Below are 144,179 nucleotides of genomic sequence, written 5' to 3'. Positions count from 1 at the left end.
CTCTTCTTTGTTTTTTATAATATACTAGTAGTAGTTGTCAAATTGAATAGTACTGCGCCGTCCGCTGCACGCCGGCTGAACACGCCTCCTCGCCTACATCAAACCCCTCTGTTAGACCCGCATAACTAGCTCATAACTAGCTCCAATGGGCTATGCTACCACATGACCACCAGATGGTTTGATTGAGCCCAGTCGAGATGGTTTAGTAGGATTATGTGGATATTTCTAAAAAAGAACACGTGGAAAAAGTGAAGCAATGTGCAGTTCTTTTTAAATGAACATACAGTTTTATGGCATGAATACTACTTCCCGCTTTTACAATATTGAACTAATATCGGCATTTATACATCACTATAATTTCTTTTTCTTTGAATCTATTAGCACATATATTACTTCTTTTCCCTTTTACCAAAATCACTCTGTTATATTAAGACGTGCCTTGCACGTGTATACATTTTTGAATGCGGCGAGGAGGTGGGTACAGCTGGGAGTGCAGCGGGCGGCGCCCTGGGCCGTCGTGCCGCTTCAAATGGTGGATGCAGTGAGAGGTCGCGTCCGCCCTGACCCCCTTGATGGTGCACGTCACCTTGTGTCCAGATCTGAGAGGCCACGTGTACCAGATGAATGACTCCAAGCTCGACCACCGTGATGCAAGAGGTGCGAGCCGAAGAACGCTATTGGAGACACCCTCCTCGTCATCATCTAAGTCCTAGAAGATCTCACCCACATCATCATTAGGCATGAAGCCGCCTTCATAGACAACATGCGTAGAAGGAGTAGAGGCGACTGGGGACGGACCACGTCATGGGCACTCCGTACGTGCTCGTGTGCGTGCAGCGGGCGTGCTTTTCCATCGGTGCTAGCTCTAAAGCCGACGCTGCGTTCGTCTTTGACTCCGGCTTGTCGTTGAGCAACGACGGCAAAGAGGTGCTGCAAGAGATGCGTAGGCGCCGTTGTGTGCGAGCTTCGACGTAGCACGACAAACCGGACGTCACCGCCGATGGTGCACGCCTCCATGCAGCCGAGTGTGTGCGCATGCATGTGTTATTCACGTGCATTCTGCGGCCGAGTGTGTGTGCATGCATCTGTTGTGTACGTGTGTTGCGTGCTCCATGCTGTGCGCGTTTGTGCATGAGTTGGATCGGCATGAGTTAGTGCATTGGCGTGTGTACATGCGTGGCTGCATGCGTCCTCTACATGTGTGACTTCTTGCGTGGTTATCAATATAAACTAATAAAATATCTTCAACTTAGCATCCTGATGTATTGTCTCTAGTGGTTAGCGAAGAGTTCATGTTCTTTTATTTGTTTATAGGAGGGCAGGCGGCAAAAAAATAGGGGAAAACGCGCAAGGTTCCTTGCAGACGCTCCACCGTGAGGTTCCTTGCTCCTTCTCGACCGTCGGGAATCTATGTTCTTCCACTCTTTTTTACGTGAGGTCTGTTCATCCTTTTGCCAACATGCGAGACATCTAGCATCAAGGTGCACGTGTCATGCAAGAAAATGGAGATAATCAGAAAGCAGTGCGTAAGTGAGTCGTCCACTTCGATGGCACCTACTCAACGACGGAGCACAGGATGGTATCCATGACATGGTCAGCCCTTTTTTGGAGAGAGTACGATCTACTAAATATATTTGATGTGTCCCGTCAACTCGCAGAACAACGAGAAGCTTCCTTACTACGCCTTCTCCCTCGCCAACGCGTGTGTGGTGGCTCTCAGCACGAGAAACTTTTGCTTACAAGGGGTGGACGTGCAGCAGTTCATTTGGTGTTAGATTGCCAGAAGTAGTACTGTAGTACCACCTTTATTGTTCGACTTCCGGAAGAAGCGAAGAGCCAAGCGCAAGGCTAGCCATAGTGGGAGTAACATAAGTAGGAGTACCTCCTTTTTTTATTCTAGGAACAACCACACGCGAATATTGGACGGTAGTAGCACAACAACTGAATCAAAAATCAAAACCTTCCCGCCCGGCGCCAGCTGAGCCCGCCGCTCCACATTGATGGCAAGTCAGGGCGACGCGACCTCTCACTGCTTCCGCCGTTGAAGCGGCGCGCCGATCGAGGGCACCGCCCGCTGCACGCCCGGCATTTCAGACTACACATACTTTGTGAGACAAAAGGTGGGGCCATTATTAATGATATAGTATCATACTAAAGGGACTAACTATTGTAAGCAGGCTACGTATTAGGTTGGTTCTAGATGATGTGTCAACTTCATATAGCCGGATATTGGCTATACTATTAACCATGCTCTAAGTGTGGTGTGAGTCGCAAAATTTATTAAGTCATTAACTAATAATTAACGGACACATTAATTACTCAACCATTTCTGATTCTTTTGGATAGTGGGGCTATTATTGACTTGGACGTGGGGTTTGGGCCAAAGGCCTACTATTATATAGTACTTGGTCTTACTCGCACGGCCGACCTAACAGGCTCTACCCTAGCCGCCGCTGTATCATATGGTTTCGCACCGTTCCATATCTTAGCGCCGCCACGCAATTCTTCTCCATCCCTCCTTCCGGCGTGCACCGCGAGAAGGGACAGCAGTCCTCCGAACCCCGCCTTTCGTGATCCTGTACGGGAGAGGGGCGATCAGGTTTTTGGGGAGCACACTCCTGTGACTTCTGCTAGCGACGACTTCCTCAATGGCAGCCTTCTTCCCCGACCTTGGTAACCTCTTCATCGACGACATGAGTGACAACATCAACCACAGCGGTTCTGCTCCCGCTGTACAGTCTGTGATTCTGTCCCCCTGGTTTAGTCCGCATCATTACTTTGATCTTTGCAATTGTCGTCATGATCTATTTACTGTTGATTCGGATTACATATCATAGTAAATTGCTCATATATTCAACAGTCCAATCCAAAAACCTGATTATAGGCAATTTACTCCGAGTGGTTTTGCTACGCTTTTGAAGCCGCCTACTTTTAAGGGGGTGCAATATAAAAGGTGGTGCACAAGAGCAGTATATTGGTTTCAGATCATGTACCACTATGACGCCACTAAGGGTAAGCCTGAGGGCGATCTTAATCCTACACAACAGGAAGCTTTTGAGAACATGGATACCCTCTTCAAAGCCTCCCTGCTAAGTGTTCTTGACGATTCCATTGTGGATTCATATATGTTGTTTGACAGCGGCAAAGACAAGTGGGTTGTGCTCGAGGCCACGTTTGGGGCCTCGGGTGCTGGCAACGAGTTGTACGTCAAGGAGCAATTATGTGACTACAAGATGAGTGATGAGCGCTCTGTTGTTCAGCAGACTCATGAGATACAGTCACTCACTAAGGAACTTGAGTACTTCAAGTGTGTGTTGCCGGACAAATTTGTTGCTGGGATCATCATTGCCAAGCTTCCACCTTCGTGGAACAATTTTGCTACTTCTCTGAAAAACAAGAGACATGAGTTTTCCATTTTGCATCTCATTAGCACTCTTCATTTTGAAGAGAAGGCGAGAGCAAAAGACACACGTGCTTGGGTCGCTGAGGGAGCTTCTAGTGCCCACATGGTACACGAGAAGAACTTCCAGCCCAACCAGCCCCAAAACAACAAGAACAAATCTTAGGGGGAAGGCAAGTTTGATGCAAAGAACAAGCCGTCATATTCTACCAACTTCAAGAAGAATTCTCATAATGGGAGGGGATACAAACCTCAATTTTGGTACCACCGCACAAAACTTATACGGCTGCATCTACCTGCTGTCAGCTAACCTCATGGTGCTCCAGGTATTCCTACATTAATACTAGGTACAATCTCCACCGCAAGATGAAATAAGCTTATTCGTATGTTGACTTGCTGATTGCAGTGCGGAACGATCCTGTCATGTGTGGAGTAGCAAACAAGCAGTGCAGCCGAAGGTGGAAATCAACCAAGGACTTATGAAATTATATATAATCTTCCTCAGGCAGGTCAGTATCTTCTTCGTCCAGATGATCATGTTTTGTCAGGCCGATCTATTGATATGTTCTACTGTTTTGCAACAACGTTTAAGTATAGTTATTGTTTTCCTATCTTTTCAGATTCAGGACAATGAAGACGATTTCAGGGGAACTGCACAATATGGATTCAGGACAATGAAGATGATTTCAAAGTGCTCGCAACATTGATAAGAAACAAGCATGCCCAGAAAATTAAGGAAATTAATGCGTGCACAGGGAGGCCCTTTGCTCAGAGATGCATCGACCGATTTTCTGTATTTCCACACCTTCTCGCAGCTTTGTATTGGTTATAGTATGGCGAATCATTGAGATGCATAAACATGCTGAAGTTTTGTTCTTCTGAATGTTACTATGCATACTGTATCTTCTGAAAGTTTAGTTTAATGTAAATGTTGACTAGCCTGTGAACCTTCACAATCTAGTAAGTATATTGTAGGCCTGTTATTTGACACCTCACTTTGCCGCGCTACGCGACCAATGTGAGTGTCTGCATCCAGTACTGCATCCTCTAATTTGGTGGATGACAAGTTGAAAAAGGTTACCGATGAGTAGCCATAAGCTGGAGGCGTCTCCTTTTTTTCTTCCGAATGGGAAATAAGCTGGAGAGTGTCTCGGTCTGCCTCTAGTGTTAAGGCCCTCCAGTATGAAACACGGGCAGCCGACTGGGCCGGTACAAAAGCCTATCCATCTTAAAGCCCATTTGCTTTTGTTTTTTGCGAGGAGAAGCCCATATTTCTTGAAGAGGGGGCGATCCCAGAAAAACCCTCCTTCCTCCTTGCTTCCACTTATACTATAGCTCGCTGGACTCTCCCGCTTCCGTCGCCCCCCAATTCCCCCCGCTCCCCATCTTCCTCACTCGTCCAGAAAATCCCCACTCACCTTCTTCCTCACTAGTACAGAAAACGCCTACTCCTCTTCTTCCACTCCTACAGAAAACCTCAGCCCTCCTTCTTCCCCACTCGCACTGCCACTAGGCTCATCTCTGGCTACTCTGCTCAAACTCGTGAGCTCGGCGTGATGCCCACAAGGAAAATGGAGTCGGCTGGCCCCAGCGCCAAGAAGATGAGGCTCCCGCCAGTGGCGACACCGGTTGTAGATCCCACACCCGGCAGTGCGGGGAGAAGCGGCGAGCCGCCCCTACCCGGATCTGAGGAACCGGTAGAATCTCCGGTGGACCGCATCAACGATCTCCCGGACATCATCCTTGAGGAGATCATCTCGCTTATCCCCACCAAGGATTGCTGCCGCACACAAGTCCTCTCAACTCGCTGGCGCCCTCTATGGTGCACCGCGCCCCTCAATCCCGACTGTCGTCAGATATCTGTCCTTCCTGAATTTAATATCCTGAGAGCCATCATCTCCTCTCGCCAGCAGGGCCTCGTCCAACGCCTCTGCATCCCAACATGCTACCTGTTGTCCATACCCGGCACGGTGGACGCTTGGCTGACATCCCCTGAATTCAGAAAACTCCAGCAGTTTGAGTTCTACCGTTACCACGAAAGTTTTATGCCACGAACACACCAAGAACTCGTGTCCACACCACCCTTGTCCATCTCGCGGCTTTCCTCCTCTCTCCACACCACCACCTTCGCCCGGTGCCATCTAACAGACGATCTGGTACAAATGCTTCAACTCCCACTTCTAAAAAACTTTCGCTTGTGGTGGTTTATCTGTCGGAGGCCTCACTGCACAGCATCATCCACTCCAGTTTCCCTACCCTGGAGCGCTTGCTAATTGTTTTGGGAATAGAAATCCCTATTAGTTGTCTCGAAATAAAGTCGCCTTGCCTTAAAAGCATTGGAATTTGTTTTGAAGGACAGCAGCTTATCATCGAAGATGCCCCTTCACTTCAAAGGTTGCTCCTTCAAAATTGTTATAGACCTTCGCAAATAATTGTTGTCTCTGCGCCCAAACTGGAGACCTTGGGTGTAATTCGTGATCCGTTTGATGATCACAACAAGTTGGTGTTTGGCTCCACACTTTTTCAGGTACCGTACATTATCATCTACACATTTGTAATCATAAGCTGCATTTTTCATTTGTGCGCATAAGTTTTACATCATCTTGGTGTACATTTTGGGTACTAATATTATGTTATATGCTCAATGAAGAGTTTGTCCATGGATAGCCTATCAATGCTGCTGGATGCTGTCAAGATCTTATATATCGGAATGTTTAGTTTTGATCTGAACATAATTGTTGGCTTGTTGCGATGATTTCGGTCTTTGGAGAATTTATATATAAAGGTGATGATTTCATGCACATTGAAAGACCGTATACATTGTACTAGAATTAACCGTTCAGTTGTTGCTCTTTCGACATACTCTTTTGTCAGGACCCCGATTCCAAGTCACATTGATCTAGCCGGTAACACCTCATATCACTTTGCGGCCTCACACACGGTATTCCCACGGGTGTCGCCTTACCATGGCCCGGGACCGTTTGCGCCTTTTGGCTCACGTATATGATAGTGTCGCTAGCATCCATATGACAGAGAACCCGGGCCGACATGACTAGTCGTGAACCCAAAGTGGCACTAACTTACAGGGACAGGCATACATGAATCAACATCGAGCATGTTGGTTAGTAGCGTGCGAATCCGGGCTGTAGCACTGGGCTAACAGGAGTCCAGTGAACCAGGCTGTAGCAGGCTAGGCAGGACTCCGGATGTCACCGCGTGACATTTCCCCAAAGGGACAGACACAGGAACAAAGTGAATCACATGCCAGCAAGTCAAGTGTTCCGGATCAGTAGTGCTGGGCTAGCAGGACTCCGGTGAACCGGGCTGTAGCGGACTACTATGGCTCATGGAAACAGAAGATTACATTTCCCCATAAGAGAGGCTACCAAGGATAAACAACTAGGTTGTCGGATCCCACACATACCAAGCATTTCAATCATACACACAATATGCTCGATATGTCTAAATACAACATGGCATCACAACAAAACTCTATGACTCAAAGTATTTATTCAATAGGCTCCGAGGAGCGAGATATTACAAACATGGGTCTCATGACCCAACATTCAGAGCATACAAGTCAAAGCACATGCGGAAGCTTAACATGTCTGAGTATAGACATCTACAAATGAAAAAGGCTGAGAAGCCCGACTATCTACAAGACCCTCCCAAGGGTACAAGATCGTAGCTGAGGTAACAAGCTAAATGTCGAAGTCCACGCAGAACTACTAGAGAGACTGAAGTCTCTCTACAAAACATAAAATAGGCAAACGTGAGTACAAATGTACCCAGCAAGACTTACATCAGAACTATCTACATATGCATCGGTATCAACAAAGGGGTGATGGAGTTTGACTGCAGCAAGCCAGCTTTGACTCGGTGGCTATCCTGAACTACGACTGTTGGTAACTCTTTGAGGTGGCGCACACGAGTCCACATATTCACCATATCAATACACCACTATGGATCCGCTCCGGTCTACCTACGAGAACGCCATCCATAGCACTCACGCTTATCTTGCGAGTTTTAGAGTATCCACTTCAAGTTATCTATGAACTGTTATAGGCAACCCAGAAGTCCTTTACCGAGGACACGGCTATTCGAATAGATGATGTTAACCCCGCAGGGGTGTACTTCTTCACACACGCTCTCGCCACTTACCGCCATGTACACGTCATGTATCTCGCCAACCTTCACGCGGAAGCCTGGCGAGGGTGTCGGCCACGGCCTACCTAAACACTCAAGTCTCTAGTCCAGGTTTATCGCCTATTCAGGTTCCATCCACAGGGAGTCCGGCCGAAGTTTCCACATACGGCCCCGAACGATGTGAGCAGGGTTCCCGAGACACCAAACGGGCGCCCGGTACACCGTTCCACGTGCCTACCGCATCACAGCCCACCCCGCGGGTCAGCGCTGCGCACGGCCTCCAGCATACTACAAACACCAGAAACTACTTGCAACTCCTGGACAGAGGACAAGGGTGTTAAGAAGCCGAGAGAGTCAATTAAGGATCCCAATGTGTGGTAGTAGTTGTTCATGGATCACAAACACAGAACTCAGTTCCTGAGGACGGTTTCAATGAGACAACCCACCATGTACTCCTACATGGCCTCTCACCGCTACCTTTACCAAATCGTGTTCACACACATAGCTCACACACAGTAGGACATGTTCATCACCATTCCAATTCATTCCCGATGAATCAGACCTGACTCAACTCTAAGCAGTAGCAAGCATGACAAACAAGCATGAATGAGTAGGCACATCAAGGCTCAAATAACTCCTACTCATGCTAGTGGGTTTCATCTATTTACTGTGGCAATGACAGGTCATGCAGAGGAAAAGGGGTTCAGCTACCGCAGCATCTAATAGTTGAATCGATGTTGTCCTAATGCAGTAAAAGAGAGTAGAAGCGAGAGAGTGGGATTGTATCGGAATGAACAAGGGGGTTTTGCTTGCCTGATGGAGTGGTAGTAGGATACTGCCCTTCAGTCGGATATTCGCGGGTATCCTCGGAGGCAGAACCTACCAGAAAGACACATCGGAACACAATCATCACATGGCAATATGCAACAATATGATTCATGCTATGACATGGCAATATGGGTGTGTTCTGGCTAATGCATTCTAAAACAGGTTGGTTTGAGTCCATTTGAATCAAAGATTCAAATGAAAGCCCATGATATGAAGTCATATTAATGCATTAGCTTGTTTCACTTAAACAGCAAGGTTAAAGTGTTCTGACATGCATGAAACCATTACAGATGGAAAGATTGGATTTTTCTGATCATTTTTCATATATAAATCCTTGCATTTGAAGTTACAGATTAATTTCTATGATTTTTAGAAGTTTTGGGCATTTTTTGGAATTTCCTGTATAAGAATAAATCCAGTAAATTATTTATTGCGTCAGCATTGCGTCAGGGTGAAGTCTTTGTGATGTCAGTGGTCAACAGGACCGATCCAGGTCAAACCTGACGTGTGGGGTCCACACGTCAGTGACTAACTAACTAATCTAAGTTAATTAGTGTTAAACTACTACTAACTAAAAAATGTCACTGGAGTTAATTAAACTTAACTAAAACCTAAACTAGGATTAGCTGGGGCCAGGGCCCACTTGTCGGCGACCCGCGGGATGTCAAACTTCCTGGTCAGCGGGGTCAAACCCACCGGCGGTTAGTCGCCGGCGTCCACAGACGCGGCGGAGGGCTCGGGTTCGCTCTCCCGGCGCCCAAATGAGTGGCGGAGAGCACCTACGGGGCGCCCAAATGAGTGGCGGAGAGCGCCCAAATCCAGCGCAGCAAGCAGCAGTGGCTAGGGAGGCCGGAGGTTGTCGGAAACGAGCTCGGGGCGGCGGCCGGCGTTCGGGCGCGGGCGGGGATGCGGTTGTGGTGGACGTGGCGGTGCGTGCTTAGCACCTACGGCAACTACGCGAGGCAGCAAGCATGTTAGACACGACAGCCGGGCCATTTGGTCATCAGGGGCATGTCGGCGGTGAGCATAGGCGGCAGCACGTACGGGCGCAGGTGACGCGGTAGCTACGGCGGGCAAACGAGGCAAAAGAGAGGGGGGTTCAGGACAGGAGCTCACGGTGAGCACGCTGGGCGGGTCGACGAGCTCGGGGAAGCACCGGAGTGAGCGGAGCGGCGAAGGGGATCTCCGGCGGCCGATGATGAAGACGTCGAAGATGATGAAGCTGTGGGGCGTCCGACGGCGTGTGGTTCGTCGAGGAGGTCGAGGGAGTCGCGACGGAGGTGTTGGACAGCACGGGGAGCCGATGGGAGCACGGTGGCTGCAGCTATGGCGAACGGCGGCGATGGGCTCCGCTCGGGAAGAGAGCAGAGAGGGGAGGGGAGAGAGCTGCGAGGAGGGGAAAAGTGCAGAGGGTCGAGGGGAGTGCGTGGCAGCGCCAAGGAGGGCCAGGGCGAAGCGGCAAGCAGGAGGTGGCCGTCGGTGGCCGTGCGCGTGCTGGCGCACCGCGGGCACATGCCCTCGTGCCTTCTGGCACGAGGTTGAAGGAGGCGGCGCTGGGCTGGGCCACTACAGCAGTGGGCTAGACCAACAGTGCTGGACCAGCACAGGAGCTGAGCCGGTTGGTGGCACCAGGTTAGTCCTTCTCTCTCTCTTTTATTTTTCTTTTCTATTTCTATTATTTTGTTTTGATTTAGTTTGGAAACTAAACCATTTTAAAACTTTCTGTAAATTTTTATGTGAGCTCAGAGAGCTAGTCCAAGGTCACATGCAAACTTACAAAATATTTGAACATTATTTCTTATATAACAGAAATAATTCCAACCCAAATATATTATTGATTTAAATCAAAGGCCCAAAATAAATTATTTCTGTGACTCCAAAAATATTGGTTTGAATTTCACCCCATGCCAATATTTTCACAGAATAACAGGAACATTTTCTTGGACTCATTTGATGAGATTTAAATGTTGGTTATTTTTAGAGGTTTTCTGAGGCTTTTGAAAATTCCTCAATTCAAATTTCATTTGAATTTAAACATGATGCTCACATGGAAGCTAGCATAGGTCAGACTAGAATTAGGGATGTGACAACTCACCCCCACTAAACAAGAATCTCGTCCCGAGATTCAAGCGTAGGGTAAAAGGAAGAGGGAACTCGAACTATTACAATCTTCATGATCCAACTGCCCTTCATAGGAACGTTGATTCCTTGCTTCGTGTTGATCTTGATATCCTTGCTCTCGAGATCTTCACTCAACTCGATGATGACGGAAGGAAACTCTACAGGATTGATCTTCTCGAAGATCGAGCTATTCATGATGATCGTTTGAAGGGGTTCGGGGAAATGGCATACTCAGTTCAGAAAGGAAACTAGGGTTATAGAATAACTCGGCAAACGGGAGGCACATTCCAATTGATACCGAGGATATAACCTAGTGACTGAGTGTGCTCTCAAGAACTTGAGCATTTCCATAGTCATCAAGGTTTTACCAACATCCGTGCCGAGGATCCTGGCAACACATCTTACTACCATGATGAATAGTGATAGACAATGCAGGTGCAAAGGAAGACAACACTTTCTCAGATTTCACCTTAGCGAGGCCAAGGGAACGAAATCTGGATGATCGATCGAGAGACATTTAGCACTCCGCTTCTAATGTTCTCCCTGATGTTCTAGCTACCACGATCATGCTTAAAAGCATCGACATGGCCATCAAGTAAAGGTCGGACTTCGGGAGCACAAAAATCCATAAGGAATAACTACTAGAGTAAATCCTACGAAATCCTTATGGGGAGGTGGCCAACTTTCTCAATCAAGATACTACAATAATAGGTCTTCCGGCTGGGTGTGTTGGCCACACATCCACTTTACCGGTTACAGAGACCAATATTACAGTTCTTGGGAAACGTTCCAACCATCATATCTGCCTGAGATTTAGATCTGGTTGGTGTCAGGATATTCCAGACTCATCATGTCTGAAAGGAAGGATTGCAACACAAATCGATGAGATAACGTTGCGAGATTCTCGGGAGATGAACTACGATAGCAAGCTCCAAAACGTGAGCTGGTTCTGCTACACACATGTGAACACGTTGTCCCAGAAAAGCATGACCACATAGCAGTCTTACAATAAAACACTACCGAGTTCTGGTTGGGAACCATCATCGAGGATTTCAAAGTCTTTACGCAAGTCCATGGATTAGATCCCAAGCATAGACTTCTTTTCCTTGAACAAGTCAATCAATGGCTTGGTGTGCTAGGGAATACATATGGAGTGGAGGTAATTAATCTACCAAACCATAGAATACATTCGCACATGCATAACTCACTTGGGATGGTACTAGAGGAAACAAAAACAATCTTTCTCAAACTCACGGCGGCAACTTGCACCAAATGCACATGAATTCGAGGAAGTCACTTCTTCCATCCAAGCATAAGCTTCATGAACGGAACACGAAGGCATTGCTTACAAAGTTTTCAACACTAGGTTGATGTTCAACATGAATCATGGGGGAGACAAAATGTTGCTGATAGGCTCAACAGTAACTCATCAGAATTTCCATATCACTGGAATTCCACCATCATGTGAACACGGTGATAGCATTGGTCAGACCCAAAAGATATAATGGTGTATGCTCGAGGGATCAACCACGAGTAAGAAAACATTACGAACATCGTTGGTTCTGATTTGATTGAGGATAGCCCATACTCAAATCAAAGATTGGATAAGGTGATAGGCCCATTAACTGATCACGAGGGTCAATCGATGAAAATACCATCTTTCTTCAACACACATACAAGATATCCCTTAAGATGAACTAAGTCGGACAAGCTTTATCTTCCAACTCTCCAAGTTGTTGTTTGGATTAACCAACTAGCTCAGGGGTATCCAACACAGATTCTTGGAGAAGGGGTGGTTTACAAGAAACCAACTTAATCACGAGCTCAACATAGCGGTCAGGTGACAACCTGGTAATACTTCCGAGAAGATATTCGGAAAATCTCGAACCACCGATATGTTATTAAGCTCGAGAACAATCTTGCTTTTCAGGGCAAGATGATATGATCAAGGAGCGAGGGATTGTCACAATCCTAACTCATTGGTCGATGAGTGCACCCGGAAATATGGACTAGGTAGCACGATCAATCTTAGGATGATGATTCAATAACCAGCACGCTAAGAATGAGAGTATTGTCCATTAACTACCAAGCAACGGAGTTGCTAGGAGTATTGATTTCACACATCATGGTTCACTTGTCGGCATTCCAGTTGTGACAGCACGGAACCGAAAAATGAAAAATGATGGCAAGAAGTATCACTAAATTAGGAATTCAGAAGAGGTGGTGCAATTCTCATGACATTCTTGACATAAGACGGTAATACTTCAGGGTAGAATAGAATCAAAACCTGAGTTGGCATTTGATTTGCAGATTACAACTGCTTTGACCCAATCCTGGAGATGGATAAGGTACTGGAGTTTGTTTCTCCTAGTCATTCCTGAATAGGATGGCTTGACAGACCACAAGGATAATAGGCATCGGTGAACGAATGCACGCACACTCTTGACTATCAAATGATAGACGGAGGTCAAAATACAATTAAAGAGGCACAACTCAAAGGGACATATATCTTTCTGAGTTGTGGATGCACAGATTACTATGTCGAGCAAAGCTCAACATTTTTTGCGGATAACCCATGCAGAAAGGTAGAACTGGCAGATTCACAATGTAGAATGGAGAACTCATCAAGAGCACTCTGGTTGTGATCTTTTGGTTCAAAAGAACTTCTTCCATAAGCAGTTCATGGTATTTGGAAGAAGGAAATACCACGGACCTCGAGCACTATCGCAAAGGTTACTAATATCCTAAAGGAACTAGCAAACACTATCAACATGAAGTAAGTAGGGTGAATCTCGGGTTCAAGAACCCAGGAATAGAATACCTACTAACTAATAACATCACGGGATGCTTTCCAGAATGATGGTCAGAATCATCACACGGGGAACAAAAACATGGTAGATTACTAGGTGATCCTGACACCTAGGGTCATAATAATAACTCCAACATATATGTCGAGGCAACAGAGTACCTCAACTCACCGATTAGTGTGGTGAAACTGGCCCAAAGGAACATCGGTAACAAGAAGGGGGAATTTTCAAATGCTTCAGATTAGTTAGAAACCTGGGATGACTCGGACAGCATAACGACTGTAAATTCTCAAAAGATTTGAGACATCCTGCAAAATAGTGGCATGACCACTCAACATCACAATATCAAGGTTCCGAGATCAACTGTCAACATACGGAAGTAGTAGGAGCAGAACTGAGGCTTGAGACCAACAATCCTACGAGTCTACGGATTAGTAACATGTGATCCTGATAAAAAGACGAGAAGCCTAGTTCTTAACCCCCGTAGAAAAGAAGAGGTTGACTCAGATCAGAAGGGCATAAGATAAAGGAGTAAAAAGAGCCTTACGTTCCCTTCCCCAATCAATTCCCTTACATAACTAAAGCATTTCTAGACACAACTTCAACCAGTTTGGCTTGGTAATCCTACAGGCAGTCAGGCTCTGATACCAAAGTTGTCAGGACCCCGATTCCAAGTCACATCGATCTAGCCGGTAACACCTCATATCACTCTGCGGCCTCACGCATGGTATTCCCACGGGTGTCGCCTTACCATGGCCTGGGACCGTTTGCGCGTTTTGGCTCACGTATATGATAGTGTCGCTAGCATCCATATGACAAAGAACCCGGGCCGACATGACTAGTCGTGAACCCAAAGTGGCACTAACTTACGGGGACAGGCATACATGAATTAACATCGAGCATGTCGGTCAGCAGCGTGCGAATCCTGGCTGTAGCACTGGGCTAACAGGACTCCGGTGAACCAGGCTGTAGCAGGCTAGGCGGGACTCCGGATGTCACCGCGTGACATTTCCCCGAAGGGACAGACACAGGAACAAAGTGAATCACATGCCGGCCAGTCAAGTGTTCCGGAGCAGTAGTGCTGGGCTAGCAGGACTCCGGTGAACTGGGCTGTAGCGGACTACTATGGCTCATGGAAGCACAAGACTACATTTCCCCATAAGAGAGGCTACCAAGGATAAACAACTAGGTTGTCGGATCCCACACATACCAAGCATTTCAATCATACACACAATATGCTCGATATGTGTAAATACAACATGGCATCACAACAAAACTCTACGACTCAATGTATTTATTCAATAGGCTCCGAGGAGCGACATATTACAATCATGGGTCTCATGACCCAACATTCAGAACATACAAGTCAAAGAAAATGCGGAAGCTTAACATGTCTGAGTACAGACATCTACAAATGAAAAAGGCTGAGAAGCCCGACTATCTACAAGACCCTCCCAAGGGTACAAGATCGTAGCTGAGGTAACAAGCTAAACGTCGAAGTCCACGCAGAACTACTAGCGAGACTGAAGTCTCTCTGCAAAATATAAAATAGGCAAACGTGAGTACAAATGTACCCAGCAAGACTTACATCAGAACTATCTACATATGCATCGGTAGCAACAAAGGGGTGGTGGAGTTTGACTGCAGCAAGCCAGCTTTGACTCGGTGGCTATCCTGAACTACGACTGCTGGTAACTCTTTGAGGTGGTGCACACGAGTCCACATATTCACCATATCAATACACCACTATGGATCCGCTCCCGTCTACCTACGGGAACGCCATCCATAGCACTCACGCTTATCTTGCGAGTTTTAGAGTATCCACTTCAAGTTATCTATGAACTATTATAGGCAACCCAGAAGTCCTTTACCACGGACACGGCTATTCGAATAGATGATGTTAACCCTGCAGGGGTGTACTTCTTCACACGCGCTCTCGCCACTTACACTAAAAAAAAATACACTTCCGTGATGATACGTGTTTGTCATAGTAGGTCGCGTTTTTTGTCATGCATGTACATCCATGACGATTTTATGACAGAATCAAGATAGTCATACATGTGTTGTCATAGAAGTGTTCCATGACATTACCAAAATTATCATCACGGAAGTGTCCACTTCCATGACGATAAATCGCGCGTCACAGAAGTGCTTTTGTCAAGGGTGACCAACACGTGGCATCCACCGTAACGGAATGCCGTTAAGCTATCGGGTCGGGTTTTGGATCCGATAACCCGTTAACAGCCCCGACCAATGGGGATTTTCCACGTGTAAAATCATCATTGGCTGGAGGAAACACGTGTCGGTTCACCGTTGGGACAGATGTCATCCGCTCATTGGACCCAAGGCGCCTATGATACGGCAACACGTGGCACGGCCCAACAGAGGCCCATTCCTGTGAAAAGGCCGGCCCGTTTGACTTGGTCAAAAGGTGGCGGGCCGGCCCACGGAAAGCCTGTTAATGGCCTGTTCGCATATAGCCCATTTACAGCCTGCTAACCTACGGCCCGTTACACCCTATGCGAATTAGGCCCAGTAGCGTCATCTGGGCCGTCCAATAGGATTCAGCCCGTTTTAACTTCCGGCCCATGTGTGGCCCATGACTTCTTTCGGCCCATATGAGGACCTTTGTAACTCTTGGCCCATTAACGGCCCGTGGTGAAACTGGCCCGTAATGAACAGTGTATCACTTTATACCCATTAACGTCCCGTTATTCCATTGGGCCGTTTCCAGCCCAAGTTATCTTTCGGCCTTCTCAGGGCCCATTGATTCTTGGGCTCATTTGCAGCATTTGGTTACATATGGCCCGTTACTGTCATTTTCTGCTTGTGGGCCAAATTCAGCCCGTCGTTACAGTCGGCCCGTTTGCGGACCGTTAATACGTTGGGCCGTTTTCATGTCAAAAAAACCCGTTGGGCTGTTTTCATAGAGTTATCAAATACGGCCTATTAACGGCCCATTATGGTCCACGAATAGTACGACCCATGATTGGCGAAATGATGATACGCCCCGTAGAAGGCCCATGGATCCTACGGCCCGTATGAGGCCCATGGATAGTACGACCCGTAGAAGGCCCATGGATCGTACGGTCCGTAGAAGGCCCATGGACCCAAGGCCCGTATAGAAGGCCGATGGATCCTACGGCCGGACGAAGGCCCATGGATCATACGGCCTGCAGGAGGCCCATGGTTACAACAGTCCGTGTGTTGCCACGATTATTTTGGCCTAGTTACCAAAAATAGGCTATTGTGGCCACTAGAAAAAAACAAAAAAAGAACTGCAGTGACTACAAGCAAGCAACTAAATAAGACAATAAGGAAATAAATAAGCAAGCAATTAACGCTAGCCTATTACCACTATTACACATATTACATCCACTGGGCATCAAAGTTCGCCACCAGTGCAAATATAGGGAACAAAGCAGCACATTACATACACTGGCCGTCAAAATTGGCCACCAGTGCAAATAAACGCGGCAGCAAAACAAGAGCATAACTGAAACAACTTCAGAAGAGCTCAAGAAACATTATCCTGGGTATCCACCATGCTGGCAATAAGCTTAGCAAGTTGATTAGCTTTGTCCTGTTTGGCGCTAAAATCCTACAACGCTTGTTGTTGCACTAGAAAGTATGCATCTGAATGCTCCAGGGACTTCCGCAGTCCTTCTGCTTCTTGTCGCAGCACAGCTGATCGATGTCTTTCAACTTGTAGTTGAGACTCAAGAAACCAAACTGATTCAGACAGTGAGTTTGAATAGCTTGTGCAAGCGGTAGTGGCCAGTAACTCGAACACTAAACCAAGACAGGACTTTTGGGTTGTCTTGCTGTCTTCAAGGTAGTCTTCCTTAGTTGTTTTATCAGCTTTGTTGGAGACCAACAAGGATGCGTCACTATCCTGAACCTTATCTGCATTACTTCCTTTACCATTGCTTAATAAGGCACTCTTCCCCAATATTCTGTCAGTATTCTAAAAGAAGAAACAAGCAGACACATAATAAGTTTAGCATGTACTAGTATATGAAACTCATTTCGGTGAACCAGTTCATTAGTAAGGTGGACAGGATTAAACTACCAAGTCTTCTATTGCCAAGTACTAGTACATAATAAAAGCATCAAACAAACATATATCTATCTCCTATGGTCACTGCATTGTCTTGCCAAATCAAAATAGAGACACGGTTCAAATCATATCAGTTCAAGACAAAGCAGCAGTGAAAGAATACAAAGCGTGGGAAACTACACGGCACAACAAGATTTCAGATGGGTACCATGGGTCTACATGTACAACAACACTATTGGCTCTGTTGTGATGCTAGTAATGTGCATGATATGAAAGTCAGCTGTATACACAATTGAAATTGAAATCAACAGAGCTATTGATAAGAGCAAACATGTTAGTGAAACATGCGTGAACATACCTGCTATGCCATTGGAGTTTCGATTGGATCCTTCAATTTAAAAATAAGTTTGTATGACTAAATACAGTGATACAAGAGCAAAGCAATCATAGCTAAAAAAGGTGCGCCTAAGCGAGCGCTTAAGCGCGCCTCGGCTCTAGGCGTTGGCAAAACGCATTGCGCATAACTACGCATAATCTGTGCATAACTGCGCATAAGCATGCGCTTTGGTCAGTAAAGCGCAAGGCGGTGGCAAAACGCACAATTAACTCCTAGCGCTTTTTTGAACTATGATAGCAATGGAATCTTAAATTAGAACAGTTGTTCTTCAGATTTAGGCACTTGTTCTACATGAACAGAGTACAGTAAGACACAAGAATATAATACTTAAAAATAGAAAATGAGCTCATAGACCTTACCACATTCTTGGTTCGGGACCAGTACAGAACAAGGCATTCCAAGTCATCGTCAAGTAAATGTGTCTCAGGAGAACGTAAGGGAATTTGATGAGTTTCTTTGCCGGTGAAGTACGTTTTCTTCAGGTAATTCCAATACTGCCACCAAGCATTCTTGAAGATAGCAGAGGTATTAGCACAGGTTACCTCATCCTGAGTTTCCAAATCGGTCCTTCTCTATAGAGAAAAATGGGAAAATTTGCTGCATTATAACCATCATGGAGGTAGGATGTATGGGACGAAGCAAAGTAATTGCCATGAATAACATTACTTACACATAACTCCTGGACAAACACCTGCAACTGGCATTTTCCTTCATCTTCAGTATAATATTTCCAAGATGGGAAGATACGCACATACGATTTAACAACATCAAATGCGATAGATGCTAAACTATGACTAGCTGGTTGTGCTTCCTCCACAGGAATAGGCGTACTAACTGGTGGAGTTGGGGTTCGCCGTGATATTACTGGCCCTTTGGGCACTGGAGCTGCCTTACTAACTGCTCTTGTTTGGGAGATCTGTGGTGGTGATGGTGCTGTGGCAACAGGAACTGGGTTACAATCGGCTGGGGTTGGGGTTAGATTGGGTGAAGCTTGTTCTCTGTCCATCGCAGTAGGGGTACAATCTGCGAGAGTTTGGGTATGTGTGGTAGGGCTGGTTCTTGTGCATGTACAACCGGGGTGCTATCTCCACCAAGAGGTAGCACTGTTTTATTTGAAGACCGTGTTTTTAGTCCGCTAGATACTGGCATCACCCGCTCCAATTCAAATGGCTGATAAACAGGAAACATAGTTGAATGAACAGACATTGTATGAGAGACAGATGCAATAGATAGTGTGGAAAAAAGAGGGCATGAAATAGTTGACATGTATATTGTTTAACTAAAACGGATAGCATGACATAATTTCACATATATGATGTCTATCTAAACTGGATAGCATAGCATAACATAATTCAAAGATATGATGAATAACTAAACAGGATCGCATGACATAATTCACCTACATGTTATCTAAGTAATCAGGATCGCATCATTTAATTCACATATGTGATTTATATGCTAAACAGAGGGCATTCGATATGATGTCTGAACTAAGAACATAGTGTTGAATATTGTGTATATGATGTCTAAACTATGCAATGCAAGACGTCGTATGCATGATATGAGCAGTATAACCGTGCCAAGTTAGAGCATACACCTCAGTGGGGGAATAGGACTGGTCATCTGTCTCTGAATCCATCTCTGAGGAGCTATCGGGACCCAACAAGAGATCTGCTTCGACAGGTAGCACTGTCTGCTCTGAAGGCCTTGTTTTCACTCCAGATTTTTCCATCTCCCACCCAAATGGTTGATTCACAGGAAGAGTAGTTTAATGTACAAACATTGTCGACAAATGGAAATGTAATGAAGAAAAGGATGGGCAAGATATCATTCAAATATATGATGCCTGGTTAAACAGGATGGCATTGCACATTTCACATATATTATGGCTGGCTAAAAGACATGAGACTGCATAATTCCCATATATGATATAGAAACTAAACAGGTGGCATTACAGAACATGTCTAAACTAAGCAGATGACATATATGATGTCAAAAGTAGGCACTGCAAGGCAACACATGCATGATATGACTAACATCATCATGCCAAGGTAGAGCAAACACCTTGGGGGGTAAATAGGAGTGGTCAGCGGCGTCTGAATCCGACTCAGAACAGATATCTTCCTCTGGATTACAATCTGGAGAGGGGTGGGGAGGGTTTGCCATTGAACCCACCATGGAGCAATGTCTGCATGACATTGTATTGCCGCGCAAAACTCTTCTCTTTTTCTCTACATGTTCAGCATGACTTTGTACAATATCTGACATGCATACGAAAAAAATATGGTGAGATTATGTAAGGAGAGCATGCAGAAATTTAGAGTGATGGTAACAACAAGTGGATCGACGTTTTTCCGTTGAACCAAAATAGCCCTAATGGATCCATGTGAATGTATAGTAATAAGTGATGCAACAAGTGTACAACCTCTTTGCCGTAGCCGTGTCGACCTCAGCATCATTGGGTTGGTCGCTGAAGCAGTTGAGGCAGAGGTGGCTGTCGGAGGTGTGGAGGAAGATCTGAGGAATCTGTAGACGGCGTCCAGGGCACTGCTCTGTTGTGATGGATTGTTCTGTCATTGGAGCAGCTCCGGTGAGCCGTAAGACGTCAAGGCTGAAGCAGCACAAGACAGACATCATCAATCTCAAGTGGGATTCTAATAGCATCTCCAATAGATGATGTAAAATGGATGTAAAATTAACATCACCAAAAACCACCTGACTACAACAGATGAGGTAAAAACTGTTGCGCCGAGTAGGCCTCGGCTTCGTCCGAGGAGTCGGTGAGGATGCTTCGGTTCCGGCGGAGCAGGTTAAAGCGGCGCTGTGGTGATGGAGCAGCCGCGATAGACGAGGCGATCGTCGGAGCAGCTCCTTGGAGGTGGAGGATGGGGCGGCTGAACCGGCGGGACGGCGAGATGGACGACGGATCCTCATCCGGGGAGGTGGACGAGGGACGTCGAGCTGTTGCGGTGGACGACGTCGTCGGGGAAGAGGCTCTGGCTGGGTAGCGGTGACATGGCGGACGGAGGAGGGTGGGTTTTCGTGGCTGGAGCTGAGAGGTTATGGCGGCCTGGGATTTCGAATGGCGAAAAGGGGGCGATGGGAGGGGGTGAAGCATGACTTAGGGACGCGCTTGTCCAAAATGTAGGGTGTGTTACAAAAGTAACCCCCACCGATTTGAACTAGCGGCCCTTTCGGCTCAGGGTTAGAAGGGGGATTTCGCGTGTCGGGATTTGGCAGCTGGAGGGAGTTTTCGCGCGCGTTGTAATTTCGGGATAGCAAGGCGCGGGTTGTGAAGGCGCCAGTTTTGGGAGCACGATATCTGAATTTTCGGGATATAAAAAGACGAGGGTTGAATTTTAGGGACAAGCCTAACGTGTAGTAATATTGTACTTGTACGTACCAAATCAATTCGCACTTCCCTCAACCAAAAAGAAAACGAAAAAAATAAAACTATTCACACCACACAAAGAGAGAGTCTTGCCCCATTTTACTATACAAATTTTATTCAAAGATACTCCCTCCTTCCATCTATATAGGGCCTAATGCGTTTTTTGATGCTAACTTTGACCAAATATTAGAGCAATGATATATGACATGCAACTTACACAAAGCACACCGTTAAATTCGTTTGTGAAAGGTTCTTTCAATGATATAATTTTCACATTGTGCATGTCATGTACTATTAATCTTGTCAATAGTCAAAGGCGGTCTTGAAAATCTCATTACGCCCTATATAGATGGAAGGAGGGAGTATGAATCCATGTTATGTCCAATTAAATTTTTTCGCTTGCTGTATAATGCATGTAACCTACTCATACCAACATTTTAGTGCATTCCAAATGTCTATACTACCGCTGCAATTCGAACTAAATTTGAATTCATTTCTCTATTTCAATAAGAATCTACAATCATGATTGTTGCCAACTTCAACCATCATAGTTTCCTTGCTATCCGCCAGATATAAATCAGATGGCCTATAATGCAGGATGGCAGGCACACCATCATCAACAACTCCGTTTTTTTATAAGAGTAGAGATAAAATATATTAAATGTAGTATAACATGTTCATAACCACACCATGTGTATCACCGTTATATATATTCACACATGCGTCGGTTTGAAAAACTATGATAAATTCTTCAAATATCCGAATTCGCTTTTTATAATGAAGTATATATGATCTCTATTCGTCTTTTACACCCACACAACCCTCTTATCTTTGTAGCTAGCGCTAACTTTCTCTTGTGCATGCACACGCCCGCATCCCTATCACCCTCCCTCAGCATTCTCTAGCTCCATCGCGCAAATTCGTCTTTTCACTTTAGGTCGTTCACCCACGGTGTGTGTAGGCCCCCCAGCTCCTTCTTTATGGCACACATCGATTGATATGCCTCTCTAGCCAGGTGTGCCTAGCACAAACACAAGCTTCCCCTCCTCTCTTGTCACCGTCCTTGCCTCACTCCCACCACTCTTTTCATCGTTCTCGTACTCGCACACTCCTCCCCCTCGATATAGTATGCCTCTCGTACCACCTCCTACATGCATCCCTCTCTCTCTATCCTTCTCCTCGTGCCTCATTTGCTTCTAACACACACATGCATGTATACCGATCGATCTCCCAACATATACCTAGATCGACTTCAACTACCCCCCCATCGATCGACGTACCTCACAAGTTATGTCTCTCCTTTCTCTAACAAAGGGCGATTGATCTTCCTATGTAGTTACGTCTGCTTACCACAGCCACATCGTCCCCCCTCATCATTCGTGCATGCCTCCTGACCCGTCTCTCACACGCACGTGCACAGACAACAAGCAGCCATCTCCTCTCTTATTGATATTGCGGGCGTGCCCTCCGTTTGTCTAGCAAGCCTATCCCACCATTTGTTAGAAGCAACTCCACTACCACCCCCTCCAACACTCTAGCTCTCTCTCTCTCCCAACCTTATTCCTCTCCTGCACATATGCATGGATGCCGATCGATCTCCCTTAATAATACATGAGGCAGATCGATCTCCTTAATACATGAGGTAGGCCTCTCTCCTCCTCCACACATATACCAGCCATTGTACCTCTATAGTTAATTGGGCCTCCCTCTTCCCCCACCACACACCGATAGTCGAGCGCTGCAGGTAGGTATCCATGCCACAGAGACAAACTGCACATGTCCCATCTCACGTTCCAGTAGGCCAGCCACTCTATATCTTTGACGTGGGCACACACAAATTCGATGGCACTCTTTATCGATCGCGCGCACACACACACACATCATCCCTCTCTTAGATTCTATGGACACCTCAAGCCGATGATACCTCCACTCTCTTCTCGTGGATCGCCCCCTCTATATATATGTTATATCCATGACTCTATTTCACACACATTGCATATGTTACATTTTTTGATTGACCCCCACCCCAAAAAACTCTCAAGAACCCACACACTATATCTCTCTAGGTTTGTATCTCTCTCACACAACCCCACGTAGGTGGTGTACGTATACAAGAAGAGAATAGGTGCACCGTGCACGTACTCACGCTTCGTGCCCAGCCACACCCGCGCGGGTACACGGTGGAGCTCATTTCTTTACGAAATTGCAGCCCACGTGCTAATTTGAATGCCTGTAGCGGTTGTTTACCTAGGGAGGTCGTATACCACGCGTGCACGAAACAAAGTTCGACTTGACGCGTTGCCACGTTATTTTTAAATAAAGTTATAGCGCTCAATGGGACGTACACAGAATATAAAATGATTTTTATGGAGAAAAAGGTAGTCCGCTCACTATATACAATGGAGCCTGCCTGCCTGGTTTGTCGCTCTTCAGAGTATCTCACACAAGGCTGCGGTGGCCTCTCTCTCTCACCGTTGGTCACTGATCCGGCCGCATCCCGTCCGCCGGGGGAAAGGGAGGAAGTGCATCGTTTCTCCGTTTGACGGCGCCGAGGCAGCACGTCCCGATCTGCAGTACACGCCGTTCTCTCTGACCAAGCTCCGGCGTGGCAGGGCCTACGCCACCTGCTCGCAGATTCCGCCTGCCGCTGCTCACCTAGTTACATCCCGACGACCTCCAGGTATCCCCTCCGGCCTTGCTCCACTGCCAGTCTTCCCACATCGCTGCGTGTGGATCTTCCATAGTTCTTTGCCCAAAACGTAGCTCGTCCGGCGTACTTTCCATATTGCATTCTCGTCCTCACACCGTTTTAGACAAACACAACCGTGTTGTTATCTTCCCTTAGGACAAGGAATATGCTTCTTTTTTGTCGTCACATGTGTCATCAACTGTTATTGGCCAGTAATTTTTTCCTTTCTACTCGTTGCTATTGCGACCTTTTGGTGAACTACACAAATCACTTTTTTCTTAAGAGTGTTTTGTGCAGTTGTACTAAAATGTCACACAGGCAACGTCTCTACATTTCAGTGCGACTGCACAAAGGGAGATTGGTTTTGCTCTATCCTCCTCATCCAACTCCGAGCCTAATCCTCTCCAACTAGTTAGTCTTAAGAGAGACTGCAAAGGTGACAGGCTTCTATTTGTGTGTTTTGTTTCATCAGCAGTCCTCTATTATCGTAATCACACTTAATATCTTTGGAACAGGGACGCTCAGCTCTATTTTAGTGGAACTTCACAAAATGATCGGAATGTTGCATGCTCCCGACAGCTACTTTTTTTCCCAACATGCCTTGTTGATTTAGACAGAGCTAGGGGGACGTTGCTGCCAATGAAAGCATGGATCAATTTTAATTTAACACCTTCTCACAACTCTGTCTTCAGTTGTGATGTAATTATTAGCTCTGGTCGGGGACGAGCGATGGTCTTTTCCTACCAATCTATCCCCCTAGGGGCATGCGTAGTAGTACTTTGCTTCGAGGGCTAATAAACTTTTGCAATAAGTATATGAGTTCTTTATGACTAATGTGAGTCCATGGATTATACGCACTCTTACCTTTTCGCAATTTGCTAGCCTCTACGGTACCGTGCATTGCCCTTTCTCACATCGAGACGTGGTGCAAACTTCGCGGGTGCATCCAAAGCCCGTGATATGATACACTCTATCACACATAAGCCTTATTATATCTTCCTCTAAACAGCCACCATACCTACCTATTATGGCTTTTCCATGGCCATTCCGAGATATATTGCCATGCAACTTCCACCGCTTCCGTTTGATGACTTGAGAATTCATTATCATATTGCTTTGCATGATCATATAGCTGACATAGTAGTTGTGGCTCAGCCACCGTTCATATTTTTTCATACATGTTACGCTAGATCATTGCACATCCTGGTACATTGCCAGAGGCATTCATATAGAGTCATATTTTGTCATAGGTATCGAGTTGTAATTTTTGTTTCTTTTGAGTTATAAGTAAATAGAAGTGTGATGATCAACATTATTCATTTTTAGAGCAGTGCCCTAGTGAGGAAAGGATGATGGAGACTATGATTCCCCCACAAGTCGGGATGAGACTCCGGAGAATGAGAGAAAAAATATAGAAAGAAAAGAAAGAAAAAGAAAGAAAGAAGGAAAAGAAAAAAAGAAAAAGAAAAATAAATAAATAAACAAAGAGAGAAGGGGCATTGTTAGTATCCTTTACCACACTTGTGCTTCAAAGTAGCACCATGTTTTTCATATGGAGAGTCTCCTATGTTGTCACTTTCATATACTGGTGGGAATTTTTCATTATAGGATTACATGCACACCCAATTAGTTTTCATATTGAGCTTTCATACACTTATAGCTCTTAGTGCATTCGTTGCATGGCAATCCCTACTCCTCATGTTGATATCGATTGATCGGCATCTCCATAGCCCGTTGGTTAGCCGCGTCGATGTGAGACTTTCTTACTTTTTTGTCTTCTCTACATTTACCCCTATCATCATACTCTATTCCAGCTATAGTGCTATATCCATGGTTTGCGCTCATGTATTGCGTGAGGGTTGAAAAAGCTGAAGCGCGTTAAAAAGTATGAACCAATTGCTCGGCTTGTCATCAGGGTTGTGCATGATAAATACTTTGTGTTAAGAAGACAGAGCATGACAAGACCATATGATTTTGGAGGGATAACTTTCTTTAGCATTGATATTTTGAAAGACATGATTGTTTGTTGGGATGCGTGAGTATTGATGTCTTTATGTCAAATTATAGACTATTGCTTTGAATCACTTATGTCTTAATATTCATGCCATGACTAGACATATGATCAAGTTTATGTCAGGTAGCATTACACATCAAAAATTATCTTTTTGTCATTTAGCTGCTCGAGGACGAGCAGGAATTAAGCTTGGGGATGCTGATACATCTTTGTCGTCTATAATGTTTGATTGTTTCATGCCAATATTATACCACTTTCACATACTTTTGGCAACTTTTTCTATGATTTATTGGACTAACCTATTGACCCAGTGCCCAGTGTCAGTTCCTGTTTTCTGCATGTTTTTTGTATCGCAGAATATCCATATCAAATGAAGTCCAAATGCAATAAAATTTCATGGAGAATTATTTTGGAATATGTGTGATTTTTGGGAGTTGGAATCACCGCAAACGGAGGCCCACACAACCCACAAGACACCAGGGCGCGCCAGAGGCCCCTCGCGCGCAGTGGTGGGTTGTGCCCTCCTCGAACCTTGGTTGGAGCTCTACTTCAGGTGAACGAAGCTTATATCCGGAAAAAAATCTTGTTAAAATCTCAGCGCAATCGGAGTTACGGATCTCCCAGAATATAAGAAACGGTTTTCGGCCAGATCAGGGGAACGTGAAACAGAAGAGAACAGAGAGGGGATCCAATCTCGGAGGGGCTCCCGCCCCTCCGCCGCCATGGAGGCCATGAACCAGAGGGGGATCCCTCCTCCCATCTAGGGGGAGGACAAGGAAGAAGAAGGAGGAGGGGGCTCTCTCCCCCTCGCTTCCGGTGGCGTCGGAGTGCCACCGGGGCAACGATCGGGACGGCGACCTACATCAACAATCTTGCTACCGTCAACACCAACTTTCTGCCCTCTATGCAGCGGTGTAAAACCTCTTCCCCCCATTGTAATCTCTACTTAAACATGGTGCTCAACTCTATATATTATTTCCCAATGATCTATGGTTATCCTATGATGTTTGAGTAGATCCGTTTTGTCCTATGGGTTACTCGTGGTCTTGGTTGGTATGATTGTATATTTTATTTATGGTGCTGTCCTACAGTGCCCTTCGTCTCGCGCCAATGTGAGGGGCCCCCTCTGTAGGGTGTTGCAATATGTTCATGGTTTACTTATTGTTAGTGTTGCGGGGGATGACACCAGCCCAAACATGGATAAGTGGGTTATTGCGTATGGGAGTAAAGAGGACTTGATACTCGCTACCTCTTGAGCACTGCGTTGGTTTTCCCTTGAAGAGGAAAGGGTGATGCAGCAAAGTAGCGTAACTATTTCCCACAGTTTTTGAGAACCAAGGTATCAATCCAGTAGGAGGCCACGCTCAAGTCCCTTGTACCTACACAAACAAATAAGAACCTTGCAACCAACGCGATAAAGGGGTTGTCAATCCCTTCACGGCCACATGCAAAAGTGAGATCTGATAGAGATGATAAGATAATATTTTTGGTATTTTTATGATAAAGAATAAAAGTAAAGATTGCAAAACAAACGGCGACAGGAATAACTTGTTGACGGGAGATTAGTATGATGGAAGATAGACCCGGGAGCCATAGGTTTCACTAGTGGCTTCTCTCAAAATAGCATAAGTATTATGGTGGGTGAACAAATTACTGTCGAGCAATTTATAGAATTGAGCATAGTTATGAGAATATCTAGGTATGATCATGTATATAGGCATCACATCCGTGACAAGTAGACCGACTCCTGCATGCATCTACTACTATTACTCCACACATCGACTGCTATCCAGCATGGATCTAGAGTATTAAGTTCATAAGAACGGAGTAACACTTGAAGCAAGATGACATGATGTAGAGGGATAAACTCAAGCAATATGATATAAACCCCATTTTTTTATCCTCGATGGCAACAATATAATACGTGTCGTTTCCCCTACTGTCACTGGGATCGAGCATCGCAAGATTGAACCCAAAGCTAAGCACTTCTCCCATTGCAAGAAAGATCAATCTAGTAGGCCAAACCAAACTGATAATTCGAAGAGACTTGCAAAGATAACCAATCATACATAAAAGAATTCAGAGGAGATTCAAATATTGTTCATAGATAATATTGATCATAAACCCACAATTCATCGGATCTCGACAAACACACCGCAAAAGAAGATTACATCGAATAGATCTCCAAGAGAATCGAGCAGAACTTTGTATTGAGATCCAAAGAGAGAGAAGAAGCCATCTAGCTAACAACTATGAACCCGAAGGTCTGTGGTAAACTACTCACACATCATGGAGCGGCTATGGTGTTGATGTAGAAGCCCTCCGTGATCAATGCCCCCTCCGGCGGACCGCCGGAAAAGGCCCTAAGATAGGATCTCACGGGTACAGAGAGTTGCGGCGGTGGAAATAGCGTTTTGGCTCCTGTTCTGATGTTTCTAGGGTATATGAGTATATATAGGCGAAAGAGGTCGATATGGAGAGCTACGAGGGGCCCACGAGGGTGGGGGGCACACCCAGGGGGCAGGCACGCCTCCCTGCCTCGTGGCCTCCTCGTTGATTGCTTGACGTCCACTCCAAGTCCTCTGGATCACGTTTGTTCCGACAATCACGTTCGCAAAGGTTTCATTCCGTTTGGACTCCGTTTGATATTCCTTTCCTTCGAAACACTGAAATAGGCAAAAAAACAACAATTTGGGTTGGGCCTCCGGTTAATAGGTTAGTCCCAAAAATAATATAAAAGTGTATAATAAAGCCCATTGAACATCCAAAACAGATAATATAATAGCATGGAACAATAAAAAATTATAGATACGTTGGAGACGTATCAAGCATCCCCAAGCTTAATTCCTGCTCGTCCTCGAGTAGGTAAATGATAAAAACACAATTTTTGATGTGGAATGCTTCTTAGCATAATTTTCAATGTAATTCTTTTTATTGTGGCATGAATATTTAGATCTGAAAGATTCAAGATAAAAGATTAATGTTGACATAAAAACAATAATACTTCAAACATGCTAACCAAGCAATTATGTCTTATCAAAATAACATAGCCAAAGAAAGCTTATCCCTACAAAATCATATAGTTAGGCCATGCTTCAATTTCATCACACAAAACGTTCTCATCATGCATAACCCCGATGACAAGCCGAGCGATTGGTTCATACTTTTTAACGCGGTTCAGCCTTCTAAACCCTTACGCAATACATGAGCGCAAGCCATGGATATAACACTATTGGTGGAATGAAGTATAATGATGGAGGTTATGTGAGAAGACAAAAAGGTAGAAAGTCTCACATTGACGCGGCTAATCAATAGGCTATGGACATGCCCATCAATTGATGTCAATGAGAGAAGTAGGGATTGCCATGCAACGGATGCACTAGAGCTATAAATATATGAAAGCTCAACAAAAGAAACTAAGTGGGTGTGCATCCAACTTGCATGATCATGAAGACCTAGGGCATTTTGAGGAAGCCCATCATTGGAATATACAAGCCAAGTTCTATAATGAAAAATTCCCACTAGTATATGAAAGTGACAACATAAGAGACTCTCTATCAGAAGATCACGGTGCTACTTTGAAGCACAAGTGTGGAAAAAGGATAGTAACATTGTCCCTTCTCTCTTTTTCTCTCATTTTTTCCTTCTTTTTTTCTTTCTCTTTTTTTTCTTGGGCCTTTTTTTTTCTTTGGCCTCTTTTTCTTTAGTCCGGAATCTCATCCCGACTTGTGGGGGAATCATAGTCTCCATCATCCTTTCCTCACATCGGACAATGCTCTAATAATGATGATCATCACACTTTTATTACTTACAACTCAAGAATTACAACTCAATACTTAGAACAAAGTATGACTCTATGCGAATGCCTCCGGCGGTGTACCAGGATATACAATGAATCAAGAGTTACATGTATGAAAAATTATGAATGGTGGCTTTGCCACAAATACGATGTCAACTACATGATCATGCAAAGCAATATGACAATGATGGAGCGTGTCATAATAAACGGAACGGTGGAAAGTTGCATGGCAATATATCTCGGAATGGCTATGGAAATGCCATGATAGGTAGGTATGGTGGCTGTTTTTAGGAAGATATAAGGAGGTTTATGTGTGATAGAGCGTATCATATCACGGGGTTTGGATGCACCGACGAAGTTTGCACCAACTCTCAAGGCGAGAAAGGGCAATGCACGGTACCGTAGAGGCTAGAAAATTGTGGAAGGTTGAGAGTGCGTATAATCCATGGACTCACATTAGTCATAAAGAACTCATATACTTATTGCAAAATTTTATTAGCCCTCGAAGCAAAGTACTACTACGCATGCCCCTAGAGGGATAGATTGGTAGGAAAAGACCATCGCTCGTCCCCGACCGCCACTCACAAGGAAAGCAATAAAAGAACACCTTATGTGTCAAAATTGTCACGCAACCTTTACCATACGTGCATGCTACGGGACTTGCCAACCTTAACACAAGTATTTCTCAATTTCACAATTACTCAACTAGCACACTCTAATATTACCACCTTTATATCTCAAAACACTTATCAAGTATCAAACTTCTCATGATATTCAATGAACTCAATATGGAAGTTTTTATTATGCTCATCTTGGATGCCTATCACATTCGGATTAATTTCACAAATTAAAGCAAATTACCATGCTGTTTAAGACTCTCAAAATAATATAAGTGAAGCATGAGAGATCAATAATTTCTATAAAATAAAACCACCACCGTGCTCTAAGATATAAGTGAAGTACTAGAGCAAAAACTATATAGCTCAAAGGATATAAGTGAACACATAGATTATTCTAACAAATTCCGAATCATGTGTGTCTCTCTCAAAAGGTCTATTCAGCGAGGATGATTGTGGTAAACGATAGACAAAGACGAAAGAGGGGATGCCTTCCGTGGCATCCCCAAGCTTAAGCTCTTGGTTGTTCTTGAATTTTACCTTGGGGTGCCTTGGGCATCCCCAAGCTTAGGCTCCTGCCAATCCTTGTTCCATAATCCATCAAATCTTTACCCAAAACTTGAAAACTTCACAACACAAAACTTAACAGAAAATCTCGTGAGCTCCGTTAGCGAAAGAAAACAAAACACCACTTCAAGGTACTGTAATGAACTCATTCTTTATTTATATTGGTGTTAAACCTACTGTATTCCAACTTTTCTATGGTTCATAAACTCCATTACTAGCCATAGATTCATCAAAATAAGCAAACAACACGCGAAAAACAGAATCTGTCAAAAACAGAACAGTCTGTAGTAATCTGTAACTAACGCAAACTTCTGGAACACCAAAAATTCTAAAATAAATTTCTGGACGTGAGGAATTTATCTATTAATCATATTCAAAAAGAATCAACTAAATAGCACTCTCCAGTAAAAAGTTGTAGCTAATCTCGTGAGCACTAAAGTTTCTGTTTTTTACAGCAAAATCGCAAAGACTTTCCCCAAGTCTTCCCAAAGGTTCTACTTGGCACAAACACTAATTAAAACACAAAACCACATCTAAACAGAATCTATATGGATTATTTATTCCTAAACAGAACCAAAAAGCAAAAAACTAAAATAAAATTGGGTTGCCTCCCAACAAGCGCTATCGTTTAACGCCCCTAGCTAGGCATTGAGATTTCAATGATGCTCACATGAAAGACAAGAATTGAAGCACAAATAGAGCATCATAAAACATGTGAAAATCACATCTAAGTCTAACATACTTCCTATGCATAGGCATTTTATAGGAAAACAAATTAGCAAGACAAGCCAGATCAAGCATATGCAAGGAAGAAGAAAGAAACAATAGCAATCTCAACATAACGAGAGGAAATTTAGTGACATGAAAACTTCTACAACTATATTTTCGTCTCTCATAATAATTACATGTAGTATCATAATCAAATTCAACAATATAGCTCTCACATAATATTGTCTCTACATGATCCATATGCATGCAAAGTTGACACTCTTCCAAAATAGTGGGAATATCATTAACTAAAGTCATGACCTCTCCAAACCCACTTTTATCAAAAACTTCATAAGATTGAACATTCTCAAAATATGTGGGATCTAAAGTTGACACTCTTCCAAACCCACTTTCAATAATATTGCAAACACTATTATTAATCTCATATTTATCATGGGGCTTAAATAAATTTTCAAGATCATAAGAAGAATCACCCCAATCATGATCATTGCAACAAGTCGTGGACATAGCAAAACTAGCATCCCCAAGCTTAGGGTTTTGCATATTATTAGCACAATTGACATTAATAGAATTTATAATAACATCATTGCAATCATACTTTTTATTCAAAGATCTATCGTGAATCACTTCATAAGTTTCTTCTTTCAACACTTCATCACAATTTTCAGATTCACGAATTTCAAGCAAAACCTCATAAAGATAATCTAGTGCACAAAACTGACTAGCAATAGGTTCATCAAAATTGGATCTCTTAAAGAGATTAGCAAGTGGATGAGGATCCATAAATTTTTAGCAAGCGAAGATGCAAGCAAAAAGAAGGCACATGGTAACATGAGCAAACAGAAGGACGAACGGAAGAGGGGCAAATAAAACGGCAAGGGTGAAGTGGGGGAGAGGAAAACAAGAGGCAAATGGCGAATAATGTAATGCGAGGGATAAGAGTTTTTGATGGGCACTTGGTATGTCTTGACTTGTGCGTAGACTCCCCGGCAACGGCGCCAGAAATCCTTCTTGCTACCTCTTGAGCACTGCGTTGGTTTTCCCTTGGAGAGGAAAGGGTGATGCAGAAAAGTAGCGTAAGTATTTCCCTCAGTTTTTTAGAACCAAGGTATCAATCCAGTAGGAGGCCACGCTCAAGTCCCTTGTACCTACACAAACAAATAAGAACCTTGCAACCAACGTGATAAAGCGTTGTCAATCCCTTCATGGCCACCTGCAAAAGTGAGATCTGATAGAGATGATAAGATAATATTTTTGGTATTTTTATGATAAAGATTAAAAGTAAAGATTGCAAAATAAACGGCGACAGAAATAAGTTGTTGACGGGAGATTAATATGATGGAAGATAGACCCGAGGGCCATAGGTTTCACTAGTGGCTTCTCTCAAGATAGCATAAGTATTATGGTGGGTGAACAAATTACTGTCGAGCAATTGATAGAATTGAGCATAGTTATGAGAATATCTAGGTATGATCATGTATATAGGCATCACGTCCGTTACAAGTAGACCGACTCCTGCCTGCATCTACTACTATTACTCCACACATCGACCGCTATCCAGCATGCATCTAGAGTATTAAGTTCATAAGAACGGATTAACGCTTTAAGCAAGATGACATGATGTAGAGGGATAAACTCAAGCAATATGATATAAACCCCATCTTTTTATCCTCGATGGCAACAATACAATATGTGTCATTTCCCCTACTGTCACTGGGATCGAGCACCGCAAGATTGAACCCAAAGCTAAGCACTTCTCCCATTGTAAGAAAGATCAATCTAGTAGGCCAAACCAAACTGATAATTCGAAGATACTTGCAAAGATAACCAATCATACATAAAAGAATTCAGAGGAGATTCAAATATTGTTCATAGATAATCTTGATCATAAACCCACAATTCATCGGATCTCGACAAACACACCGCAAAAGAAGATTACATCGAATAGATCTCAGAGAATCGAGGAGAACTTTGTATTGAGATCCAAAGAGAGAGAAGAAGCCATCTAGCTAATAACTATGGACCCAAAGGTCTGAGGTAAACTACTCACACATCATCGGAGAGGCTATGGTGTTGATGTAGAAGCCCTCCGTGATCAATGCCCCCTCCGGCAGAGCGCCGGAAAAGGCCCCAAGATGGGATCTCACGGGTACAGAGAGTTGCGGCGGTGGAAATAGGGTTTTGGCTCCTTTCCTGATGTTTCCAGGGTATATGAGTATATATAGGCGAAAGAGGTCGGTCAGGAGAGCTACGAGGGGCCCACGATGGTGGGGGCGTGCCCAGGGGGCAAGCGCGCCTCCCTGCCTCATGGCCTCCTTGTTGATTTCTTGACGTCCACTCCAAGTCCTCTGGATCACGTTTGTTCGGAAAATCACGTTCCCGAAGGTTTCATTCTGTTTGGACTCCGTTTGATATTCCTTTCCTTCAAAACACTGAAATAGGCAAAAAAGACTAATTTGGGTTGGGCCTCTGGTTAATAGGTTAGTCCCAAAAATAATATAAAAGTGTATAATAAAGCCCATTGAACATCCAAAACAGATAATATAATAGCATGGAACAATCAAAAGTTATAGATACGTTGGAGACGTATCAATACTTAATGCTATGGTTGGGTTTCACGACCTTAATGATCTTTAGTAGTTGCGGATGCATGCTAGAGTTCCAATCATAAGTGCATATGATCCAAGTATAGAAATTATGTTAGCTCATGCCTCTCCCTCATATAAAATTACAAGAATGATTACCGGTACTTCTTATCGATTGCCTAGGGACAAATATTTTTCTTGCTGACAAAACCTCTCTACTAAAACTAACTTAGTGTTGTCTTTATCTAAACAGCCCCTAGATTTTATTTACGTGCTCTTTATTATCTTGCAAACCTATCTTATCACACCTACAAAGTACTTCTACTTTCATACTTGTTTCCGGTAAAGCAAACGTCAAGTGTGCGTAGAGTTGTATCGGTGGTCGATAGAACTAGAGGGAATATTTGTTCTACCTTTAGCTCCTCGTTGGGTTCGACACTCTTATTTATCAAAGAAGGCTACAAACGATCCCCTATACTCGTGGGTTATCAGTGGCCTGGGTCCAAAGTAGTAGAAGTAGCACAAAAACATTTTTTGAGTGTAGGCCTTTCCCTGCTCAAGCCTGCCAACTAGAATCGCCAGTGCTTGAAAGGAAAAGTGAAGGAAAAAATAGGAATTAGAAAGTTTCTATGGTACTACTATTCATGCATTTGGTTCAAAGGAATGGAGCAAAGGAAACTATAGGATTTTTTCCTTTAGTGTCTCGTTGAAAGAAAAACTGTAGGAATTTTAATATCCACTTGTCCTCCTTTTCAAATTCCTATCCATGAAGCACAAGACTAAGAGAAGTAGCATAATAGCATTATAACCGTACATTTTCTTGTGGTTTGACTTAATCTCACCATGCTTCTTTGCATTCTGTGATCTTCCAATTCTTGTGAACCAAACACCCAGATTGGCAGAAATCCTGTGTTTTTTAATTCTCTATTTTGCACATGCATTCCTATCCTATTCCTGTGTAATTCCTATCCGTGCATTGTTAGAATCCTCAAATTCAAACAACCCCTTGCACAATTACTTCTGTTAGAGATATGTGTCAAAGAAAACCTTGTGTGGTTTGTCCCGCTCCTACTGCGTTGTGTTCCACCCCAGCTCAACTGCTCCAACGACGGAAGGGTTCACCACAGCAGGGATCCGCTCTCCAGACTGTCTTTTGCCGCCTCAGATCTTCTTACCCATCGCCGGCAGCCACGACAACTGCATTACCATCATCAACTGAGCAAATGACCTTGAGACTACACGGGTCCGCAAGAGAGGTCGCACTCTTTCGTATCTGCTTACGTTATGCATCGCTTAATATGATGACATGCTACTTTATCATTGTGTTCACCTATTAGACTACGTGTCAGGTCCAAACTAATGCTGAAACTTGAGTTTTTAAATGGTTGTGGGGTACATATTGGGGCAAAAATCAGTACTACCTGTCTACTATCTGGTTAATCTCGGGTGTCTACTATGAGTTTCATGTTGGGTGCAAACAAACATTAAAAGAGACATTATTTGTATTTTTTAACTAAAGCTATTATCTGCCTGCTATCATTAGTTTTGGATCTATCCACAGTTTGCTACCATCACTCTGGATTTGTGCATGCACTCCTTACATAATCTCACTATGTTTTATTCCTATGCATGTCAGTTATTGTACACAATGGAACTGAACATGTAGAGCAAAAGAGACGAGCCTTGCGTGGGAATAAAATTTCATGCAGACGTTGCTCCATGGTGGGCGCAAAGGCAGGCCCCCCCCACCCATTTCGGATTGTAATCAAGAGGAAGATAACTGTTTAGGGATTCAGAAGGAGAAGACCACTCCTATTTACCCCCTGAGGTCTTCACTCAAACTTGGCATGCTGATGTTGGTAATATCACGTATATGGTGCCTTGCATTTCTTACTTTATACATCAAATATGTCACCTGCTTAGTTTATACATGCTTTGTGTGAATGCCATCTATTTAGTTTCTTTATCGTATATGTGAATCATGCAATGCCATCTTGTTTAGCCAGGCATCATATATGTGAATTTTGCAATGCCACCCTGGTTAGTCAGTCATCTTAATGTGAATTATATCGTGCCATCATCTTTTTATTACATATTAAATTTGTAAACAATTTTAGTACATTCAACTACTCTTCCTGTGCATCAGCCATTCGACACGGTCATGGAAAAATCTGGAGCGAAAACAAGGTCTTCAGAGCAGACAATGCTATCTGGCGAAGCACATGTCTTGCTGGTTACAAATTGCTCCTTAGAGGAGGATTCAGAGATAGATGATCAGTCCTATCCCCCCCTGAGGTGCATGCTCTAACTTGGCAGGGTTATCTTGCTCATATCGTGCGATTGGTGTCTTGCATTGCTAAGTCATTTGCTTAGTTTAGACATGTTGTGTGTGAATGCCACCTGTTTAGTGTCTAATTACCATATATGTGAAGTATGCAATGCCATCTTGTTGCAAGACTTTATATATGTGAATTATGCAATGCTATCTTGTTGCAAGGCATTATATATGTGAATTATGCAATGCCATGTTGTTTAGCCAAGCGTCATATATGTGAATTATATCATGACGTCCTTTTTTGTATTTCTCATTGCATTTGTCGACAATGTTTGTATATTCAACTGCTCTTCCGGTGCATTAGCCATTTGAATTGGTGATGGAGAAATTTGGAGTGAAAACAAGGTCTTCAGAGCAGACAATGCTACTTGCTGAAGCAGTTATCTTGTTGGTTACAGATAGCTCCTCAGAGGAGGATTTAGAGGAAGATGACCAGTCCTATTATCCCCCTGAGGTGTATGCTCAAACTTGGCAGGGTTATATTACTCATATCATGCATATGTTGTATTGCAATGCTTAGTTTTTACACCATATACACAATATTGAATGCCATCTCCTTAGTTGACACATCATATATGCGATTGCCCTCTGCTTACTTGCTTAGTATATAAATCATATATTTGAATTATATCGTGCCATGATGTTTACATAGACAACATGTATCTGAATTATGGCATGCCAACCCATTTTCTAAAGACATAATATAGTTATATCATCTCATCTTGTTTACATAGCATCATATTTTGAATTTTGACATTCTATCTGTGAATTATATCATGCCATCATGTTTCCATCAATGGCATGTTTGTGAATTATGGCATGCCAACCACTTTAATGGACACATCATATAGTGATATCATGTCATCCTGTTTACATAGTCATCATATTTTGAAGTATGTCATTCTATCCTGTTTAGTTAGCCATCATACATGTGAAATTGTGTCATGCTATCCTGTTTAATTAGCCATCATATATGTGAAATTATGTCATGCTATTCTGTTTGCTTAGACAACAAAAATGTGAATTATTTCATGCCCTGTTTTCTTCCCTACTATCGATTGCACCTGTCTATTCAATTACTTTTCTTGTTTATTAGCCATTTGAATTGGAGGGTGTGATGGTAGTATCTGTGGGAGTAAAAACACGGTCTTCAGAAAAGATTGTGCTACCTGTCGATGCAGATAGAACCACGGTTGTACTTGCCCAAGAACCAGCCCCACCACCCATAACCCAGACTCACGCAGATTGTACCCCTACCCAGTTGGACAGAGAACCAGCTACACCCCTTCTAACCCCAACCCCAGCAAATAGTTACCCAGTTCCAGTTGACACAGCACCATCTCCACCACAGAGCACCCAAACACGAGCAGTTAGTAAGGCAACTGCAGTGCCCAAAGCACGAGGACCACCACTCCAAACCCCAAGTCAATGCTTAAAGAAGAAGAAGAATTGTTCTCAGGTCAGGTTTCATAGCTATGGTTCATAATCCTTTGCTCTTGCATCACTGTATTTACTCATACCAACTAATTTCAAATTTAAATGATGCAATTGAAACTCCAACGGTGCAACAGGTATGTTTTAAACCTGTTTTTTTAACGTGTTTGCTGTTCTAACTTGCTCTATGTTGATTTCAGTATCAATTGAATAAACAGTTATGTTCTCATGCCATGCACATTACAAGTGTTGTTATTGCTATGTAGTTTCCCACACATATTATGTCTATGCTGCTTTGTCTTAAATAGATATGATTTGAGCTGTCTCTATCTTGATTTGGCAACATAAACTAGAATGATATAGACCATATAGTGACCATACTACATAGATATATGTTTGTTTCATGTTGTTATCCTGTCCACCTTACTACTAAACTGGTTTACCAAAATGAGTTTCGTATACAACATGGTAAACCTATGATGTGTTTGTTTGTTTTTCTTTTAGAACGCGGATAAAATATTGGAGAAGAGTACCCCGTTATGCAATGGTAAAGGAAGTAATGCAGATAGGGTTCAAGATAGTGAGACATACCTGTTGGTCTCCATGAAAGCTGATAAAAAATATATTGAAGACACCGAGATAACCTCAAAGTCTTGTCTTGATGTAGTGTTCGAGTTACTAGCTACTACTGCTGGCAACCAGCTCTTCAAACTCGCTGCCTGACTCAATTCGGCTTCTTGAGTCTCAACTTCAAGTTGAAAGACATCGATCAGATGTTATGTGACAGGAAGCTAAAGGACTGAGGAAGTCCCTGCAGAATTCAGATGCATACTTTCTGGTGCAATCGCAAGTGCAGGAGGATTTAAGCGCCAAACAAGAGAAAGTTCATAAGCTTGCAAAGCATCTTGCCTTCATTATGGGTACCCAGGATATTGTTTCTTGAGCTCTTCTGAAGTGGTTTCAGTTCTGGACTTGTTTTGCTGCAGCGTTTATTTGCACTGGTCGCCAACTTTGACAACCAGTGTATGTGATATGCTGCTTTGTTCCCTATATTTGCACTGGTGGCAAACTTTGATGCCCAGTGGATGTAATATGTGTAATAGTCGTGATAGCCTAGAGTAAGTTGCTTGCTTATTTATTTCCTTGTTGTCTTGTTTATTTTTTTGCTTGTAGTCAGTGCAGTTCTTTTTCCGCGGTTTGCTAGTGGCCGCAATAACCTATTTTTTAAAACTAGGCTACAATAACCATGGGCTACATATTTACTATAGTGACCCTGGGCCTCCTACGGGCCATAGAAACAATGGGCCTTCTACGGGCCGTAGAAACAATGGGCCTTCTACGGGGCGTAACATCAATTGGCCTTCTACGGGCCGTATGATCGATCAGCCAAGCATGGGCCAATAACAGACCGCATCATGGGCCGTAAACGGGATAGAGTTGGAATTGTCCGTTCATGGGCCGCCATAACGGGCCGTCGTTAATCGGCCGTATTTGATGACACTATGAAAACGGCTCAACAGATTAACGGTCCGCAAACGGGCCGATTGTAACCACAGGCTGAATTTGGCCCACAAGCAGAAAAGGCCAGTAACGGGTCGTAAGTAACTGAATGCTGGAAATGAGCCCAAGAATAAATTGGCCCTGAGAAGGCCGAAAGAATACACGGGATGGAAACGGCCCAATGGAATAATGGGCCATTAATGGGTATAAAGCGGCGTACTATTCATTACGGGTCAGTTTCACCACGGGCCGTTAATGGGCCAAGAGTTAGAAAGGGCCTCATATGGGCCAAAAGAGATCATGGGCCATACATGGGTCAGAAGTTACAACGGGCTGGAATCATATTGGACGGCCCAGATGAAGCTACTGGGCTAAATTCCGACAGGCCATAACGGGCCATGAGTTAGCAGGTCGTAAATGGGCTATATACGAACAGGTCGTTAATAGGCTTTCCATGGGCCGGCCCGTTACCTTTTGACCAAGTCAAACGGGTCGGCCTTTTCACCGGAATGGGCCACTGTTGGGCCGTGCCACGTGTCGACCTATCATAGGCGCCTCCTGTCCAATGAGTGGATGACATATGTCCCAACGGTGAGCCAACATGTGTTTCCTCCGGCCAATGAGAATTTTACACGTGGAAAATCCCCATTGGTCCGGCTGTTAATGGATTATTGGATCCAAACCGGAACCCGATAGCTTAACAGCGACCCGTTAGGGTGGATGCCACGTGTCGGTCACCCTTGACGAAAGCACTTCTGTGACGCGCAATTTATCATCATGGAAGTGGACACTTCCATGATGATAATTTTGGTAATGTCATGGAACACTTCTACGACAGCACAGTTATGACTATCTTGATTCTGTCATAAAATCGTCATGGATGTACATGCATGACAGAAAACGCGACCTACTGTGACAAACACGTATCATCACGGAAGTTTATTTTTTTGTAGTGTTTGTCCCTGGGAAGGCCTGCTGGTGGTGATGAAGGGGAACCACAGATCTGCGCTGATAGGCGGGAAGTGGTGGCAAGAAAGAAGATGGTGCAGCGACCAGTTTACTTTGTCTGCTCCCTCTTGCAGTGGGCTAGGTCAAGGTACTCTGGAGTCCAAAAATTGATCTTCAGTCTCCTCATGGCCTCAAGGAAGCTGCGCCATTACTTTCAAGCGCACGAGATCTCCGTTGTGACTCGACTCCCACTACAGTGAATCTTGAGGAACCCCGAAGCCACCGACAGGATAGTAGAATGGGCTTTCGAGCTATCAAGTTTTTCTTTGCAATTTGAGAGCACGGCAACAATCCAAAGCAGGGAACTGGAAGAATTGATAGCAGAGTGGATGCCAACGCCTGATGAAGAGACTGTGGAAACTGCCCTCCCCGACAAGGAGGCCCCTATGGAATGGGTCATGTACTTTGACAGCCTTTCGCGCTCCAAGGTGCTGGCGCAGGAGTATTACTCATTGCGCCCACCAGAGAGCACCTCAAGTATATCATCCAAATGCATTTCCCAGGGAAGATGCCACCAATAACACAGTAGAATATGAAGGGCTCCTTGCCAGGCTCCGGTTTGCTATAGAGTTGGGAGTCAAGAAGTTAAATCATAAGTGGCGACTACCAGCTCGTTGTAAAGCAGGTTAACAAGGAATATCAGAGCCCGCTGATGGAAGCTTACGTGGAAGAGGTGAGGAAGCTGGAGGAACACTTCGACGGGGTGCAAACAAAGCACGTACCTCATGCAGAAAATAGCATTGCTGATCACCTGTCGAAGTGCGCTACACAGAAGCTTCCTGTGGAACCAGGTACATTTGTGCTTCACCTCACCGAACCAACAGTTTCTCCGTCAGCCTTGGCCAGAAAAAGAAGAAAACTCAACACCGGCAAACATTTTCCGGCAGAGCTCCCTGGAGCAGCTGGTGAGAAGGTTGCCGGAGCAGATCCTACGCTGACTGGCGAGCCACGCTCTCAAGCAAAATCTCAAATTCTTCTCATTGAAGAAAGTGCTCCCACGGCTGAAGAAATGCCTCTAGTCCTTGTCATCGAGCCTCAGTCTCTGACATGGGCCCAACACATAGTCCAATTCTTGCAAATTGGAGAACTTCCTAACGATCTAGAGGAATCTGAGAAAGTTGCCCGGCAATCAAGTATGTATCAGTCTGTGGACAACATTCTATACAGAAAGAGGCCCAACGACATGAAGCTGACGTGTATCAGTCAAGAGAATGGACTAGTGTTGTTGGCAGAGATACATGGAGGCGTGCGTGGCTCTCATCATGGATCAAGAGCACTTGTCGGGAAAGCTTTCCGGCAAGGATTCTACTGGGCTACCGCCCTCCAGGATGCTACTGAGCTCGTCATCGAGTGTGAAGCATGCCAGCTCCATTCCAAGAATATCCATCAACTAGCTCAAGCCTTACAGACCATCCCTTTATCCTGGCCCTTCGCAGTCTGGGGGCTCGACATCTTGGGCCCCTTACCCCGTGCTACTTGGGGCTTTGAATTCTTGTACATGGCAATCCACAAGTTTATAAAGTGGCCCGAAGTGGAACCAGTGAGAAAGGTGACAGCACAGTCAGTTGTCAAGTTCTTCAAGGGACTGGTGTGTCGTTTTGGGGTACCCAACAGAGTAATCACCAACAATGGCACCCGGTTCACAAGTCGCGCCTTCATGCAGTACATCCAGGGCCTTGGAAACAAGGTCTCTTTTGCCTCTGTTGCTCATCCAAGGAGCAACAAACATGCAGAAAGGATGAACGCAGAAGTGCTGCGAGGGCTGAAAACAGGAACTTTTGATAGATTGTGGAAATGTGGCAAGCACTGGATTGATGAGTTGTCGGTGGTTCTTTCGTCAATCAGGACGACACCAAATCGAGCTACTGGCCAGACTCCCTTCTCCCTGATATATGGGGCAGAAGCAATGCTCCCCATGGAACTCATATACGCGTCGCCTCGGGTACTTGCCTACGATGAAGTAGCGCAAGAGCAGCTACGGCATGATGATGACATGCTCCTCGAGGAGGACTGATACGTCTCCAACGTATCTATAATTTTTTATTGTTCCATGCTATTATATTATCTATCTAGGATGTTTTATATGCATTTATATGCTATTTTATATGATTTTTGGGACTAACCTATTAACCTAGAGCCCAGTGCCAGTTTCTGTTTTTTCCTTGTTTTTCAGTACCGCTGAAAAGGAAAACCAAACGGAGTCCAATTGACCTGAAACTTCACGGAACTTATTTTTGGACCAGAAGAAGGCCATGGAGTAAAAGAGTTGGGCCAGAAGAGTCATGGGCTGCCCACGAGGGTGGGGTGCACGCCCACCCCCCTGGGCGCGCCTCCCTACCTCGTGGACAGCCCGGAGACCCCCTGACTTGTTCTCGACGCGAAAACCTCTTATATATACCCAAACTTCCAGAAAGAAACCTAGATTGGGAGTTCCGCCGCCGCAAGCCTCTGTAGCCACCGAAAACCAATCTAGACCCGTTCCGGCACCCTGCCGGAGGGGGGAACCCTCACCGGTGGCCATCTTCATCATCTCGGCACTCTCCATGACGAGGAGGGAGTAGTTCACCCTCGGGGCTGAGGGTATGTACCAGTAGCTATGTGTTTGATCTCTCTCTCTCTCTCGGGTTCTTGAGGTGGTACAATCTTGATGTATCGCGAGCTTTGCTATTATAGTTGGATCTTATGATGTTTCTCCCCCTCTACTCTCTTGTAATGGATTGAGTTTTCCCTTTGAAGTTATCTTGTCGGATTGAGTCTTTAAGGATTTGAGAACAGTTGATGTATGTCTTGCATGTGCTTATCTCTGGTGACAATGGGATATCACGTGATCTACTTGATGTATGTTTTGGTGATCAACTTGCGGGTTCCATGACCTCGTGAACTTATGCATAGGGGTTCACACACGTTTTCGTCTTGACTCTCCGGTAGAAACTTTTGGGCACTCTTTGAAGTACTTTGTGTTGGTTTGAATAGATGAATCTGAGATTGTGTGATGCATATCGTATAATCATACCCATGGATACTTGAGGTGACATTGGAGTATCTAGGTGACATTAGGGTTTTGGTTGCTTTTGTGTCTTAAGGTGTTATTCTAGTACGAACTCTATGGTAGATCGAACGGAAAGAATAGCTTCGTGTTATTTTACTACAGACTCTTGAATAGACCAATCAGAAAGAATAACTTTGAGGTGGTTTCGTACCCTACCATAATCTCTTCGTTTGTTCTCCGCTATTAGTGACTTTGGAGTGACTCTTTGTTGCATGTTGAGGGTTTTTATATGATCTAATTATGTTATCCTTGTTGAGAGAACTTGCACTAGTGAAAGTATGAACCCTAGGCCTTGTTTCAACGCATTGCAATACCGTTTGTGCTCACTTTTATCATTAGTTACCTTGCTGTTTTTATATTTTCAGATTACAAAAACCTATATCTATCATCCATATTGCACTTGTATCACCATCTCTTCGCCGAACTAGTGCACCTATACAATTTACCATTGTATTGGGTGTGTTGGGGACACAAGAGACTCTTTGTTATTTGGTTGCAGGGTTGCTTGAGAGAGACCATCTTCATCCTACGCCTCCCACAGATTGATAAACCTTAGGTCATCCACTTGAGGGAAATTTGCTACTGTCCTACAAACCTCTGCACTTGGAGGCCCAACAACGTCTACAAGAAGAAGGTTGCGTAGTAGACATCAAGCAGTTTCTGGCGCCGTTGCCGGAGGTTAGTGCTTGAAATTATATCTTTAGATCTTGCAATCGAATCTTTTAGTTTCTTGTTTTATCACTAGTTTAGTTTATAAAAGAAAACTACAAAAAAATGAAATTGAGAGTGCCTCATATGCTTCATTTTTTTAATATCTTTCATGAAAATGAGGATTCCGATAATTGTGCTCAATTGCTAGAGGAAGAATGCATTAGAATGTTTGGCACTAAATCTTTGAATGATGAGCATGATTGCAATGTTGTTAGTATGAACTCTTTGAATATCCATAGTACTAATGATGATTGCACTAGTCATGATGAAAATGTCTCTTATAAGCATGTCAATTTTTGTGGAGTGCATAGAGTTTGCAAGTACACACCAAATAGGGAAGATAGATTTTGTAAGAGGCATAAATATTTAGAAACTAAATGGTTGCAAGAGAGGCTAGATGCTTGTGCTGAAAATTTAAAATTTCTTTGCCGTCCTTGTGAACTTTGCAATGAACGTCATCATTTAAATCCCCAATGCAAATTGTTTTATGATCGTATCATGTCCAAAAATTGTGATGACTTGATTTCCCTTGCACATCATAATGAACTTAGTTTGCTTTTGGGTTATGAAGAAATGAAACGTATAACTAAGGATATGCCAGAATTTGTCCTTGATAAATTTCTTGATTTTGATCTAGAAGAAATTTTTCTGTATTGTACGGTGAATTGCATTGAAAATCCTTATATTCCCAATTACAGAAAGAAAAGAAAACAAATAGAAGATGAAGAGAATACTAATGAAAGGGAAGAGATTTCCCAATATCCTCCTATTATTTATTATGATGAATCAGGTAACGAGGAGGAGGTTTCTATTCAACCAATTTCATTAATAAGGAGCTCGAAAAAGAGGGTTAAATCCACACATGATGTGAAGAGGAAAAAGATAAGACGGAGAAGCAAAGGTGAAAAGGTATCCCTCTCAAATGATGTCGCTCCTATTACTCATTGTGATGATGATAATTGCTATATTATTGGTGCTATCCATACTATTAATGATGAGAGTGATTATGCTTATGATATGAAAAGGCCCAAGCTTGGGGATGCTACGTTTGATGAGAATGACATGTTTGAGAATATATTTGCTGCAATTAATGTTTGTCCCAAGCTTGGGGATGCTATGTTTTATGAAGATGATATGTTTAGCCTCCCAAGTTTTGATGAGCAAATTTATTATGATGATAGCATGCCTCCTATTTATGATGGTTATATTGATGAAAGTGGGTTTGGAAGAGTGTCAACTTTAGGAAGTAATGATCCCACTATTTTGGAGGGTGTTTAATCTTATTGTGACAATTATGAAAGTGGATTTGGAGATGTCATGACTTTATTTAGTAATGATTCCACTATCTTGGAAGAGGTTTCAATCGATTATGATGAGAACAAAGTTGCTACTTATGATGATTATTGTGATGACACTTATGCTATAAAAAGTAGGGGTGATTATATTTATAAAACTTGTCATGATTATGATTACCCTTTTTCTGAACATTACTCTTTTAACGTGGAAACAATTTATAGTATCCGAGTCTCTTATGATACTCCCACTATTCCGATTGAGAAGAATTTTGCTTATGTAGAGAGTAGTAAATTTTCTATGCTTGTAGATCATGAAAAGAATTCTTTAGGTTCTGGTTATATTGTTGAATTCATTCATTATGCTACTGAAAATTGTTATGAGGGAGGAACATATGCTTGTAGGGACTGCAATAATATCAAGTTTCCTCTCTATGTGTTGAAAATCTTGAAGCTATGCTTGTTTTGCCTTCCTATGCTAGTTGATTATTGTTCCTATAAGTTGTTTGCTCACAAAATCCCTATGCATAGGAAGTGGGTTAGACTTAAATGTGCTAGTCATATTCTTCATGATTCTCTCTTTATGTTTCAATTCTTATCTTTTATGTGAGCATCATTGAAATCATTTTGCCTAGCAAGGGGCGTTAAACGTTAGCGCTTGTTGGGAGGCAACCCAATTTTATTTTTGTTCTTTGCTTTTTGCTCCTGTTTAGTAATAAATATTTCATCTAGCCTCTGTTTAGATGTGGTTTTATGTTTTAATTAGTGTTTGTGCCAAGTAGAACCTTTGGGAAGACTTGGGTGAAGTCTTTGTGATCTTGCTGTAAAAAACAGAAACTTTAGCGCTCACGAGATTAGCTGCCATGTTTTACTGGAGAGTGATTTTAGGTTGATTCTTTTTGAAGATGATTAACAGACAAATTCTTCAGGTCCACCAATTTATTTCAGAATTTTTGGAGTTCCAGATGTATACGTTTGATACAGATTACTACAGACTGTTCTGTTTTTGACAGATTCTGTTTGCTATGTGTTGTTCTCTTATTTTGACGAATCTATGAGTAGTATCGGAGGGTATGAACCATAGAGAAGTTTAAATACAGTAGATATTACACCAATATGAATTTATAATTAGTTCACAACAGTACCTAAGTGGTGATTTATTTTCTTATACTAACGGAGCTTACGAGTTTTCTGTTGAGTTCTGTGTTGTGAAGTTTTCAAGTTTTGGGTAAATATTCGATGGACTATGGAATAAGGAGTGGCAAGAGCCTAAGCTTGGGGATGCCCAAGGCACCCCAAGGTAATATTCAAGGATAACCAAGAGCCTAAGCTTGGGGATGCCCCGGATGGCATCCCCTCTTTCTTCTTCGTTCATCGGTAACTTTACTTGGAGCTATATTTTTATTCACCACATAATATGTGTTTTTCTTGGAGCGTCATTTTATTTTCTTTTGTTTTGCTTGCTGTTTGAATAAAATACCAAGATCTGAAATTCTTAAATGTTATAGAGTCTTCACATAGCTACATAATTATTCAACTACTTATTGATCTTCACTTACATCTTTCGGAGTAGTTTTGCCGTTTGCTCTAGTGCTTCACTTATATCCTTTTAGAGCACGGCGGTGGTTTTATTTTGAAGAAATAGATGAACTCTCGTGCTTCACTTATATTATTTTGAGAGTCTTTTAGAACAGCATGGTTATTTGCTTTGGTTAGGAATTTAGTCCTAATATGATGGGCATCCAAGAGGGATATAATAAAAACTTCCATATAGAGTGCATTGAATACTATGAGAAGTTTGATACTTGATGTTTGTTTTGAGATATGAAGATGGTAATATAAGAGTCATGCTAGTTGAGTAGTTGTGAATTTGAGAAATACTTGTGTTGAAGTTTGCAAGTCCCGTAGCATGCACGTATGGTAAACGTTGTGTGACAAATTTGAAGCATGAGGTGTTCTTTGATTGCCTTCCTTATGAGTGGCGGTCGGGGACGAGCGATGGTCTTTTCCTACCAATCTATCCCCCTAGGAGCATGCGCGTAGTGCTTGGTTTTTGATGACTTGTTGATTTTTGCAATAAGTATGTGAGTACTTTATGACTAATGTTGAGTCCACGGATTATGCGCACTCTCACCTTTCCATCATTGCTAGCCTCTTCGGTACCGTGCATTCTCCTTTCTCACCTTGAGAGTTGGTGCAAACTTCGCTGGTGCATCCAAACCCCATGTTACGATACGCTCTATCACAGATAAACCTCCTTATATCTTCCTCAAAACAGCCACCATACCTACCTATTATGGCATTTCCATAGCCATTCCGAGATATATTTCCATGCAACTTTCCACCGTTCCGTTTTTATGACGCGCTTCATCATTGTCATATTGCCTTGCATGATCATGTAGTTGACATCGTATTTGTGGCAAAGCCACCATGCATAATTTATCATACATGTCACTCTTGATTCATTGCCCATCCCGGTACCCCGCCGGAGGCATTCATATAGAGTCATACTTTGTTCTAGTATCGAGTTGTAATCTTTGAGTTGTAAATAAATAAAAGTGTGGTGATCATCTTTAATAGAGCATTGTCCCGAAAAAAAAGAGAAAGGCCAAATAAAAAAAGAAAAAAAGGCCAATTAAAAAAAAGGGCCAATATATATATATATATATATATAAAGACAAATAAAAGGGACAATGCTACTATCCTTTTTCCACACTTGTGCTTCAAAGTAGCACCATGATCTTCATGATGGAGAGTCTCTTATATTGTCACTTTCGTATACTAGTAGGAATTTTTCATTATAGAACTTGGCTTGTATATTCCAACGATGGGCTTCGTCAAATGCCCTGGGTCTTCGTGAGCAAGTAAGTTTGATGCACACCCACTTAGTTTCTTTTGTTGAGCTTTCATACATTTATAGCTCTAGTGCATCCGTTGCATGGCAATCCCTACTCCTCGCATTGACATCAATTGATGGGCATCTCCCTAGCCCGTTGATTAGTCGCGTCAATGTGAGACTTTCTCCTTTTTTGTCTTCTCCACACAACCCCCATCATTATATTCTGTTCCACCCATAGTGCTATGTCCATGGCTCACGCTCATGTATTGCATGAAAGTTGAAAAAAGTTTGAGAATGCTAAAGTATGAAGCAATTGCTTGGCTTGTCATCGGGGTTGTGCATGATGAGAGCATGTTGTGTGACGAAGATGGAGCATAGCCAAACTACATGATTTTGTAGGGATCAGCTTTCTTTGGCTATGTTATTTTGAGAAGACATAATTGCTTGGTTAGTATGCTTGAAGTATTATTATTTTGATGTCAATATTAAACTTTTGTCTTGAATCTTTCGGATCTGAATATTCCTGCCACAATAAATAAGATTACATTGAAAATATGTTAGGCAGCATTCCACATCAAAAATTCTGTTTTTATCATTTACCTACTCGAGGACGAGCAGGAATTAAGCTTGGGGATGCTTGATACGTTTCCAACGTATCTATAATTTCTGATTGTTCCATGCTATTATATTATCCATCTAGTATGTTTTATATGCATTTATATGCTATTTTGTATGATTTTTGGGACTAACCTATTAACCTAGAGCCCAGTGCTACTTTCTGTTTTTTCCTTGTTTTTGAGTATCGCAGAAAAGGAAAACCAAACGGAGTCCAATTGACCTGAAACTTCACGGAACTTATTTTTGGACCAGAAGAAGGCCATGGAGTAAAAGGGTTGGGCCAGAAGAGTCCCGAGATGCCCATGAGGGTGGGGGGCACGCCTCCCTACCTCGTGGACAACCTGGAGACCCCCCTGACTTGTTCTCGAAGCCAAAACCTCTTATATATACCCAAACTTCTAGAAAGAAACCTAGATCGGGAGTTCCACCGCCGCAAGCCTCTGTAGCCACCAAAAATCAATCTAGACCCGTTCCGGCACCCTGCCGGAGGGGGAAACCCTCACCGGTGGCCATCTTCATCATCTCGGCACTCTCCATGACGAGGAGGGTGTAGTTCACCCTCGGGGCTGAGGGTATGTACCAGTAGCTATGTGTTTGATCTCTCTCTCTCTCTCTCTCGTGTTCTTGAGGTGGTACGATCTTGATTTATCGCGAGCTTTGCTATTATAGTTGGATCTTATGATGTTTCTCCCCCTCTAATCTCTTGTAATGGATTGAGTTTTCCCTTTGAAGTTATCTTATCGGATTGAGTCTTTAAGGATTTGAGAACACTTGATGTATGTCTTGCATGTGCTTATCTGTGGTGACAATGGGATATCATGTGATCTACTTGATGTATGTTTTGGTGATCAACTTGCGGGTTCCGTGACCTCGTGAACTTATGAATAAGGGTTGGCACACGTTTTCGTTTTGACTCTCCGGTAGAAACTTTGGGGCACTCTTTGAAGTACTTTGTGTTAGCTTGAATAGATGAATCTGAGATTGTGTGATGCATATCGTATAATCATACCCATGGATACTTGAGGTGACATTGGAGTATCTAGGTGACATTAGGGTTTTGGTTCATTTGTGTCTTAAGGTGTTATTCTAGTACGAACTCTATGATAGATCGAACGGAAAGAATAGCTTCGTGTTATTTTACTACAGACTCTTGAATAGATCGATCAGAAAGAATAAATTTGAGGTGGTTTCGTACCCTACCATAATCTCTTCGTTTGTTCTCCGCTATTAGTGACTTTGGAGTGACTCTTTGTTGCATGTTGAGGGACTGTTATATGATCTAATTATGTTATCCTTGTTAGAGAACTTGCACTAGTGAAAGTATGAACCCTAGGCCTTGTTTCAACGCATTGCAATACCGTTTGTTCTCACTTTTATCATTAGCTACCTTGCTGTTTTTATATTTTTCAGATTACAAAAACCTATATCTATAGTCCATATTGCACTTGTATCACCATCACTTCGCCGAACTAGTGCACCTATACAATTTACCATTGTATTGGGTGTGTTGAGGAAACCAGAGACTCTTTGTTATTTGGTTGCAGGGTTGCTTGAGAGAGACCATCTTCATCCTACGCCTCCCACGGATTGATAAACCTTAGGTCATCCACTTGAGGGAAGTTTGCTACTGTCCTACAAACCTCTGCACTTGGAGGCCCAACAACGTCTACAAGAAGAAGGTTGCGTAGTAGACATCAAGGACTGTCTCCAGGCAACTATACGTGCTGCACGATACCAGCAAACCCTACACTGCTATCAGAGCTGCAAAGTTCACACCCGGAGCCTTGAGGAAGGTGACCGTGCCCTTAGGTGTGTTTATGTCCTTGTAGCTTGATACTACTTGGGTCGTACGTTGATGACCGACACGTTCATTGTTGGGTTACATATGTCTGCCCCTGTAAGTTTGTGCCACCTTGGGTTTACGACTGGTCATGTCGGCCTGGGTTCTCTATCATATGGATGCTAGCGACACAATCATATATGTGAACCAAAAGGCACAAACGGTCCCGGCCAAGGTAAGGCTGTAGTCATGGGAATACTGTGTGTGAGGCCGCCAAGTAATATGATGTGTTACATGCTACACCAGAGTGACTTAGGATCGGGGTCCCAACAACGTTGGTACTAGAGCCTGACTGACTGTAGGATTACCAACCTAACTGGTCGAACTCGAGTCTAGAAATGCTTTAGTTATGTAGGGGAATTGATTGTGGAAGGAAACATAACGCCTTTTTTACTCCTTATACCTTATGTCCTTCTGATCTGAGTCACCCTCTCCTTTTCTAGGCTTTCTCTTCTGCCTATCAGGATCAGGAGTTACTATTCCGTAGACTTATAGGAATGGTGGATCAGAGTCGTATTCTAGTTTTTGGGTACTTCCGATGTAGTTGTCTAGTACTATCACAGAACCTTGAGTGAAGATGTCGAGTTGTTGCACTATCTCCTTTATCCCACGGGATGTCTCATTTTTTGAGCATCTTACTGCCGTTATGATGCCCAACTTATCCTAGAATCTTAGAGTTACTAATGTGTTTACATTATTGATACGTCGCCAATGTATCTATAATTTTTATTCTTCCATGCTATTATATTATCTGTTCTGGATGTATTATATGCATTAATATGTTATTTTATATTATTTTCAGGACTAACCTATTAACCTAGAGCCTAGTGCCAGTTTCTGTTTTTTTTCCTTGTTTTTGAGTTTCGAAGAAAAGGAATACCAAACGGAGTCCAAACGGAATAAAACCTTCGCGATGATTTTTCTTGGACCAGAAGACACCCAGGAGACTTGGAGTGCAAGTTAGAAGAGCCACGAGGCGGCCACAAGGGTGGAGGGCACGCCTAGGGGGGTAGGGCATGCCCTCCTACCTTGTGGGCCCCTCGATGACCCCCTGACCGAGATCTCCTCCTATATATTCACATATATTCCCAAACCACCATAAGTATCAACGAAAACACTTTTCCACTACCGCAACCTTCTCTTCCCATGAGATCCCATATAGGGGCCTTTTCCGCCATCTTGCCGGAGGGGGATTCGATCATCGAGCGCTTCTATATCAACTCTATTTCCCTTCCGATGAAGCGTGAGTAGTTTACCACAGACCTACAGGTCCATAGCTAGTAGCTAGATGGCTTCTTCTCTCTCTTTGATTCTCAATACCATGTTCTCCTCGGTGTTCTTGGAGATCTATCCGATGCAATCTTGTTTTGCAGTGTGTTTGTCGAGATCCGATGAATTGTGGATATATGATCAGCTTATCTATGAATATTATTTGAATCTTGTCTGAATTTTTTTATGCATGATTTGGTATCTTTGTAATTCTCTTCGAACTATCGATTTGGTTTGGCTAACTGGATTGGTTCAACCTTGCAGTGTCCTTTCCCAGTGACAGTAGGGGTAGCAGGCACGTATTGTATTGTTGCCATCGAGGATAAAAATATGGGGTTTACATCATATGGCTTGAGTTTATTCCTCTACATCGTGTCATCTTACTTAATGCATTACTCTGTTCTTCATGAAATTAATACTCTAGATGCAGGCAGGAGTCGGTCGAAGTGTGGAGTAATAGTAGTAGATGCAGAATCATTTCGGTCTACTTGACACGGACGTGATGCCTATATTTCATAATCATTGCCTGTCGGTGTTCTGGGACCGGGGGTCCCGTCCAAATGATGAGCTGTATCGAAAACGACCAAACGATGTTTCCTTGCAATGCATCTCTAGGGAGCAGGGGCGCGAGCTGTTAGCCGACATACATGGAGGGGATTGCGGACATCACTCGTCAATGCGCACCTTGGTGGGCAAGGCGTTCCGCAGCGGATTCTACTGGCCCATGGCACTCAACGACGCAACCGAGCTGGTGAGATCCTGCGAAGCCTACCAGTTCCATGCCAAGCAAATCCACCAGCCTCCTCAGGGCCTCCAGACTATCCCACTCTCGTGGCCGTTTGTGGTCTTGGGGTTGGACATCTTGGGACCGTTCCCTCGAGTGCCCCGGGGCTACCGCAACCTCTACATCACCATCGACAAGTTCACCAAGTGGGCGGAGGTGGAGCCAGTCCATGCCATCCCGGCCGGCTCGGCTGTCAAGTTCATCAAGGGCCTCGTGAGCCGGTTTGGAGTCCCTAATCGCATCATCACCGACAACGGCTTGTAGTTCACTAGCAACCTTTTCAAAACATACTGTGCTAACCTTGGAACACAGTTATGCTACGCCTCGGTGCCACACCCCAGGAGCAATGGGCAAGCCGAGCGCGCAAACCCAAAGGTCCTGAGAGGTCTCAAGGCAAGGACTTTCAAGAAGAAGCTCAAAGCCTGCGGTAGGGGCTGGCTGGACGAGATCCAGTCCGTGCTATGGTCCATCCGCAAAACCGCGACCATGCCGACCGGTGAAACCCTCATTCTTCCTCGTCTACGGAGCTGAAGCGGTTCTCCCGCACGAGGTCGGGCATCGCTCCGCGCGGGTCTTGGTGTTTGACGAGGCACGCTAGGATGCCACGCGAGGGATGGATCTCGTGCTGCGAGAGGAACACCGCCATCAAGCCTCGCTCCGAGCGGCAAGGTACCAGCAGGCCTTCCGGTGGTACCACGGTCGCAGCGTCCGCTCCAGGACGCTCAAGGTGGGTGATCTCGTCCTACGGCGGGTGCTCTCCAGGGAAGGGCTGCATAAGCTCCCACCCATGTGGGAGGGCCCGTTTAGGGTCACCCGCGACTCCAGGCCTAGCGCCGCGTGCCTGGAGACGCAGGATGGTATCCCCATCCAGAACACCTGGAACATCCAGCACCTCCGGAAGTTCTACCCATGAAGCAAGGCCCAGTGCCTATGAAGGTCTCCGCTCGTGACACTCTCATGTAATAATGAGTGGGGCTCTACATGCCCCGGAGTCTCCAGAGTGCCGCCCTGCGGCCTCGGGGGCTCCCTCCCACGTCCTAGTGGCAGCAATTAGTTGCGCGCTGGTGAGTAGACTAGACAAGGTGCCGGACGTGGTTGTTCATTTGCTTTCAGTAGCTGGTGTGCAACCCTTTTTAATGATATTTGAAGTTTTGGCGTTTCTCGACTGCCTGGTTGAGTTTCCCCCTTTTTACTTTGTTTGCTTCTTTGTCTTGCATCAGGGAGGACGGCAGTTGCCCGACGCTCTCCCTCGCGCGCCTCGCGCGGGGGCTGGGCAGGTGTGTGCATGCGCTGGGCTAGCCTAGATCGTGCGCACACCTCGCCAAAGCCCAGTCGCCACAGAGCTTCGGCTCCCTTGATCTTCGCGAGGCACCCTCGAATGAGCTCATAGTTGCATAGTTGGCGCACCCCTCCTAAAGTCTTTGCCCCCCGGGTACCGCGAAATGGTGCGCTAAGCCATGATTAGCCCATGCCTGAGGCCTCGCGCAAGGAGGAACAAGGCATCCAATGAATTTCCTAACAAACTCTACAGCTATATGATGCCTCCCGAGGTCAGCAGTTCCCGAGTCAGCAACAAGGAGGCCTCACCAGGTGCCAAAAGGCGCGCCCTCACGGGACGGGAAACCGGGCGTAACAAGCTAAGTTACCCCCTTACATCTACGCGAACCATGAGCAACATAGCATAAGACCATAGTTCATTACACGCCCTCGCAGGGCCCCATGCTTATTTTTTAGATGCAGGAGGAAAGGAAAGGATAATAAAAAGTGGCACACACAACCGTAGCAGCTCGCGAAGGTCGGCCCCAAGCGCCCCCCCCCCCCCCCCGGGACTTAGACGGGGCCTTCCTCGCGCTTCATCGGATCACGGCGACGGGACGACCCGCCACCGTCCTCAAAATGAGCCCGGTGACCTGGCGGCTATTCGTAGCCACCGCTGCTAGAGCTTTGACCGGAGGAGGAGCAGCTGCCGCTGGACGAGCCACGGCTGTAGCCGAGGGGAAGCTCGCCTTCCATGCCGTAGCGGCCGTCGTCAAGGCCGAGCCCACCGTCGTCATCGCTGTCCACGGGGCAGCACCCTAAGTGGCGACCATCTTCCCCAAACACCCTCACGTAGAGGGTCACGACGCCGTTGTATTTGAAGTGGAGGGTGCACCTCCTGCTCAGGCCGCGAACGTCTGCCAGCCGCGGGCCAGGACTGTGTTGCCCGCGGCAGAAACCTCCACCGTGGCCCACGAGGCCTTGCTGCAGCAGGCGTCGGCTTGCAGCCAGGAGCCGCCGAGACCCGTGGCCTGTAGCTCGCCGTCAAAGGAGTGTGGGAGCTAGAGCCAGGTGCCAGCCGGCCTCGCCGCCCACACGACGAACTTCGGGAGCACCTCGGCCTAATGAAAGCGCAGCCGAGGAGCCCGTGCGACCATGACGCTCCTTCGTCCGGCACAGGGGCTGCCCCGCCTTGGGTGGCGCCCACCGCGTGATGAAGCACCGCTGCAACCACCAAGGACAACACCGGTCCTCAAAGGAGCATGCCCGCGCCCCCGAGGAGCCACAGCAGGGTCGTGGCGTGCTTGCAGGGGCGGCCCCGCCCCCACTTGGGTGGCGACGAGTCGGGCCCCTCCTGGCGAGCCTTCCCCTTCTCCATGGCCGAGAACCTCTTCGTCCGCTCCATGGGAGTTGCAACAAGGTGGCGAGGCTAGAAGGAAGAAGGAGCAAGCAGCAAAAAGACAAAGATGACCGAGGGGGCTCTGCCCCTCCCCTCATTTATAGCTAGGAGGGAGGCCCAACGCCGGCCTCCACGATCGTGTGTAATGATGGTGTTTCTTTTGCGTGCAGCAGGGTGTCGTCAAGTCGAACGGTTGCTGAGGCAGCGTGGGGAAGCAGAGGCGCCCATGTCCCATCAATTGCCACGTGTCAATCAAGGCTGTAGGCGCTTGGGGCCCGCGGCGCTCCGCACTTGCCCTTTGGCTTCGCCTCGAAGCCAAGTTCGAGCGCGCCTTGGGCCCGGGGGCTTCTGTCGGCGTTCTAGGACTGGGGTGCCCAGACTTGCCTACCTGCGGCCCATGGCGTGGCTCCATCGGCGGCCCGGTATGGCCCAGCTTCAGCAGCAACAACTCAAGACCCTCGCAAGGGGCCAAGCCTCGCGAGGAGGACGATGCCAAGACCTCGCTGGGGGCAGCCTCAGTAGGCTGGCTCCCGAGGAGCGGAGTTATCTATGCAAGGTGCACCTCGCGAGGTTCACATGACGTGAGCCATGACGACCAAGGCCAGCCGGGTGCTAGTGGGCGCAGTGTACCATTTTTCTCTTTGGTGCTAAGGAGACGAGCGCAGGCGCGGGGTCCCGAGGCATCAGGCAAAGGTTTCCATATCAGTGCAACAAGACCAAGACCGCCAAGATGGTAGGACGGAGGTCATCGCGGAGGCCACGGCAGCGTCACCACCAGAGCCTTTTGCAGGCGAAGACTACTTTTGTCAGGATAGCTTGTACTAGTTGTCCCCCTTCAAACTTGGCCGTTGTGGGATCCCTTCCCGCTAAAAATTTGGGAAGAGGACCAAGGCCATTATAAATATGACCTAGCCACCACCTTAGAGAGGGACGGATCATTCAGATTATCCGCACACCCACCAGCTCTTCGAGCCAGAGAACACCTCACCTCCTGAGGCTGTTCATCCACTTTACAAGTTCATCCTCAGCCCCTCGAGGAAATCCACCACAAAGCTGGAGTAGGGTATTACACCGCAAGGTGGCCCGGACAAGGATAAATCTCTGTGTCTCTCGTTCTTTGGGTCCGATGAGCTAGGCTGTGGGACTGTTTAGCGAGCGAGCTAGGGAGAGAGTGTTCTTCGTGCGCACCCCAGAGTTCGAACCTCCCAGGTAGGGGTGCACCGAAACCTCTCTTCCGTCAACCGACGCACCGCCACTCCACCGCTTCCATGGCTGACGCTCGTCGAGCCCGAGCTGAGCACCGAGCCGCTCTCAACGCTCACGTCACCCAGACGGCTCCCGTTGGCGGGCCTCCCCGCCGCTCTCCATCACCCGGTGCCAACGCCGCCACCGGCCCGGCGGGGAACGAGCAGCAAGCTTTGTCCCTACACCCCTCCATGCGGATGGAAGAACGCACCGCCACCCCGTCGTTGACTCCGGCCGGCTCGTCCTCCCACACTCGCCTCCGACCCACGGATGCGCGGGCTGCGCTGCTCATGGCGTGCGAGCTCCTGTGTTACCTCCCAGTCGACGACCTCTACGAAGACTGGTTGGACCGCATCGCCGAGCTCGCCAGCTCCGCTGGGGGCTCTCCTGCACCGTCCCTCTCGCTGCCTCGTACGCCCCTGCTACGAGCGACGTAGCCCATGGAGCGCCTCCACCACCTCCCCGTCAAGACGTCGTCCCCGGACCAAGGTGCACGGCCCCGCGGCGCGACCCCCACCCCCCGCGTAGGGCACCCCCACGCGAAGAAGAAAGCTGCCAGGAGGTCCAACGGCCGCAAGAGGACGATCCTGCACTCCCGGCACCACCGTGTCAAGACCGGCACCGCCTGCGGCGGCGGCGCGTGGATACCAAGACCAGGCTCCACCTCCACGACGGGCTCCAGTGACCTCAGCGGGCTGCCGAGCCTTCACCCTTGAGCTGCGCAGCGTTGTCTGGCCAGGCAAGTTCAAGCCCGACCTGCCTCCGCGCTACGACGGCACCCCCGACCCTACTGAGTTCCTGCAGCTTTACGAGCTGAGCATCGAGGCGGCCAGCGGCGACGAGAAACATGACAAACTGGTTCCCCATGGCCCTCAAGGACGGCGCACGCTCATGGATCCTAAACCTACCCGCGGGATCGATCTCCTCCTGGGGAGAGATGCGCGAGCGCTTCGTCACCAACTACCAAGGCACTAGCGACCGCCCGCCTACCGCTGGTGACCTGCGGCGCATCAAGCAGCAGCCAGGGGAGACCCTGCAGAAGTACATCCAGCGTTTCAACAGCGTTCGCCTCAAGATCCCCAAGGTGATGGACGAGGCCATCATCTCAGTATTCCCCAATGGCGTCTGTGATGTCAGGATGAAGGAGGAGCTCGCCATACATGAGGACCTGTGCACGGCTCTAGAGATGTTCAACATGGCGACCAAGTGCGCGAGAGCTGAGGAGGGACGCCTCCCTCCTCAAGCTTCTAGCTGCCGACCCAGAAGACAAGAAGGCCAAGACCAACGACGTGAAGCGCAAGGGGGTGGCCGTGCTCGCGGCTGAGCCAGAAATGAAGCGCGGCTGCAACTAGCCCGAGTCATCCAAGGGCAGCCGCCCGTTCTGTGCCTTCCACAACGTGCACAGCCACAACACCAATGACTGTCAGGAGCTCAGGGCCATCCGCGACGGACAATTTGGTCGATGCCCCAAGTGCAACAACCGAGGCTAGGGCCGCAGAGGAGGCAGAAGTGGAGGGGGCTGGGATGACCACGGCCCCCGCCAGGAGTGGCGTGACCGGCCTCGTGATGACCACTGGCAGGACCAACCTTGCGAGGGCGCCTAGAGGGACCAGCCTCATGAGGACCGTCCTTAGGGTAAGGCCGGGTACTCTCCATTGCCGTCCCAGGACAAGCTCTACTACGCCGTGCAGCTCTGCTTCCAGCGGGGCGAGAAGGTCTCCAACAACATCGCAGAGTACAAGGGCTTGATTGCCGGTCTCAAGGCTGCGGCGGCCTTGGGAGTGAAGCGCCTCACCATCATGGGTGACTCCCAGCTCCTCGTCAACTTCTCCAACAAACTATACAGGCCGAAGGACGAGCACATGGAGGCATACCTCGCGGAGGTACGCAAAATGGAGAAGCAGTTCTTGGGCCTGGAGCTGTAGTATGTGCCCCGTGGCACGAACAAGGAAGCGGACGATATCGCCAAGAGGGCGTCCAGGCGCCTGCCCCAGGAACTTGGCGTTTTCGAGGAACGACTCTTGAAGCCTTCGGCAGCCCCTCCGGCTGCGGAGCCAGCACCACCTCAGGAGGAGCTTCCCCCACCACCAACCTTGGGAGCCCCCGCCTGCGGCCCGACCTCAAGAGCCCGTCTGCTCCTCACGCTCGAGCCTCAGGAGGGGTGCTAGACCGAAGAGTTCAAGGCCTACCTGCTGCAGGGAGCCCTGCCTGAGAAGGAGGAAGATGCGGAGCGCATGGCTCGGTAGGCCACAGCCTACTGCATACAGGTCCGTGAGCTATATCAAAAACGACCAAACGATGTTTCCTTGCGATGCATCTCCAGGGAGCGGGGGTGCGAGCTGTTAGCCGACATACATGGAGGGGATTGCGGAAATCACTCGTCATCGCGCACCTTGGTGGGCAAGGCATTCCGCAGCGGATTCTACTGGCCCACGGCACTCAACGATGCAACCGAGCTAGTGAGATCCTACAAAGCCTGCCAGTTCCATGCCAAGCAAATCCACCAGCCTGCTCAGGGCCTCCATACTATCGCACTCTCGTGGCCATTTGCGGTCTGGGGGTTGGACATCTTCGGACCGTTCCCTCGAGCGCCCAGGGCTAGTGCTACCTCTACGTCGCCATCGACAAGTTCACTAAGTGGGCGGAGGTGGAGCCAGTCTGTGCCATCCTGGCCGGCTCGGTGGTAAAGTTCATCAAGGGCCTCGTGGGCCGGTTCAGAGTCCCTAATCGCATCATCACCGACAATGGCTCGCAGTTCACCAGCAGCCTTTTCAAAACAATTGTGCAAACCTTGGAACGCAGATATGCCACGCCTCAGTGGCACACCCCAGGAGTAATGGGCAAGCCGAGCGCGCAAACGCAGAGGACCTGAGAGGTCTCAAGGCAAGTACTTTCAAGAAGATGCTCGAAACCTATGGCAGAGGCTGGCTGGACGAGCTCCAGTCCGTGCTATGGTCCATCTGCACCATCGCGACCAAGCCGACCGGCGAAACCCCATTCTTCCTCGCCTACGGAGCTTAAGCGGTTCTCCCGTGCGAGGTCAGGCATCACTCCGCGCGGGTCTTGGCGTTTGACGAGGCACGCCAGGATGCCACGTGGGAGATGGCTCTCATGTTGGGAGAGGAACGCCGCCATCAAGCCTCGCTCCGAGCGGCAAGGTACCAGCAGGCGCTGCGGCGGTACCACTGCCGCAGGGTCCGCTCCGGGATGCTCGAGGTGGGTGATCTCGTCCTACGGCGGGTGCTCTCTAGGGAAGAGCTGCATAAGCTCTCACCCATGTGGGAGGGCCCGTTTAGGGTCGCCCGCGTCTCCAGGCCTGGCGTCGCGTGCCTGGAGACGCAGGACGGGATCCCCATCCAGAATGCCTGGAACATCCAGCACCTCCGGAGGTTCTACCCATGAAGCAAGGCCCAGTGCCTATGAAGGTCTCTGCTCGTGACACTCTCACGTAATAATGAGTGGGGCTGTACACGCCCCGGAGTCTCTAGAGTGCCGCCCACTGGCCTCCGGGCTCCCTCCATGTCCTAGTGGCAGCACTTAGCTCCGCGCTAGTGAGAAGACTAGACTAGGTGCCGGACGCGGCTGTTCATTTGCTCTCTGTAGCTGGTTTGCAACCCTTTTTAATGAAATTTGAAGTTTTGGCGTTTCTCGATTGCCTGGTTAAGTTTCCCCCTTTTTACTTCGCTTGCTTCTTTGTCTTGCGTCAGGGAGGACGATAGTTGCCCGACGCTCTCCCTCGCGCGCCTCGCGCAGGGGCTGGGCAGGTGTGTGCGTGCACTGGACTAGCCTAGACAGCGCACACACCTCGCCAAAGCCCTGTCGCCACAGAGCTTCGGCTCCCTTGATCTTCGCGATGCACCCTCGAATGAGCTCATAGTTGCATAGTTGGCGCACCCCTCCTAAAGTCCGTGCCCCCCGGGTACCGTGACGCGATGCGCTAAGCCACGATTAGCCCATGCCTGAGGCCTCGCGCAAGGAGGAGCAAGGCACCCAACGAATTTCCTAACAAACTCTGCAGCTCTATGACGCCTCCCGAGGTCAGCAGTTCCCGAGTCAGCAACAAGGAGGCCTCACCAGGTGCCAAAAGGCGCGCCGTCACGAGACAGGAAACTAGAACGGGCGTATCAAGCTGAGTTACCCCCTTACATCTACGCAAAGCATGAGCAACATAGCATAACAACGTAGCAATAAGTATAACATAGCAGCATAAAGACCATAGTTCATTACACGCCCTCACAGGGCCCCATGCTTGTTTTTTAGATGCAGGAAGAAAGGAGAGGATAAGCAAAAGCGGCACACACAACCGCAACAGCTCGCGAAGGTCGGCCCCAAGCGCCCCCCAGGACTCAGCCGCAGCCTTCCTCGCGCTTCACCTGAGCACGGCGACGGGACGACCCGCCACCATCCACAAAGCGAGCCCGGCGAAGTGGCAGCTGGTCGTAGCCGCCGCTGCTGGAGCTCTCGCTGGAGGAGGAGCCGCCGCCGATGGACGAGCCACGGCCGTCGCCGAGAGGAAGCTCGCCCTCCGCGTCGTAGCGGCCGTCATCAAGGCCGAGCCCACCGACGCCATCGTTGTCCTTGGGGCAGCACCCTGCGCAGCGACCATCTTCCCCAAACACCCTCACGTAGAGGGTCGCGGCACCGTCGTATTTGAAGTGGAGGGTGCACCTCCTGCTCAGGCCGCGCGCGGGGGCGAATGTCTGCCAGCCGCGGGCCAGGACTGCATTGCCCGCGGCAGAAACCTCCACCGCGGACCACGAGGCCTTGCTGCAGTACTCATCGGCTTGCGGCCACAAGCTGCCGAGACCCGTGGCCTGCAGCTCACTGGCAAAGGAGCGCGGGAGCTGGAGCCAGGTGCCATCCTACCTCTCCGACCACACGACGAACTCCGGGAGCACCTCGGCCGAACGACCAGCTGAGAATGAAAGAGCAGTCAAGTCAAACGGTTGCCGAGGCGACGTGGCGAAGCGGAGGCGCCCACGTCCCATCAATCGCCACGCGTCAATCAAGGACGCGGGCGGTTGGGGCCCGCGACACTCCGCACCTGCCCTTTGGCTTCGCCTTGAAGCCAAGTTCGAGCGCGCCTTGGGCCCGGGGGTGCCCAGACTTGCCTGCTTGCGGCCCATGGCATGGCTCCATCGGTGGCCCGGTACGGCCCAGCTTCAGCAGCAACAACTCAAGACCCTCACGAGGGGCCAAGCCTCACGAGGCGGATGATGCGAAGACCTCCCTGGGGGCAGCCTCACTAGGCTGGCTCCCGAGTAGCGGATATATCTATGCAAGGTGCACTTCGCGAGGTTCACATGACATGAGCCATGACGACCAAGGCCAGGCGGGCGCCAGCGGGCGTAGTGTACCAGTTTCCTCTTTGGTGCTAAGCAGGCGAGCGCAGGCGCGGGGTCCCGAGGCATCAGGCAAAGGTTTCCAAATCAGTGCAACAAGACCAAGACCACCAAGACGGCAGGACGAGGTCATCGCAGCGCCCACGGCAGCGTCACCACCAGAGCCTTTTGCAGGCGAAGACTACTTTTGTCAGCATAGCTTGTACTAGTTGTCCCCCTTCATACTTGGCTGTTGTGGGATCCCTTCTCGCCTAACATTTGGGAAGAGGATGAAGGCCATTATAAATAGGACCTAGCCACGACCTTAGAGAGGGACGGATCATACAGATCATCCTCATACCCACCAGCTCATCGAGCCCAGGAACACCTCACCTCCTGAGGTTGTTCGTCCACTGTACAAGTTCATCCTCAACCCTCGAGGCAATCCACCACAAAGCTGGAGTAGCGTATTACACCGCAAGGTGGCCCGAACCAGGATAAATCTCTGCGTCTCTCGTTCTTTGGGTCCGACGAGCTAGGCCATGGGATTATTTAGCAAGCGAGCTAGGGAGAGGGTGTTCTTCATGCGCACCCCAGAGTTCAAACCTCTCAAGGGTCTGCGGAACCTGTAATCCGACATTGCCTTAGATATTGTGATAACATTGCACTTTTCTATCAATTGCTCGACAGTAATTTGTTCACCCACCATATTATTTGCTATCTTGAGAGAAGCCTCTAGTGAAACCTATGGCCCCGGGGTCTATTTTCCATTATAAGTTTTCGATCTACTATTTTGCAATCTTTTACTTTCTGATCTATAAAGCAAAAACCAAAAAATATTTACTTTACCTTTTTTTTAATTTAATCTACCTCTATCAGATATAACTTTTGCAAGTAACCGTGAAGTGATTGACAACCCCATTATCGTGTTGGGTGCTAGTTGTTTGATTGTTTGTGCAGGTATTGGTGATTTGTGCATTGTCTCCTACTGGATTGATACCTTGGTTCTCTAACTGAGGGAAATACTTATCTCTACTTTGTTGCATCACCCTTTCCTCTTCAAGGGAAAAACCAACGCAAGCTCAGGAAGTAGCAGGAAGAATTTCTGGCGCAGTTGCCGGGGAGATCTACGCCAAGTCAGGACATACCAAGTACCCATCATAAACTATCATCTCTTGCGTTACAGTATTTGCCATTTTCCTCAGATTTTCCTCTCCCCCACTTCTAAAACAATTTTCGAAAAGATTTACCTTTTCTTCGCCCCTCTTCCGTTCGTCTTCTTCATTTGCTTTTTGTGTGCTCGTGTGTTGGATTTCTTGCTTTGTCACGATGGCTGAAGAGAATACCAAATTGTGTGACTTTTCCAACACTAATAACAATGATTTTATTAGTACTCTGATTGCTCCGGCCACTAGTGCGGAATCCTATGAAATTAATGCCGCTTTGCTGAATCTTGTTATGAAAGATCAATTCTCCGGCCTTCCTAGTGAAGATGCCGCATCCCATCTGAATAATTTCGTTGAGTTGTGCGATATGCAAAAGAAAAAAGATGTGCATAGTGGTATTGTTAAATTGAAGCTATTTCCGTTCTCACTTCGAGATCGTGCTAAAACTTGGTTTTCATCTTTGCCGAAAAATAGTATTGATTCATGGAATAAGTGTAAAGATGCTTTTATTTCCATGTATTTTCCTCCCGCTAAGATCATCTCCGTTAGGAACGATATTATCAATTTTAAGCAACTTGATCATGAAATGTTGCACAATCTTGGGAGAGGATGAAATTGATGATACGAAAGATGGATAAGCTTATGAAATTATTTGCTAGCAAGAGTGCTTCTATTGATCCTAATGATATGCCTTTGTCTACTTTGATTGAAAATAATGATGAATCTATGGATGTGAATTTTGTTGGTAGGAACAATTTTGGTAATAACGTGTATAGAGGTAATTTCAATCCTAGGCCGTTTCCTAGTAATTCCTCTAATAATTATGGTAATTCCTACAACAATTCTCATGGAAATTATAATAAGATGCCCTCTGATTTTGAGAATAGTGTTAAAGAATTTATCAGTTCACAAAAGAATTTTAATGCTTTGGTTGAAGAAAAATTGCTTAAGATTGATGATTTTGCTAGGAACATGGATAGAATTTCTCTTGATGTTGATTCTTTGAAACTTAGATCTATTCCACCCAACCATGATATCAATGAATCTCTAAAGGCTATGAGAATCTCCATTGATGAGTGCAAAGAAAGACCCGCTAAGATAAGCGAGATTGGTTTATAAAAACGTGTTCTTCTAGTTTCCATGAAAATAATGATGAAGATCTTAAAGTGATTGATGTTAATCCTATTAAATCTTTCTTTTCCAATATAAATCTTGATAAAGATGGGACAGGAGATGAGTCAACTTTAGTTAAAAGGCGTCCCAATGATTCGGAGTTTTTAGATCTTGATGCAAAAATTGATAAAAGTGGGATTGGAGAGGTCAAAACTTTAAGTAGCAATGAACCCACTCTTTTGGATTTCAAGGAATTTAACTATGATAATTGTTCTTTAATAGATTGTATATACTTGTTTCAATCCATGTTGAATTCTCCTCATGCTTATAATCAAAACAAAACTTTTACTAAACATATCGTTGATGCTATGATGCAATCTTTTGAAGAAAAGCTTGAATTGGAAGTTTCTATCCCTAGAAAACTTTATGATGAGTGGGAACCTACTATTAATATTACGATTAAAGATTATGAGTGCCATGATTTGTGTGATTTGGGTACTAGCATTTCCATGATTCCAAAAATTTATGTGATGTGTTAGGTTTCCGTGAATTTGATGATTGTTCTTCAAATTTCCATCTTGCGGATTCCACTGTTAAGAAACCTATGGGAAGGATTAATGATGTTCTTATTGTTGCAAATAGGAATTATGTGCCTGTACATTTCATTGTTCTTGATATAGATTGCAATCCTACATGTCCTATTATTCTTAGTAGACCTTTCCTTAGAACGATTGGTGCAATTATTGATATGAAAGAAGGAAGCATTAGATTTAAATTTCTACTAAGAAAGGGCATGGAACACTTTGCAAGAAAGAAAATTAAATTGCCATATGAATCTATTATGAGGGCTACTTATGGATTGCATACCAAAGATGACACTACCTAGATCTATTTGTGTTTTTATGCCTAGCTAAGGGCGTTAAACAATAGCGCTTGTTGGGAGGCAACCCAATTTTATTTTTGTTGTTTGATTTTTGCTTATTTTTTTCAATAATAATTATCTAGCCTCTGGTTATATGTGGTTTTGTGTTTTAATTAGTGTTTATGCCAAGTAATATCTTTGGGATGGCTTACGGTGATAGTTGATTTGATCTTGCTGAAAAACAGAAACATTTGCGCTCAGGAAAACAATTGTCATTTTTAACAAATGCGTGATAAAATTCTTATTATTTTTGAAGAAGATTAATAAACAAATTGCTTAGGCTTTCCTAATTGTTCAGAATTTTTGGAGTTACAGAAGTATGTGAGAGTTACAGATTACTATAGAGTGTTCAGTTTTTTGACAGATTCTGTTTTCTTTGTGTTGTTTCCTTATTTTGATGAATCTATGGGCAGTATCAGGGGGTATGAACCATGCAAATTTTCGAATACAGCAAATATTACACAAATAGAAATAAAGAATGAGTTCACAATAGTACCAAAAGTGGTGATTTATGTTCTTATACTAACAGAGCTCATGAGATTTTCTGTTGAGTTTTGTGTTCTGAAGTTTTCAAGATTTGGGTAAGGATTTGATGGACTATAGAATAAGTAGTGGCAAGAGCCTAAGCTTGTGGATTCCCAAGGCACCCCAATGTAATATTCTAGGACAACCAAGAGCCTGAGCTTGGGGATGCCCAGGAAGGGGCATCCCCTCTTTCGTCTTCGTCTATCGGTAACTTTACTTGAGGCTATATTTTTATTCACCACATGATATGTGTTTTGCTTTGAGCGTCATGTGTGATATAAGACTTTGCTTTTTAGTTTGCCACAATCATCCTTGTTGTACACACCTTAGATATCGTCATAACTCTGCGCTTTTCTATTAATTGCTCGACGGTAATTTGTTCACCCATCATATTATTTGCTATCTTGAGAGAAGCCTCTAGTGAACCTATGGCCCCCGTGTCTATTTTCCATCATATAAGTTTCCGATCTACTATTCTGCAATCTTTTACTTTCCGATCTACTATTTTGCAATCTTTTACTTTCCGATCTATAAACCAAAAACCCAAAAATATTTACTTTACCTTTTGTTTAGTTTCATCTATCTCTATCAGATCTCACATTTGCAAGTAACTGTGAAGGGATTGACAACCCCTTTATCGCATTGGGTGCAAGTTGTTTGATTGTTTATGCAAGTATTGGTGATTTGTGCGTTGTCTCCTACTGGATTGATACCTTGGTTCTCTAACTAAGGAAAATACTTATCTCTACTTTGCTGCATCACCCTTTCCTCTTCAAGGGAAAAACCAACGCAAGCTCAAGAAGTAGCAATTATCCTTATTACAGATGACCTCTCGCACTCCTTCGCAGGTGGTCTGTTTGACTAGCTTCATCGATGTACCGGGTCACATGGACATGTTAGTTCACCTTATGGATGACGTTGGCTAGCGTTGGTATCCAGAGTATACCGTGGTAGAGCAGTATAGAGATTTTAATCAGAGTCAGTACCTCTGTACCGTCAGGATCGATCCCTCAGACATCGGAGCCAAGAGCCTTCACACTGGTCATTTGGTGTGGTAGTCATGATAGACATGGTTGTGCAGGATGCAGCCTATTCCCTCCAGACTATACTGCAAGCTATTCACCCCTTGCTGCAGAACACAGAGTTCAGGTACGTCCCAGCTTCGCTTCCAGGCAAAGAGGGCTATATCTCACTGGCCTCTATAGTGAGTCTTATTTTGAGGAGCAGCAGGTCCAGACCACCACACAACTACTAGAGGACAAGGGTCGTAAAGTCCGTGCCCTACGCATGGAGCTCTACGCCACCCGAGACCGTCACTAGTTAGCTTTGCTACAGTTTGCACCTGCCGTCCAGTTAGGTTATCGCCATATGGGTGTGATGTACCCACAGCGGACTCACATGCCAGCTCGCTTTGCTTGGCCGGAGGTGGGAGCCATCACCCCTCCGTGTGGACCTCGTTTACCGCCACATGTGGGGCCTAGGCCACACCCGAGCCCATATGGACCCCAGGATCCCCAGGCTGGTCTATTTCCAGATCCCCACGTGCAGCTTCTGGGTTATGGCGTTAACCCTCGCGAGACTTTCTACGAGGTTGACTCAGACCGACTATGGTCTGGAGTAGAGTAGTAGCGGTTGTATCCCCATGGTCCTGCGTGATTTGTGGGATATAACTGAGGTGTGTACTGTGTTCTGGAGGCACAGGTAAATAATATATAGGAGCTTGAATGCCTCTGATGAGATGTATCATCTTTCACCGTAGTTTGTACCTTAGTTTGGGCTTGTACTATGTTATGGTGTGTACGACCAATGGTGTATATATGGGAGTTTGCTTTTTACCGTGTTGTACAAATGTTCATCTCTGCATTCCGTAGTTGTCCATTAAATTCCGTACCCTTATGTTAGAGTTCATGCCATCCTTGTCTAAACCATGGTTTTGTTTCTAGGATGGTTAACACACAAAGCACCCCCGCTGCCACCCATGAGAAGAGTGAGGGTAGTGGGGCCAGGGATGGAACCTTCCCCATCCACCCTCCCTAGCCGAGGTGATGCTCGATGCAGAGAGAAACAAGCGTGAGACTAACCGCTTGTTGGAGCATATTGAGCAGAATACCGCTTTCTAGCGCAATGCGGTGGTGTCTATCCATGACTTTATCAGATTGCAACCACCTATCTTCCATCACTCAGTTGAGCCGCTTGATGTTGATGACTGCCTCTATAGCATCACCAACAAACTGCGTTTCGTGAATGTGGATAAAGGTGACAAGGTCACCTATGCGACCTATCACTTGGAGGGTCCCACCAGTTAGTGGTGGGCCAACTATGAGGCCATGATTCTAGCTGGCCAAATCCCTACCTAGAGAGACTTCAACAAGGCCTTTCGTGAGCATCACATCCCTCAGGCCCTCATGGACCGTAAGAGGGAGGACTTCTGTTATCTTGTTCGGGGCAAGATGACTTTCGATGCTTATAGCAGAGAGTTTGGGAACCCCACTTGCTATGCTTTAGAGGAGGTGTCCATCGACGCCAAGAAGTAGGCTAGGTTCAGGAAGGGGCTCAACCCTGAGTTGCACCGTGAGGTTCACTTACATGATTACGTTACCTTCCATCATCTTGTGAACAGGGCCATTAATGCTGAGACATGAAATGATACTTATGAGGCGTCTCACAAGCATTCACGTGATACTGGTTCTTCTTCAGGTTTGGGCTCTCAGAAGCGCCGGATCTGGGTGCCTAACACAGCTCTTGCACCGCGTTACACACGGAGGCCATCATATGTGGCGCCTCGCCCAGTTCAGCAGTATCCACCATCCAGGCAGTATGGTGGACCGCCTGCCAATGTGGGTCCACGTCCTTCCTCTGTTACTTGCTTCAAGTGCGGAGGGCTTCAGGACAGCTCTGCTCCACCCCCTTCTGGGAAGTTTATTGGTCATGGTAAGCCAATAGGCAAGGCGTTCTACGTCTAGCCAGGCCGCCACAGGACGTGGCCAGGTGAACCACGTTTCAGACAAGGAAGCTTATGATAATAATGAAACTGAAACTGAACTTTCTGAAAAATATCCAGCTTTCTGCTAATGTTAATAATGAAACTGAACTTTCTGAAGAAGGCATGCTGCTATGGAAAAAACACTTTGCAGAGAAACCATTGGAGGACAAGAACATTTTCTCTATCAACATTCCAGTAAGTTGGTTCAATTTTGTTGTTCACCACCTCATGACACCTAATAGATTTGGATGGACTGTGCATATGTTAAAATCTCCTCTGTGGGAATTGCTTTCTGATGTTGAAGGCAATGAACAAGTTATACTCTTCCACATACCTGATAAATGTGCTACTTCTTGTCGTGGTTTAACACAGACACTTATGGGGCCATCGGCCCCTTGTGGTTCGGAAAGGAGTAAGAGCGCGTTGCACAAAGAGCGGAGAGCGTAGAGCAGCATGACAGTGATGACACGGGTAGTCTTTACCCAGGTTCGGGCTGCCGCGAGGCATAAAACCCTACTCCTACTTTGCTGGATTGATGAAAGGACCTTGGTGGACACGCGACACTCTAGCCCGACAAGGTTGCCTTGGGTCGAGAGCAGCCACGTGCGTATGAGTGTACAAGGGTCTGAATCCTTTCTAAGGTTGCCACAACCCTCCTTTTATAGGTGAAGGGGTCACCACAATGGCAAATCAGTCATTATGTGCTGATTAGATAGCAAACATTGCTATCATACCTAACTCTGCAGACAGGACAAGGTGCATTGAATGCACCGCTTAGTGTCACATCATGGGTGTAGCCTGGCAAGCCTTGCCATGCTGTTCAGCCACCTTCTCGCCTGTCTGCGTGACACGTCTTATTGGTGGGTGTCATTTAGGGCTGCTCTTCCTCAGAAATGGCTGCCACGTGCCAAATGACAGCCACTTAATCACCTGGGGGCTCGACACCGCACAGATAGGTGACTTGTATTGATGTGAGATGGAGCGGGGGAGCCTTGGCGGGGTGACCCACCCTCGGCACCCCCGGCAACCTTGCCGGGGGAGTCTTGAGACTTGTCTTCTTGTTGATCTCGACCTTGCCAGGCTCGCCTGCCCAGCAAGGGAGGTTTTTCCTTAATGGTAACTTCCTCATTTAGTTTGTCTTGGTCTTCCTAATCCGCCCTTTGATTTGTCAAAGAGCTATCTCTTCTGCTTGGCCTTGTCTTGGATGCTGCAACCTTGCTCTTGTGCCTGTGTACAGTCCGGTCAACATACACCTGGGTTTGTTGCACCGACAAGAGCCCTTGGGCCTGGCCTAAATGCGCTGTCGAGCGTCGTCAGGGTAGGCCCTGTCTAGTACACAGGCGAAGAGTTTGTGGTAGCTCATCCTTTGAGATTTTCTTTGCTTCTTCATTAACCTGCGCTTGAGACAGCTTCCGGTTTTTTCGCGCGTCATGCAAGACGTTATGGGGTATTTGTGAGCCACGATCCATGGGCTACCCAAGTCCCATGTTCACGGGATGGTAATCGCCATTGCACTAGCTTCCCCGCTTCTGGCGTTTCTGACATGTATACTGCATGCATTGCGCAGGGTTGGTGGCGAACGCGGAGGGCGCAAAAATATGTGACATGGCAGAAAGCTGGACACCATGGATTGGTGCAGGGGGTTGGTATCAATTCCACGAGCCGTTGATGGCGTGGGTGAACCGGATTGGTGGAGCGGGGCGGTTGCCTCCCCTGAGTGAGGAGCCAGCCCTCGGCCTCGTTTGCCTATAAAAGGGGGCACGGGCGAGGTGCTGGCTCACACCCATCTCCTCCTCATTTCTTCTGGTACCATTTCTTCATCATGGTGAGGGGAAGAGGACATAGCGGCAAAGAATCAATATACTTTTAATGTCGAATCGGGATTCACTAAGACAGAAATAAAGCATTGGGTTGAACTCTTCTTTGGTGTTAAGGACTAGGAAAATGAGGTCTAATTTACAGAGTCAAGCTGTAATTGGGCTTAGTGCTCCGATTGCGCCTTAGGACTAGGACTGATAGGTAAATGCCCCTTACTCAACCAATGAAGGCAGGTAGGGCTTTTCTTTCGTTTGTTTAGGATTGGCAAGAGGATGGCTGCCTCGACTCCAAAGCTGTTAGAGAATGCGCTCTTATCACTACAGGTCTCCAGTAGCGGCGACGAGGGCTTCTTCTCGACAGTGCCTCCCTCCTCCTATTGGGGGTGCGGAGGCGGAGGCCGTCGTGAAGGGAGGCGGGAGAGGACGGGGACGTGGTCGCCGCGGCGCTCCAGGTCGAGGAGGGCGGGGCGGTGCATTGATTGCACCTCCTCCAACCGTTCATGATCCGAACGGAGGCCACGTCGAAGATTAGATGCTCGAGTTCATTGTAAAGTTGCGAGGGCCTCCGCGCAACTGTCTTCAGCTCCCCACTCTATTTGCAAGAGTGATGGAGGTTGAGCAGCCGCCGGGGCTGGGGTTGCACATGAGGGGCTGCTGTAATGGCAGTATGCGGAGGATGTGGAGTTCCCTGCTCCTCCTATCATGCTTCTACGGCGCAGTTGGAAGACTTTTGCTTGTGCCCACAGCTTGGCAGCTGGCCACGTCCTACATTTTAAGTTAATGGATGCCACCCTGCTTTCCGTCAAACTCTTGGGATGCTCGGGTGCTCACTTAGGGTGTTGCGCGGAGGCTCGACTGACGATGAAAGCTCCTCCTCAAGCGGTAGCAACAAGGAGGACAGTGACGGTGATAACGACGGCACCGACGGGGAGGACGACGGCTCTGACTCCGGCAGAACACCAGCCGCACCATCACTTTTCGGCGGCGCCACCACCATCTGCACCTGCATCTCCTCTCCGGCTAGGCAATTTGCTGAGGAGTTGGATGTGGAGGTGTGGATGGTGTGTCTGGCTCCTCCAGCAGCCTTCTAGCTGGACCCCGGCAGGCTTCCTCGTGGGCTCTGGCTTCGTTCTCCCTGCCGCGTCCTGCTGGCCCTGGTGGCGGTCATCACGGTGCCGTCTCTGCCAATCTCTTCACCATCACCTTTGCTCGTGCCCTCCCAATCTTGTCAGGCTCCTTGCCATGGGGCCTGATGGGGTCAGGCTGGGCTTCTTCCCAGGCACTCCTTTTGCCCTCTTTGTCTCCCACCGCAGTGCCTAGGAGGAGAGGGAAAAGAAAGGGATTACGGGGTACTTTATTTTTTTCAGTCTAAAATGTGTAGGCATTTGCCAAATTTTAGTCTAAACTATGTAATCTCCTTTATCCATGTTTGTGTTCTGTAAGATCTATACTTGCTTATCTACATATTAATGAAAAAGACAAGCCTTGTCGGTTACTTGTGCATGTATCATGTGCATGCAGAGGTGAGATACCTCTATACGTTTAAGTAAACAAGTTTTCTCCAGCAAGCTATCTTACCGGTGCCTTCCGTTTGTTGCCGCGGGGCTAGGCCTGCCGGGCACAAAACTATAAAAAGGGATCAACTCCTCGTCGAACTTTCTCCGTCAAAAGCCACTACTACCACCTTGACCGAAGAAACATTCGGGACAAAGGATGGGAGCACCCATGTTTCTAAGGTGACGAGGTTTTCATATGCACAAGTTTTCACTTTATAGAACATGTATGGATAAGAAGGAACTAATCTGTTTGGCTCGCCGGGGACCGCTATGTAGGCTCGTCTCCATTTCTTTGCTTCAGGACCAAGTCTGCGGCAAGAACCCTGCAGCTTATTGCAGATGAAAACAGAGCTACATATGACCTTATCTACATGATCATGCTATGCTCATGATATGCTTATGCATGCATCCAAGTTTTTGGGCCCCCGGCGCTTCATTTATTTATCAGCTGCTCAGGGTGTACGCCTGGCTTTGTACAAAGGGTTACATGCAACATCGGCAAGGCTTGTGCAAAAGGGTGGCTGCCGGGCAGGGCCCGACAACCGCGCCTTACGGGTAGAACTTACGGAGATGCTCAATGTTCCATGAGTTTTGCAACTGAATGCCATCTCCAGTCTCAAGACCGACTGCGCCGGGTCTGATGAGTCACACTACCCGGTAAGGGCTTTCCCACTTCGGCGTCAACTTGTTTGCACCCTTGGCGGAATGAACGCGCCTACGGACAAGGTCGCCTTCCTCAAGGCTCCGGGCATGAACCCTGCGGTTGTGATAGCGCCGCAGGGCTTGTTGGTAGCATGCAGCACAGGTAGCAGCCCAGAGATGGTTCTCCTCAAGCAGCACAACATTGTCACGCCTGTGCTGCTCTTGTGCTACTTCATCGTAGGCAAGCACTTGAGGTGACCCGTATATGAGTTCTATGGGGATCACTGCTTCTGCCCCATAGACAAGGGAGAAGGGAGTCTAGCCGGTAGCTCGATTTGGTGTTGTACGGAGGGACCAAAGAACCACCGGCATCTAGTCGATCCATCACCTGCCACACTTCTGTAGCCTATCAAATGTTCATGTCTTGAGTCCTCGCAGCACTTCAGCGTTCGCCCTCTTATCTTGTCCATTGCTTCTGAGATGGGTAACAGAGGCAAACGAGACTTTGCTTTCGGGGGAATGAACGTATTGCATGAAGGCGCGGCATGTGAATTGGGTGCCTTTGTCAGTGATGACTCTGGAGGGTACTCCAAAACGACACACCAATCCTTTCAAGAACTTGATAGCTGACTGTGCGGTCACTTTCCTCACAGGCTCCACTTCCGGCAACTTTGTACACTTGTCGATTGCAACGTACAAGAATTCAAATCCCTGGTAGCATGGGGGAAGGGCCCCAAGATGTCCCCAGATCGAAAATGGCCATGACAAAGGGATATTTTGAAGAGCTTGAGCAGGCTGATGGATATTCTTGGAGTGGAACTGGCAGGCTTCATACTTGGTGACAGGTTCAATTGCATCTTGGAGGGCCATGGGCCAGTAGTAACCTTGCTGGAAAGATTTTCCATCCAGGGCCCTTGATCCAATATGGGAGCCGCACATACCCTTGTGTATCTCTGCCAACAGTTCCCTTCCTCTTCTTGGCAAATGCACTTCAATTTCACACTATTGGGCCTCCTTCTCTATAGTGTGTTGTCGACGAACTGATACATACTAGCCCTCCGAGCTACCCTTTTAGATTCTTCTTCCTCTTCGGGAAGTTCTCCTATTTGGAGGTAATGGACTATGTGTCGAGCCCAAGTTGGAGCCTGAGGCTCAACAACAAGGATTAGCGGCACCTCCTCGCTCACGAGAGCGCATGCCTCAACCGCAAAGACTGGTAGTTTGGCTGGACGGTGCTGCTCATCGGGTGAAGTGGAGTTTTTCCTGCCAAGCCCTCTGCCGGGGGCTTCGAGAAGCTCTGCTGGGAGAGGCTTGCCGGAGTCCAGTTTCCTCCTCTTTCTGGCCATTGTTGCCGGGGATACAGAGGGTTGAGTCATATGGAGAACAAAAGTCCCTGGTTCCATAGGGAGTTTTTGTGCAGCGCACTTTGACAGATGATCAGCAATGCTGTTTTCCACACATGGCAGGTGCTCTGTTTGCAATCCATCAAAGTGCTCCTCCAATTTTTTCACTTCCTCCACGTATGCCTCCATCAATGGGCTTTGATAATCCTTGTTCACCTACCTCACCTCAAGTTGCGAGGCTCCGTGGATGATCAACTTCTTGATTCCCAACTTTGTTGCGATCCTGAACCCGGCAAGGAGTCCTTCATATTCTACGGTGTTGTTGATGGCCTTCTCTTGGGTAAAATGCATTTGAACCACGTACTTGAGGTGCTCCCTAGTGGGTGCGTCGAGAAGCATGCCAGCTCCTGCTCCTTGGAGGGAGAAGGCATCATCAAAGTACATGATCCACTCTTCGGGCGCTTCCTTGCTGGGGATAAGTGTCTCCAGCACTTCTACATTAGGGGTAGGTGTCCACTTAGCAATAAACTCCGCCAGTGCTCTGCTCTAAATAGTTGACGTGCTCTCAAACTTCAAACCAAAGTTGGATAACTCCAAAGCCCATTCCACTATTCTACCAGTGGTCTCAGGGTTCCTCAGTACGCGTTGCAAGGGGAAGCGGGTGACAACCGTGATCTCGTGGGCTTGGAAGTAATGGCGCAATTTCCTTGAGGCCATGATGAGGCCAAAGACACTACAAAAAAGACACATCTGTGACATTTTGGGCCGAACGAAAAAAATTGTTGTCATGCTTATGACACTTCTATGACGATAATTGTGACAAAACCCGGTATCATCATAGATCTGGTGGGCTCCTACTTCTATGACAAAAAATCATGACAGAAAATGGGCTTTTCATCCTGGGCGGGCCGGAGACGCGGCTGCATGACATTCTTTGAGCCGTCCATGACGGAAAAAACCGTGGTACAAGCGAGGGCGAAGAAAATATCGGGGGAGTTCCCGGTTACGGTCGGTGGTCGGGGCCGAGTGATGCACGTTTCTCTCGTATGTACGCGCGTGTGTGCGAGGCGTTGCGCTCTAACTGAACCCGAGCGAGGCGTTGGGCTCTAACTGAACCCGAACGATTGCACTGCAGGCTACGCGTTACTAAATCCAAGTGATCGATCGATCCCTTGTTGTTAACTGAACCTGAGTGATCCTTCGGTACTGCTGCTAACTGAAGCCGATCGAACCCTGCTGCCTCCTTCCCTCGATGAACAGCGAGCGTTTTGGGGGGGGGGTTGGATGAACAGTTCTAAGTGGGGGTTGGATGAACAAGACCCCGTGGTAGTAGAGGTCGTTGCCGCTGGATGAACACGACCCCGATCGAGCCAGTTAGGGGTGGATGAACAGGACCCCGTGGAGGGCTGGATGAACAGGACCCCGTGGAGGACTGGTGTCGGTGTACAAAAGGAGGTGCGCACTTTTGTACCTCTTTACCTGTGCACGGGCAGTCGGAGCCGCACCCACGGTTACACCAAGCAGAACAGGGGAGGTGAGCCAAGGTAAGACCGAAGCCCAAGATAACCAGAGCAACGCCAAGGCCAAGACCACAAAGAGCACAGGGACGAAGCAGGTTCCCCCGGCAAGACCCTTGCCAAGGCAGCCTCAGCGGCCCCGGCAAGACCCTTGCCGGGGCAGCTCGCCCCACACCAACAGAGCGAGCCACCCTTGAGCCCACGGTCTCCAGCATCACGTTGGGCCAGGGCTCGGGAGGCACCTCCATGGTGGCATGCAGATCTTTGTGAAGACAAGGAACACTCAAGATCAGATGAGGATCAGAAGATGACGATCCTCGGCAGGATCCTTGCCGAGGAAGGCCGCCAGGCCCCCGGCAAGGTCCTTGCGGGGACGACAGCGTGCCACGACAAGACCCTTGCCGGGCCACCCGGCAAGGCCCTCACCGAGGGCACCAGCAGGTCCACTACCAGGCCCGCACCAACCGAGTCTCCACAACTATTCACATGCAGCTGCCAGCCCAACCAGCTGGGCGGGCACCTGCGTGGCAACATGCAGCTCCCAGGCCAACTCATCAAACGCCTGCATGGCGGCATGCAGATCTTCGTGGAGGCTCCACCACCGCGCAACCTCAGCTGCCTACCTGCCTACGTGGCGCCGCATGCGTCGCTAGCCAGGGTGCGTGTCGAAGCAAGGAGGAGCGGCGATGGATGGGACGGGCCTCGCCCCCGTCCCCGATAAAGCAAGGGGACACCTAAGCTACGCATTAAATGCGTCTTGTCCTGTAAGACGAGCGATAAGCTCATAGCACTGTGCACCTTTCCACCTCCTGTGTGCCACTGTGGCAACCCCTTTCGACTATAAAAGGAGGCCCATGGCATACTGGAGAAGGATTCGGCTCTTTCGAATCGCACACTCACCACAGCTAGTTCGAGAGCTCAAGAACTCTCTGAAATACATCCAAAGCAGGACTAGGGTTTTACGCATCCTCGCGGCCCAAACCTGGGTAAACGATCCTCGTGCTGGTTACTAATCCTGCTCTTCTCGCAACCCCGTGCCCCGGCAACCGTAGTACGGATTCTTGTGATCCCATAGGTGTCGTTCCACACCGACATCTTTGGCGCGCCAGGTAGGGGGCGCAATTGTGAGAATCTGGTCTAGTAGCTAGCCTAGCAGTTCTTCGTCGCCATGGCTCCCAAGAAGAAGACGACCATGGCAATCGGCTCGTTGGGAGCCGAACGGCCCATGTCAGTGCGGGCCAGCAGTGGGCCAGTCGTGGACAGGACCCGGGCCGCGGTCCATGAACACCAGCATCGCCCTGGCAGTCAGAGCCTGGCGAGCGGCATCGTTCGCGCGCCAGACGACCGGCTGCACGTCGCCAGATCCAAAGACGGAGCTGGACCCCCCGCAGGCGGCGCGGGGCCCTCCAGGAATCTCGTTGTAACACCCCTGGGCGGCGCAGCGACCTCCAAGATGCCCACGCCGGCGACCACTGTGCGCTCTTCCCATGGTGTCCGCGATGAGCAGCGTCACCACGCTGGTGACCCTGGGCACCGCCGTGGGAAGAGCCATGTATGTCGTCCATGGGATGAAGGAGTTCAGCATGCCCGCCGAAGTGCTGGCGAAAATGGCACGCAGCCGCTGGTTCGTAACGGAGCTCCTTCTAACGTGGTTAGAAGTCGAAGCGTGCCGCGATCCACATAGCTGTCACCGCCGCCCACGCCAGCCGAAGCTTTGGCGCGCGCGCAGCTGCTCCTCGACTTCCCTCCTGCTGCAGAGAAGCTCAACGAGTGGAGGGCCACCATCCGAAGCCTCGTTGCCATCGCCAACAAAGACGATCCGCGGCCGGCGGGGCCCTCGGGTCGGCGCTCCACCGAGCCACCACATGCTGGCGCTGGAAGGACGGGGGGAGATGCAGCCACGGTGCACTCTCCTCCTCCTCCTCGCCAGCCACTGCGGGCGTCAGCCCGTCGTGACGACGCTTGTGATAACATCTCTATAGCGTCGTCCGACCCGCGGACCCACCACGACCAGCGCTAAGTTCTTCGAGAACGAGCTCACGAAGATGCTCAGACCACTATTGAGCGCCGGCGTGATACACTCCACCAGTCGGACAAGCGGGTGGGACCCGCTATGGAACACCCAGCACCGGGGGGCTCCGGCGGCCTACCTTACGAGGTGGGCTGTCCGGCCTTCACCCGTGAGCTGCGGCAGTTCCAATGGCCGTACTACCGCACGTTCAAGCCCGACGTCGGCGAGAAGTACACTGGCAAAACCCATCCGTCCGATTTCCTTAGCATCTACACCATCGCGATGCAGGCTGCTGGAGCTCACACCGACAAGGTGCTTGCCAACTATTTCCCACTGGCACTGAAGCCCAATGTTATGTCTTGGTTGATGCACTTACCGGAAGGATTGTGGAATGGGCCTTGGAGTTGTCAAGTTTTGGTTTGAAGTTTGAAAGTACCTCGATGATCCAGAGCAGAGTCTTGGCGGAGTTCATTGCAGAATGGACCTCAACGCCTGACGAAGAAATCCAGGAGGCCGCTCTCCCCGGCAAGGAAGCAGACTGCGACTGGATCATGTACTTTGATGGGGCTTTCTCGCTGCAAGGCGCTGGTGCCGGCGTGCTACTCGTCGCGCCCACTGGAGAGCACCTCAAGTACGTGGTCCAGATGCACTTTCCCAGGGAGATGTCCACCAACAACACTGCGGAATACGAAGGGCTGCTTGCCAGTCTCAGGATCGCGGCAGACCTCGGGGTTAAGAAGCTCATCATCAGGGGTGACTCGCAGCTCGTTGTCAGACAAGTCAACAAGGATTATTAGAGCCCACTGATGGAGGCCTACGTAGATGAAGTGAGGAAGCTGGAGGAATGCTTTGACGGTATCCAAGCGGAGCATGTCCCCCGAATGGAGAACGACATCGCCGATTACCTGTCAAAGCATGCTGCATTCAAGCTACCTGTGGAACCAGGTACCTTTTTGCTCCGGTTAACTCAACCATCTGTCGAACCATCAATGGGGCAGAACAAGCGGAGGAAGTCAGGTCCCGGCAAGTACTTTCCTACCGAGCCCCCTGGGGTTGCCAGCAAGGGTGCTGCCGCAGACGCTGAGCCTGCCAAAGGGCAACTAGCTCCGGCAGGGCGTCAAGCCCTGGCCATGGAGACAGCCATGCCCGTGGCTGAGGAAATGCCTTTGGTCCTTGCCGTCGAGCCCCAGGCTCCGGCATGGGCACAACATACTATCTGATTCCTCCAAACAGGGGAACTTCCTGAGGAGCAGGAGGAAGCGGAAAAAGTAGCCCGCCGGTCCGCCCTGTACCAGTTCGTCGACGGCGTCCTGTACAGGAGAAGGCCGAATGGCGTGAAATTGAAGTGCATCCCCCGGGAGGAAGGATTGGAGCTATTGGCAGAGATACATGGAGGCATATGTGGCTCCCACATAGGGTCGAGGGCCCTTGACGGAAAGGCGTTCCGGCAAGGTTTCTTCTGGCCCGCCGCCCTCCAGGATGCGACGGCACTAGTAACCAAGTGTGAAGCGTGTCAGTTCCATTGAAAGAAGCTTCATCAACCAGCTCAAGCCCTTCAAACAATCCCTCTCTCCTGGCCATTCTCGGTCTGGGGGCTCGATATACTGGGCCCTTTCCCCGCGCTGTCGGGGGCTTTGAGTACTTGTACGTTGCAATCAACAAGTTCACAAAGTGGCCGGAGGTGGAAGCGGTGAGAAAGGTGACTGCTCAGTCAGTTGTCAAGTTTTTCAAGGGACTGGTCTGCCGTTTCGATGTGCCAAACAGAGTCATCACCGACAACGGCACGCAGTTCACAAGCCACACCTTCATGCCATACATTCAAGACCTCGGCAGCAAGGTCTGTTTTGCTTCCGTGGCACACCCACGGAGCAACGGCCAAGCGGAGAGGGCAGATGCTGAAGTGTTGCGAGGCCTAAGAACAAAGACTTTTGACAAGCTGCGCAAGAGCGGAAGGCGCTGGATTGATGAATTGCCGGTGGTTCTTTGGTCGATCAGGACGACGCCAAATCGAGCCACCAGCCAGACACCTTTTGCCCTGGTATACGGGGCAGAAGCAGTTCTCCCCACGGAACTCATATACAGGTCACCTCGAGTGCTCGCTTATGATGAGCTTGAGCAAGAGCAGTTGCGCCAAGATGACGCGATGCTCCTTGAGGAAGATCGTCTTCGGGCGGCTGTGAGAGCAGCACACTACCAGCAAGCCTTGCGCCGCTACCATAGCCGCAAGGTCCATGCCCGAAGCTTTGAGGAAGGTGACCTTGTTCTTCGGCGCGTTCAGTCGGCCGAGAATTCCAACAAGTTGACGCTGAAGTGGGAAGGCCCTTATCGGGTAATACGAGTCACCAGGCCCGGCGCAGTCCGACTGGAGACCGAAGATGTTGTCCCAGTGAGCAACTCTTGGAACATCGAGCATCTTCGCAGGTTTTACCCATAAGGCGCGGCTTGCCGGGCCTCCCGGCAAGCCACCTTTTGTACAAGCTTTGCCGGCAAGGCATGTAACCCTTTGTACAAAGCCAGGCGCAGACCCTGAGGATAAATAAATGAAGCGTTGGCGCCCTAAGTTATAGCATGCATGCTAGGTCGAGTCTCTTCCTTGGTTAGGGTTGATAGTGCTTAGCGGCGACTAACCCCTAGCCTAGAGGTCGAGTGCGCGTCTATCTGTTTGTTTTCTGTCCTCCTTTGGTTCGCAGGGCACATGAGCACTTCTGCTGAGCTACTTGGAAGAAAGGAAACGGACCGGCGTCCCGACCCCGGCAAACCAGAGTTGCCGGGGGCTGCAAGCACAAGGATCCAACCGCGGCAAGACAAGGTTGCCGGGGGCTGCAGATCCAGATAAGTCTTTCATCCTCTATCATGCATTTCGGAACGGAACTGGGATATGTGAAACCTCGTTTTATTTCTAGGCCACCATGCTCCCCCTTTCTACACCCAAGGATTATCTCCTGGGCCCGTATTTTGGTTGTACTCGCGGTGGAAAGGAGGTAGAACGAGGAGCCTAAACCTGCTTCATCCCTACCTCCGCCAAGGGCGCGAGAATGGTCGAGCGAAGTGGGGGGACGGCAAGGCCTGTTGCCGGGTGAAACCGTTTATCTTCAATTGTAACAAGGATTCGCTCCTTGTCGCGGGGTCTACCCACAAACGAAAAACCCAGCAAACATCCCTTTTTCATTAAAAGCATCCCACACAGGTACAATCCATACGGAATGAAAAACATGAACAAGGGGGATTACAAGCTTTAAATTTAACAAGGCCCGAAGGCTTACAGATTAAAAAAGAGATAAGATACCCGTGATCCCTTTCTTGTCCCTCTCCTCAGGAGGCAGGTCAAGGAGGCGAAAGGGAAAAAGGGGCGCCTAGGCGAGCTACGAGCAGCAGAAAGCACCAAGAGAAGACCTCGGTGGCCGCCCACGGGTGGGCCGGTGATGACGGTGCCGGGAAAGGAGTTGGAAGACGAGGCGGCAGGACCGGCAATACGCGATGAAGGCGTCGGTGCCCGCGTACTCCGAGTTGACGGCCTTGCCGCCCGCCCTCTTCCTCTTCCGCAGCGTCCCGACGCCAGCCGCCCAAGGAGACGGCCCCGAGAAGTTCAAGGAGCTGGCCCCTCCCCCGGCAAAGCTCTACCGAAGGAGCGGCCAGGTGCAGATGTTGCTGCTGCTGCACCCGCCCAGGCACGGGGCGTCCGACGCCTAGTCGGACTCGTCCCCGTCATCTGCCCCGCTGTCCTCCTCATCACTCTCGCTCGAGGAAGAGCTTCCATCGTCGGAATCTCCGTCGGAGGAGCTCTCCACGCAGCACTTCAGGCGAGTCCCGAAGTCTCCAAAGACCTTGACGGAGAGCAGGCCGTCCTCCATTAATTTGAAGTAGAGGACGAGCCCCGCCGTCAGGCTGTGAATGCGAGCGAACGTCTTCCATCCACGACGGAGGTACATGACCCGAGGAGCCGGGAAGTCGACGTCGACCCGCGTGCCCCCATTCCCACAGCCCCTCATCTGCAACCTGAGGGATTGGGGCGGGTCACGCTCCATCTCCCAAGCAAACGGGGCGGGAAGATGAAGACGGCGACACGGAGGCCGGCGCAGCCTGATGAAGAACTCACGGGGCTGGTCTCCAACATGGCCTTCCATCGGAAAAGCCATCATTGGCGGGGGCGAAGCCGGCGCGCCGCCCCATCCTCCTCTTCCCCAAGCACTACGACCTCTGCCCCGGCCTCGCCCCCTCCCCCTTCCCCTCGCGGCCGGTTCCACCACCGCGGGCTCAGGAGGGGGAGGGACGCGCTGTCGAGCGGCGACCCTCGCCGCCACCGATGAAGGACCAGGATTCCCTTTCTCCATGGCGAGTGAAAGGAAGAAGCGGAAGCAGGAGGAGATAGATGATAGAAGAGTGCGGGACGCCATCCCCCCTTCCCCCTCCTTATAAAGGGACAGGGTCGGGGCTCGGCCGTCTCGCTCGGCCAATCCGGCCACCAGAAGCACAGGGAATCGGGACCGACCCGCTGCCCCAACCAGCAACGGCCCGGTTTCCCACCTCCACCGCTTGCCACCCCAAGCGCATGGAGGACGCGTGGAGAACGGCCAGAATCGAGGGGACGGGTGAGGCGACCTCTCCCCACCCCGTGATTATGGGATGTTGATGCCTCGAGGACCGCGACCCGGCCCCGCGCGGTAAATGAGCCGTGCCTCCACGCCTCGCTCTTTTTATGGGGAAGGCGCGAGCCGCCTCTTTACCATGATGTGACGCATGCATGTGGGAACTGCCCCACGCATGCCGCCCACGTCAAGCGCACCCCTCTACGCCACGCTGCGCCGCGCGCGAGCCGTGGGAAGCGCAGCGCGAAAAGTTTTACCGCGGTAAAAACGGCCCCGCCTGCCCGCGCACCGTTTTGGGCCTGGCCCAACAACGTGTCGCGCTTACGTGTGGCCCAGGCCCGGGGGCTCCTGTCGGTGTACAAAAGGAGGGGCGCACTTTTGTACCCCTTTACCTGTGCACGGGCAGTCGGAGCCGCGCCCACGGTCACACCAAGGAGAACAGGGGAGGTGAGCCAAGGTAAGACCGAAGCCCAAGATAACCAGAGCAATGCCAAGGCCAAGACCACAAAGAGCAGAGGGACGAAGCAGGTTCCACCGGCAAGACCCTTGCCGGGGGAGCCTCAGCGGCCCCGGCAAGACCCTTGCCGAGGCAGCTCGCCCCACACCAACAGAGCGAGCCACCCTTGAGCCCACGGTCTCCAGCATCACATTGGGCCAGGGCTCGGGAGGCACCTCCATGGTGGCATGCAGATCTTTGTGAAGACAAGGAACACTCAAGATTAGATGAGGATCAGAAGACGACGATCCTCGGAAGGATCCTTGCCGAGGAAGGCCGCCAGGCCCCCGGCAAGGTCCTTACCGGGGACGACAGCGCGCCATGACAAGACCCTTACCGGGCCACCCGGCAAGGCCCTCACCGAGGGCGCCAGCAGGTCCACTACCAGGCCCGCACCAACCGAGTCTCCACCACCGTTAACATGCAGCTCCCAGCCCAACCAGCTGGGCGGGCACCTGCGTGGCAACCTGCAGCTCCCAGGCCAACTCATCAAACGCCTGCGTGGCGGCATGCAGATCTTCGTGGAGGCTCCACCACCGCGCCACCTCAGCTGCCTGCCTGCCTACGTGGCACCGCATGCATCGCTAGCCAGGGCGCGTGTCGAAGTAAGGAGGAGCGGTGACAGACGGGACGGGCCTCGCCCCAGTCCCCGATAAAGCAAGGGGACACCTAAGCTACGCATTAAATGCGTCTTGTCCTGTAATACGAGCGATATGCTCATAGCACTGTGCGCCTTTCCACCTCATGTGTGTCGCTGTGGCAGCCCCTTTCGACTATAAAAGGAGGCCCATGGCATACTGGAGAAGGATTAGGCTCTTTCGAACCGCACACTCACCACAGCTAGTTAGAGAGCTCAAGAACTCTCTGAAATACACTCACCAAAGCAGGACTAGGGTTTTACGCATCCTCGCGGCCCGAACCTGGGTAAACGATCCTCGTGCTGGTTACTAATCCTGCTCTTCTCGCAATCCCGCGCCCCAGCAACCGTAGTAGGGTTGGTTGAACAGTAGCCGATCGAGGAGCGCGCGGTGGAGGCTGGATGAACAGGAGCCTGTGGATGAACAGTCGCAGGTGGAGACTGGAGGAGGTCGATGGTGGAGATGAACAGTATCCCGTGGAGTCCCGTTTTGCGGTACGCCACACCCGTCCCGATCAACGGGACCCCCGTTTCGCCTGTAGAACTCCAGCACAAGTCCGTTTCCTCCGTTTTGCGGTACGCCACACCCCTCCCAATCAACAGGACCCCGTTTCGACCAAGAGAAGTCTGTTTCCTCCGTTTTGCGGTACGCCAGACCCCTCCCGATGAACAGGATCCCGTTTCGACCGTGGCCGGTCGAACACAAGGTCGTTCCTCCGTTCTACGGTACGCCAGCCTCATTTCCATCGGCTGTTCCGCCCAAGTCGGTTGGCTCCCGATGAACACGATGACGCATTTCGTTCCGACCTAGCCGGTTGGCTCCCCATGAACACGACGACAATGAAGTTTCTCCGTTCTGACCCAGCCATGTACACGAGCCATGGCCGTACGTATGCGCGAGTAGGCATTCGAGACCCTGCCCGTATGTACGTACATGGTCGTATTTACTTTCTTGCACCCTGGCCGCTGTACATACGTGTACATGCTACGTGCGCGCCTCTACTATGACATGTGCGCGCCTCTACTACGACACGTGTGTGTTGGGTTATGTGGTAGGGTGCGTCGACTGCAAATTAAAAATTCGTATGTGCAGAACAACCAAGAACATGCTACGGGATATGGATCACAGTTCGTTACCACTAGACGCGCAGTGCCGTGGAGCGGAAGAAGAGTTGGGGCAGCGCATCCGCGTGGATCATCTCCTCCTCGTCCGATCTCCCTCGAACAGCCGGTCGTCGGTTCCCACGTACAGGTTCGCCGGAGCGGAACGGTATCCGCGCGTGCGGGAGGAACGTCGTGCGGCGAACCGCTAGGTCCGGTCACACAACCGGCGGCGAGTGGAGGTGTCTATTTGCAACACATGCAAACCCTAGTGACAGCGCCGAAGCGATCAATCGCATGAGTGTGCCGCACCCCACTTTATATAGGCGTCCGCCGCGGGCTCAACACTTGGGCCTCGCACGAACCCTAAAGCCCATAAGTCTACTTGGCCACAATCTGAATATAGCTCAGATCACATCCGACCAGTGTCCCCGGATCTGACCTCGTAGGTTCATTCCCTTAAGCGCGTGACCCCTTAGGTTCAAGCCGGCTTGGTCGCAGTTCGGATCACCTCCGAACTGCACGGTTGGTAGCGGCCTCTAGCAAGGCATGCCGACCACCAAGCAGACTGTGAAGCTGGTTAGGCGAACCTGTACATCACACTTCCATTCCTTTTGCCACACGATATATGTTGTCAGGCTCAAGGCGAGTCGGTCATCCTTGTGCTAGCCCGACCTCTTTCTCGTTCCAGTGATGTCGACCACTAACCAGATTATCTCATAATCCTTGTCGCATGGCCATGCTTATCCTGGTCGGATCACACGAGGGGCCCAGAGTATATCTCTCCTGATCGGAGGGGCAAATCCCATCTTGCTCGACCATGTCTCGCAGCATGGGTATGGACAAGCCTGAAACCTACCTTTGTAACCACCCAGTCACGGAGTAGCGTTTAGTCGGCCCAAAGAAAGTCTGTCACCATCCCGAGTACATGTGCCAGCTCAGGTCTTAGGACATAGAACGTATGTTGTACTAGAGACTCACATATGACATATCGCTGGGTCTCATAGTTGGGTCTGTCCGACTCGGACCTTATCTCGACTCGGATCCGACTACGTCAAATCCGACCAGATCCTTCCAAGTCCATATTATCCAGTTAGCATCCAATGCCCCATGGCTAATGAGACCAAGCCATCGACCATGTCATATGCTAGTCTAGTTGGCTGCGCATCCACACAACCCTTTCGACAAGGGACCTTTTAGGACAGTCATCATGCAATGCATAGTCCCACAAACAAGTCACGCACTTACTGATATACATCATTGATAATGTCCAAGGACTATCTTTATTCATAAACACATAGGAAATATCATCATACATGATTGCATCTAGGGCATATCTCCAACAGTCTCCCACTTGCACTAGAGTCAATCAAATAGACATCGAATGCCCATAGCTCTAACGTGCCCCTCATTCTTGCGTTGTGGAAGAGGCTTAGTCAATGGATTTGCAACATTTGCATCTGTGTGATTTTGCATAACTCTACATCACCATTCTTTACGATCTTCCATATCAGGTGATATTTCCGATCTATGTGTCTGACCTTGTGGTGATTCCTCGGCTCCTTAGCTTGTGCGATGGCACCAGAATTATCCAATAAAGGTCCAACGGTTTTACCAAGGCTGGGAAAATACCAAGATCATCCAAAAAATGCCGGATCCAAACACCTTCCTTTGCAGCTTCACAAGCCGCAATGTATTCGGCTTCTGTGGTAGAATCAGCCACCGTATCTTGCTTGGAACTCATCCCGCTCACTGCTCCTCCGTTCATGACATACACGAATCCAGACTGTGATCGACAATCATCTTTGTCGGGTTGGAAACTAGCATCGGCATAACCCCTTACAACGAGCTCTTCCTCACCTCCATAAACTAGGAACATCCCTTTAGTCCTTTTCAGGTACTTCAAAATAGTCTTCACCGCTGCCCAGTGACACTCACCGGGGTTAGCCTGGTATCTGCTTGTTAGGCTTATTGCAAAAGCAACATCAGGCCTTGTACATATCATGGCATACATGATGGATCCGATTGCCGAGGCATACGAAATCCTACTCATACTGCTTCGCTCATCAGATGTCGAAGGACTCTGAGTCTCGCTTAGCCTTATACCATGTGAGAGTGGCAAGAAACCTTTCTTCGCCTCACTCATGTTGAACCGCTTCAACACTTTATCTATGTATGTGCTCTGGCTTAAGCCGAGCAGCCTCCTCGATCTATCTCTATAGATCTTAATGCCTAAAATATACACTTCCTCACCAAGGTCCTTCATCGAAAACTTGCCATTCAACGACTCATTGACCGAGTTCAGCACCGAAACGTCATTTCTGATCAGTAGTATGTCATCCACATACAAGATCAAAAACACTATCGAGCTCCCACTTAACTTCTTGTATAAATAAGCGTCCTCTTCGCTTTTGATGAAACCGAGACCAGTGACGACCTCATCAAAGCGAATGTTCCAACGCCGAGATGTTTGCCTCAACCCATAAATGGATCGCTTGAGCTTGCATACCTTACTAGCGCTAGTCGGATCGACAAACCCTCGGGCTGTATCATATACACGTCCTCAGATAAATTTCCATGAAGGAAAGCCGTCTTGACATCCATCTGCCATATCTCATAATCGAAATATGCAGCTATAGCTAGCATGATCCTCACCGACTTCAGCATCGCTACCGGCAGTAAGTCTCGTCGTAGTCAATTCCTTGAACTTGTCCATAACCCTTAGCGACAAGCCGAGCTTTGTGGATCTGAACATTTCCATCCACATCGGTTTTCTTCTTAAAGACCCATTTGCAACCAATGGCTGTTACGCCAGGCGGCAGATCAACCAAGTCCCAGACTTGATTCTCATCCATGGACTTCAACTCGGATCTCATGGCCTCCACCCATGCCTCGGAATCTGGGCTCACCATCGCTTCCGCATATGTGGCTGACTCGTCGCTTTCTAGCAACAATACATCATGCACTCTGCGCAATCTTTCTGACCTCCATGGTTCCGGTGCCACTTTCACTATAGGTTCCCTGACTGACTCCAGTATGATCTCATCACCAGCCGAGCCGTCCCCGACTGGTCCTTGAATTTCTTCGAGTCAGACCGTCCTCCCACTGGCCTCCCGACCAAGAAACTCTTTCTCAAGGAAAACCCCGTTCCGAGCAACAAACACTTTGTTCTCTTCCCGGTTGTAGAAGCTATATCCCAAGGTTTCCCTCGGATATCCCACGAATATGCATTTGTCTGACTTGGGTGTAAGCTTGTTTGACATAAGTCTCTTGAAAAATGCTTCACAACCCCAAATCTTTAGAAAAGACAAAATGGGTGTTTTCCCGGTCCACATCTCATGTGATGTCTTATCTACGGATTTTGATGGTACCCTGTTAAGTGTGAAAGCTGCAATTTCTAGAGCGTATCCCCAGAATGACAAGCGTAAATCCGATTTGCTCATCATAGACCAGACCATGTCCAACAAGGTCCTATTCGTCCGTTTCGACACACCGTTTCTTTGTGGCGTACCCGGAGGTGTGAGCTGAGGTACTATACCTTGGCTTTTCAGATGATCATCAAACTCCTGGCTCATGTACTCACCTCCACGAGCTGATTCTCAACCTCATTATGAAACTCTTTGAACTTTTCAAAAGTTTATGGCTTGTGCCTCATCAAATAGATATATCCATATCTACTCAAGTCGTCGGTAAAAGTCACGAAGTACTGATAGCCACCTCTGGCGGTTGTGCTCATTGGACAACACACATCACTGTGTATAAGCTCCAACAGCTCAGACGCCCTCTCGCAACTCTTAGCGAAAGGAGACTTAGTCATCTTGCCTAGCAAGCATGATTCACGTGTCTCGAACGACCCAAAGTCGGACGAAGTTAGGAGCCCATCATCATGGAGCTTCTTCATGCGTTTCAGACAAATGTGTCGAAGCCGGCAATGCCAGAAGTATGTCGGATTTACCTCATTAGGCTTATGAACATAATTGGTTTGATGCCAACTATTGGCATTGCCAATATTTGGCAAGCCAACATTTGGCAAAATCAAAATTTGCCAAGTGTTGGCAACTTTTTGTGAGGTTGAGAAGAAAAGTTGGTAGCCAACCAATCACTAGCCAACATTTGGCATTTGCCAAATATTGGCATGCCAACTTTTGGCATCAAACCAATCATGCTCTATGCCTCTCGACATTCACGTTATAAACCGGTTCCTGTTCCAGATTCAATATAAATAAGCCATCAACAAAGGGTGCATAGCCGTGGAACATACCATTCAAATAAAATGAACAACCATTGTCCTTTAAATTGAATTCATAACCTTGACTCATCAAACATGAGGCAGATATAATGTTCCGACTAAGTGCAGGAATGTAATAACAATTATTCAATTCCAAAATAAATCCAGAAGGAAGCTGGAGCTGCATCATGCTGACCTCCAACGCAACAACTCTTGCTTTGTTGCGGACCCTGATGTCAATCTCCCCTTGTGTCACACGCCTAGTTCTTACCAGCCCCTACATCGAGTTGCAAATATGAACAACTGATCCGGTATCAAATACCCAAGAGCTACTAGGTATGTCAGCAAGGTAAATGTCCATAACATATGCAACAAGTGTACCTTTGCCTGAAGAAGCATTTCCGGCCTTCTTGCCATGCACTGCAAGCCACTTGCTACAGATCCTCTTCCAGTGACTGGTCTCCTTACAATGATAGCAAATGGTCTACGAGTCCGGTCCAGACTTCGGCGCGACGGTGGAGGTTACCATCTCCGTGCCCTTTGCCTTATCCTTCTTCTTAGACCAACTCTTCTTGAACTTAGTCGATTTCTGCACCATCAACACTTGATGCGTGCCTTTCTTAATATCCTGCTCTGCCACCTTAAGCTTCCCATGCAATTCAGTGAGCTTCTTATCCATGTTGTGCATATGATAGTTTGAGATGAACGTCCCATAGCTAGGCGGAAGAGAACCCAGAACTGCATCAGTAGCTAGCTCATCCAAGAGCGGGAAGCCCAACCGATCCAAAGCTTGCACATATCCGACCATCTTGATCACATGTGGGCTGAGTGGATCACCTTCCTTCATCTTGTAATCCATCAAGGATCATTAGACGTTGAACCTTTCAGTCCTAGCCTGTGTCTGAAACATGCTCTTGAGACTCTCGATCATATCGTAAGCCTCAACATTTTTGAAATGCTGTTGCAAATCGGGCTCCATAGAAGCCAGCATCAGACAGCTGATCTCCATTGATTCATCAACGAGTTTCTGGTAGGCATTCTTAGTTGTGGTATTAGCATTATCGGCAGGTTCCTCTAGAAGTGGATCCTCTAGAACATGTTCCTTTTTGTCATGCTTGAGAACAATTCTCAGATTTCTATACCAGGTGGTAAAGTTTGTTCCATTTAGTTTATCCTTTTCCAGAGTTGATTTCAATGCAAAGTTGGGTTGAGCAGGTGGTGCCATTGATCTACAACAGAAAATATGCAATCACTAAGCAATGTGTTTATGTAGAGTAATTCTAGCCTTAAACAGAAATACTCCCACTAAAGTCAGCATCCCTCAGCAAAGTTTCAGTGATTCAGGATCCGACTAGCACATGCGACTAGTGAGCTTTAGCATCACTACTAGACAACATGTCTACCTGGTAAGCAACTCCTTGCTAATCGTATTTCTATACGACTCCTGTCGGTCGGGTAGGTATCTTATACCCCAGCTCCCGACCTCCTTTGCCACAAGGCCCAAAACCATTTTGATAGCCTTGTCAAGTTAACCTAATGCAGTGCATGTTCGTGTCCGACACGAACCCTTCAGTTCAAGGACACCTAGCAGCACCCCAATTTTATGAGCCCACTACTAGACGTACTTGACGTGCGAAGGTGCAACATCGGGAATGGCAAATTTCTTGATATTAACTAGGGATATTTCTACCATTCTAACATGCATAGAAAACAAGAAGCATAACAATCACAAATAAACATATATTGTGAAATCGTATGGCTCCTTCATGGACGTTCTTTCAGGCCGGCTCCGACTCCGATGACCATATAGGAACTCCATCTTGTTTGTCACGCCGGGACGCCAAGCCACCAACCTGATCTCTATAATCCAACTACTACAACTAGTAATGAATTTTACATAGAGTCACAAGTCGACACGCAGGTCGTTATACAATATAATGACAGCACTTTGGCTCCTGCCCGTTGACAAACATGACACACAGGCCATGTATAATTTACACACATGCATCACATACACATGAGCCATACTATTCACATCAAACCCTGCAAAATTAAGTTATGCATAGAATCGCATTCTACCGGTTTGAGTGATCGTGTACGAAATACAAGGCACTACGCACACGGCACATACGCACACATTTTCGGAAATCACATATCACATCTGAACTCCGATCACGCCGAATTTTCTGATCTGACCGATCTTATCGATCATCGCGAGTCCGATTCGGATTTACGTTTCACTGTTAACCCCGATGGCGGATACCGACCACTAGGGGTAGGTTGTGCACGACATCATCGACTCCGATCATCAGAAAACATAGCCACATCGATCCCCATGTGGAGTTGATCTCATCAACCGTGCACATAGCCGATCTCAATGACAACAGATCTCATCTGCCGCCTCCACATATCTAATATGCATACGATCTGAATCCAAATCCTATAGCAGAGGCTCTGACACCAGTGTTGGGTTATGCGGTAGGGTGCGTCGACTGCAAATTGAAAATTCCTACGCGCAGAACAACCAAGAACATGCTACGGGAGATGGATCACAGTTCGTTACCACTAGACGCGCAGTGTCGTGCAGCGGAAGAAGAGTTGGGGCAGCCCGGCCGCGTGGATCGTCTCCTCCTCGTCCAATTTCCCTTGAACAGTCGGTCGTCGGTTACGACGTATAGGTTCGCTGGAGCGGCACAAGTGCACCGCCTCTAACGGTATCCGCGCGTGCGGGAGGAACGTCGTGCGGGTCCGATCACACAACCGGCGGCGAGTGATCTGACCTATGAGGAGAAACCAGTCAAGATTCTTGAGTTTGCCAGCCGAGTCACGCGCAGCAAGGTTATCAAGTTTTGCAAAGTTCAGTGGAGCCACCATAACGAGGATGAAGCCACCTGGGAACGAGAGGAAGACCTACGCAAAGACCACCCACACCTATTTTCTAGCCAACCCGAATCTTAAGGGGGGTAGGTTTGTAACATCCCAAATTTCCAATTTGGAATGTTATACATAGGTCATTCATGCATATCATATTTTATGGCATTTGGTTTTGCGATCCTCGAAATTCTAAGCAACTCAAGGACCCACGGAGAGAGTTGGGGACTTCACCGTTTTCATATTTGAATTTTCTCAAATATTGAAATAAGGATCATTTTGGTTTTGGTTATTTTTCTCTCTGAAAATATTTCAAATTAAACTATATGAGAGGAGATAATATGACTTCTCCAAAATAAATAAAATATTGGAGAAAAATATTAAAATCAATAAATAATTTTATTTGGATTTCATTGCTATTTTATTGGAATTAGAAAAATATGCATTATTAGGCCAAGAAAATGTTCACTTTGTTCTAAATATTTTATTTAGACGATGAAATTTTGTTTTGGCATTTTTAGAATTTTATTTTTATTTATTTAGGATTTTTTTCGGCGGAATCTGTTTAAAAAAACTATTCGTGGACCGAACTGGGCTGAAGCCCAGCCGGCGCGGCACCGCCCCGCCTTCCCCGTGCCCGCACGCCGTGCCCGAGCCGGACTCCGCCGGAGTCCGGGACATTGCCGCCGCCTCGGTTGCCCCCTGCCCAAGCCAAGCCCCCCCTCCACCTTTATATGATGTCGCCGCCGCCGCCTCGACCCCCACCTCGCCCCGCCTCCCGCAGCAGCAGCAGCACGCAGCCGCTCCCGCCACCGCCGCCTGTGCCACACGCCGCCCGCGCCGCCGCACGCCGCTCGTGCCCCGCGCCGCACCTCACCACCGCCCCGCAGCGCCTCGCCTCGCCGGAGTCGCCGCCGTTCCCCATCTGATCCGGATCCGCCGGTTTTTTCGGTTTAGGTAAAAACCGGTCGTTTTTTTAGAAACCCTAGATGCGTTTTTTGTTATTTTATCGGTTCCGTTTTCTCGGTTTAGTTATTTAGCGGACGTTCGTTCGTTCATTCGTTTTTACGAACGCTATTCACCGGTTAGGTTCAGACAGCGAACGTTCGTTCCTTAGTCTTTTCTTTTTATTTATTTTTCCTCCAGGGACCTATCCGCGATTACTTTTATCATAGAATAGCCCCTGATTTTCAAACCCTCGCCGTTTCTTAACCGTTTGTCCAAATCCAGTGAAACCAACGCCAAAATCTTCATCTCGAAACCCTCTTTTTGTTTAAAAAACTTGAAAAATGTTTTGACAATTTAAAATTTGGTTTCAAGCAGATTTGAATTCAAAGTTCTTTTGACCGTAGTTTCAGTTCCGTAGCTCCGATTTGGTTGATTCTTTTTGCAGATTGAATCTCTTCAGTTGAGTTTTCAGATTTGATCTTCTTATTTGAGTTTTACCCATGCATCTTTGCTTGAGTGCTTATGTATGCTATTGTTTGTTTGCGATAGAATTCCCGGAGTTCAAAGCATGCTACTACGAGTCACTAGGTTTTGCAGATCGTCAACAAGGCAAGTAACGCATTGATCATACTCTTTTCATACCCAGTTTTATGCATTAGTTTCAATCCTCAAACACTGCATGATTAGGATGTGTTTAACATGTCGGTATTGGGAAGTAGATGATGAGGTAGAACCTATTGCCCTGTTTATTATCAAACCCTGGGAGTTACTTCTATGTTATGCTTATATTGCTATGCTATGCTCGTAGACGTGGTTTGGGTGAGTGAATCCATGACAGATGTGAGATTGTTAATTAATGGTTAACTTAAGGTGGAAACTTTAATACACATCTGGGTGGATTGTTGGTTTTGGGCACCTCGAGAATCCAGTGTTGTCCTAGGATATCCCGGAGAACCCGTGTGATCATCCTATGGTCCGCCACCCGGGCTCAAAGGGATCGTAAGATTATTCATGCTAGCAACTTCCATGTGCAGCCACAAGCTATTATGGGCTCTAACATAGTTGAGTAGGTTGCATGACCTCTTCCAGTGGTAGGCTAGGAGATGTAGGGGATGTAGGTTGGTACTGTCTACCCAGGGTTAGAGTTAATTTTTCTGAAAGACTGTGTCTCGGTCATCCGTTTCTCAAACACCATGTAGTGCAAGAAATCCAACGGAGGAGATCGAGTCTTGTGGGGAAAAGTGCGCAAACCTCTGCAGAGTGTACAATCTAATCATGGTTAGTCGTGTCCCCGGTTATGGACATCTTGAGTATCTGGTTCGTGGATTATCATATGAATCTCATCACTCTAAATTAATTTGTTGGGTTGTTAACTACTTTTAATTGGGCTTGAGTTGGTGGAACCTTCTCAATGTTGTTCAACTACCATGATAGTTAAATAAAATATATTCCTTTGATGTAGGAAAAAATTGGCTTTTGGCAAAAACATATTAACCATAGAGCCTCCACCAGCCATATGCATGTAGTGATAGCATTTATTATGTTCATTGCTCTATTGTGTTACTATGCCAGCATATTCCATGTGCTGGCCCGTTTACGGGGTGCAACGTATCATGTTGCAGACTTTTCAGACGAAGAGTAAAGTGCGCTAGGTCGTTGTCGTGCACTCAGCTATGCCGTTGGAGTTGATGGACTGACTTTATCTTCCAAGCCTTCCGCTGTTATGTTATTTAGATGGCCTTAAGCCATATTTATTGTAATAAGTTCTCTATTGAGACTATCGATGTAATAAGCGTGTGATTGCTACTCTATTATAAATCCATTCAACTACTGTGTGTGTCAGCATTACTGATCCAGGGATGACACTGAAGCACAGAGATTTGTCAGTCTGAGGTCGTGTCACTACAAGCTTGTAACATCCCAAATTTCCAATTTGGAATGTTATACATAGGTCATTCATGCATATCATATTTTATTGCATTTTGTTTTGCGATCCTCGGAATTCTAAGCAACTCAAGGACCCACGGAGAGAGTTGGGGATTCCACCGTTTTCATATTTGTATTTTCTCAAATATCGAAACAAGGATCATTTTGGTTTTAGTTATTTTTCTCTCCGAAAATATTTCAAATTAAACTATATGAGAGGAGATAATATGAATTCTCCAAAATAAATGAAATATTGGAGGAAAATATTAAAATCAAATAAATAATTTTATTTGGATTTTATTGCTATTTTATTTGAATTAGAAAAATATGCATTTTTCAAAATTGCATTATTAGGCCAAGAAAATGTTCACTTTGTTCTAAATATTTTATTTAGACGGTGAAAATTTGTTTTGGCATTTTTAGATTTTTATTTTTTATTTATTTAGGATTTTTTTCGGCGGAATCTGTTTAAAAAAAGTCTTCATGGACCAAACTGGGCCGAAGCCCAGCCGGCCCGGCGCCGCCGCCGCCTTCCCCGCGCCCGCACGCCGTTCCCGAGCCGGACTCCGCCGGAGTCCGGGACACTGCCGCCGCGTCGGTTGCCCCCTGCCCAAGCCGAGCCCCCATCCCCCTTTATATGCTGCCGCCGCCGCCTCGACCCCCCACCTCGCCCCGCCTCCCGCAGCAGCAGCAGCACGCAACCGTGCCCTCCGCCGCCATGGCCGCCGGCGCCGCACGCTGCCCGCGCCCCGCGCCGCACCCCGTCGCCGCCCCGCAGCGCCTTGCCTTACCGGAGTCGCCGCCTCGCCGCCCAAGCCGCCGCCGTTCCCGATCCGATCCGGATCCGTCGGTTTTTTTCGGTTTAAGTAAAAACCGATCGTTTTTTTAGAAACCTTAGATGCGTTTTTTTATTTTAACGGTTCGGTTTTCTCGGTTTAGTTATTTAGCGGATGTTCGTTCGTTCGTTTTTACGAACGCTATTCGCCGGTTAGGTTTAGACAGCGAACGTTCGTTCATTAGTCTTTTCTTTTCTTTTTTTTCGTCCAGGGACCTATCCGTGATTACTTTTATCGCAGAATAGCCCCGGATTTTCAAACCCTCGTTGTTTCTTAACCGTTTGCCCAAATCCAGTGAAACCAACGCCAAAATATTCGTCTCGAAACACTCTTTCTATTTAAACAACTTGAACAACGTTTTGACAATTTAAAATTTGGTTTCAAAGAGATTTGAATTCGAAGTTCTTTTGACCGTAGTTTCAGTTCCGTAGCTCCGATTTGGTTGATTCTTTTTGCAGACCGAATCTCTTCAGTTGAGTTTTCAGATTTGATCGTCTTATTTGAGTTTTACTCGTGCATCTTTTCTTGAGTGCTTATGTATGCTATTGTTTGTTTGCGATAGAATTCCCGGAGTGTGAAGCGTGCTAATACGAGTCACTAGGTTTTGCGGATCGTCAGCAAGGCAAGTACCACATTGATCGTACTCTTTTCATACCACTTTTTATGCATTAGTTTCAATCCTCAAACACTGCATGATTAGGATGTGATTAACATGTGGGTATTGGGAAGTAGATGATGAGGTAGAACCTATTGCCCTGTTTATTATCAAACCCTGGGAGTTACTTCTACGTTATGCTTATATTGCTATGCTATGCTCGTAGACGTGGTTTGGGTGAGTGAATCCATGACAGACGTGAGATTGTTAATTAATGGTTAATTTAAGGTGGCAACTTTAATACACATCTGGGTGGATTGTTGGTTTTGGGCACTTGGAGAATCCAGTGCTGTCCTATGATATCCAGGAGTACCCGTGTGATCATCCTATGATCCACCACCCAGGCTCAAAGGGATCATAAGATTATTCATGCTAGAAACTTCCGTGTGTAGCCACAAGCTATTATGGGCTCTAGCATAGTTGTGTAGGTTGCATGACCTCTTCAAGTGGTAGGCTAGCAGATGTAGGTGGTGTAGGTTGGTACTGTCTACCTAGGGTTAGAGCTAATGCTTCTGAAAGACTGTGTCTCGGTCATCCGTTTCTCAAACACCATGTAGTGCGAGAAATCCAACGGAGGAGATCGAGTCTTGTGGGGAAAATTGCGCAAACCTCTGCAGAGTGTACAATCTAATCATGGTTAGCCGTGTCCCCGGTTATGGACATCTTGAGTATCTGGTTCGTGGATTATCATATAGATCTCATCACTCTAAATTAATTTGTTGGGTTGTTAACTATTATTTAATTGGGATTGAGTTGGAGGAACCTTCTCAATGTTGTTCAACTACCATGATAGTTAAATAAAATATATTCCTTTGATGTAGGGAATATTGGCTTTTCGCAAAAACATATTAACCATAGAGCCTCCACCAGCCATATGCATGTAGTGATAGCATTTATTATGTTCATTGCTCTATTGTGTTACTCTGCCAGCATATTCCATGTGCTGACCCGTTTTCGGGCTGCAACGTATCATGTTGTAGACTTTTCAGACGAAGAGTAAGGTGCGCTAGGTCGTTGTCATGCACTCAGCTATGCCGTTGGAGTTGATGGACTCACTTTATCTTCCAAGCCTTCCGCTGTTATCTTATTTAGATGGCCTTAAGCCATATTTATTGTAGTAAGTTCTCTATTGAGACTATCGATGTAATAAGTGTGTGATTGCTACTCTGTTATAAATCCATTCAAGTACTGTGTGTGTCAGCATTACCAATCCAGGGATGACACTGAAGCACAGAGGTTTGACCGTCTGAGGTCAGATCGCTACAAGATGGTATCAGAGCACACGCTGAATGTAGGACACGACCACTAAGATGAGCCATAGGTCACTCCTCTCTACTCATTTCTGACTCCTCTCCATTTTCTACTCTATAGGATGGCGGACTCAAGGAACAAGTTTGCACAACCGGATGAAGACACACCCTTTGGACAACATTTGAAGGAAGTCACTAGGTACCTGAACATCGGAATACCAAGCTTCACCGGGACCTACACCGCCACTTTACCCAAAGAGGAGCGCTGGATGATTCGAGTTCAAGTTCCAGGAAGGATATTCACGCCAGTCACTTAGCCCATAGAGTTTTCCTTTGATGCACCAACATGGAGTCTAGGCAAGAGCATGGCCGCCCACATTGCTATGGGACGTATCGGGGAAGTCTACAAACAGGAGTTGAAGGACACTATCTACCAGATATGTGGGCGCCGAGACGAGCAATGGGAGATGATCAGCACCAGGAGGGACAGGTCCATTGCAGCTTTCATCCAGGAGTTAAACCAGCACATTCGACGCCAGGAGAACCAGATGTGCGCTAGCATGATAGATCTGAAGAAGCTGATGACCAGGAACATGGAGCTATACGAGGAACTCAAGTCTACAAGCAACGGATACGAGGAGGAAATTGCGATACTAGTGGAGAAGAATGATGACCTAACCAGGAAGCTAGGAGTATTCATGGGAGACCCCGCGCCAGGAGGACATGACGACCAATCCAAGGACATTCATTCTGAAGACTACATCATCATTGACGACACCGACTCCGACCTCGACAGTAGTGATGATGATTATGAAGACGAAGCTGGAGCAGATATCATGGAGTCTTCCACCGATCAAAATTTCTAGTAGACCACCAGATGATCAAGTAGTATTTCCCCATGTAAATAGTATAGTCCGAGCACTGTAACGATAGTTAGATCGATTGTATGCCCTTGCTTGATTGATTGAGTGATATGATATGAATTGATTTGTTTGTCTCATGGGCATATGGGTAGTGATTTTCCCCTTAGACCTCACTCTATTCTAATCTCTTCCCTCTAAACCCATCAGATGCCTCCGAGACGTGACACCGGATTTGCCTTCCCATCGGAGCTCACTCAGTTGATCCAGCAGCAGAATGCCTTGATGCAGTTGTTAGTCCAGAACCAAGGCAACAACAACAACAACCACCCACCGCTGATACGTCTCCGTCGTATCTACTTTTCCAAACACTTTTGCCCTTGTTTTGGACTCTAACTTGCATGATTTGAATGGAACTAACCCGGACTGACGATGTTTTCAGCAGACTTTCCATGGTGTTACGTGCAGAAACAAAAGTTCTCAGAATGACCTGAAACTCCACGGAACATCTATTTGGAAAATAAGAAAAATACTAGTAGAAAAAGCCACGTCAGGGGGCCCACACCCTGTCCACGAGGGTGGAGGGCACGCCTGCCCCCCTAGGGCGCGCCCCCTACCTCGTGGGCCCCATGACGCTCCACCGACCTCAACTCCAACTCCATATATTCACTTTCGGGGAGAAAAAAATCAGAGAGAAGGATTCATCACGTTTTACGATATGGAGCCGCCGCCAAGCCCTAAAACCTCTTGGGAGGGCTGATCTGCAGTCCGTTCGGGGCTCCAGAGAGGGAAATCCGTCGCCATCGTCATCATCAACCATCCTCCATCACCAATTTCATGATGCTCACCGCCGTGCGTGAGTAATTCCATCGTAGGCTTGCTGGACGGTGATGGGTCGGATGAGATCTATCATGTAATCGAGTTAGTTTTGTTAGGGTTTGATCCCTAGTATTGACTATGTTCTGAGATTGATGTTGCTATGACTTTGCTATGCTTAATGCTTGTCACTAGGGCCTGAGTGCCATGATTTCAGATCTGAACCTATTATGTTTTCATGAATATATGTGAGTTCTTGATCCTATCTTGCAAGTCTATAGTCACCTACTATGTGTTATGATCCGGCAACCCCGAAGTGACAATATTCGGGACCACTCCCGGTGATGACCATAGTTTGAGGAGTTCATGTATTCACTATGTGCTAATGCTTTGTTCCGGTACTCTATTAAAAGGAGGTCTTATTATCCCTTAGTTTCCATTAGGACCCCGCTGCCACGGGAGGGTAGGACAAAAGATGTCATGCAAGTTCTTTTCCATAAGCACGTATTACTATATTCGGAATACATGCCTACATTACATTGATGAATTGGAGCTAGTTCTGTGTCACCCTATGTTATGGCTGTTATATGATGAACCGCATCCGGCATAATTCTCCATCACCGATCCAATGCCTACGAGCTTTTCACATATTGTTCTTCGCTTATTTACTTTTCCGTTGCTACTATTACAATCACTACAAAATACCAAAAATATGACTTTTGCTACCGTTACCTTTTGTTACCGTTACCACTACTATCATATTACTTTGCTACTAAATACTTTGCTGCAGATACTAAGTTATCCAGGTGTGGTTGAATTGACAACTCAACTGCTAATACTTGAGAATATTCTTTGGCTCCCCTTGTGTCGAATCAATAAATTTGGGTTGAATACTCTACCCTCAAAAACTGTTGCGATCCCCTATACTTGTGGGTTATCAAGACTATTTTCTGGCGCCGTTGCCGGGGAGCATAGCTCTATTCTTTGAGTCACTTGGGATTTATATCTGCTGGTCACTATGAAGAACTTGAAAGACGCTAAGAAAACAATTTATCCGTCAACTACGAGGGGAGGTAAGGAACTACTATCTAGCTCTGCACTTGATTCACCTTCTGTTTTGAGTAAGCTTGCGACACCTAAACCTACTTCTGCTATTCGTTCTAATATGTCGCATGTTATTGATGATGCCACTTCTGCTACGCATGATACTTATGATGAAACTACTTCTATGCTTGATACTACTATGCCACTTGGTGAATTTCTTGATCAACAACTTGCTAGGGTTAGAGAGAAAGAAATTATCAAAATTGATAATATTGATGAAAGTGATGATGAAGACTCTCCCCCTAATAAATATGAATTGCCTGTTGTGCCTGAGGGCTATGTTATGGATGAAGCGATTGCTAAAGAAATTTTTGCTTGCAATGATAGAAATGATGTTAAGAAATTATTAGCTAAATGGAAGCAGCAATCTCTTAATGCTAGAATGAAACTTGATCCTGCTTTTGCTGCTTCACCTATCTGTGTTACTGATAAGGATTATGGATTCTCTGTTGATCCTGATATAATTACTTTGGTTGAATCTGATCCTTTTCATGGCTATGAATCTGAAACTGTTGTGGCACATCTTACTAAATTAAATGATATAGCCACCCTGTTCACTAATAATGAGAGAACCCGCTACCTTTATATCCTTAAAATATTTCCGTTCTCATTAAAGGGTGATGCTAAGATATGGTTTAATTCTCTTGATCCTAGTTGTGTGCGTAGTCCCCAGGATATGATTTATTACTTCTCTGCTATATATTTCCCTGCTCATAAGAAACAAGCTGCTTTAAGGGAAATATATAATTTTGTGCAAATTGAAGAAGAGAGTCTCCCACAAGCTTGGCGGGGGCTTCTCCGATTACTTAATCCTTTGCCTGATCATCCTCTTAAGAAAAATGAAATACTTGATATCTTTTATAATGGACTAACCGATGCTTCCAGAGATTACATGGATAGTTGTGCTGGTTCTGTTTTCAGGGAAAGAACACCGGATGAAACTGAAATTCTATTGAATAATATGTTGACAAATGAAAATAATTGGACACTTCCTGAGCCAGCTCCTGAGCCTATTCCTAAACCAACTCCGAAGAAGAGAGGTGTTCTATTTCTCAGTCCTGAAGATATGCAAGAGGCAAAGAAATCTATGAAAGAAAAAGGTATTAAAGCTGAAGATGTTAAGCATTTACCTCCTATTGAAGAAATACATGGTCTTAATTTACCGCCTGTTGAAGAAACATATGACCTTAATCCTTCACCTGTTGAAGAAACACATGGTCTTGATAACCCGACACAGGCATTAGAAGCATAATTACCATAACAATATTCAAGTATGGCAAAAATTTCAGACTTGTAAAGAGTAGCATCATACTATTCAATCAAAGAAGCAATTTCATAAGCACCCTTAAAAGCAACAAATTCTTCAATTTGTTGAACATCATAGTAATTATAAACACCCTTAGCATAAGAAGATACGATTCCATTATCACTAAACAAACATTGGTAGGGAAGGTGTTTCTTAGGGTCTTCAGAACAACAAGTAAAATCATATATTTCGCATAAATTCCAAGCATAGCATTGCAAACGATGAATTTGATCCAGTAAATGTTTCCCTTTTTCAGATATGCAGTGTCACACATAACAAGCATGCTCATCTAAAGATTTGCCCTCAACTAAGCTAGTTGGGGTTTCAGCACGAGCACATAGGGATCGAAGATGATCCAAGTAAAAGGCTTCAGGAGTGTGATAGATTTTGAGTGGTTCTTCAACCATTGGTTCAGTAGGTATAACTAATTTTTTGGTATTTTGCGTTTCCTACCCATAACTAAAGATAGAAAACAACTAAGAACAGCAAATAAAAATTACTTAGTGATAAAGCAAACAAGCACACACGAGAATGTTCACCCCACGCTGTGACTCCCCGGCAACGGCGCTAGAAAAAGGTCTAGATAACCCACAAGTATAGGGGATCAATTGTAGGCTCTTCCGATAAGTAAGAGTGTCGAACCCAACGAGGAGCTAAAGGTAGAACAAATATTCCCTCAAGTTCTATCGACCACCGATACAACTCTACGCACGTTTAACGTTCGCTTTACCTAGAACAAGTATGAAACTAGAAGTACTTTGTAGGTGTTTTTGGATCGGTTTGCAAGATAATAAAGAGCGCGGAAATAAAAAGTAGGGGCTGTTTAGGTAAAGAAGCAATAAAGTTTAGTATAGCGAGTGTGGAAAAGTGGTGGTAGGAGTTGTGAAATTGTCCCTAAGCAATTGACTAGTTTACTAGACCGATAGCAAGTTTTATGTGGGAGAGGCCACTGCTAGCATGTCTTCCCTGACTTGGAATTCTATGCACTTATGATTGGAACTATTAGCAAGCACCCGCAACTACTAATGTTCATTAAGGTAAAACCCAACCATAGCATTAAGATATATTGGCCCCCCTTCAATCCTGTATGCATCAATTTCTATGCTAGGTTGAAGCTTCTGTCACTCTTGCCCTCCAATACATAGTCCTATTAACATACAACTAAACCTATGGTGTGATCCACGCGCGCGCTCATATGATGGGCACCAAAGGACAGCAACATAACCACAAGCAAATTAAATCAATCATAGCAATTCATCAACCACCGATAGGACAATGAAAATCTACTCAGACATCATAGGATCGCAACACATCATTGGATAATAATATGAAGCATAAAGCACCATGTTCAAGTAGAGGGTACAGCGGGTTGCAGGAGAGTGGACCGCTGTAGATAGAGGGGAAGGTGATGGAGATGTTGGTGAAGATGGCGGAGGTGTTGGTGAAGATCGCGGTGATGATGATGGTGGCCACGGCAGCGTTCCGGCGCCACCGAAAGAGAGGGGGAGAGGGGCCCCCTTCTTCTTCTTCTTCTTCCTTGGCCTCCTCCCTAGATGGGAGAAGGGTTTCCCCTCTGGTCCTTGGCCTCCATGGCATGGGAGGGGCGAGAACCCCTCCGAGATTGGATCTATCTCTCCGTCTCTCTCTGTTTCTGCGTTCTGTGATTCTGCCCTTTCACCGTTTCTTATATATCCGGAGATCCGTAACTCTGATTGGATTGAAACCTTCGCCTAGATTTTTCTCTGAAAATTAGCTTTCTTGCGGCCAAAGAAGAGCAGCAACCGCCTTATGGGTGGCCCACGAGGGTCAGGGGCGCGCTTGGGGGGGCAGGCGCGCCCCCTGCCTTGTGGCCACCTCGGGCACCATCTTGCGTTGATTCCTCCTCCCATATTTCCCAAATATTCCAAAAATATTCTCCATCCGATTGGATTCCGTTTGATATGGGGTTTCTGCGAAACACAACACATGCAACAAACAGGAACTGGCACTGGGCACTGGATCAATATGTTAGTCGCAAAAATAGTATAAAAAGTTGCCAAAAGTATATGAAAGTTGTATAATATTGGCATGGAACAATCCAAAATTATAGATACGACGGAGGTGTATCACTTGACCTATCCGGTGTGCCCTGAGAACGAGATACGCGCGACTCCTATCGGGATTTGTCGGCACATCGGGCGGCTTTGCTAGTCTGGTTTTACCATTGTCGAAAAGTCTTGTAACCGGGATTCCGAGCCTGATCGGGTCTTCCCGGGAGGAATATCCTTCGTTGGCCGTGAGAGCTTGTGATGGGCTAAGTTGGGACACCCCTGCATGGTATAAAGTTTCGAAAGCCGTGCCCGCGGTTATGTGGCAGATGGGAATTTGTTAATGTCCGGTTGTAGAGAACTTGACACTTGACTTAATTAAAATGCATCAACTGCGTGTGTAGCCATGATGGTCTCTTTTTGGTGGAGTCCGGGAAGTGAACACGGTTTGGGTTATGTATGAACGTAAGTAGTTTCAGGATCACTTCTTGATCACTTCTAGCTTCTCGACCGTTGTGTTGCTTCTCTTCTCGCTCTTTATTTGCGTATGTTAGCCACCATATTTGCTTATCGCTTGCTGCAGCTCCACCTCACTACCTTATCCTACCCATAAGCTTAAATAGTCTTGATCTCGCGGGTTTTGAGATTGCTGAGTCCTCATGACTCACAAATACTACCAAAACAGTTGCAGGTGCCGATGATACCAGTGCAGGTGATGCTACCGAACTCAAGTGGGAGTTCGACGAGGACCTTGGTCGTTACTATGTTTCGTTTCCTGATGATGATCGGGGATCTAGCATTTAGGGTTGTCTTCCTTTTCATTTGTAATCGTCTGTAGTCGGACTATGTGTGTACTCTGAATGATGTATGTTTAATTAGTGTATTGTGTGAAGTGGCGATTGTAAGCCAACCCTCTTTATCCCTTTCTTGTTCATTACATGGGATTGTGTGAAGATGACTCTTCTTGCGACAAAACCACAATGCGGTTATGCCTCTAAGTCATGCCTCGACACGTGAGAGATATAGCCGCATCGTGGGCGTTACAAGTTGGTAATCAGAGCCATCCCCGACTTAGGAGCCCCCTACTTGATCGAATCGCTGATGTTGTTGAGTCTAGAACAAAAATGTTTTGAGTCTTAGGATTATATATATCAGAGAGTAGGATTCTTTTTACTCCTCAGTCCCTTCGTCGCCCTAGTGAGGTCTCCTGACGTAGATGTTTCGTCTTTCCTCTCCTCAAATTTCACTAAAAAAATTAGGATCACGCGGGTATCTTGGGATCATTCTGATATTCTTGTGACGAGAACATTGTTCTTGGTGCCTCCTGACATTTAGGGGTTGTGGCAGTGTCCCGGGGAGTTGAGCTCCGAGGTGTTGTCGTCACAATTTTATCGTTGCAGTTCTGGAATACTTGAGTTTCGCCGACATCGAAAATCTCTTTTATGCAGTTGTTGGTGAGATAACCTCGACGCCACCCAGTACTGGGGCGGGAGTTTGGGAGTATTGCCGTAACTCGTATAACGGATGCTTTTCGAAGGTTTAGGTACATGATTTCCGGAGTTTTCTTGGTTATGTCTTGACGGATGGATACAACTGGATGTAGGGATTGTTAGTTTGGGTGATATATTATGCTTCCCCTGTATCCCCAACACCAGATTGCATATCCAGAAAGTTTGGAGAGTTTATAGGTGGGAATTCAAGTAGCTCCTAGAATATCTTTCCGACAAATGCATGATATGGGATTGGGTAAATCTCTATCATATGTTTGTTCCGGCTAATTTTCCAAGCCAAATCCTTTTTTTTGTTTTGGTTTGTGGTATTCAAGTTGCTTCATTGTCAAGTGTTGATTCTATACCTTTTCCTAAGCGGTGTTCTCATATTTCTATGGGAGTACTAATCCTTTCGATCATCAAGATTGTCATTTCAATTCTTTCCAACCGGTGTGCTTCTCTTCAATTTAATCATATTCTTTCAATATTCGCAAGATCAATTCTAAGTTTTCTCAATGGTATCCATTCCATCTGCCCAAGTTGCCTTTGTTTTTCCCACCCTCCCACCCTTTTTCTTCAAGGACTAAGATTTCTCAACCAAGTATCCTTATTTATTGATGGGAAGTCTCTCCATCCTTTTCCGTCAATGTTCTTATCCGGTGATTCTCAGGAAGATACTAACGGAGCTTCAAGTTCATCATTCTCTTTTCTTCTACGGTGGATCCAATTCAAGCTTTCGGTGTTGATCATATCATTTTCATTGGGTCACATGCTTTCTCATGTCGGTGCACCTCTTAATCATCCACTTCTCGCCATTCATTTGTTCTGGAGTACTGAAGATATCTCAGGAGATTCGTGTTTTCGTTCCCAATCTGTTCAAGCTATCTCGAGGTTGTTATCTCTTTTGAGCCATTTAATTCAACCAGCGCAATCTCTTTTTTAAATCGCTCAACGGTGTATCTTTTTGAGTGGGCCCTAACCCACAGGTCTTTTCCCAGGATCTTACCTGACTCTTCTCATTTTCTCGGAGCTATTCCAATATTATTCTCGAAGTTTGACGTAAGAATGAATTTTCATCAGTCATGTCTTTCTCCAAGATCTTTCAAATTCTTTTCATCCTTCGCTGAACCTTTCTTTATTCATTATTCCGGAGTCTCTCGACAATTCATGGTGGTGTTTCTTGTCATTATTCTCAACACAGAAGACCAAAGAAGAGTTCCTCGTAAATCATTACCCGTTCTTCCAAAGATTAATGGTTCTAGCTTCATGCCATCCTCTCATAATTGTTTTCGATTGTGAGAATTCTTTTCACCCATCCGGAGCATTTCAGGAGTCTTTTCAGTTTGATTCTCCGGAGCCATCATCTCAGTATTATTCATTCTCAGCTTTCAGATCTCATTCTCCAAATCTTACCGGTGCAACGTTCAAATATTCTCTAATCAGCTCATGATCTCTTCGTCCATTTGTATCTAAATTCTCTCAAGTATCTTCGTTCATTTCCCAATTCTTCCTGGTGATGCGTTCGTTTTCTTCGTTCGTTCTTTTAATCCTTACGGTGGTTCATCCAACATTCCTCTTCCTATGTTCTCATATTAATGTATTCGTTGTTTCAATCCTACCGGTGGTTCGTTGAAGACCTTCTCAAGTTTGCGCTATAACTCTCTTAATCCTTTCTACGAGAATAAGTAGTATGCCAAATCCGTTACTTGTCATCAATTTAAATTGGTGAAGGATACGCATAACGTAATTCTTATTATTGTTTCATCCAAGTGATCAAGTTTCTTCTTTCCAGAGTTGTTCATCATGTCACATTTCTCGGTTCGAGATGCTTCATCTTTTCTTTTCCGGAGTTCCAAGTTTTCTCGGTTATATCGTCCCGAAGCTCCATCTAAATCATTGCAAGGCTTCACCTTGTGTTGTCAACTTCTCTTTCTTTCTATCTTCCTTTTATTACCGGAGTTCTTCATGGAGGCTCTACTTGGTGGTTCGTCAAGGATTCCTTTCATTCTTCAATTGTTCTTCAGGATTTCTCTCGAAGTTACGATCCGCCAAGCTATACTCAAATATAAACATGGTGCTCAACACATGTTTTGTTTTGAGGAGTTCAAGTATTCTTCATCTTGCATTCCGAAGTGCAATTCTCTCTATCTTATCTTTGGAGATGGTGTTATATCATTCTTGACAATCCCCCTTCATGGTTCATGATTCACAAGTTGTCCGGAATGACATATTTTAAAACCACCATTTTCAATTCGTTCACGAGATCTTTTCAACCCATCAATCTCTACATTGGAGTTATCTTGGGTTATATTTCACCTAAAGCTTTCCCTAAGGATTGATGCTATTTATGGTGCTTATAAATGACCCAAGTTCTTCATTTATCCTCCCGATGAAATAAGTTACTCGTCTCCTTGTTGATACCAATCCAATCTACTGTTTCCGTTAGTGGCAGAATTTCACCTCATAATTTTGAGAAGTTTTCCATAAGCCCACTACAAGCTTGTTCGTTTCGTTGTTGGTTTTCCAACTACTCCGTTCTTACCTCCATGGAAGGGTGCTTTCCAAGCTCATTTTTGGTAGAAGCTGGCATTTTCTTCTCCATTCTGTTATCCCAATGATCTATCCCCTATTCTTTCTTCCGGAGGCATTGTGATGTTGCTCTCTTTGATCCATCGTCTCATTTTGTCATGATCATGTTCTTTTCCTTGCTTATCCATTTAATTGGAGTGCCGCTCGAATTCTTTTATTCTTATTCCTTGCCCAGCCAATTTTAACCGGAGTGGCTTTAAAATCTATCTTGTCTCCTAAGCTCTTGTTTCATTTCTTTCAACCTACAAGGTTTTCACAATGTTCCTTGTTCCCCTTTTATAACGGAGTGTTTTTAATCTCGTTCATCTCCGTTGTATTCTTTTCTCAAAATTGTTTAACCTCTCAAGGTTCTTTGGTTTCACTCGTTTGTACAAGAAGCAACTTAGGTTTACCTCTTATCTTCCTCTTCCGTTTCTCTCCGGTGCCATCCTTAGATCTCGGGACGAGATCCTCTTGTAGTGGTGGACTGTTGTGACGCCCCAAGACTGACGCTTCAGACGCCTTCCATGTTTTCCGAGTTTTGCTGTGCGATTTATTTGTTTGTTGCATTCATCATTGCATCATTTTCATTGCATCATGTCATCATGCAACCCTTTTTAAAAAAACTCAACTAAATAAATTGCATAGATCATTGATCTATTTAAATTGAGGGAATTCACATGGTGATTTCTCTTAATAACATATATCCTCCCAATATTATTAGGGAGCTATAAAATTATATTCCATTAATTTGGAATTTATCGCAACACACGTGCATGTTAAATCCCGTGGCCTTTTCTTCTTCATGTTTTGACTCTCTAACCTTGACTATAATTCTTTCTTCATCTATCGAAGCCCCACCAAAATTCTCTACATTTTTGGACCTTCCCAACCCTCACTTCCTATTCAAACCATTTGAATTTAAATCAAATGAGTTTGAATTTAAACTTTCGGTCATGCCCACTTCTATTTTTCCTGGTTCAACCTCATTTTTGCGAGTCCGGAAAAATAATCCCCATGCCCAAACTCCACTCCAATCTCTCTCGACATTTCTTCTAAGCTTCTGTTTCTTTGAAATAGAGAGAAGATAAGAGGGAGAGAGAACGGAGTCCAGCCCACCTGGGCCTCCCAGCAGCCCGCTAAGGCCTAGGCCCATCTGACCCACCTATACCTATAACCCTAGCCCCGATCGAACCCCCACCATCTCCTTCATTCTCCTCCTGGCGCCGCCACTCGCAGGGAGAGAGAGGAGCAGAGCCCTCGCGCCGCGCCTCCCTATGCTTCTCCTGCTGCAGAGCTTCGCCACGCCGGTGACCCCTCTGACCGCCTTGCTGCCCTTCCCCGCGCCCGTTCGCCTCCTCCCTCAACCACGCCGGCCACCGGAGCCGTTGCCGGCTGCCGCCCCGTCGACCCGCGTCCCCGCACCCACCAGACGCCCGCGCCAGCGACCTCCACGCCTCCCCATCATCATCTCCTGTAGGAAGACGCCGCCAAGCTCCGCCCCGTGCTCGAGCGCCTCCACCGCGAGCTCGCCTGACCCGCGCGGCCATGGCACCGCCGGCCTCCATGGTTTGCATGCGCCCTGCCCTCCTCGTCGTCCTGCTCGTCCTCGCCGTGGGCCATGGGCGTGCGTTTGCCGCTAGCCTCTGCTACGCGCGTCCCATCTCCCATGGTAACGACCCCTCTGCTCGGGAGCCGCACTTTTGCTGCCTCCTCGCGGGGTCTTCCCTACCCCGCCGCTCTCCTCCATGCCGAGGCCTCCTCCTGCCTTGTCCGTGTCCAGCCGCATCCCGGCAACACTTTCGTGATCGAGCCCACCGCTGCACCTATACACCACAACGTTGCTCGCCGCGCACCAAGTACCCTGGACCGCCAATTCGTCTACCGCCTTCAAGTGAACGACTACCATCACTCCAAGACCCGAACGGCTACGATGACATGAACATCTACGGAACGTGTACGACTACACGATGATCCGCCAAGGCTGGCTACAACCCAAGTACCACTACCTTCGCCAAGTACCATGACATCGACGACCCTTCAAGTTCGACTACGGTTGTCGTGTACCACTATTTCCACTACCGTTGCGAGAACGTCTACTTCCTTCAACAAACTTGATCCGTTCCGAAAATGCATGCTTCGAAAGTATAACCCCGAGACGACGCCCGTGAACGAATGCATGTTGTATGAGATGCTCGTGTTTGCACCGTGTCTGATTTGTCACTTGTTTCCATGCCACTAACTCGTGGGAACCCGGTAGTTGAGAGCACCCCACCATCTCTACCATGTTTCGCACATTCACAGACTTCCTTTTGCACCGGTATCTTCGTGAGCTTCTGGAACCGATATGTTGCCGTGGCATCATTTTCGGATTCGTCGCCGTGACACCCTTTCTTTCCGCCACGATGACAAATGCCTCGTATCTTGCTCAAGTCAACATTTTCATAAAAATTGCTTAAAACTTGCATATGTCATCCGCATCATGATAACAACATTTAAAATGTTTAAAATTGTGTTTGAATTAATTTGCTAAATTACATGTGGAGATTTACCGAAATTGTTGTTGTTGTTTTCAGCCTCATTTAAACTTGCCTAAATAGATAGTTTCTTTATGTTTCACCTCTTGCCATGCTTAACCACATTTAATATTATTGAGTACATAGCCGAGAGAGAACTAAATAAGCCATGTGGTGTTTCCTCAATATGCAACTCGTTGCATATTGAGCTCCACTTAACTTGTAGTTTTGTTTGTGCACTTTGCCATGCTATGCATATTTAAACTGGACATGCATCATACTTATTTGTGCATCATGCCATGTTTATGCTTGTGTGTTTACCATGTTGTTTGCTTCTTTCCGGTTTGCTTCTTTCGTTAGCTTCGGTTTCGTTCTCGAGTTGTGAGGTTTTGTTCGACTACGTCTGTTTGTCTTCTTCATGGACTCGTTCTTCTTCCTTGCGGGATCTCAGGCAAGATGACCATTACCCTCGATATCACTTCTATCTTTGCTTGCTAGTTGTTCGTTCTATCGCTATGTCGCGCTACCTACCACTTGTTTATCATGCCTCCCATATTGCCATGTCAAGCCTCTAACCCACCTCCTAGCAAACCGTTGTTTGGCTATGCTACCGCTTTTACTCGGCCCCTCTTATTGCACTGTTAGTTGCAGGTGAAGTTGAAGTTTGCTCCATGTTGGAACATGTTTATGTTGGGATATCACAATATCTCTTATTTAATTAATGCATCTATATACTTGGTAAAGGGTGGAAGGCTCGACCTTATGCCTGGTGTTTTGTTCCACTCTTGCCGCCCTAGTTTCCGTCATACTGGTGTTATGTTCCTGGATTTTGCGTTCCTTACGCGGTTGGGGATACAGTTTGCTTTGAATAAAACTCCTCCAGCAAGGCCCAACCTTGGTTTTACCATTTTCCTACCTACCACCTATACCTTTCCCTTGGGTTCTGCAGACTCAAGGGTCATCTTTATTTTAAACCCCCCCCCCCCCCAGGCCAGTGCTCCTCGAAGTGCTGGTCCGAAACGGGCAGCCTGCGGGGCCACCTCGGGGCAACTTGAGGGCTGGTTTTACTCGTAGCTTGACCTATCCGGTGTGCCCTGAGAACGAGATACGTGCGACTCCTATCGGGATTTGTGGGCACATCGGGCGGCTTTGCTGGTCTTGTTTTACCATTGTCGAAAAGTCTTGTAACCGGGATTCCGAGCCTGATCGGGTCTTCCCGGGAGAAGGAATATCCTTCGTTGACCGTGAGAGCTTGTGATGGGCTAAGTTGGAACACCCCTGCAGGGTATAAAGTTTCGAAAGCCATGCCCGCGGTTATGTGGCAGATGGGAATTTGTTAATGTCCGGTTGTAGAGAAATTGACACTTGACTTAATTAAAATGCATCAACCGCGTGTGTAGCCATGATGGTCTCTTTTCGGCGGAGTCCGGGAAGTGAACACGGTTTGGGTTATGTATGACCGTAAGTAGTTTCAGGATCACTTCTTGATCACTCCTAGCTTCTCGACCGTTGCGTTGCTTCTCTTCTAGCTCTTATTTGCGTATGTTAGCCACCATATTTGCTTATCGCTTTCTACAGCTCCACCTCACCACCTTATCCTACCCATAAGCTTAAATAGTCTTGATCTCATGGGTTTTGAGATTGCTGAGTCCTCGTGACTCACAGATACTACCAAAACAGTTGCAGGTGCCGATGATACCAGTGCAGGTGATGCTACCGAACTCAAGTGGGAGTTCGACGAGGACCTTGGTCGTTACTATGTTTCGTTTCCTGATGATCAGTAGTGGTGCCCAGTTGGGACGATCGGGGATCTAGCATTTGGGGTTGTCTTCCTTTTCATTTGTAATCGTCCGTAGTCGGCTATGTGTGTACTCTGAATGATGTATGTTTAATTAATGTACTGTGTGAAGTGGCGATTGTAAGCCAATCCTCTTTATCCCTTTCTTGTTCATTACATGGGATTGTGTGAAGATGACCCTTCTTGCGACAAAACCACAGTTCAGTTATGCCTCTAAGTCGTGCCTCGACACGTGAGAGATATAGCCGCATCGTGGGCGTTACAGGATATTATCGGAGATTTATCGAGAATTTCTCTAAGATTGCGAAGCCCATGACGAAGCTGTTGAAGAAGGACACTAAGTTCAAATGGACGGAAGAATGTGAGGCCAGTTTTCAGGAGTTGAAGAAACGTTTGACTACAGCCCCAGTGCTGATTCTGCCAGATATACGCAAGGATTTTCAAGTGTATTGCGACGCTTCTCGCTTAGGACTTGGAGGTGTACTTATGCAAGACGGAAGAGTTGTTTCATATGCCTCACGTCAACTTGGACCCCATGAGTTGAATTATGCCATGCATGATTTCGAGTTAGCAGCCGTAGTGCATGCACTCAAGACCTGGAGACATTTTCCTATTGGAAACTGTTTTGATGTGTACACGGATCACAAGAGTTTGAAGTACATTTTCACACAGAAGGAGCTGAACCTCAGGCAGAGGAGATGGTTGGAGCTTATAAAGGATTATGGTATGAAGCTGCATTATCACCCAGGTAAGGCCAATGTCGTAGCAAACACTTTGAGCCGGAAGAGTTATGTTAATACCCTCGTAAGCGGAGGATTGCCAAAGGAGTTAGCAGAGGATCTCAGGGAACTTCGTTTGGAGATTGTTCCTAGAGGTTTTGTTGCAGCGATGGAGGTTCAATCTACATTATTGGGAAAGATTCGAGAAGCTCAGAAGGATGACAAGGAAATTGCCAAGATAAAAGAGAAAATGAGTAAAGGAAAAGCCAAGGGTTTTCGTGAGGACGAGCACGACACCTTGTGGTTTGAGGACCGTGTTTATGTGCCCAATAATGCAGAGATCAGGAAGTTGATACAACAGGAAGCACACGACTCGCCATACTCGATACACCCTGGAAACACCAAGATGTATTTGGATTTGAAGGAGCGTTTCTGGTGGACTGGTGTGAAGAAGGATATTGCCGAGTATGTAGCAGTATGTGATGTATGTCAGAGAGTGAAGGCAGAACATTAGAAGCCAGCCGGATTACTACAGCCTATGCCGATACCCGAATGGAAGTGGGACAAGCTTGGCATGGATTTTATCACTAGGTTACCCAGAACCCGATCGGGATATGATTCTATATGGGTAGTAGTTGATCGCTTAACCAAAGTGGCTCACTTTATTCCAGTGAAAACCACCTACACAAGTGCGAAGTTGGCCAAAATATATATGACCAGGATCGTATGTCTGCATGGAGTTCCGAGGACCATCGTATCAGATAGAGGAACACAGTTCACTTCAAAGTTTTGGCATCAACTGCACCAGACTTTGTGTACAAGGCTTGAGTTTAGCACAGCCTTTCATCTGCAGAAAGATGGACAGACCGGGAGAGTCAATCAGATTCTGGATGACATGTTGAGAGCTTGTGCGCTAGATTATGGATCTAGTTGGGATGACAATTTGCCTTACACGGAGTTCTCATACAACAATAGCTACCAGGCCAGTTTGAAAATGGCACCGTTCGAAGCCCCGTATGGAAGAAGATGCCGAACACCGTTGATGTGGGATGAAGTTGGAGACCGTCAGTTGTTTGGACCAGATTTGATCAAGGAGTCCAAAGAGAAGGTTAAGTTTATTCGCGACAGACTGAAGGTAGCTCAGTCCAGGCAGAAGAGTTATGCAGACTCAAAACGCAAGGCGGTAGTCTATGAAATTAGAGATAGGGCATATCTTCGTGTATCGCCGCTCCGAGGAGTTAAACGATTTGGAGTCAAGGGAAAGCTAGCCCCGAGATTTGTAGGACCATACCGAGTTTTGGAACGTATGGGAGAAGTGGCCTACAAGTTGGAGTTACCCGAAGGATTGTCAGGAGTTCATGATGTGTTTCATGTTTCCCAGTTGAAGAGGTGCCATGCAGAGATGGCCGATATACCTCTGAGAGATACAGTGCCCCTGGAAGCGATTCAGTTGGACAGTGATCTGACCTATGAGGAGAAACCAGTCAAGATTCTCGAGTTTGCCAGCCGAGTCACGCGCAGCAAGGTTATCAAGTTTTGCAAAGTTCAGTGGAGCCACCATACTAAGGATGAAGCCACCTGGGAAAGAGAGGAAGACCTACGCAAAGACCACCCACACCTATTTTCTAGCCAACCCGAATCTCGAGGGCGAGAGTCATCTTAAGGGGGGTAGGTTTGTAAGATCCCAAATTTCCAATTTGGAATGTTATACATAGGTCATTCATGCATATCATATTTTATTGCATTTTGTTTTGCGATCCTCGAAATTCTAAGCAACTCAAGGACCCACGGAGAGAGTTGGGCATTTCACGATTTTCATATTTGATTTTTCTCAAATATCGAAACAAGGATCATTTTGGTTTTAGTTATTTTTCTCTTCGAAAGTATTTCAAATTAAACTATATGAGAAGAGATAATATGACTTCTCCAAAATAAATGAAATATTGGCGAAAACATATTAAAATCAAATAAATAATTTTATTTGGATTTTATTGGTATTTTATTTGAATTAGAAAAATATGCATTTTTCAAAATTGCATTATTAGGCCAAGAAAATGTTCACTTTGTTCTAAAAAATTTATTTAGACGGTGAAAATTTGTTTTGGCATTTTTAGATTTTTATTTTTTATTTATTTAGGATTTTTTTGGCGGAATCTGTTAAAAAAAACTCTTCGCGGACCGAACTGGGCCGAAGCCCAGCCGACCCGGCGCCGCCGCCGCCTTCCCCGCGCCCGCACGTCGTGCCCGAGCCGGACTCCGCTGGAGTCCGGGACACCGCCGCCGCCTCGGTTGCCCCCTGCCCTAGCCGAGCCACCCTCCCCCTTTATATGCTGCCGTCACTGCCGCCGCGACCCCCACCTCGCCCCGCCTCCCGCAGCAGCAGCACGCAGCCGCGCCCACCGCCGCCACCGCACGCCGCCCGCGCCCCGCGCCGCACCCCCCCCCCCTCCGCCGCCCCGCAGCGCCTCGCCTCGCCGGAGTCGCCGCCTCGCCACCGGAACCGCCGCCGTTCCCGATATGATCCGGTTCCACTGGTTTTTTCGGTTTAGGTAAAAACTGATCGGTTTTTTTAGAAACCCTAGATGCGTTTTTCTTATTTTATCGGTTCGGTTTTCTCGGTTTAGTTATTTAGCGGACGTTCGTCTGTTTGTGTTTTTTTACGAACGCTATTCGCCGGTTAGATTCAGACAGCGAACGTCCGTTCGTTAGTCTTTTCTTTTTATTTTATTTTTCGTCCAGGGACCTATCCGCGATTATTTTCATCGCAGAATAGCCCCTGATTTTGAAACCCTCGCCGTTTCTTAACCGTTTGTCCAAATCTAGTGAAACCAACGCCAAAATCTTCGTCTCGAAACCCTCTTTCTATTTAAACCTCTGTTGGAAAAGGCGGTGCCTAGGAGGCGCTTAGGCTTGCCTAGGCGCTAGGCAATGGCAAACGCCTCGCCTAAGGCATAAATGGAGGTCTAGGCAGGGCAAGCAAGGAATTGTCTACCCAAGCAAGAAATCATGCCACATACTGCACTGATGTGCCAAATGGGTTATATTCCAATGGCAGTAGACGGTAATTAACTTATTTATATGCCCTAAACTTATATCAACACCCATATAATAATCACAAATATACTACGAGTAAAAACTATATTACCGCCTAGGCCGCGCCTAGGGCGCTTAGGCACCGCCTAGGCACTAGGAGAAGGCCAACCGCCTCGCTTACGCCTACCGCTTTTTCCAACCTTGAGCAAGGTTTTGACAATTTAAAATTTGGTTTCAAGAAGATTTGAATTCGAAGTTCTTTTGACCATAGTTTCAGTTCCGTAGCTCCGATTTGGTTGATTCTTTTTGCAAATCGAATCTCTTCAGTTGAGTTTTCAGATTTGATCTTCTTATTTGAGTTTTACCCGTGCATTTTTGCTTGAGTGCTTATGTATGCTATTGTTTGTTGGCGATAGAATTCCCGGAGTGCGAAGCATGCTACTATGAGTCACTAGGTTTTGCGGATCGTCAGCAAGGCAAGTAACACATTGATCATACTCTTTTCATACCCAGTTTTTATGCATTAGTTTCAATCCTCAAACACTACATGATGAGGATGTGATAAACATGTGGGTGTTGGGAAGTAGATGATGAGGTAGAACCGATTGCCCTGTTTATTATCAAACCCTGGGAGTTACTTCTACATTATGCTTACATTGCTATGCTATGCTCGTAGACGTGGTTTGGGTGAGTGAATCCATGATAGATGTGAGATTGTTAATTAATGGTTAACTTAAGGTGGCAACTTTAATACACATCTGGGTGGATTGTTGGTTTTGGGCACCTGGAGAATCCAGTGTTGTCCTAGGATATCCCGGAGTACCCGTGTGATCATCCTATGGTCCGCCACCCAGGCTCAAAGGGATCGTAAGATTATTCATGCTAGAAACTTCCGTGTGCAGCCACAAGCTATTATGGGCTCTAGCATAGTTGAGTAGGTTGCATGACCTCTTCAAGTGGTAGGCTAGCAGATGTAGGGGATGTAGGTTGGTACTCTCTACCCAGGGTTAGAGTTAATGCTTCTGAAAGACTGTGTCTCGGTTATCCGTTTCTCAAACACCATGTAGTGCGAGAAATCCAACAGAGGAGATCGAGTCATGTGGGGAAAAGTGCGCAAACCTCTGCAGAGTGTACAATCTAATCATGGTTAGCCGTGTCCCCTGTTATGGACATCTTGAGTATCTGGTTCGTGGATTATCATATGGATCTCATCAATGTAAATTAATTTGTTGGGTTGTTAACTATTGTTTAATTGGGATTGAGTTGGAGGAACCTTCTCAATGTTGTTCAACTACCATGATAGTTAAATAAAATATATTCCTTTGATGTAGGAAAAAATTGGCTTTTCGCAAAAACATATTAACCATAGAGCCTCCACCAGCCATATGCATGTAGTGATAGCGTTTATTATGTTCATTGCTCTATTGTGTTACTATGCCAGCATATTCCATGTGCTGACCCGTTTTTGGGCTGCAACGTATCATGTTGCAGACTTTTCAGACGAAGAGTAAGGTGCGCTAGGTCGTTGTCGTGCACTCAGCTATGCCGTTGGAGTTGATGGACTCACTTTATCTTCCAAGCCTTCCGCTGTTATCTTATTTAGATGGCCTTAAGCCATATTTATTGTAATAAGTTCTATATTGAGACTATCGATGTAATAAGTGTGTGATTGCTACTCTGTTATAAATCCATTCAAGTACTGTGTGTGTCAGCATTACCGATCTAGGGATGACACTGAAGCACAGAGATTTGACCGTCTGAGGTCGGATCGCTACAGGTGTCTATTCGCAACACATGCAAACCCTAGTGACAGCGCCGAAGTGATCAATCGCATGAGTGTGCCGCACCCCACTTTATACAGGCGTCCGTCGCAGGCTCAACACTTGTGCCTCGCACGAACCCTAAAGCCCATAAGTCTACTCAGCCACAATCCGAATACAGCTCGGATCACATCCGACCAGTGTCCCCGGATCCAACCTCGTAGGTTCCTTCCCTTAGGCGCGCGACCCCTTAGGTTCAAGCCGGCTTGGTCGCAGTTCGGATCACCTCTGAAATACACGGTTGGTAGCAGCCTCTAGCAAGGCATGCTGACCACCAAGCAGACTATGAAGCTGGTTAGGCAAACCTGTACATCACACTTCCATTCCTTTTGCCACACGATATATGTTGTCGGGCTCAAGGAGAGTCTATCATCCTTGTGCTAGCCCGACCTCTTTCTCATTCCAGTGATGCTGACCACTAACCAGATTATCTCATAATCCTTGTCGCATGGCCATGCTTATCCTGGTCGTATCACACGAGGGGCCCAGAGTATATCTCTCCTGATGGGAGGGGCAAATCCCATCTTGCTCGACCATGTCTCGCAGCATGGGTCTGGACAAGCCTGAAACCTACCTTTGTAACTACCCAGTCACGGAGTAGCGTTTGGTCGGCCCAAAGCAAGTCTGTCACCATCTCGAGTACATGTGCCAGCTCAGGTCTTAGGACATAGAATGTATGTTGTACTAGAGACTCACAGATGACATATCACTGCGTCTCATAGTTGGGTCTGTCTGACTCGGACCTTATCTCGACTCGGATCCGACTACATCGAATCCGACCAGATCCTTCCAAGTCCATATTATCCAGTTAGCATCCAATGCCCCATGGCTAGTGAGACCAAGCCATCGACCGTGTCATACGCTAGTCTAGTTGGCTGCGCGTCCACACAGCCCTTTCGACTAGGGACCTTTTAGGACAGTCATCATACAATGCATAGTCCCACAAACAAGTCATGCACTTGCTGATATACATCATTGATAATGTCCAAGGACTATCTTTATTCATAAACACATAGGAAATGTCATCATACATGATTGCCTCTAGGGCATATCTCCAACAGTGCGCGCCTCTACATCGACCAGTATGTACATACACATTCGCGACCAGAATGACAACGCTACGTACGCTTCGACCAGGTGGGTCCTGACTATCAGGCACTTCCTTCCGTGCGAAGATGTAGCTGGTGGGTCCCAACAATCAGGGGGAAACGTTTTTTTCATGAAATATGGTGGCCCGTCTAATGGGTCCCTGTTGTGAGGTGGAGGAATCATTATTTTCCGCATAATAAGGAGGCACTTCCTTGCTGCGGCTGTGGACCCAGCTGTCAGCCTCTCCACGTATAGTACTCTTCCAATGGAAGTCGTTCTTTGACCACGTTGACCACGCCGCAGCGAGAGCACCAGGCCGGTGGACAACGGCGAGGCCTAGGAAGGGGACGACGCGGAGCCGGGGAAGACGCGGCAGTGGAAGCCCACGCGGAGAGGAGTACGAGGGTTCACTGGTTCGGCTGCGGTGTGAGCCTGCCGTCGCCGTAGGGCCTGGCCAGCGGTGGGAGTAGTAGGGGGCGGTGAGGCTTCAACGACAGCACAGCCGGCCACTGGAGGCAGGAGCAGGCAGTCTCGCCGGCGTTGGTTTGGGCGACTGGTGCAAGAAGAGCAGCGATTGAAGAAGCAGCAGGACCATTTGATTCAAATCCAACGGTCACAACTGCTAGAATCGTTTGTTGACTAAGTTAACAAAGCCCTGCATACGTGTCAACTTAGTAGGCCCACAGGTCAGCCTCCGAACCGGTGCGCCCCAGATGTCAGTGGGAGGAATCATTTTTTTCATGTAATAAGGAGGCAGTTGATTGCATGCGGCCAGGCCAACAAAGGGAGTAGGGTGGGCCGGTGAAGCCTGTGCGGCATGACAGAGGACCACAAGAGGAGGGAGCAGGCATTCCCGCCGGCGCTGGTTTAGGCGACCGGAGCAGGCAGACCAAAGATTGAAGAAGCATGTCGGCCATTGGATGTACATCCAACAGTCATTGTCGCTAGAATCGTGTGTTGACTGACAAAGCCTTGCGTAAACAAGTCAGCCTCAAAATCCGTGCCGTGTACAGCTCATTTGCTATTATTTTTATATTTTTTACTCATTTTCTAATTCATATGGAATTTAATTTTAGCCCATTTCCATTTTTAGAATTTCTAACCATTTTCTGGTTAGTACCAAGGTTAAAATTTTGAACTAAAAATGTGCGAAATTTTGAAAACTCGCAAATTTTTGCTGGGGAACAAAATATTCTTAATCAAAAAATTAGTAGCCATACTAAAACAAATTTAAAAATAAATTAGTACTATGTCATGTTAAAATTCAATGAAATATGAAATATCAATGAAGAACAAAAACAAAAAAAGAAACTAATTTTCCCATTTACTTTTAATAGATACTGACCATACTCTTTGGCCAGGCTGGAATGTATCCCTCCTCGTCTTGAAAGATTTGCAGCCCAGTAAGTCGGAGAAAACGAATAGGCCTAGCTTGGGTATTCTTCAAAAAGAAATAGTGGCCTACCTATTTTCCCAAAGAAAAAACTGATGGGCTGGTCATGTTGTTAGACGGGCCACTGAGACAACACAACCCAGTTTATAGCCTGCTCCTCCGAACAAATCCTCAAAAAAAAGTTGTGCAATTCTGTCGTTAATTGACTATACGTTAAAATGATGTGGGTCCCAGATATGAAATAGGGTGGATTAGAGTAAAAAACGAGGGGTGCATTCGAGTAGTAAAAGTGGCGCTTGCTTGTGTTCGGGAGTGGACCTGGTGGTCCGTACTATCATACTCACAACTACAGTCCTCTCCCGATTCACTATGTTGACAGGGCCGGATGGCGGGGCCGCGGCGAGCGCATGTAGGCAGAGGATAAAGTTCCCTCGTCAATGTGCTGGGCTGGGTTGGACATTCTTATTGAAAAATAAAAATGGACTGGAACTATTTACGACGTTGACTACGATTTGCATGGGTCCGCTGGTTGCAGGAAGAAAATGGTGGGAGAAAGAAGAGTGGTCGCTACCTTTGCCTAAGAATTATATCGACTGAATGTAACGACGCTATCATAGGAAATAATATCCTCCTGTTAAATCGTGAATTTAAAGAACTGGTGTATGAGCATTTTGCTTTATTTATTTATTTATTTATTTATTTATTTATTTACTTATTTAGGTTTAGGGGACCATGAGCATTGATAACCCACAAGTATAGGGGATTGCAACAGTTTTCGAGGGTAAAGTATTTAACCCAAATTTATAGATTCGACACAAGGGGAGCCAAAGAATATTTGAAGGTATTAGCAGTTGAGTTGTCAATTCAACCACACCTGGAGATTAATTATCTGCAACAAAGTGATCAGTAGCAAAGTAGTTTGATAGTTTTGATAGTAGTGACAGCAGCAATAATAACGGTAAGAGTGATAGCAGTAATTTGTAGCAAGTGTAACAGTGATGATAGCAATAATAATACAGCAAGATCAATAAGGATAAATTCTTAGGCATTGGATCGGTGACTTGTTGGATGATATTCATCATGTGACAGTTATAACCTAGGGCGATATGGCACTAGCTCCAGTTCATCGATATAATTGTTGGGGAACGTAGTAATTTCAAAAAAATTCCTACGCACACGCAAGTTCATGGTGATGCATAGCAACGAGAGGGGAGAGTATTGTCTACGTACCCTCGTAGACCGCAAGCGGAAGCGTTAGCACAACGCGGTTGATGTAGTCGTACGTCTTCACGATCCGACCGATCAAGTACCGAACGCACGGCACCTCCGAGTTCTGCACACGTTCAACTCGATGACGTCCCTCGAACTCCGATCCAGCTGAGCTTTGAGGGAGAGTTCCGTCAGCATGACGGTGTGGTGACGATGATGATGTTCTACCGACGCAGGGCTTCGCCTAAGCACCGCTACGATATAATCGAGGTGGATTATGGTGGCGGGGGGCACCGCACACGGCTAAGAGATCAAGAGATCAATTGTTGTGTCTCCAAGGGGTGTCCCCTCCCTGTATATAAAGGAGTTGAGGAGGGGGAGGGCCGGCCCTCTCTATGGCGCGCCCTAGGAGGAGTCCTACTCCCACCGGCAGTAGGACTCCCCCCTTCCAAGTAGTAGGAGTAGGAGTCAAGGAAAGGGAAGAGGGAAGAGAAGGAAGGAGGGGGCGCCGCCCCTCCCCCTAGTCCAATTCGGACTAGTCAATGGGGGGCGCGCGGCCTGCCTCTGCCTCTCCCCTAAAGCCCAATAAGTCCCATATACTTCTTCCCCCGTATTCCCGTAACTCCCCGGTACTCCGAAAAATACCCGAACCACTCGGAACCTTTCCGATGTCCGAATATAGTCGTCCAATATATCGATCTTTACATCTCGACCATTTCGAGACTCCTCGTCATGTCCCCGATCTCATCCGGGACTCCGAACTACCTTCGGTACATCAAAACACATAAATTCATAATATAACCGTCATCGAACTTTAAGCGTGCGGACCCTACGGGTTCGAGAACAATGTAGACATGACTGAGACACGTCTCCGTTCAATAACCAATAGCGGAACCTGGATGCCCATATTGGCTCCCACATATTCTACGAAGATCTTTATCGGTCAAACCGCATAACAACATACGTTGTTCCCTTTGTCATCGGTATGTTACTTGCCCGAGATTCGATCGTCGGTATGTCAATACCTAGTTCAATCTCATTACCGGCAAGTCTCTTTACTCGTTCCGTAATACATCATCCCGCAACTAACTCAATAGTTAAATGCTTGCAAGGCTTGTAGTGATGTGCATTACTGAGTGGGCCCAGAGATACCTCTCCGACAATCGGAGTGACAAATCCTAATCTCGAAATACGCCAACCCAACAAGTACCTTTGGAAGCACCTGTAGAGCACCTTTATAATCACCCAGTTACGTTGTGATGTTTGGTAGCACACAAAGTGTTGCTCTGGTAAACGGGAGTTGCAAAATCTCATAGTCATAGGAACATGTATAAGTCATGAAGAAAGCAGTAGCAACATACTAAACGATCGAGTGCTAAGCTAACGGAATGGGTCAAGTGAATCACATCATTCTCCTAATGATGTGATCCCATTAATCAAATAACAACTCTTTGTCCATGGTTAGGAAACATAACCATCTTTGATTAACGAGCTAGTCAAGTAGAGGCATACGAGTGACACTCTGTTTGTCTATGTATTCACACATGTATCATGTTTCCGGTTAATACAATTCTAGCATGAATAATAAACATTTATCATGATATAAGGAAACAAATAATAACTTTATTATTGCCTCTAGGGCATATTTCCTTCAATAATGTAGGCATCTATTCCGTAAATAGTTATACGTGCTTTATTAAAAGAACTTGCATGAAATCTTTTGTCCTACCCTCCCGTGGCAGCGGGGTCCATATTGGAAACTAAGGGATATTAAGGCCTCCTTTTAATAGAGAACCGGGACAAAGCATTAACACATAGTGAATACATAAACTCCTCAAACTACGATCATCACCGGGAGTGGGCCCGGTTGTTGTCACTCCGGGGTTGTCGGATCATAACCGTAGTAGGTGACTATAACTTGCAAGATCAGATCTAAAACATGGATATATGATGAATTCATAAACGGTGCGGATCTGAGTTCATGGCACCCGGGCCCAAAGTGACAAGCATTAATCATAGCAACATTAATCTAAGAACATAGCGGATACTAGGGATCAGGCGCTAACAAAACTAACTCGATTACATGATGAATCTCATCCAACTCCTCACCGACCAGCGAGCCTATGAAGGAACTACTCACTCCCGGTGGGGAGCATCATGGAATTGGCGATGGAGAAGGGTTGGTGATGACGAGGAATGAAGATCCCCGTCTCCGGAGCCCCAAACGGACACTAGATCTGCCCTCCAGAGGAAGAACAGGGCTTGGCGGCGGCTCCGTCTCGTGGATGGCGATAATTCTTTCTCCCTGATTTTTTCTAGAAATATGTGATTTTATAGTATCAGGGGGGTCGTCAGCGGGGCCACCAGGTGGGTACAACCCACCTGGGCGTGCCAAGAGAGGGGGGCGCGCCCTGGTGGGTTGTGCCCAACTAGGGGCCCCTCTCTGGTGGGTCTTGGCTCCAGAAATTCTTATTATTGATATAAAAAATCCTCGCAAAAGTTTTGTTCCATTCTGAGAACTTTCATTTCTTTACAAAAACAACATCATGGTAGTTCTGCTGAAAACAACGTCAGTCCGGGGTTAGTCTCATCCAAATCATGCAAATTAGAGTCCAAAATAAGAGGAAAAGCGTGACAAAAAGTAGATACGTTGGAGACGTATCAACTCCCCCAAGCTTAAACCTTTGCTTGTCCTCAAGCAATTTAGTTGATAATGTGAAAGTGAGAAAGAAAAACTTTTACGAACTCTTTTGCCCTTGTTTGCATAAATAAGCTTAAACAGCACCCAGGTTTTCAGCCAACATTATAACTAACCATGTCAACAATAACTCTTAAAGATTATAATGATTCATATCAATGACATAATCAGCTAGCGAGCAATAATAAGATATCTCAAACAGCAACATGTTATCAAAACAACCATGATATAATATGACAATAGTTCTATCTCGCTAGCCCTTTCTGAGACCGCAAAACATAAACGCAGAGCACCTCCAAAGTTCAAGCAGCGACTAAACATTGTAATTCATGGTAGAAAAGATCCAGTCATGATGCACCCAACATTAGCTACACACAATGCATAAATCCTGATAGTTGTGCTCTACTCAGTTTCTAGCACTTGTTTTTAGAAGGTGATGACACAACATAAAAGTAAATAGAAAGTCCCTTCGCAGATGGAAGCAATGATTTGTAGAGGTGCCAGAGCTCAATTTTTAAAACAGAGATAAATGATATTTTGAGACATGCACCCTTCTCATTCACTTCACGGCCATCAGTTATCAACATATTCCATGCTAAGCACGCTAGTGGCGGTTCCCAAGAGATAAAAGTAAAGGTTTACTCCCCCTCCACCAACAATCACATTCCACGGCTTGTCCGAAACAACGGGTGCCGTCCAAACCAACAACAGTCCTGCGGGAGTTTTGTTTAATTATTTGCATTTTTGAGTTCAGGACTATAATCCCTATTACCGCCCATTTCCTCGTGCGATGGCGAGTGAATAAACACCTGAGGATAACCCGCTTAGCACGGAAGATATCGACCACCTCCTGTCGTTCCATGAACGATCCAGACACACAAAACAGATAATTTTTAGAAGTTTTTAGAGGTGGCACATGCAAATTTACTTAGGACGGCAGGGTAATACCGCATATAGGTAGCTATGGTGGACTCATCTGGAATAACTTTGGGTTCAATGTTTTTGATGTACAAGCAGAATTCCCACTTAGTACAGGCGAAGGCTAGCAATTAAGATTGAGAAGCGGCCAGCTAGAGAGCAACAACGATCATAACCATGCATTATGCATAAGTAACATTGGACACTAGCATAAGTAGGGTATGAACACCATGAACATAAATATTATAGAGGCTATGTTGGTTTTGGTTCAATTACATGCATGAACATGTACCAAGTCAAGCCACTCGAACATTCAGAGGAGGATACCATATCATCATACTACATCACAATCATTTTAACGCTATGTTGATATCCAAGATAAATCATTATCAACTCTCAGCTACTTATGCATGGCATGAGAAACTATAATCCCTAATTGTCATTGCAAACATATTTAATCATAATGGGCAAGGGTGAAACACCCAGTCCTTGTGCTAGACGTGTGGCATAAATTCCACCATAGAACCAGCCACTTTTGGCGTTATGCTGAATTCTATGCGCAACAATCGCTCCAAGGTTATAATTCCTTTCAACAGTGAGAGCGGTGTCAATGAGGCTCAAGTCTGGCGCACAAAGTATGATATAGTCTTGCTTGCCTACTATGCATTTCCCGTTAAATAATGCAAAGTACTGAATTGCGGGAAAGTGAATGCTCTTTATTCTTCCTTGTCTCACTCCCCTACCTTCACCGTAACAAAGGCTAGTCAAGAAAGACTCGAACTCAGCCTTTGGTGGCTCATCAAGCGAATCCCAAAATGGAAGCTTGCAATGGTAAGCAAAATTCTCCAGTGGGATAGTAAATGGTTCATCATAAAGCATAAAAGACACCCTAGACTCACGTGGAAAATATTTAAATCCTTTGACAAATGATTCAGTGAGAGGTTCGTGTTGTTCACACTTATCTGAAAGGTAGGGACCGAGACCGACATTGTGAACATATTGCCCAAATTCCTCCTTAATGCCCACACGCACCATATATTCATCGCAAGGCCATAAGCATGTTTTGGTGGCGGCATCTCGCGTGGAACTTTCACTCGGTTCAACATAAGACCGACGAGCGGAACTGTCACTAGAAGATGCCCCTGAGGATCATCTCCTCGAAGCACTCCTTCCAAATAGGTTCATCATGTCCGCATACAATTTTCTAAAAATAAAAAATCTTGGGGTGGCAAAAATTTTGTCAACAAAACTTCACAAAATTGATAGCAACTACTCATAGGGATACATAGAGGCCATAGCAAGCATTCAAACTACTTAGAACACTATGAATTGAACATGCAAGCACATCTACAGCAGCACCAAGAGTAGCTAATTATTCAAAGTATAAACCACTAAAACAAAAACTAATTGGACAAATGGTGGAGTCACATACCAAGCAACAATCCCCCGAAACAGTTTCGGAAACGGAGCTTCAAGCAAAGAGATCGAAATCCGCGGGTTTGAGCTCAAGAACACGGGAGAGAGAACAATGGGGATTTTTTCTGGAGGTGAGTGATGATGTGGGCTAAAGAGATAAGTGAGGGGCCCACGTGGGGACCACAACCCACCAGGGCGCGCTTGGGGGTCCTAGCGCGCCTAGGTGGGTTGTGCCCACCTGGTGCACCTCCCTCTGGTATTATTTGCACCAAAAATTCTTAAATATTCAGAAAAAAATCATATAAATTTTTAGGGCATTCTGAGAACTTTTATGTTTGGGTCATTTTTTATTGCACGGGAAATTCAGAAAACAGACAAAGCATGGCATTTTATTTTATTTAACTAATGAAAACAGTAAACAAAAAGCAGGGACAGAAGGTAGTGCTTACTAAATTCATCAACTTCATATCGCTCAAAAATGATTCATTAATAACGTTGATCAGGTCTTATTAACAACCACATTCGATTAGCATGAAACCGAAGAACTTTTGTAAATCACTAAGTTACCACAATGGGGATATGCATTTCCCCAACAATAAGCATTTCATATTTCTTTTTGACAGTAGGTAGAGGTATTTGAAAACTTCCAATAGTGATTGTCGGAGATTTTTCAATAACATTAATACCATTCATTTGGAATTGTTTCTTTGGAAAGTGCACCGTATGCTCATTACCATTGATATGAAAAGTGACCTTGCTTTTATTGCAATCAATAACAGCCCCTTCAGTATTCAAGAAGGGTCTACCAAGGATAATCGACATGTTGTCGTCCTCGGGCATCTCAAGTATAACAAAGTCAGTCAAAATAGTAACATTAGCAACAACAACGGGCACATCCTCACAAATACCGATAGGCATGGCAGTTGATTTGTCAGCCATTTGCAAAGACATTTTAGTAGGTGTGAGTTTATTCAAGTCAAGTCTTTATATAAAGAGAAAGGCATAACACTAACACCAGCTCCTAAATCACACAAAGCAGTTTTCACATAATTCTTTTAGATAGAGCAAGGTATAGTTGGTTTTCCCGGATCTCCAAGTTTTTTAGGTACTCCATCTTTAAAAGTATAATTAGCAAGCATAGTGGAGATTTCAGCTTCCGGTATTTTTCTCTTATTTGTGATGATGTCTTTCATATACTTTGCATAAGAGGCATTTTCAAGATGTCAGTCAAGCGAGTACGCAAAAAGACTGGCCTCAGCATTTCAGCAAAGTGTTCAAATTCTTCATCATCATTCTTTTTAGTTGACTTGGGTGGAAAAGGCATAGGTTTTTGAACCCACAGTTCTCTTTCTTTACCGTGTTTTCTAGCAATGAAGTCTCTTTTATCATACCTTTTTATTCTTAGGTTGTGGCTTATCAAGATCAATAGGTGGTTCTATCTCAACATCATTGTCTGGTTCTTTTTCATTATTTGGTTGAGTGTCTTCATGAACCTCGTCATTATATTTTTCATTATCACTAGGTGAGTGTTCATTACCAGATTGAGTTTCAGCATCTGAGATAGAAGTTTCATTTTCATTATCAGGAGGTTTTTCTATTTCAGGTTTACTAGAAGTATGCAAAGTCCTAACATTTTTCTTTTTATTTTTTCTTTTTAGAAGGACTAGGTGCACTAGTGTTATTTCTTTGTGAATCCTATTCAATTCTTTTTGGGTGTCCCTCTAGATAAAGTGGTTCCTGAGTCACTTTTACCTCCTCTAGTTGCAACTCTAACAGCAAAGTCATGCATATTATGATTCATTTCATCAAGCAGTTCTCTTTGTGATTTAGCAACTTGTTCTAGTTGAGTTTGAACCATAGAAGCATGTTTTCCAACACCTCTAACATCATTTGAGATTCTAAATAAGAAGTCACTCAAGTGAGTAATCATATCAGAATTATGTTTCAATTGTTTCACAACATTTGCATTGAATTGAGAAGGCTTTTGATTCCCTTAAGCATGAGGCAATAGTGCAAATATTGAGATATAAGGGCTTTAATGAGAAGTGGATTCTTTGGATGAAGCAACTTTTGTCCACAGGTACCTCATCTGTTCTGCTTAATGGAGTTCCTGGTAGGAAGTTCAGATGTAAAAAGGGTGTCAGACAGGGTGATCCAATCTCTCCCCTCCTTTTTGTCCTAGCTGCTGATCTCCTGCAGACTGTAATCAATGACATGTTCAGAAGGGGCATTCTTCATCTACCTATACCTTGTCATGACCAGGATTACCCTGTGATTCAGTATGCTGATGACACTTTAATTATCTTGCCTGCTGACAAGGACCAACTTATAGCTCTGAAGGACATGCTCAAGGTCTTCTCTGTGTCCACTGGTCTTGATGTGAACTACCACAAATCCTTTATTATTCCCATCAATGTGGACACTGCTGTCATGACTGAATTAGCTGCTGCATTTGGATGCCAGATTGGGAAAATGCCATTTACCTACCTTGGGTTACCACTGGGAACTACAAGGCCTAAAATGGTGGATTTTATGCCATTGGTGGACTGCATGGAGAGGAGAATGACAGCTAGCTCCTCTTTTTTAAATCAGGGGGAAAGACTGCGGTTTCTAAACTCTGCCTTGTCTTCTATGCCCATTTTTTTCCTTTGCAGTTTGGCTGTTCCTACTGGAATTCTAAAGCAATTGGAGAGAATCCAGAGACAATGCCTCTGGAGGAAGAATAGGGGTGAGCCTGCCCCTTCACTTGCTGCTTGGGACCTTATTTGCAGGCCAAAAAACAAGGGAGGCCTTGGTATTCTTAATCTTGGTGTTCAGAATGTTGCACTTCTGCTCAAACATGCAAATAACTTTCTTAATAAAAAGGATCTCCCATGGGTGTCTTTAATTTGGGATTCCTACTATCATGGCAGAGTACCCCAAGGAACTTCTGATTGTGGCTCTTTCTGGTGGAAGGATATATGCAAGGTCATGCAAAACTTTAGGGAGTGTGCTTGGGTTCAGATTAATGAAGGGGACACTGCCATCATGTGGTCAGACAACTGGCAGCTTGATGATCAGGTGTCTATCCTTCAATTCAGATTTCCCAGGCTCTTTTCCTATGTTAAGGACCCCTGGATCACTGTTAAAGAGTTCTTGGACTCTCAGGACATGTTCCAGCACTTCCACCTTCCTTTGTCCAGCCAGGCTTTTGATGACCTGACTACTCTCCAGTCTCTGTTGGGTGGCCACAATAGAGCACCTGGGTCCAAGGATATTTGGTTTTGGAATGGCACTACCAAGGGGTACTCACCAAAGTTGTTTTACTCACATACTTTTGCATCAGAATCCTTCAACCCTTTGACAGCTTGGATCTGGAAGTCCTCCTGTACAATGAAAATCAAAGTATTCGCTTGGATGCTTATTATGGACAGGTTGAACACCAAGGACATGGTGGAAAGGAGGCATTGTCATTTGGAGGATGGAGTAAATTGTGTCCTTTTTCCTTTGCAGACTAGGGAAACAAGAGATCATCTGTTCTTTAATTACAATTTTAGTGTCAGAGTTTGGAACTATCTACAAATTGATTGGTCATCTGGTGACTCCATGGCTGATTTGGTTATTAATGCTAGCAGGAGTTTTAGGAAGCCCTTCTTCACTAAAGTGGTGTTTATTGCTTGCTGGAATATCTGGATTCTCAGGAATTCTAAGGTCTTCAGGCATGAGAGAGCTGGATTCAATAAATGGAGAAGTGCATTCATCCATGATATTAGCTTAATGCAATATAGAGTGAAAGCTGCCTATAAGGATGATCTCCTTACATGGATCTCATTTCTGCCACCTTGAGGCCAATATTCTGTAATTTTAACTTGTTTCTTCTCCTTCTTCCCTTAGTTTAGTTTGATTACCTCTTGTAATCCCCCATAATACTTGTACTTGCTCCCTCTTTATCAATAAAGTTTTGATATGCTGTGGGGGTTTCCCCTACAGTTCCCAGTCAAAAAAACATTTGCATTGAAGTAATCTTGTTTTCTAATATAGTTTTCAAACTCATAAAGGCATTGGCTAGGATGCATATTGTGAGGATTGCCATTATCCTTGAACTTCATAAGAGAATTTACCTCTACCACCTTAGGCATTGGTGATGTATTAAGCCCATGTATTTCTTCAATAGGAGGTAAATTTTTAACATCCTCAGCTTTAATACCTTTTTCTTTCATAGATTTCTTTTCCTCTTGCATATCCTCAGGACCGAGATATAATATACCCCTCTTCTTCGGAATGGGTTTAGGCGGTGGTTCAGGAATAGTCCAAACATCATAATTTTTCAATATACTATTCAATAATTCTTCAGCTTGTCCAACAGTTCATTCCCTGAAAACACAACCAGCACAACTATCTAGGAAATCCCTAGAAGCATCGGTTAGTCCATTATAGAAGATATCAACTATTTCATTTTTCTTAAGAGGATGATCAGGCAAAGCATTAAGTAACTGGCAAAGCCTCCCCAAGCTTGTGGGAGACTCTCTTCTTTAGTTTGCACAAAGTTAAATATTTCCTGTAAGGCAACTTGTTTTTTATGAGCAGGAAAATATTTTGCAAAGAAGTAATAAACCATATCCTGGGGACTACGCACACAACCAGGAGCAAGAGTATTGTACCAAGCTTTAGCATCACCCTTTAATGAGAAAGGAAATAATTTGAGAATAAAGTAATAGCGAGTTTTCTCATCATGAGTAAAAAGGGTAGATATATCATTCAACTTAGTAAGATGTGCCACAACAGTTTCAGTTTCATAACCATGGAAAGGATCAGATTCAACCAAAGTAATTAACTCTGGGTCGACAGAGAATCCATAATCCTTATCATCAATAAAGATAGGTGAAGTAGCAAACTTAGGATCACATTTCATTCTTGCATTCAGAGATTTTTCTTTATACTTTTGTAGTAGTTTCTCTAGATCATCTCTATCATTGCAAGCTAGAATATCTGTAGTTGTTTCTTCACTCATAACATAACCTTCCGGTACCTTAGGCAATTCATATCTAGGAAGGATAGTTCTAGCAGGTGTCTCAGGAGTTTCAGTTTCAAGCTCATCATCAGATTCAACAACATAATGTTGTATTACTCTAGAAATTTGTTCATCAAGAAAATCACCAAGTGGCACATCATCATTATCAAGCAAGGTACTAGCATCATCATGAGCATCATTCATAGTAGAAGTAGCATCATCAATAACTTGTGACATATTAGAATTCATAGCATGTGGTGGTGTTGCAAGTTTACTCATAACAGAAGGTGAATCGAAAGCGGAACTGGATGGCAGTTTCTTACCTCCCCTCGTACTTGAGGGAAAGATCTTAGGCTTAGGATCCTTCAGATTCTTCATAGTGATAATATGATAATAATCCCAAGTGACTCAACAAATATAGCTATGCTCCCCGGCAACGGTGCCAGAAAAAGGTTCTTGATAACCCACAAGTATAGGGGATCGCAACAGTTTCCGAGGGTAAAGTATTTAACCCAAATTTATAGATTCGACACAAGGGGAGCCAAAGAATATTTGAAGGTATTAGCAGCTGAGTTGTCAATTCAACCGCACCTGGAGATGAATTATCTACAGCAAAGTGATCAGTAGCAAAGTAGTTTGATAGTTTTCATAGTAGTGATAGCAGCAATAGTAACGGTAAGAGTGATAGCAGTAATTTGTAGCAAGTGTAACAGTGATGATAGCAATAATAATGCAGCAAGATCAATAAGGATAAATTCGTAGGCATTGGATCGGTGACTTGTTGGATGATATTCATCATCTGACAGTTATAACCTAGGGCGATACGGCACTAGCTCCAATTCAACGATACAATGTAGGCATGTATTCCGTAAATAGTCATACGTGCTTTATTAAAAGAACTTGCATGACATCTTTTGTCCTACCCTCCCGTGGCAGCGGGATCCATATTGGAAAGTAAGGGATATTAAGGCCTCCTTTTAATAGAGAACCGGAACAAAGCATTAACACATAGTGAATACATGAACTCCTCAAACTACGGTCATCACCGAGAGTGGGCCCTGTTGTTGTCACTCCGGGGGTGTCGGATCATAACCGTAGTAGGTGACTATAACTTGCAAGATCGGATTTAAAACATGGATATAATGATGAATTCATAAACGGTTCAAATCTAAGTTCATGGCACCCGGGCCCAAAGTGACAAGCATTAAGCATAGCAAAGTCATAGCAACACCAATCTAAGAACATAGTGGATACTAGGGATCAGGCCCTAATAAAACTAACTTGATTACATGATGAATCTCATCCAACTCCTCACCGACCAGTGAGCCTACGAAGGAATTACTCACTCCCGGTGGGGAGCATCATGGAATTGGCGATGGAGAAGGGTTGGTGATGACGGGGAACGAAGATCCCCCACTCCGGAGCCCCAAAATGGACCCAAGATCTGCCCTCCCGAGGAAGAACAGGGCTTGGGTCGGCTCCATCTCGTGGATCGCCATAACTCTTTCTCCCTGATTTTTTCTAGAAATATGTGATTTTATAGTATCAAGGGGGTCGTCAGCGGGGCACCAGGTGGGTACAACCCACCTGGGCGCGCCAGGAGAGGGGGGCACGCCCTAGTGGGTTGTGCCCAACCAGGGCCCCCTCTCTGATGGGTCTTGGCTCCAGAAATTCTTAATATTGATATAAAAAAATCCTCGCAAAGTTCCGTTCCATTCCGAGAACGTTCATTTCTGCATAAAAACAACACCATGGTAGTTCTGCTGAAAACAGCGTCAGTCCGGGGTTAGTTTCATCCAAATCATGCAAATTAGAGTCCAAAACAAGAGGAAAGGCGTGAGAGAAAGTAGATACGTTGGAGACGTATCAAGCATGTACCTGGGCCGGATTCATGTGAGAGCCTCCCTTCCAGTTAATTATGGGCTCCTCTATTGAGCCTTCATCAGTGGGTTGCATGTTATCAACAAGTGGAAAATGTGTTCCCTAAGAAAAATAGTATGCGCTACGTACGGTACGGGGCACTAAAGGATCGTACCATGCAACGCCTTCCAAAACATTGTGTTTGTCGTTCTAAAAACACATTTATTCAACCAACAGACGAAATATACTACTGATTGTACATTGAAAACAGCAGCAGTAGCAACCAGGGCTGGGGGTGCAACAGAAGTAGTAAGCAGGCTAGAAGAGTAAAGACGCAGCTCTCTCTTCCAAACCAAACATCAGCCACCATTACAAAAGGGCTACCAGAATAGAACAAGTGTATGCATCAAACTAAATAAAGATCCTACTGCACCAAGTGTACGCATCTAACTATCTGGCTCAGTTAGACGTTACTATTTATTAAGCTGTGGAGATTGGCTGGCGGCTTGAACCAGATGGGTGCCTGACGGGGCAAAACTCCAGCCAGCAGGTCAAAGTCTGATACTTGCGACCCTCTCTCCTACTTTGGGCTGCAGAGCATGGCGACACATATCAGGGGATGGTGCATGCAGAGACGCATGGTACGCTATGCGCACAGTTTTGCCTGATGAACGAAACCGCGCTGCCATCATGATCCTTGCCATCGGTTATCTCCTAGTTAATAGGATAATTCAGTCCGAGAAACAGAGAGCGTGTACCAAGGCTACTTACCAGCCTCCAGTTAAAAATTCCTGAAGGCCCAGAGAAGCTGGGATCATGCTCAAAGACCTTGAAGTGACTGTGATTGTATTCCGCGAAACAACACGTCCGGTACGTGCGAACGATCATCAATCATTCGCCGTCGTCTGATCGAGCCAGGAACCACCTGCAACTGCCATGCCGCTTTTCTTTGAAAGGTTCTGGGATTAGGAAGGGTAGGGACACCAGGCGGCCTAAAACATGATATCAAGTTGGAGTCAAATAAAAAAGGGCTCTTAATGTAGTCCATCTTAATAACAACATGTTATGAGCATGAATATTTTTCAGTAAATGTTGATAGTAATATAAGCAAGCCATCATGATATCATAGGAAAGTAACATACTGCTGTAACATCCGTTTGTAGCGATGACTGGAGTAGGCTAGCAACATGTCCAGCCATAGAAGGAGTCGACAGCGTAAATGAAGCCCTTGTGTTCAATGGCATCAGAGAACCATGGAGGATGTATGATCCTGTGATGGATGTGCAGATTTATCCACTTACCGCAGTGACCTGTCAGATAGGCGAGACCGCGGTTGAAGAACTCAATTAGCCTGAAGTCTTCATAATTCGCAGATCTTGTGGGCACTTGGTAGATTACAACCTTGAGCAAGTCAAACTTGGTATCATGTTGGCCACTGTAAGGTTCCGAGTATTTTGGGCCGCGGTGCCAAAGCAGTGCAGTGTTAATTGAAGGAAGGGGGATCAATCGCCGGGTGTAGACCTCCACGAGCATCCAGCTGACGCTACCGTCGACGAGCACCATCCAAGACGTGTTCATACCGACCCAGTACATACCGTTAATGTAGTTGAGGGTGACGGGGATCGGCTCGCAGTCAAGAGGGTTGATACTCGCCACCCTACGATCATTATGCTGCGTGACATGCCGTTTCTGAAGATCAGGCGGCATCAACAAGTAGGGAGCTGGCTTAAAAAGCTCCGGTCTGAGGGCTTTGAGTAACGGTACAACCCCGACGAGCACGCGCCGAGCGGCATGGTACTGAGATTGTCCACACGCGAAAAAATGAGCTTGATTACCTCTGTGGGGAGCGAATTCCAGCCACTCTTTCAGCGGACGCTGCTCGGTTCTGCCATTTTAGTGCTCGGGTTTCGGGAGAGGGGGGAGGCGCCTTAGGAGGGATGGAAGATTGGACGATTATGTGCAGACAAGGATGGAGAAGCGAATATGTGCTGTGGGAAGTGGACAGGTGATGATGACTACAGCACGCCGCTTGACTTACGAGACACATACCAGCAGCGTAGGGTCATATTGATGCTAGACAACTTGCTTGAGTGATCACTGTACTGGTACTCCCTACAGTACCTACTACTATGCCCTAACTTGCTTGAGTAGAGTAGTAGTGGAGTAGGACTTTGCTCTACTACTAGCACCGGAGGATTAGTATATTCTAATCTCTACTCCTAATGGAGCAGTTGGTAGTCTCCGCCGGTCAATTTTCGTCCCACCAGGAACGGTTTTTTTTCGTCCTCAATCCCACCTCGCGCATCCCATTGATTCCCCCCTCCGCCCTCGAACCAGGAAAGAAAAAACGGTATGCTCCCACGATGTACAGTGCTAAACCCTCCGGTTGATAAAAAAACTCGCTCTGAAAAAATCTACGAAAATAAACCTACGAAAATTAGCCAGACGCTCGCACCCTCGTGCCCTCGATTGACTTGCCCGCACGAACGTGGCTCCGTCCCTCCCTCGAACCCTAGCTACCCCTCGTCTCCCCGCCTCCAGCCGCACCCGCCGTCGCACCCCAATCCCCGATCTGGCTATCCACCTCACGACGACGCCGTTGCCCTCTCCGTCTTCCTCCTCAAGACGTCACCATCGCCTCCCCTCCTCCATGATTAGGCCATGGCCACCACCGATGCCCTCCTCTCCATCGCTGTCGCCAACCCTCAATCTCCATCGATATCCTCCTAGATCGACAAAGGGAGACCTCCACCGTCGCCGTTCTTCTTCCTCCCCGACCTCCCGTCGCCGTTCTCCACGGATCTGGCCGTGGCCACAACCGACGCTGCCGGTTACATGGAGGAGCTCACCCCGGCCTTCTCCATGGATCTGGTTGATCTGAAGGCGGGCGGCAAGGCGGGGCTCGCCGAGCGAGGTATCCAGGCGGGGGTCGCCGGTGACGACGAGGAATCCGGAGCGAGGGATCCAGCAACCTAGGTAGGAGCTCGCCGGACCTGAGCGACGACGGACGGGCGCGTGAGACGGAGGGATCTGGTGCGGTGGCATGAATTCCTTGCAGGTAGAGGCGGGTCTCCATGGCTGGCAGGGAGAGCTCCAAGCCATGGCGGGGCTTTAGTTTTCCCTGGTAGAAAAGAGAGAAAGAGGAAGATTCAGGGAGGAGGAGAGGTAGGGAGAAGACGGTGCAGGTAAGAGCTTGGGGAAGAGGGAGCCTAACATCAAGTGCTTAGGGAACATGTGCGTACATCCTTGCTCCTTTTCTTCTTTCAGTTTTAGGTACTTTCCAGCAGGCGTGTACATCCTTGTTCCTTCTCTTCTTTCGATTTTAGCTACTCTCTAGTATTCAATTTGCATGTAGAACAAAATCTGTCAGCAGTTCTCAAGTAAATGAACCGTAGAGAATCAACTAGATATTTTACTACTGTAAGCTATGGAGTACTGAGAATGGCATTTATATTGCTGCAAATGCAATATATGATTTATGCAGCAGAGAGGATGCCGCGAGGGGAGAGGAATGGTGTAGTGAGATTGAGGAAGACAGGACACATCGGGACCCGGGAGCTCGAGAAGAGGCTCAATCGATCTCGACAAGAAGTGATCTCCCCTTGGTGACAGTACTAGATGGCCTCTCTAGGCTCCTGCCATTGACCTGGGTATGTGTATATATTTGATTTCTTCAACGGTTTATTGATGCACAAGTAAGCTTGCAAAGCGACCTGGGTATGTGGATAGATTTCACTTCTTCAAGGGTTCATTGATGCACAAGTAAGCTTGCGACCTGGGTATGTGGATAGATTTCACTTCTTCAACGGTTCATTGATGCACGAGTAAGCAAAGAGGCATCCTGCTTATCTAGCTTTCTGTCCACTGCTGTCCATGCAACTGGTAATGACTAGCAGCCAAGCTTTAATTTTTTTTTCATACATCCGGCCTCTAATCCCTGGCTATTAATTATATATTTAAGCAAACACAAGATGACGAGACATCATTTAATTTTAAGAGAATCAATAAATTATTGGAACTGAAGTGGTCATAAATATGATGGTTTGATCTGTAGGCCTCTTATGTTTTTTCCAGAAGCAGAAAAGATAGAAGAATCTCATCTCCTTCTGGCGGAACGGCAGAGGGCTTGGCTGCTACCAGGGTGATCCAAAGGGTGTATCTAGGTAGCATGTTTGTGGCCTCTTGCACTAACGTGATTAATGGTAGCTTCAATTCCATGACATGATTTTTGCAGCTGTAACAATATGTTTCATGCATGAGGGCATAAATTTGCATCCTATCTTTCTGTCGAGTTAGTTCCAAATTACAAATGTTTGTGCTATCACTGACAATTTGGTGGAAAAAGATGAGTCGTATATACACCCAGTGTAAGCTTTCACATCAGCCGTTGCTCTTGACTGTCTTTGCAAGTCCATAGATATAATTTATTATGATTTTCCTTTACTCATAGTAAGTACTGAATATTTTGTGCTTCAACCCTTTAGGTGTTAATTTCTGTGATGTGGCTAGCAAAGTTGGCCACAGGTACAGTATAACCATCATGATCTGCAGAGGGATATCACCTAGGTGCATAAATCATAATCATTCAGTTTTTATTTGGCAAGCTGGAGCTACCTGGAACTTTCAATTTTGGTGCCAAGATGGATGGATTCAACTGGGTGACCCACTGTCAGGTATTGTTGTTCAGTTATCCTGAGGGTAATGTGGATATGTTCTATTTGAGATCAAACTTGGTATTGCTAGAAAATATATATGTGATGTGCACTGAGATTTCAACTATATAACAGCAGTGATAAAACACGCCATTTCCCTTGCTATTCATGATCACTTGAACTAGCTTACCTTATAATAATATTTCTATCTTGCACCACGAGGGTTGTTCAGTGGCAATATTCGCTCCGCCGAAGGTAATAGTGATGCACCTTTGCTAAGAAGGTTCTTTCCTATTCAATGCAATGACAAGACGCTGAAACATCATGGTGTCCATGCTAAAAGATAATGATTCACCCCCTGGCTTCTTATTGTTGTATCCTCTTGGCAGGGCGTGGCCGCGGCTGCGGCGCGGGCAGCAAGGACAAGCGCCGCAAGGGAGCCGATGGGCGTGGGCGTGAACCGGGGAGAGGAGACCGTGGCGGAGGAGATGAGAGAAGGCCACCATCTTCTTTTCCCCCCTCTCCGACCAGAAACCCCTATCTATCCATCCGACGAGAGAAGACTGCAGGCGGAGGAGAGGAGACGCGGGTGAGGTAAGAGGAGCCAAATCCCCATCATGTTCCTCCCCACGCGCCGCCGACCCACCCGCGGCATTCTTTCTGGTGTGCCAGGTAACCGAATCCACGTACCCCTACCCGTACCTTTTTTGGGGGTTTTTGTTGAACTGTTTTGGGGCTTTTGATTTGGGGGCGATGTTGACATGATTGTTCGAGGAAGGGGAATGGCTTCTTGTGCGCTCAGTTTGTTGTTGTCTGCAGGGGAAACAACAGCAAGATGGTGGTGCGGGTCTTCGGGTATGGGTCCCTGATCTGGAACCCCGGCTTCGATTAGAAGATCCTGAGATTCATCAAGGGCTACAAGCGAACGTTTAATCTCGGTATTCTTGGTTGCGCCTAAATGATTTGAAGCAAATCTGAACCTGTAACTGTAGTTCTTGGTCTGAAGATATCACATCTCAACTTTTCTTTCTCCGCAGCTTGCATTGACCATAGAGGCGCACCTCAGAATCCATCCAGCACCTGCACCCTTGAATTCGAAGATGAAGAAATATGCGTAAGTTGACTGCATCCATTAATCAAATATCTACAACACATTGTACTGATGTGCTGAAGTTTCGATGATTTCGATTGGTCGCTGACATAACCTCCTATTTCTCCTTTTGTTTATCGGTATTCAACGTGAGGAATTTCATACTTTTGGTGTGGTGCTAGCAAATATAGTGACCAAAGATATGATGAGAAAGGGTGGAGCTGAGTATGCCACGCATGGATATGATTATTTCCCCTATGTTCTTTTTGGCAATCCACTTCATCACTGACTCATCTGTGTATGGGTGAGCTAACAAGCCTGTATTATGTCTTCCCTCTTTCTTTGTAAGTGAAGGATTTCAGATTGCTGCGCATTATTCAACTGCTATACTTGTGAAAGAGAAATGTGCTAAACTACAGTACTCCCTCCGTCGCATGATGAGTTTCAACGACTCTTATTTTGGGATGGAGGGAGTAGTAAATTACTTTTCTTTTTTCTTTGTTGATCTGATAATAATTAAGTTTAAAAATATGTCATCTTGTATTTCACTAATAGGGTAGAGCCAAGGTGGCACAAGTGTGTGGCCATGGTTTTCTTTTATCGTTTTATCAAATCAATGGAAATATATCTGCACAGTTATGGATTGCTACTACAAATAATGCTTTAAATAATGGCATCTTCTCAGCAACCCTTCATGCACCCCCTCGCGAGAACCACCGAAACATTCCCAGGAAATTCTTCTCGCTTGCTGCAGCCCATGGTGCACCATCCGATCTCTGTGTGCTGCACAGTTATATGTGGTCTTATATCCTGCACGTGTGTTGCAAGTGTTTCTCTCTACTTTGTGCTCCAAATTTGTTTTTCCTACAATATGGAAGATTAATGTATATATTCTTCTAAAGTTATAGTACATTCATGGTCTGTGTATATCTATTTGTATGCTGCAAACCTGAGTCGGGCAGACAGCAACTAATTTCTTCATTTGCTATCTTTATACTCAACTTGATTGGCAGACTTCAGGTAATTCGTGTTCGTGTGGTAAGAATTGAACTCAGGTGCTGCTCTTTTACCACTTTCTTGATGCAAATAGCATCAAAGGACCTGTACTGCTATGAATTACATCACGGATTATGTGCTACTTTATTAGTTAAAGTCTCTTTGTTCAGTTAGTTCTCTAAAACAGAACCACTTCTCCTGGTGTATATGTTTCTTGGCAACATTTGGTGTAATACTAATCTTCCAGAGATTGTTGTAAGAAATAACTATATTTAGTATCTTTATCTCATCAATGGGCTAATTCTATAAAAAGAACTAATAAGGAGATTTCTTAGCAGTACTGTATATGTTTGGAGCAATGAGGTAATTTTATCCTATGTTACTTTCTTTCTCTTGCATTTCCTAATTTTGTTTTCCACTCCATTTTTTTAGGTTCCAAAGTTTGGCCACAACTAGCTTGATTCGGAGACATTTCGTATTAGGAGTTAAACTTTGGTTTGGAGGCATTGAGCTTTGCCAGTAACTAGCTTTGTTACTTGGTATACTTCTGTCAGCATTCAGGTAAACAACTATCTACCACATTGTTTAATCTGGGGTTTACCCGGTGCCAAGTGTACTATATTGCTAGATTTAACTTTAACCTATGTGTTGCTCCGTATGTATCTCAGCATAAATGGTTCATCATACTAGGATTTAATGTAGTGACCTTACTTCTGTTGCTTCTTGGTGAATATAAATTATATTGCGTTTTCATGGAAGCAGGAGCCCCGTAGTTGTGTAGCGGGTCGCGGGAGAGGCAGCCGGTGAGTGCGAGCTGGACGGGAAGGTGATGCCTGTGATGGCGAACCATGCCGGCGGGCAGGGAGGGTCGACGCTCTAAATGTACTACCTGATAGCTTGTCTTAGTCTTTATAAAAGTGCATATCTACAACATCCTTTCATTTATTTGGCATATCCTACTTTAAACAGTATCCCTGACTCGCATCGATTTCAAATAACTGAAGTATCTTCTCTGCTCATGTTTCCACATAAAGACCAATCATGTATATGTACTGATGGCAGCATGCATTCCAATTTAGAGAGTTTCCAATGCTTTCCTTTTTTCACATCCGTGCTTATCTTGTATTGTTTAGCAACGAGATCAATAGTAGCACTTGGCCAGAATATGAATGTTCAGTGCTTCTGAATTTCAATGACAAGTGGTACTGAATTTTAACTAAGTGCTTCTGATATGTCAATGACAAGTGGTACTGAATTCTAACTAAGTGCTTCTGAATTTCTTGTGATGAATGGATTTTCTGAGTGTAAGGCCCCGTTCGGTGTCCATCCGCTCCACTGCTCCGCTCCGGGAGTAGACGGAGCTGCAGTGAAAAGTCTTGGAGCGGGCGAAACGATGCTCCGCAGATCCGCGGATTTCAACGAGCCAGCGCATTGCCGAACGGGGCCTAAATATTGATGATTTGGTACAACATATAGGACTGCTATTTTTTGATGTGTTAAGGACTGCTAAGTCTGGATTTTAATGTATCAAATTCGGTAGTACTGAATATATAAATGCTGTTTGTACTCTTTAATGACTAGAACAAAAACTTCTGTTTGTATGTCTAATGGCCGAGTCTCGCCTTTATGTTCTGTTGCGCTGAATGCCTGGGCGTCAAGTGTTGGGCAGTTTTCATGTCAAAAAGAAAAGTGGGGGTTGTTTTCACTTGCGCCAATGTTTGGATGGCTGAACTGGGCACATGTTGCTGTGAATGCAGTCACTGGATCCCAGTCCCGCCTGCCCTGGCTTCCATCGTACGCCTGGGAGCCGGACCAAGAACGTGTGGAAGCCGGTCCATGAAAAGTGGTAAACAGCGAGACCATAGAGTACCAGCATGGGTCCAACAATAAATGATGACTGTTCCATGTCAGAAACACTGTACATAAAGCGCCCACCCTATATCAATACGGCTCATTATACCCTTTTGATGGCAAATCCCTATGAGGACCAACGATGAAGATAATATGACTATATAGTGGTATGACAGATATTGAATTTTTGAAACTTCTTAGTGCATATTGTTTTGTCTCAATTTCCATAAATTCTATGTGCAGGCTGCATTATTATTGTCCAATCTAAATTACATCTAAGACTTGAATAGGGAATGATGCCTCCTTTAATGAGTGAATTATATGGGGCGTGCTACGCGTCCGCCGGCTGATCTTTTTAACAGATCAGCCGGGTCGCTAGCCAAAATGATGTGTTGCATGAAGCGGCTGAATGTGTCTTCACCATTGCAACACAGACTTTGTTGCAAAATTATTTTATTTTTGCAACACGAGTCTTGTTGCAGCAGATGTTTTGTCGCAATTTTTTATCTTTTACGTGAGTTTGTTTTGCAATTTTTGCAACTAAGGTCTTGTTGCAGAAAAATTTCCGCAACAGAGATTTTGTTGCAAAACATAAACTGTCATAGTCCATTGCAACACCGCGTCTGTTTCAGAAACATAGCACTTGTTGCAGAAGCGTGTTCGACGAAGGATGGTATGCTCGCCCTCAATTGGACACGTGTCACACAGGGAAGGTGGCGGACGCGGCCACTGCGATCCGCTGGGTGATGGTAAGCATTTCCCAAATTATATAGTGTAGTTGCATCTTATATTCTGTTTAAGCATATAGGTGTGTGCTTCCTCGCTTTTACCTTGTAAGTTGTCCTCAATTTGTTGTTTCTGTTTCTGTTTAGGTTTGGATTTTTTTTCATCAACCCGCAAGGCCCGTCTAGTTGTGAGCTATGATGAATTTGTTAAGCGTTGGAGGAGAACATTGCACATCCGAGCTACACTGAATGTAGTGAGGCAACCATGAATTGGGTATTTCACATGAGGGAGGGGAGAGGAGAGGAACATTATCATTTTCATGCTTTCGATGATAATTTCAATTCATAGTTTCTCTACAACACACGAGCGGTACTGGTGGGCTCAGGATGAATGTGGTGCCGACAGAATCACTAGGCACTGGATGGGGAGGCAGTTGTCACCCTTGTCCCTCGCTTGCTCCCTGAGAATACGAGTTCATAGGGTCGTGAGTTGCTGCGGATTTGTTTTTATCACTTTTACAGTATTTTTTAATCTCATACCGAGTCATTTTGTAGCTTTGATTTCCCATATATGCCAGCCTAAATATCCCATGGTCAACATATTTGCATGGTTAGTGGACATTGTCCCTTCATTTTGTATTCAGTGATGGATGAAAAGTCTGAAATGGCAATTCTGCTGTATTATTCAATTTGACCTAATATTAAGTTTTTTATATTGCCGATAGAAATATTTTTTTTCCGCATGATTTAGGAAGTGCACATAGGTAAGTGAGCATATTCTGTAGTTCTTTCAGAGGTGAAAGCACATTCATGTTGCCTTCGAAATTGCTATCTCTGAAGCATACGCACATTGCGCTAACAACTAGGCGGAGGTTCAGTCATCATAGCTGTTAGTGACCGGTCCATTCGACCCTGCGTATAGGGACGGTTTTGGGTGCCAGGATGTCGATGCTCTCAAGTGGGGTGTAGTGGAGGTGATTGGATCGACGAGTGAAGAGAGAACACAAAAAATTGGAGGAAGACCAGCGACAAGCGAGTTCAACTAAAACATAAATTTCTTGTTAGTTAATCGCAAAGGCACTCCCTTGGAACTAACATGCATCATGACCATACTAATACATTTTATTTGTATTATCACTATATATTCAAGATAATATTAATTTAGCAAATTGCAGAGATTTTTTTGGCTATTTTTTTGTTATGATCTGGTGGAATGGTAAAGAATTAGTTTCTGGTTTGTATAGTGAGTATTCCCTGTTACACATATTAAGACCTTCAACCTGAAGGATTCATGCTAATTGCATATATTGCTTGTGCATGATGGGTACGAGTTGAGGAAGACGTTTTTATTATACTTGCTCAAATATTGTGCCAATGAAGATAAATACAACATTTCTGATATTGTGCGAGAATTTCTTACGTGCATTAAATAGATCTTAATTTGTAACCGATTTTTAGTTAGATCGTTTTCTATGTATGCATGGCCAAATTGACTTTTTGTTATCGATTTACATTGCAAGTGAAGTGGATTTAAATTATTACTCGATTGTGCCCTGCTATCTTTCTTTATATATGAAATTTAACATGCATTATGCTTACGTAATTCCAGCAAAATATTTCAAAAGCCCGTGGCAACGCACATGCATTGTACTAGTCTAAAATAGTTACAAACTTCAATGCCCGAGCGCGGAACAACTACGAACCGCCATCGGTGCTAACTCCAATCCCCAGCAAACGTTCGCTGGCAGACATCGCAGTTGCAAACGCCCGCGACGCAGTTACAGTACGTGTGTAAGGGTGGCGGTTTTGTCAAATACTATGGCTTAAAAACAGGCCACCGTCGGATGGAAATTTGACGGTTACGTGGGATTCGCCATGATTGAGCTCGTGGTGAACAATCGCCAGATATCATTACCGAAAAAGGTTAAAACACCCGGGGCTATAACTTGCACCGGCTGACCACTAACAATGATACTAACATAGTTGTAAAATGGTCAAAGACCGTGCCTACGGGGTGTTTGGAATTATATGCAAAAAAACTAGCAAGATGCACGT

Source organism: Triticum aestivum, chromosome 5D (genome assembly GCF_018294505.1).
Source record: "Triticum aestivum cultivar Chinese Spring chromosome 5D, IWGSC CS RefSeq v2.1, whole genome shotgun sequence".
In the NCBI taxonomy this organism is placed as follows: domain Eukaryota; kingdom Viridiplantae; phylum Streptophyta; class Magnoliopsida; order Poales; family Poaceae; genus Triticum; species Triticum aestivum.
The sequence above is the reverse complement of the archived record's forward strand: the minus strand, read 5'-3'. Positions refer to the sequence as shown.